Source organism: Schistocerca americana, chromosome 6 (genome assembly GCF_021461395.2).
Source record: "Schistocerca americana isolate TAMUIC-IGC-003095 chromosome 6, iqSchAmer2.1, whole genome shotgun sequence".
NCBI classification, from domain to species: Eukaryota; Metazoa; Arthropoda; class Insecta; order Orthoptera; family Acrididae; genus Schistocerca; species Schistocerca americana.
Genome location: NC_060124.1, coordinates 203,114,042 through 203,235,937, shown reverse-complemented (window position 1 = coordinate 203,235,937; position 121,896 = coordinate 203,114,042). Strand labels below are relative to the sequence as shown.

At 40.5% G+C, this 121,896-nt stretch overlaps 1 protein-coding gene across 1 annotated transcript; it reads left to right on the top strand.

Annotated features, from left to right (window-relative positions):
* The first annotated feature begins 12,550 nt into the window (after nucleotides 1–12,550).
* LOC124619580 (peptidyl-prolyl cis-trans isomerase Fkbp12) lies at nucleotides 12,551–51,360 on the top strand. Its single transcript, XM_047146075.1, has 5 exons — nucleotides 12,551–12,770; nucleotides 23,725–23,772; nucleotides 30,031–30,143; nucleotides 44,140–44,213; nucleotides 50,721–51,360. The coding sequence occupies exons 1-5, from the start codon at nucleotides 12,734–12,736 to the stop codon at nucleotides 50,776–50,778; spliced, it is 330 nt and encodes a 109-aa protein (XP_047002031.1). The 5' UTR covers nucleotides 12,551–12,733; the 3' UTR covers nucleotides 50,779–51,360.
* The last annotated feature ends 70,536 nt before the right edge of the window (nucleotides 51,361–121,896 follow it).

The window sequence follows — 121,896 nt, the reverse complement described above, 5'->3', positions numbered from 1 at the left end:
TTCACTACCGAGTACTTTAATCGGCCACGAAACCGACCACTCCTAAAGGAAAAGTTACAGATATGGCTGAGAACTGGGCTAACATACATAGAACAATACTTCAGTATTCTGCTAGATACCCCGTCATATCCATGAGAGTTCTTGGTCTTTAGTGATTTTATTATTAACTCAATCTCCCTCTTGTCAGTATCATGGAGGAGCATTTCAGGTAACAGTCTCGGAACACTTTTTTCTAAGAGCGCTATATGATTCCCTGTTGGGACTAGGTTTCTATTTAGTTCACCTGCTATATTCAGAAAGTGATTATTAAATACTGTACATATATGTGACTTATCAGCAACACGGATATTCCCACTACGCACTGATTCTATATCCTCGACCTGACTCTGCAGACCAGCAACTTCCTTTACGACTGACCATATGGTTTTAATTTTATCCTGAGACTTAGCTATTCTATCTACATACCACATACTTTTTGCCTTCCTAATAACACTTTTAAGCACCTTACAATACTGTTTGTAATGGGCTGCTGCATTTAGATTTTGACTGTTTCTAACGTTTTGATATAATTGCCACTTTGTTCTACAAGATATTCTTATCCCTCTAGTCAACCACCCAGGCTGCCTGCTTGTGCTAGTACCCTGTTTTAAACGTTCTAACGGAAAGCAACTTTCAAAGAGCATGAGAAAAGTCTTGAGAAAAGCATTATATTTATCGTCTACTGTATCAGCGTTATAAACATCTTGCCACTCTTGTTCCTTTATAAGGTTTACAAAGGTCTCTACAGCAACTGGATCAGCTTTCCTGAACAGCTGATGACTATATTTAACACGTGTTGCAGCACAATAATCTTTTAAAGTTAAAATTTGTGCATCATGATCTGAAAGGCCATTCACCTTTTTGCTAACAGAATGCCCTTCTAGTAATGAGGAATGAACAAAAATGTTGTCTATGGTTGTTCTACTGTTCCCTTGCACTCTCGTTGGAAAGAATACGGTTTGCATAAGATTATATGACTTAAAGAGGTCTAACAGCATCCTCTTCCTTGCACAATCACTTATACAATTAATATTGAAGTCACCACATATAACTAACTTTTTGTATTTCCTATAAAGTGAACCAAGAACCTCCTCTAGCTTTAGCAAAAATGTTGTGAAATCGGAGTCTGGGGATCTATAAATAACAACAGTTAGAAGTTTAGCTCCGTTAAATTTAACCACACCTGCACAACATTCCAGTGCAGTACTTTGAAACATCAATTGACTCAAATGGGATGCTGTTTTTCACATACATGGCTACTCCCCCACACCGCAAAGAGCTCCTCGAAAAGCTGCCAGCCAACCTGCATCCTGGTAAAGGAAGCCTCTGAATTATCTCCTTATTTAAGAAGTAATAATGTTATTACATGTCAGATATTCGCACAACTGGGAATTGATGATGGATTCCAAAACTTTAGATAAAATAGGTGTCAGGTGTTCGCTAAGGCCCTCCTGCAGCCACAGTTGATGTTCCGTGGACGTGCCTGCATTCCACATGGCAGAGTATTCCCCAGCAGCATATTCAGGCACTCTTTGATCCTATGCCTTTAAGTCTAGTGGCTCTGGCTGCAGCACATGGTGGCACTACTCTGTATTGATTTTCCGCAGTCGACAGTGTATGTACAGGTCTTTAAATCTAATCATTTGTGTAGTGTCATGTCCCTAATCAGTGGAACAAATTTCATAGTGATCACATCTCTCAGCCTTGTTGTTTCAGTTTCTCCAAACAGTACTGTTATGTACAACAAAATGGCCTCTTAACAATCACAATTTAAAAAAACTATTACATGAACAGAAATGACATAATGCTGGTGAAACCATTTTTAAAACAACTAACACTGCAGAATTATAAAATTCAAGAACAGAAATAAGAATAATCAGAACATACACAAGCAAAAATTACCAAGAAAATAGATGCTGGAGACTACTGAAAATAATACAGGGGGAACCATTGAAACATATAGTGGGAAAATAAACAAGTGACTGACACAGGAAACTTTTATTTGTACTTATCAACAGTCATAGCCCTCATAATCCCATCCTTCAGGCACGGAAAAGAGAGAGAGAGAGAGAGAGAGAGAGAGAGAGAGAGAGAGATAGAGAGAGAGAGAGAGAGAGTGAGAGAGAGATTACAGAACATCAGTAAACAAACCATGGGACTATGGCAAGGATAATTTCAGATGAAAGATATGGGGAAGTATTGGACAAACAAGAAACTGAAAAATATTTTGTGTAAAATTGAGTATAGTGGCCCAATAAAGGGCACAAAATGTATGTAAATAAATAATAAATGGATAGATAAAAGATCTACTCACCAAGTGGAGGCAAAACACATGCATAAAAGAAGGTTGTAATTAGGCAAGCTTTTGCAACTAGTGGCTCCTTCTTCAGGCAGAAGGGTTTGAAGTGAAAGGAAGAGGAGTGAAGCATAAGGACTGGAGAGGTCTAGAAAAAGGGGTAGATTTTGCGAAAGTCATTCACAACTGTGGGCCAGGGGAGACACCAGATTAGATTAGTTTTTCGTTCGGTAGATCCATGCTGAGGAAATCCTCATGGATGTGGAACATGTCAATTTTTTTTAAGCTGAAATAACAATACTTATAGTATGAGTATGTACAATACATCATTTTTTAAGCTGAAATAACAATACTAATAGTATGAGTATATACAATACATCATTTGTTTCTATTAAAGAATTTGTCAATGGAGTAGAAGGAGTTGGCCACTAGTAAGTCTTTCAGGCTCCTTTTAAACTGATTTTTATTTGTAACTAAATTTTTTATGTTTGCTGGCAAATTATTGAAGATGAGTGTTCCTGAGTAGTGGACCCCTTTTTGAACTAAACTAAGTGCTTTTAAGTCCTTGTGCAGATCATTTTTTTTTTTTTCCTGGTATTGTATGTATGAACTGAGCTGTCTGTTGGAAAAAGAGAAATATTATTTAGGACAAATTTCATTAAGGAGTAAATATACTGAGGGGCAGTAGTTAGTATACACAGTTCTTTGAAGAGGTTTCTACAGGATGTCCATGAATTTACTCCACAAATAATACGTATTACACCCTTTTGGACTCTGAAAACCTTTGTTTGACTTGAAGAGTTATCCCAAAACATTATACCATATGACATTATGGAAAGAAAGTACGCAAAGTATGCATGCTTTTTCATTTTTATGTTGTCTTTGTCTGCTAACACTCAAATTGCAAATACAGATTTGTTAAGGCGTTTCTGCAGTTCTGTGGTGTGCTCCTCCCAACTGAATTTATTATCAAGTTGTAATCCCAGGAATTTAAGACTGTCAACCTCTTCTGTCTGCTCTTCTTCATACTTTATGCATATGCTGGGTGGAAACCTCTTACAGGTTCTGAATTGCATATAGTGAGTCTTTTCGAAGTTTACTGTCAGTGAGTTGGCTTTAAATCATTTATTAATATCCATGAAAATATCATTAGCAGATCTTTCTAGAACTACACTCGACATACTATTTATTGCAATACTTATGTCATCTGCAAACAAAATGAACTCTGCTTCTGGCTGTGTAACTGATGAGGGATCATTAATGTACACAAGAAAAAGTAATGGCCCTAAGATGGATCCTTGTGGGACACCACATGTAATTTCTTCTCATTCTGATGATGACTGATGACTTAATTCACTAGTCCCTTGCACTGACACCCTTTGTTTCCTGTTAGTGAGGTATGACTTGAACCATTTTGCAGCACTGCCCGTGACACCATAGAATTCTAATTTATTTAAAAGGATGTTGTGGTTCACACATGAAATTCCTTTGACAAATCACAGAAAATAACTTCTGCTTGTAATTTGTTATTTAATGAATTAAGTACATTTTCACTGTAGGTGTAAATAGCCTTCTCGATATCAGAACCCTTCAGAAATCCAAACTGTGTTCTTGATCATATGTTATTTGTGGTCAGATGGTTGAGAAGCTGCCTGTACATTACTTTTTCGAAAATTTTTGAGAATGCTGGCAAAAGTGAAATCGGTCTGTAGTTTGATGGTATCTCTTTATCCCCTTTCTTGAATAGAGGCTTAACATCTGCATATTTTAGCCAGTCAGGAAATGTCCCAGTTATAATTGACTGGTTACACAAGTAACTTAGAATTGTACTAAACACACAAGAACATGACTTAATTAACTTTGTTGATATTTCATTGTAACCACTAGAATGCTTTGTTTTTAAAGATTTTATTATGGGAGTTATCTCTTTTGGTGAAGTGAGTGACATATTCATGTACCTGACTATTTGTAAAGGCTAGTTTCAGATACTCAAGGGCATTATTTACTGATCCTGACAATCCCATTCTATCAGTAATAGATATAAAGTACTTGTTAAATAGATTTGCCACACTATGCCCACCGGTTACTAATGTGTCGTCTACCGTTAATGCTATTTGCTCCTGTTCCTTTCTAGTTCTACCAGTCTCCTCTTTCACTATACCCCATATTGCTTTTATTTTGTTCCCTGACATTGCTATCTTCTTCTCGTAGTGCATTTGTTTAGATGTCTGAATTACTTTTTTTAATATTTTATAGTATTCCTTGTATTCAGCTGAATCATCAGCATTGGAGTTATTCTTGGTCGACAGATACATTTTCCTTTTTGTCTTACAGGAAATCTTTATTCCTTGTGTAATCCATGGTTTTATTATAGACTTCTGTTAAGGATGAAAAGAAAGATTGATTGTTGGGGACTGCATCGGACAAAATTTGAAAACTTGAGAGCTTAAAGGTGGAAGACAGGGTAAAATGCAAGACAGAGATTACTGCTTAAATATCGTGAATGAGTTAATATGAGTGAAAAACTAAGCGCATTGTACATAACAGAGGTGGGAGGGGACAGCGATTAAAAACAGAGAGGTAAGACAATGAAAGATGAAGAAAACTAAAATGGGGTGAAGAAAACAGTAGTTATTGTGAAGAAATGCTGAGATGAATGAAACTAATGAAAATTAAGGCCAGGTGGGTGGCAAGGACCAGGGACATGTTGTAGTACTATTTCCTACCTGCAGAGTTAAGAGAAACTGGTGCCTGGGGGAAGAATCCAAATGGTGCGTGTGGTGAAACAGAGACTTAGGTCATGATTGTCATGTTGTAGAGCATGTTCTACAATAGGATAGTGCGTGTTGCCAGTACACAACTCTGCCTATGGCCATTCATCCTAATTGATAATTTGGTGGTCGTCTTGCTGATGTAAAAGGTCGAACAGTGTTTACCTAACAGCTGGTATATGACATGTGTCATTTCACAGGCTTGGGGATGGTCGGAGGGGTAGGTGCCATAGGGTAGGGACATGGGTGCAGAAGGAGCTTAGAGTCTGACAAGGATATTGAGGAGATTGGGAGGTTGACAGGAAGCAATTCTAGGTGAGGTTGGCAAGATCTCAGACAGTATGGATCTCATTTTGGGGCATGATTTTAGGAAGTCTTGCCCTTGTCAAAGTAACTGATTAATACATTCCAAACCAGGATAATACAGTGTGACCAGTGATGTGCTCCAAGTTTGTTTTTTGGAGGGATCAGCATTACCAGGACTGGACATGATGGCCTGGAAAATCTGCTTTTGAACTAGACTGGTGGGGTAATTACATGCAGTGAAGACTGAAGTGAGAATCATGGTGTATTGCCGTAAAGAGTTTGAATCTGAACAAATACATTTGCCTCGAATGCAAAGGCTATATGGGAGGGAATGTTTGACAGGGAAAGGATGGTAACTGTCAAAATGTAAATACTGTTGTTTGCCAGTTGGTTTAATGTGGACAGAAGTGTCATCTAGATTCAGAGATATTCACCACACTACTTGCTCTCCTGTTTACATAGCCACAAGGTGCTGCAACTGACTAGAGGTCAAGAAATTATTCGCCTTTCTCAGTCAAACATTTATCATGTTTCATAGATCCTATGAAGGAGGAGAACCTATAAGGATATGGGACAAGTCATTTTTCTTGTCAGATAGCCATTTCATTGTAGTCCATCCTCTCTAATTTTCCCAACCTAGACACATGATGGAGCACTATATTTCATGTGCTGGATACGTGTTGCAAATTAGTTGTGAATTGGGAAATGTGCTGGAGTTACAACAGTGAAGACCTCCGTTTCTGGTGTCTGAATACTGAAGTGAATGGTGCATGATCTTTACAGACATAGGATATCTTACCTTCAAGTAGATATTTGCAATACTTTATTGTCAAATAAATATTGAGAAGTTCCCAGTCATAAGTTGCATAATTACTGTAGGAAGGGCGAAAAAAAGTCTCTGAAATGAAACCAATAGGTTTCAAAATTCCATCATGTTTCTGTTGTAGGGCTGCTCCTGTTGTAAAGTTTGATGCATCCATGAACAATACTTCACACCCACCCTTGGAAAAGTTATTAGTGCTGCTTGGGCTAGATTTTCCTTACAATTTTTAAAACTGTTCTGTTGTTTCTGGAATTTAGTCAATTTTACTTTTGCCATTCTTCTTTGTTTGCTACAGATATTCTTTTTGGAGAACATGGCCCTCTAAAGCAAGTTCTAAATGACTGCAATAGAAATTCGACATACTGAGAAATACTTGTCATTGTTGCATAGTTTCTGAATGAAGTGCATTACAGTGGCTGGACTGCTCTTAAAGTCTGGTTTGGCACCATCTAACACAATGAAGTATCTCAAAAAGTCTGTTTTCTGAAAGCCAAACACAGAATTTCTGGGATTAAATCTCAGACCATACTTACCAAGATGACTGGAAATCATCCGCCACACACTGTCAGGTGGCTTGCGGAGTATGGATGTAGATGTAGAGAGATTAGAGCCCACACAGAGGCAGACCGACAATCTTTCTTTCCACGAACAATACGAAACTGGAATAGAAGGGAGAACCAATAGAGGTACTCAAGGTACCCTCTGCCACACACCATTGGGTGGCTTGCAGAGTATGGATGTAGATGTAGAAAGAGTTCTTAGATGCTGCAGATGCAGCAAAAAAGTGCAAAGCAGGATGGACACTAATAAATAGTGTCGCCAAAGATAAAAGAAGTGACAAAATTAGTATCTCTCCCCAGGAATTTAATGATTTTTTTATTGAATCAGTTGAGGAAGTAGGAAGTGCTATAGTTAAACCTGAAATCAGCTCATCACAGTTACTGTCAAAAAATATTGCTAGGGGCATCAACAAACACAAGTACCTTCAATTTTTCTGAGGTCTCACCTGGTTTTGTGTTAAGAATAGTGAAGCAGTTAAAATCATCAGACAGTGTAGACATATATGACCTGTCTTGTAACATGCTGAAGAAAGTAATAGACTGTATAGTGTACCCCCTAACATATTGTATAAACAAGTGTGTACTGGAGAGTTTTTTCCCCGATGAGCTTAAACTGTCTAGGGTAGTTCCAGTACATAAAAAAGGAGATAAAAATTCTGTCTGAAGTTACAGGCCAATATGCATAATTTACCAACAATTATCTGTTTACTTTGGTAACATAGGATTTATAAGTGGATCACAGTATGGCTTTAGGAAAAACCTGTCAACCATTGATGCCATAGACAATGTTGTTAAATACATCCATCAAGTATTTGAAGATAAATGCTTTGATCAAGTGACTTTTTGTGACCTAAGCAAAGCCTTTGACTGTGTAGAACATACACTACTACTCGAAAAAATGGACTTTTATGGTGTTAAAGGTAACAGCCTTAAGCTATTAAGATCATATTTACAAAACCGTAAGCAAGCCGTCTGTGATGGGAAAGAAATGTCCAGTACAGAACAAGTTAAGGTAGGTGTTCCGCAGGGATCCGTGCTGGGCCCTTTCTTTTTCCTAATAATGATAAATGACCTGCCATCATTTATTAAATCCAGAACAGTAGTCTATGCTGATGATACAACGTTTCTGAACAGCAGTAATGATCTTAATAGCATTAAAACATGTGTTGCAGAGACAATTGAGCAAGCTTCACTCTGGTTTAAAGCAAATGAGTTCTTGCTTAATGAAAGCAAAACCCAGCAGATGGTATTTAGTTTCCATCAGATGATCCTAGTTGTGTTAAAATTTCGGGGGTATATTTGGATGATAAACTTTCTTGGAATCCACATATTAAGTATATTAGCAGGGTGTATACTGGACAAGGAAAAAAAATTTCCGGATTTCTCCTGGATATCCCGTTTAAAAAATATGCTTTTTACCGGGCGAAAATACACTTTTTCTGTGCTAAGTGACAGTAGGTTTTCCGTAGGTTTTCCCTTGGAACTGTAAAACTTATCAATCCTTTGAATGGTTAACGTTTTATACAATCGCGTAGAACTTCCCGTTAAAAAAAGAAAAGACGGGGCAGAGAAGTTTTGGAGAGACTTTTAATTTAAAAAAGGAGAGAAGTTTTGGAAAGACCTTTGATTTTCAGCAACATATACGCTGCATATTTTCGTATCACGAAAGTATAAATTCGAATTGCACCAAACACAGCGCGTTAGTTACCGGAGCGTTGAAACCGAGGTTGCGATGTCCTTTTGTAAGCGAGTCATATCTCAAACCACGAGATCTCGCCAGCCGATGACAGCAGCTATTCAGAGCATAGGACACCTGTTACAGTCAGACAATAGCAAGATCACTGGTTACATAGCGCGAACACGCAAAAGGGAAAGTTAACGGTTTACATTAATGTACACAGTACCGTATATCTACAAGAAAAGCTTCCACATATAATTTTGGTCTCTAAGATTAACATGCTACAAAAGAAGCTAAGCTTTCACATGTAATATTGATTTTTTTTTTTTTTTTTTTTTTTTTTTTGCACGTGTTATACTTTAAGATACATCACACAAATGTGCCAGTAAATTTAAAATTCTGACATAAATGTCTCGGCTCCAAATTCTTGTAAGTGGCTGGGCCTCAAACTGTTCAGTTTCGAACGCTCTGTGATTTAGATATCCATCCCACATTCTCACACGTAACATAATTCATGTTGCGTTAAAATAAATTTTCTTTGAAAGTAGCACTTTTCTAACCACCGTTCACAATGCTATCCGGAGACTGTTAGAAATTGGTTCGATTTACCAGTTGTCTGAGAGCGCCAGAAAACAGGCATTATTGTGCGTGTGCAACTGCAGTGGTGTAGGAAGCCCGCATGTTCGTGTGTACAAAGCACTAACAGAGCTTACATTACACCATAAAAGAAACAGGGCATCAGAGGATACTCCAAAGAGCATCGGAATTTCGTAAACCACACTAAAATGCATAATTCGGCTTGAAGTGCAAATTGGCTTTTTCCAGATTCACAATCAAGTAGGTCCCATCTGATATTAAGCTTTTCAGTGTGTTTTTTGGGATGTAAATTTTCTTGGAGTACCTGTACTCTAAGATCTTATTTTAGGTTCTTTATTATGGCATAATGCCATATATGGCAGAAGATGATAACGTGCACTTGAAATTCTGAGAACAGTTGGAACCAGGCAATACTGTAGAATGAAACACTTCGTTTCAAATAAAATGATTGCCTCAGCGGAAAGATTAATAAAGCCCAATTTCTTTAGCAAACTTGCAAAAATAACTTCACTGTTCTGCAAGGCGATTAATGCTTGACTGCTACTTAACTTGGAAATAAAATAAAATCAGAAAACAAATTAATAATATATTTTTGCCCTCCGTAATTATGTGAAGGTATTTTAATTCACTTGATGGTTCCCGGCCACAGAAATCCGTTTGTCTTCACTTGACGTGGGAGCTGTACACGAAGAGAAGCAGCGAAATCACTTAACGTAAACACGGGTCACGTGGAGGTTAACCCCCTCCCCACTACAACTCAGACAACTCTGTGCAAGCGTGAATCTGGCAGCTAGAGCGCGAGAGAAAAATTTTTCTCGTTTGCATCTGGCTGCTTACTGCTACTACCGATACAGCCAACAGCCAAACTTCAAGTAGCGGGAGAAGGTACTGCTTATACGCGAGTCAAATGCGCATGCGCAACAGACCGCTGGCAATTGGTCAAACGAACCTTAACGTGAACAATTGTGACGTCATGCTCATAGCAAGCAGTTTATTGTTACGAAGAATTACAGTCTGCGTCCTAAGGCCTTTGACATATTTTTGTTATTTGCAGACGCTTGTGCGTGCACGATGTTTTGCTGTTGTAAATTGCACATTTCCACTAAAGTTTTATTTTTTTCCCTCTCGTTTATATTTTATTGCTGCAGTATCATTCTCCAGTAGCAGGATACTGCTAGAGAATCAATTCTGCAGTCAAAATTGCAAAAATTTAACTAAAAGCTAAAACAATGAAAAATTCCCGGTTTTCTCCCGGATGAAAAAATTCCCGGGTTTTCCCCGGGTCGTATACACCGTGATTAGTGGTAAATTGTCTAGGGTAATCTATTTGTTAAGGCGATTAATGCACTGTGTACCTAAAAATTATGTTTGAGTATCTTACTATTCATTTTTCCAAAATATCCTATGGTATTATTTTATGGGGAAACTCCACTTGTGTGCAAGATATACTATTGCTGCAAAAGAAAGCTATTAGGATAATTACAGGCTCGCCATACAAGGCTCATTGTAAACCTTTGTTTACTCAACAAAAAATCATGACAGTAATAAACCTATATATTTATTATGTTTAAATCAACACAAAAAAGAACTTACCTAAAGTACAATGCAGGGCAAATATACATTGTTACAACACTAGGACAGACAGCTCTATCCATACGCCCTACCACAGACTGTCAAAATCAGGTAAGTTATGAACTTATGGGCCACAAATTATTTAACAAACTTCCACAAGCTATACAAAATTTACCAGAGCAACAATACAAACAAACACTTTATGAATGGTTAGTTGTAAACCCATTCTACAATATAAAGGATTTCATGACATGTAATATTAAACTGATTTGTATTATGTGTATGACTTTGTCTATTGCTGTATTGGCTTAAAGACAATAAAATTATTATTATTATTATTATGTATGCAAAACAGAATCCTAATCTTTTCAGTATTTCGTTAACACATGTTTGAAAAATGTCAGATTCATAATTTAACAGGCATGAATCCGGAGTATGGTTTGGGGGGGGGGGGGGGGATATCACAGCATCCTTCATCCCCCCACCCCCACCCCAAAAATGATTTGTTGTCATTGCCACTTTTAACATACCACAGTTGCCTAGGATTTAACAATAACACTTATAAATGTTTCAATATAATAATAGTACTTAGTACATTGCTTTAGCATTAATTACAAGACTAATAATTTACATGATATAAATCCAGGTGTTTACGCACCATTATCAGTATTTCACTTAGCACTATAACTTTCAACACAGGTCTGAGGACTAAGGCTATGGCATCATGTAATAAGAGGAACGCTCTTTCCTTCAGTTATTTCCGACTATGCTTGTGATTGCTAGTCTTTTTGTTATTTTTATTCCTAGCGGAAGGTCTTTCCCTTTCCGACTTGCGTTGCTAACCTCCTTTGGTTTGCCAGGTTTATGTGTGGAGTAGGGTTTGTTGCTTATACAGTAGTTTTGTCCAGGCCGTGAACGGGCACCTGTACCAGTCTGGAATACTCTCTGGCGTTGGTCAGCTCACCTGTGTGTTAGCTCTCAATTGGGCAACTGAAGTGGCCACCATTAAACATTATTTGTAATTTTCTAGAACTCCTTGTCATTTTTTGGCGGTTATCATGTTAACCTTTTCTTCGAAAATTATATAATGAAGATAAAAAAAATTATATGCGTAAAAATACAAACGTTTCATAAGTGTCGTTCATGAGCTGGGGGTGTCATGACCCCAATAACGCCTCCCTCCCTCTAGCGTCACGCCTGATGCTTAATTGAATTTACATAAAATTATATCCTTATAGGGCAAATGGAGTAGTAATAATTGCTTGTTCTTGTTCATCATATTCCACAGCTGAGATCTGGTGATAGGCTTTTAAGCATGGAGGTAAGAATAGCTTACCTCCATGCTTTTAAGAGGGCTGTCATAGATAATATTGTCTTTCGTAATGAGTATTCGTGGAACTGCAGAGCAGCCTGGGTGGGTGCAATAATTTAGACGCGATAATTAACACAAAGACATAAATGTTATGATCACTGCCTTGGCAACAGCCATATTTGGTAGTTAATAATGAATGAAAGAAATTAACTGCGATCGTGGTGACATCGGTTACACTTTAACCTTCCTTCGTTCGCTTGCTGTAGTGCAAATGATGGTACATTTATTGACGATGGTATTGGATGTTAACTTTGACTATAGTGAAGTAAGTCCAGACCGGATACCGTGAATAGAAGTCACAAAATTTAAATTTGAAACGCGCGGCTCTACAGTAACAGTTCTCAGCAAGTGAATCCCTGATAAACAGTACCTTTGCTACTAGTGAACTCAAGCTGCATAATAAATTAGAATTAATTTACGTTTGGCTGCAATATTAATTGATTATTATTCTTCACAAATTATTTTCATCTCTAAGTAAGTACATGAAAGCTTCGCTAACGACATCTTGTTAATAAAAATATCGTGACCCAAAATGTACCTTGAAAGCGCCATTTTCAGCGTATTGTCTAAAAGGCAAGAAGCACGAACAGTTAGTCGCTGCAGCTGCAGGTGTATTGAAGTGGTGGTGCTATAGCCTGCTTTGCACTCGGTACAGCATCCAGCTGTACTCTAGTCTACATTAATTGTAATAGTTGCGTACTGTGAGAGGCATTTCTAAAATGGGCGTGGAAGTAGAAGTAATTTCACCCGGCGATGGTAAGCAGAAAATGAAAATTTAGCTCTTAGGCTTTATACAATAGCCTACATTTCACTCGTTTTTCTGAATATAAGATTGTTTCTGTGCTGATCCAGAGGAAGACTCGCCTCGCCTCACGACCATACGATGATTATCAGTTATTCCAAGATTGTATGTTTCGTTCGCGTGTACTTCCCTGGATGAACGCAAAGTATTCTTAGAAGCTTTCAAAAAGTTAGTTCTTCAATGCATTTGATACAGTTAATAAATAGCAAAAGCTAATGGACCGTATTTGCTGTGACAAGAAGACAACTATATCTCCTTGTTATACTGAATGAAATTGGTTTCAGCAGTGGTGTTCACTATGGTAAATTGAGACATTTCGAGAACTACATTCGTTTGCTTTATCTCGCGGAATACAGCAGAGTGATCCTCGAACTGTCTACCGTACATACGTGTATCTACAGGCCCCTCATTTACCTTATTAATTTTCAACGATCACAATATTTCTCAATGTAGTCCTTCCACAGATGAATTTATTTTTCGTGTGTCTATGAATGGTTAACATGTTGCTCTCCATTAGCCTCGTAGTAATCTGTAGCTTTTGCTTTAGCTGTCCGTGCCAAACACCCGTCAGTCAAAACTGGCAAGACACCGATTGTAAACTTCTTCGCACATGAGCAGCTTGGTTTTGGAAAAGCCTGTATGAAGTTTACTAAAAGCATTCCAGGCTTATTTTTTTTAAAAAAGTATTCTGGTCTGTCTAGTTCTCTTCAACTGCACAATGTCTTCATTATACATTGTCCTAGTATAATCTTAATTCGTCAGCAGGTTTACTTTCTAACTAGTTAGCAACTTATTTTCATCAATTGTTCAAGTTTATCTGCACTGCAGACAAACAGTAGGGCCTGCAGTACCATCAGCAATACACGATTTAGGCATATTTCATTAACCAGTATCACTCTGTTACCAGTATAAAAATTTGAAAAATAATTGCCCTGATGAAACTCTATAAACTTGTAATGTTGAAATTTCAGTAAATCTGTGGCTAAAACGAGGTGACTCCTGCTCACTTATGAAAACACAACATAGGCCTACTTCTTGTAATAATGATACTCCAGGTTTTATAAGGTCCTGGAACAAAACTAAATTTTAATCAGTGTTGAATCAGGTGTTGGTGTATTCCAGGTGATGTAGCTTATGGCTGCTTCCTTGCTACAGTGCATATTAATTCATGAATGGTGCTTCAGACTAAATGTTTGTTCTTTTTGACTTGCAGATCCTTTTTGTGTGAATTAACAAATGCAGTTTCTAAATCTATTACATTTGAGAACAGGAGGGTAGTAAATAAGTGAAAAATTGAGAAATTTAGGAAATTGCTCAAAGACATGGACTGGATAGATGTTTACAATAGGCTGGACTCAAATGGAAGACAAAGCATTCTTTAATAAAGTTGCCTCCACTTTTGAAAATTGTTTTCCCTTAAAGGTAACTCAAATCATACGGAACTGTGGATTAGGCCTACACAAGGAATAAAGATATCATCATCATCATCATTTAAGACTGATTATGCCTTTCAGCGTTCAGTCTGGAGCATAGCCCCCCTTATAAAATTCCTCCATGACCCCCTATTCACTGCTAACATTGGTGCCTCTTCTGATGTTAAGCCTATTACTTCAAAATCATTCTTAGCCGAATCCAGGTACCTTCTCCTTGGTCTGCCCCGACTCCTCCTACCCTCTACTGCTGAAACCATGAGTCTCTTGGGTAACCTTGCTTCTCCCACGCGTGTAACATGACCCCACCATCTAAGCCTGTTCGCGCTGACTGCTACAGCTATAGAGTTCATTCCCAGTTTTTCTTTGATTTCCTCATTGTGGACACCCTCCTGCCATTGTTCCCATCTACTAGTACGTGGAATCATCCTAGCTACTTTCATATCCGTAACCTCAACCTTGTTGATAAGGTAACCTGAATCCACCCAGCTTTCGCTCCCATACAACAAAGTTGGTCGAAAGATTGAACGGTGCACAGATAACTTAGTCTTGGTACTGACTTCCTTCTTGCAGAAGAGAGTAGATCATAGCTGAGCGCTCACTGCATTAGCTTTGCTACACCTATCATATGGGGCAAAAAGGAGACAGTGTGCACTATCTAGGAACAGCTCTAACGTTAGAATTGTGATGTATTACAAAGTATACTGCATATTGAAGCAAGTAATCCATAAATCGAAGCAGTTTTATTATGAGAGAGACAATTGCATCAGGTAACAAAATAAAAACTGTATGGGATACTGTGAAGACAGACACAGCTGGAGGGGGGGGGGGGGATGAAAGAGAGACGAGGGACAGATAGCTCTAGAAATAAATGAGACTTCGTTAACAAGTACATGTAGTGCTGCAAACCTCTTAAATAAGTACTTCTTTTCTGTTACTGACAGCTTGGGTTTAGCAGGTTTGGTGAACAGTGCAATGGAGTATCTAAGACCAGTCTTTAAAAATAACTTCAGTAAAATGGAAATGACACTCCTGTCTCCCAAAGAAAGTAGAATCCATCATAAAATCCTTAAAATCTTAAGTATTCCAGTTGGTATGATAATATGTCAACTAAGTTAATCAAAGAGTGCTCATGGGAGTTGAGTTCTATCTTAAGTTATTTGTGTAATCAATCTCTTATCAGCAGAACATTTCCAGACTGGCTAAAATATGCTGAAGTTAAGCTGCTTTATAAGATGGGGGATACAGAGACACCATCAAACTATCAACCAATTTCACTTTTGCCAGCTTTCTCAAAAATATTTGCAAAGGTTGTGTTAAAGCATCTCCTTAAGCATCTAACTGCAAATAATATATTGTCCAAGTCACAGTTTGGATTTCTGAAGGGTTCTGATGTAGAGAAAACTATTTACATTTACAGTGAGAATGTACTTAATTCATTAGATAATAAATTAGAGGCTACTGGCATTTTCTGTGATGTCAAAAGCCTTAGACTGTGTGAACCACAGCATTCTCTTAAGTAAATTAGAATATTATGGTGTCACCGGCAGTGCTGCGAAATGGTTTGAGTCTTTCCTATCTAACAGGAAACAAAGGGTGTTGTTGCGAAATACCTGTGTAGTAAGCAGTCTGTCTTCATCTGACTGGTAATTAATTACATGTGGTTGTCCTCGAGGTTCCATCTTGGGTCCGTTGCTTTTTTTTTATGTGCATTAAAATTTCTCATCTGTTACATTTCCAGATGCTAAATTTGTTTTGTTTGTAGATGATATAAACATTGCAATAAGCAACAAGTCAAGTACATATTTATAAACAGCTGTTAATCAAATTTTCACTGACATTGATAAGTGGTTTAACACTAATTCACTGTCATTAAACTTTGAGAAAACCCACTATATGAAGTTCAGAACCTGTAAGAGGTTTCCTCCCAGCATGAGTATAACGTATGAAGACATGCAGATAGAAGAGCTTGGGAGTGTTAAATTTCTGGGATTACAACTCGATAAAAAATTCAGTTGGGAAGGCCATACCACGGAATTGCTTAAGCGCCTAAGCAAGTTTGTATTTGCCGTGAGGTTGATGTCAGATGTAAGAGATATAAATATAAAAAAAAAAACCTTGCATACTTTTCCTATTTTCATTCTATTATGTCGTATGGGATCATATTCTGGGGCAACTCATCAAACTGAGCAAAAGTTTTTATGGTGCAAAACCCTGTGATAAGAATCATTAGTGGTGTAAATTCAAGAATATCTCGTAGAAACCTGTTCAAGGAACTTCACGTTCTAACCACTGCTTCTCAGTGTGTTTATTCCTTAATGAAATATGTTGCAAATAATACATCTGTTTCCAACCAATAGCTCAATACATAGTATCAATACTAGGAATAAGAACAGTCTACATAAAGACGTAAAATCACATACCTTGGTCCCCCCCCCCCCCCCCCCAGGGGGCCACAGTACCTTTTGCGGGTACGTGTGTGGCGCGCATGGGGCCCTGAGTTATTGCAGTCTCATTCCTTTTTCCAGACTGCATTACCATCCCTGTTACTCACCTTCCCTGTCCTTGCTTCTTTCTCGCTGCCTTTCTCATGGTGGACTTCTTTATATCGGCCTGTCTACCCTCCTGGCTTTGTTTTGGTATGTGCTATTGTTTAGTTTGATGTTTCCATCCCCTTTTCGGCGTTTTTGGTTCCCTTGGGATTTCATGTCCATTTCCAATGTTTCCCTCCAGTGTGGGCCATTTGGGGATGAACTCCCAACCTAGTTTCCATGGTGCAGGCTCCTCTCCCCCTCCCCTCCCTTTTCCCCTTGCACCCTGGCCCCCTTCCTGCTAGGTCACCAACACTGTAGCCAGTCCGTGTGGTGGGGCTGTTAAGTACCCACTTGGCTGAGCCCCCTGATAACATAGGGATCACACTCCTACTACCTGAGCTGTTAAAGCCTCGTGTATGCTAAGGAGTTGATGCTGATCACTTTGGAGCATCAGAACTCCTGGTAATGGCCGCTGTGCCAGACTGCCCTTGTTGTGGCTGGGGGACGCCCATGCGTGAGGCCCTGGCTGGAGTGGGTGGTACTGGGGTAGCTGGAGTGGGTGGTACTGGGGTAGCTGGAGTGGGTGGTACTGGGGTAGCTGGAGTGGGTGGTACTGGGGTAGCTGGAGTGGGTGGTACTGGGGTAGCTGGAGTGGGTGGTACTGGGGTAGCTGGAGTGGGTGGTACTGGGGTAGCTGGAGTGGGTGGTACTGGGGTGGCTGGAGTGGGTGGTACTGGGGTGGCTGGAGTGGGTGGTACTGGGGTGGCTGGAGTGGGTGGTACTGGGGTGGCTGGAGTGGGTGGTACTGGGGTGGCTGGAGTGGGTGGTACTGGGGTGGCTGGAGTGGGTGGTACTGGGGTGGCTGGAGTGGGTGGTACTGGGGTGGCTGGAGTGGGTGGTACTGGGGTGGCTGGAGTGGGTGGTACTGGGGTGGCTGGAGTGGGTGGTACTGGGGTGGCTGGAGTGGGTGGTACTGGGGTGGCTGGAGTGGGTGGTACTGGGGTGGCTGGAGTGGGTGGTACTGGGGTGGCTGGAGTGGGTGGTACTAGGGTGGACGCCTTGCACATGAAGCGACAAAAGCTTCAACATCTGGGCCATTCTGTGGCCGTCTCTAAGAGTGATAGAAGACATGACACTCCTTCTTCTGATCCTTAAGCCTTCCCCTCCCTGGCCACCCCCTGGGAAGAGGTCAAGCTCGCTGGCTTGGGTTGAAACCTTTCACTCAGTATCTGGTTTGTACCAGGACAGATGGTGAAAATTTTGCCATGACCAAGCCTTTGTTTTTCGTGGAGACGATTGAAGACAATTACGGCGAAGTGGAATCCATGAGTAAAATGCGGTCCGGTTCTTTGCTCATAAAGAAATCTTCTGCTGCCCAATTTGAAGCCCTGTGTGCTTGTGACCATCTCGGTGACATCCCAGTCTCCGTCGCACCCCACCAATCTTTGAACTCGGTACAGGGCATCATTTTCCACTGGAATCTTCTCCTCCAAACTGACGAGCTCTGTGCATACCTTGAGAGGGGAGGAGTTTGATTTTTCCATCGTGTACAGCAAAGCCCTAAAAACAGTTGCACTGATACAGGCACCTTTATCCTGGCCTTCGAGGGGGATACCCTCCCAGAGCAGGTCAAGGTGATGGTGTATCGGTGTGATGTAAAACCTTATGTTCCACCACCAGTGAGATGCTTTAAATGCTTACAGTTTGGCCACATGTTTTCCTGCTGCACCAATGATCCCCTCTGTGGTGACTGTGGGAGCCCCCTCTCCATGAGGGAAGTGCCTGTGTTTCCCTGCCAGTGTGCGTAAATTGTAATCCGCAGAATCCTACATGCTCCCCAGCACGCCCGGTGTATGTGAAAGAATGATGGATTCAAGAGTAAGAGACCTTAGACTGATTTGCCTACACTGAGGCTTGTCGGAAGTATGACCGGCTCCATCCCATGCCTGTAACTTCTACTTTTGCTTCAGTTACATCCATTCCCCCTCCTACCCCCTCCTCTTCCCAGCTCCGCCCCATTTGCCCCACACATTCCACCTCACCGCCTCTCTCTCTCTCTCTCTCTCTCTCTCTCTCTCTCTCTCTCTCTCTCTCTCTCTCTCTCTCTCTCTCTCTCTCTCTCTTCCCCCCCCCTCCCTCTCCCCCACTCCCCCTCCCCATCAGTACCCATACCCACCCCTTCGGATGCTGCTCGCCCTCTCCCACCGGAAAAGCGCTCCCCTTCTTCGGCAGCCGCTGGTACTGGAGCTCCCTCCCGGGACTCCTCTTCCCGGCAACCCCCTGAAAGGTGATCTGCAGCTCCACATCGGCCGTGCGATCTGCAGCTGGTGGGCACCAAGATTGCCATGGGTAATTCTGTACCTGACCTCACTGCAGTCTGCCCTTCTCTTCCTTCACAAGAGAAGCAGCAGAAACACAAGAAAAAGGGCATGTCCCCTCTGGTACCCCTTCAGGTGCCGCCTTCCCCTCCTCCAGCCAATGAACCAACAGTCTGACCCATCCTATATGGACATTACCCCATCCTTATCGGTGACGGATGGTGACTCGGTGGCGTGACCAGCTCCAGTCTGTTCACTTCCCTGTGTTTGGAGATTCCTGACTCCCCTCCCTGGCCAAGATCCTCTTTTCTCACCCTTTTATCACATTTTAGATTTGGTTAGTCTCCTTTTACAATAAACACTTTCACATTCTAGCGGTTGAATGCTTTTGAATAGCAGGTGGTCTTGCCTGTACTGCATCAGAGGTGGGATATTTCCTGCCTCTACCATAGCCTTGGGGTTGCCCACTTGCTGTTTTCCCTCCTTTTGTTTTCACCATTGAAAACATGACTGCACTTTCTCTTTTTTTAGCCTTTTACCTTTTATTGTTATGACTCTTTTGAGATGTAAATCCGTCCGAATGGACCACGTTTGAAACAAGGGACTGAGGACCTTGCTGTTTGGTCCCTTCAACCCCAATCAACCAACCAACCATTCTCTTCCCATTTGGACACCAGCTTGAGAATACTCCAGTGGAATTGTAATGGATATTTGTGTAAACTCCTGGAGCTGCAGCTCTACTCTGCTGCTTTCATTGCTCTCCAGGAGACCCATTTTATCAGTTCTTATTCACCTGCCCTTCGTGGGTGCCACACTATCTGTCAGAACCGAATTGGCCCCTTGCGGGCTTGTGGTGGTTTTTGCACCTTGGTCCGCAAGGACATTGTTAGTCAATGGGTTCCCCACCATACCACTCTGGAAGCAATTGCTGTCAGGGTCCTTGTGGCCACTCCAATCGCGATCTGTAATCTCTACCTCCTGCCTGACAGGCTGCCCACATCCCTTGCCCTAACCACCCTTCTTCAAAAACTCCCTTCCTGCTTCTAGGGGACTTTAATGCCCACAACCCTCTTTGGTATAGTCACACCACTACTGTCCTTGGAAGGACAGTTGTTTTTCTGGCAGGGCTTGACCTCTGTCTACTGAACACTGGCGCTCCCGCACACTTTAGTGTGGCACACGGCACTTTCTCTGCCATTGACCTCTCCATCTGCAGTCCCGGCCTTCTTCCCTCCATTCATGGGGTGTCCACGATGACTTATGTGACAACGATCATTACCTGGTTGTTTTGACCTTCCTTCAGTGTGTCTCACTCCTTCACCATCCCGGGTCTACACGGACTTTGACTGCTGCCATTCTGCCCGCAGCTGTTTCAGCCATCCCTTCTTGATGGACTCTGGAAATTGCTGTGGCCATAAGACTGCCGCCGTGCTCTTAAAACACTTAAAGTGGCACCCTTCTACTACTAACCTTCTGGCCTTTAAACACTTCCGTGCCCGGACCCGTTACCTAATCACATTTCAGAAACGGATTTGCTGGGAATGATGTGTGGCTACCATAGGACCGCACACACCCTCTTCACAAGTCTGGGTAAAACTTGGGCGAATTTTTTGCCGTCGTCCTCCCACGGTGTTGCAGGAATTTCTGTGCATGGTGTTGTCCGTACCCATCTGGACTTTGTCACAGAGCATTTCGCTCAACACTTTGCCCAAGCCTCTGCATTGACTCAGTATGTGCCCACATTACTCCTCCTGAAACAGCACTTGGAACGACTGCCTTTGTCTTTAGTTTTTCGCTGCTTGGAGGCTTATAATGCCCCATTTAGCGAGTGGGAATTTGCCAGCGGCCTCGCCCTTTGTCCCAGCACTGCTCCTGGACCGGATCAGATACATAACCAAATGCTCAAACACTTTATCAGTGACTGGCCACCTTCATATACTGACCCTTTTCAATCGTCTGTGGAGTGGGGGTATTTCCTACCCAGTGGCAGGAAAGCATTGTTATTCTGGTGTTGAAGCCTGGGATGCCACCTTTTCAGTTAGATAGCTACCGTCCAATTAGCCTTACCAACACCCTCTGCAAGCTCCTCTAACGCCTGGTGAGTTGGCGACTGATTTGGATCCTTGAATGCCGTGACCTTTTGTCACCAACTGAAAATGGTGTTTGCTGTGGCCCCTCTACAGAGGATAACTTGGTCCACGTGGAGTCTGCCATCCCGTCAACTTCTGCCCATCGGCAACATCTCACTGCAGTCTTCTTTGACCTGCATAAAGCCTGAGACACCACCTGGTGCCACCACATCCTCACTACCCTTCACAAATGGGGGGGCCTTTGTGGTGCTCTGCCCATTTTTATCCGTAACTTTCTACCTTGTCGCTCTTTCTCGGTCCAAGTTGGTTCCTCCTACAGCTCCCACAGCTCTGTCTTGATCTCTCCATCAATTCAACGGATTATGTTTCTTGGACGCCCTTCACCACTAATTCTACTGTCTCCTCAGTTCAGTCCAGGGTTCAGAAGTGATTTATACTGATGGCTCCATGGTTGCTGGTCACACTGGTTATGCTTGCACCTATGCAAGACATACGGAACTTCGTTCCTTGCCAGATGGCTGTAGTGTTTTTACTGCACACTGGACCATGTCCGCTTCTGCTCAGGACTGTCCTTCACTATCTGTAGTGACTTCTTGAGCAGTTAGCTTCCCTCGCCACCTGTTGGGTCCTCCTCTCCTTGATCAATGTGGATGCTCAGTGGTTTTCATTTAGACTCCCCGCCATGATGGGATCCCTGGCAATGAACTTGCCAGTCGACTGGCTAAATTGGCTACTAACAGGCCATCTCTTGCTATTGGCATTCCGGAAATATACCTTCGCTTGGCATTACATTGTCAGGTTTTGAGACTTTGGAACACAAAGTGGCACGCTTTTTTCACCGAACAAGCTCAGAGCGATAAAGGATTCTACACCTATGTGGTGGTCCTCCTTACGGGCCTCTCGTAAGGCCTCTATCATCCTTTGCCAGCTCCGCATTGGCCATACTTGGCTGACTCAGTTATCTCCTCTGTCGTGAGGACCCCCCCCCCCCCCCCCCTCTCTGTCATTGTGTTGTGGATCCATGTTGACTGTGCTTCACCTCTTACCGGACGGTCTCCAACTTAGCTGCCCTGCGATGGACTTTTTAGCTTTCCTGACTCACTACCCCTGGCAGTAGCTGACAATGCCTCAGCGGCTGATCTAGTTTTAAGATTTCTTCGTGATGGGGTTTTTATCGCTTTATTTAAGGTAGGGACCTTCAACCTTATCCGTGGGTGGAGGGGATGGCAGGCCGTCTTGCTCTCCCCTTTGCCCCAATTGCACTGGCTTCGACTGGGCTTGGGGGTTAACCTCACCCTTTGCCTTCCCACTCCTTTCCTGATGGGATCTGTTTTGAGTGTCTATCTTGTCTACCTGTGCTTCTTCAGTCATGCCGCTGTCATTATTCACTTTCTTTCTTTCCTTCGTTTCTTCTTCTGCCCCCTCCCTTTATTCTTTGGCAATAGTTTGTAATTTTATTGCCATTGTAGTTCCCTCTTCTAGTGTGAGGTTTTATCAGTTTTAGTTATTCCAAGGTCAGAGGGACTGATGACTGTGTAGTTTGGTCCCTTTCTCCAATCCAACCAACTTACCTTGGTCCAATAAGGGTTCCAATATTCAGGACCACACAATTTTCAATAAATTGCCAGCAACCATTAGAGACTTGGTTTCAGATCAAACACAGTTTAAACAGACTTTGAAAGACTTTTCGAGATGCAACTCCTACTCCATAGATAAAGATCTTAACAGAGACTGTTAAGCCAGCTTAAGTAAAAATATCTGTTAGGTTTCAGTTTTGACAACACTTGGTCACAACAGTCAAGATTAGGTATTTTATGTATGAGAAATTTATTAATAGTGCATAACAGTGTTTCATTCTGACAGTGTGTTAATCCTGTGAATATTAGCTGTTCCAGTTTACTGCATTGTATTAACGTATTTCAACTATCTCCTGACAAATGATCAGGTTAGTAAGTATTATAATCAAATGTTTTATGTTTTTATGTTATACTTTGACATTTTCCACACCCACGAGAATCATCTTATTTTTTGGGTCTGTGGAATGAAAACTTAATCTAATCTAAACATTATTGGTCATTGAATGATATATTTCAAAGGCTGTGTGTTGACTTGATCTGCAGTTTTGAAAGATAAATAAACGGAGATCAGGGCTAAGTTGGATTCAGAAGTAACTGAGAGATGCCATTGGATGTTTGAGGATCATAAGATAAAGAGGGTTGTGAATTAACAGGGGTATGCCCAGCTGTTTTGTTGATTGGAGAAAGACATAGGGTGGAGGTTACTGGAGTATACTCCTGGAGATATTTAAAAATGGAAGATTTAAAGACAGGAGATAGATAAAGGATCTGTACACTAGAAAGTAATAGTAAGAAATGGTGTGGAGCCAGCAGTTAAAACTAGTATTGGATGAGGTGCTAGACAAGGGTGTTATTTGTCAATGCTTTTCAATATTTATGTTGAGATATTAACAAAGTAAGCATTAAGTGTGTTCATCATTAACATAATGGCAATTGACAAAAGAAACAAATTGTTGCAGGACAGACGTACCCCAAAACTGGCCAGACTGTGGTTGTTCACTACACAGGTATGTAAGGGTCTTTGTATACTTTCGTGTTATATGCTTTTTCTAGCTGCTGCAACTTGTGGCACTGCCTTAACACATGAGCAGTGTGTTTTGTTGCTTGGTCACCTGTAGCACTGCTCAACCACTCCAAATTTATGTTTACACTCCATAGGATTCCTGATTCCAAAACTAAAATACCGTATCTGGCATTTTTGTATTACAAATTGCATACTAAGGAAATGGCATGCTTAGATACACTGTTGCTTCAAAGAACTATTAAAAGGAGGTAATTTTTTGTGTAACTTCATGTAGTTGATATCAGATGTGATGCTTGTGTATAAACCTATTTTCTTCAGTCTCTCAGTTTGGTTTCAAATCGTACTAATTCTTTAATCTTGTACATCATGAATATTATGCTTTCTCTTACATAATGGTCATAAAATACCTCTAGAAAATGCTTAGTACAGTACTCTTGCTTGTGTTTTTGTGTTTGCAATTTTATATTGGAACTCCTTGCTGAAAAGTGCTGTTTTTATAAAGGTAGTGTTTGTGTTGTATGATTGTAATGCTTCATTTTATGTCTTGTACTTTGAGGCTAGGCATTTGTTTGCTTTTACTTCCAACAAACTTAAATGGTTTCAATATATAGACACTTAATGTGAAATGGATGAGCACTGGGAAAAGGTCTTCTGCAAGTATGTTGGCTTTGTGTGTGTGTGTGTGTGTGTGTGTGTGTGTGTGTGTGTGTGTTTGCTATCTCCTCCCAATCCCTGGATCACTTCCAACTGTATTTGGCACAGACAGCAGGCCTCAAAAGTATCAGTACTGTGGAGGTTTATAGCCTGCTAGCTCCTAATACAAGTGGGATCCGGGCAAAAACATCTTTTTTTTCAGCCCCTGGCATGAAGGCTGCTATGTATGACAGGCATATTGTAGGGGACCAGTATCGGCCTGTCAAATCCAATCTGCTGATCAGCCCACACATGTAGGGTAAATAAATGATTTTTCAAGGCCCTTACATGTAGGCAGCCCTACATGTCAAGTATGTTGTGGGAGTAACCTTGGTAAACTTTATAGAACTGTGTTGCAGGGGCTAGAGGTGCTGATGAACAAGAACAGAGACAAGTTGAGATGGATAATAGAGGGTATGGACAGAGTGAGGGAAGGAAGGGAAGGTGCATGGAACTGGTGGAAGTAGTAGAGGCATAATGAGAAGGTGGAAAAGGAACTGGGGAGACAGGAGGAAGACATGGTTAGAGGAAATGTGGAGGGACATAACGAGATTACTTGGAGCAATTGCCAGTATTGTGAGAAAACGAGCGTTGTTGTACATGCTCGTATAAGATGACGTAGGAAGTGCATGCTTGGTGTTTGCTCTGCTCATACACTTTTTGTCACATTTTCAGTGGAATTTAATGCATACTGGGGCATTATGTGACCATGTGCAGCACTGTTGCATGTTCCTCAGAGGGGACATGAGTTATTCTACTTAGTGCAGTTGTTTTATCATATTGTAGCCAGGTAAGGAATGCAAAATAAGGAATCAGTTCCTGGCATAATATTCATTTCAGAACTAGACTCTACAACTCAAAGTACCCTAATACTTTGCTTTATGGTGAGCTTAACATAATTTTTTTAATTCCTTATCTGCAATATTGTTATGTAGCATTCCCAATCAGGTTTACATGCACGCAGCACTGCAAAAAGAAAGTAAGAACAAATACTAATTTCTTGCAAAAATAAAAGGTGCTTGTGTACACAAAAACTAAGGATAATAAGTTATTTCATGATTATTTCCATATCTTTAAAAAATCAACAAGGTTATCTGTAAAGCCAAGAAACTCTTGACTGGCAGTTCATATTCTACTCTAGGAATAAATATAAATCCATGTGGGGAGTTACAATGATAAAACATTGTGGGCTCCCAGTCTATAATTTACCAAAAAATGGCATTCTGTGAATTATGATGTAAATTATAAAAAAATAATAGTGTTAAAACAAGTTGTGGTCGAACAGCATTATTTTTCACGGAAGGCTGATTTGTAAAATTCTGCTAAAGCATATTTGGGACAAAATATTTTATTAAATACTACTAACCAAATTTGCCTGCTTAGTCATCTTTAAGTGAATATTTATGTATGTTCATACATATACAGCGTTACGAGACCTTACATTTTCTTGTAAAAGAAACTGAATGTCAGAGAAGGTTCAAAGAGCATCAGAATAATCGTAAACCGTACCAAAAATGCATTATTCATCTTAAAGTGCACATTTGTATGTCCACATTCACATTGAAGTACTTCATATTAAGCTTTTCAGTCTCGTTTTTGGTATGCAACTGTTCTTGGAGTACCGCTATTGTAACATCTAATGTTTGATTCTTTATTATGGCATAATGTGATTCCTGCCAGAAAGTGAAAATGTGCACTTGAAATTGAGAGAACAATTGAAACTAGCCAATAATGTGGAATGAAACATAGTTTCAAATAAACTGAATACCTATACAGAAAAGATTAAAAACAGCAATTTTTTTTTAGCAAACATATGAAAATCACGTCATTGATCTGCAAGACAATGAATGCTTGACTGCTAATAACATGGAAATAAAATTAGAAACCTGAAACTAACAAATTTTAGTCTTTCAAGATTATTTGAATGTATTTTAATTCACTTGATAGCTTCCAGCCATAGAAATCCATTTTGTTTTCATTTGCAGTGAGAGCCGTAAACAAAGAGAAAGTATCAAAATCAAGTAACGTAAACACAGGTCACATGGAGACTATCCCTCACTATGTCTCGGAGTGCTCTGCACATGTAAGAATCGTGCAACTTTGGAGTGCTAGAAAACTTTCTTTGTGCAGGTTCTAGCTGCTTCTTGCTACTCATTGCATAAGCAACTGGCAGCCACACTGAGCAGCCAAAATAGGAGGCGGCTCTGCTTAAAAGCAGATTTCAGTTCTGTGCATGCATGTGCATCCACTGGCAGCTGCTTAAATGACCTATTTACTTGTTCCAAGAACAAGAAGGTACCTCATACTTAATCCTGAGATATGCTGATAGTGATTTGTTCAGTTGTGGTAAGAGCTACATAGTTCTGCCCCCCCCCCCCCCCTCCTTTCCATTTATAGTAAAAATGCTTAATGTGCAACAAAATACTCATAAGATATTTGTCTGTCTAATAAGTCTAATTTATGTTGTACCTTGTTTCTATAGTTGATGGTGCATTACATATGACACTCATTAATACACAGCTAGGCTACTGATCAATCTTTTAAAACCTTTCTCACATACACATTTGTTAGGTTCTCCAACTCCCAAAGAGGTTGTCACCTAACCTAGACCTCAGGCTGTTCTACAAATCAATTACCATGACCATGATTTTTATAAGGGGCTATTACAATATCTTAGCCCAATCCTGAAAAGGGCTCTTTATTTAAACTTGTGGAGACATTTCAGTCAAATGTGAACTAAGCAAATTATTAGTTATATTACGAAGTCTGGGGCATTAAACTACAGAAAATTGAAATGAGTGATTTTATGGTCTAAACATTCCATTTATTCATTCAGATAATTGAGAGATCCCAGGAGAATGCTCAGCAATATGGAGCATGTCAAAATAATGTTATCACAGAGATAAAGTTATGGTAGTTTGGCATTGTAAATTAAGAGCATTAAATGTTGTAAAATGAGATTAATTTACTAAATAATTCAGGTGCTGAATTGTTGAAAGGCATGTAAACAAGGGTGAGAACTTTGTTAGCTTTCGGACAAATCCTTGTACAGAGCTGTAACCTGTTCATCTGCCCGTTCCTCACTTCTGTTTTACGTATTTAGTAAATGTTTTCCTGTCGTGTGCCACCCAGTTTTACCTTCAGTATTCCTGTATAGTGTTTACTTATACTTACCACTCTGCAGTCATTTGCATTTCGCTTCCTCCCACTGCAGTAAAATCCCAACCCCAAAGGGACCTCTGTCCCATCTGTATTAGTCCCGAAAACTGCCACATACTGTTCCTTAAATGCTTTTTAGACCATTGAATTCTCCCAACAGCCTAACCATAAAAAAAATTTCCCTCTGTAGATGCCACCCCTCACAGCAACCCCCAAACTTTGATTCTGCCAATCTCTTAGCTCTCATTAAGTTGATACGTGGTGGTGGTGGTGGTGGTGGTGGTGGTGGTGGTCACTCAACAGCATGGTTACCAAGAGTCAGAATGTCTTTTGATACTAGAGAAACAAATCCTTGTGGCACATGAATCCCCGAACCACCCAGTTCCCTTGTGACCCATTAAGCAAAACTGTGCAGAACCAACTCCCTAAACACTGTTGGAAGAAAAAATGCCCACATGAGCTACACTGGTGGCAATTTATTTAGTTTGAGCAGTGTGGTATTAAACTGTATGATTTATACGTTTAATCAAAGTGAGGGAGCTATCTGAGAGCTGCATTTAAAGAGATCCAACTTGTGAGTGCCCAAACAGATCTGCGTTTCACATAAAATTGGTTGTACACTTTGTAATGTCATTTGTTACTGTGTAATGATGCAAATTAGCAATTTTGTAAAAGGTAGTGATGCCATGATATTACATGGAATGGAACTGACAAAATTGTTGTTTGGGTTAGGCAAGGAAGGAAAAAGATAGCTTCTGATAAGACCTATTAACCTGGTCTGTTAATGTGGCATCAATGGAAGACTTCGTTATGGATGTTACATATGGCATTGTCAAGGTTTTTTAGAAAGCCTTAGATTGAGCAATTTAAATAATACAGCAGTAAATGAGGATGATTAGAGAGCTGTGTTGGTGTCAGTGACGGTATTGGTGCTCTTAAAACAGTGAAGTAGTGACAGTTCTCTTTAAACTTTGAGACAGAAGTGTCAGCTTCCACAACCGTTATTTACCAGTCAGGTAGGATAGTGTTTTGAAGATTTTGGGCAGTCCATAGTACTCAGTTCTACCCACAAGGAGTTTTGTATTGTCTGGAATACCTGTCAGGTATACCTTCGCAAAGAACTATCCACTTACTTTTACTTGCAGGTATTCCGGGTTTTATTCAGCAAAAGATTGATGACTTTGGCAAAGTGCCAAACTTGCTGCAGCTGTTACTCACTTTTGCAGTCAGTTAAATTTTAAGTATTCAGGTGGATATCATAGCATATCAATGAAGTTAATCAAAGAGTGCTCATGTGAATTGAGTTCTATCTTAAGTTATTTGTGTAATCACTCTCTTATCAGCAGAACATTTCCAGACTGGCTAAAATATGCTGAAGTTAAGCCTCTTTATAAGAAAGGGGATAGACACACCATCAAACTATTGACCAATTTCACTTTTGCCGGCTTTCTCAAAAATGTTTGCAAGCATCTCCTTAAGCATCTGACTGCAAATAATATATTGTCCAAGTCACAGTTTGGATTTCTGAAGGGTTCTCATATAGAGAAATCTATTTACATTTACAGTGAGAATGTACTTAATTCATTAGATAATAAATTAGAGGCTACTGGCATTTTCTGTGACGTGTCAAAAGCCTTAGACTGTGTGAACCACAGCATTCTTTTAAAGAATATTATGGTGTCACTGGCAGTGCTGCGAAATGGTTTGAGTCTTATCTATCTAACAGGAAACAAAGGGTGTCGTTGCGAAATACCTGTGCAGTAAGCAGTCTGTACTCACCTGACTGGTAATTAATTACATGTGGTTGTCCTCGAGATTCCATCTCGGGACATTTGCCTTTTCTTGTGTACATTAAAACTTCTGATCTGTTACATTTCCAGATGCTAAATTTGTTTTGTTTGTAGATGATACAAACATTGCAATAAGTGGCAAGTCAAGTACAGATTTAGAAACAGCTGTTAATCAAATTTTCATTGATGTTAGGTGGTTTAATGCTAATACACTGTCCTTAAACTTTGAGAAGACCCACTATATGCAGTTCAGAACCTGTAAGAGATTTCCTTCCAGCATGAGTATAACATATGAAGACATGTAGATCAAAGAGCTTGACAGTGTTAAATTTTTAGGATTACAACGTTCTAATAAATTCGGTTGGGAAGGCCATACCACAGAACTGCTTAAGCATCTAAACAAGTCTGTATTTGCCGTGAGATTGCACACCACATCATTATTTTAGAGGACAAAGTTGTCATCCGGTGTTATTAGGTTCAGTTGATCCGTTTTGTCAGGCACATATGACAACACAATAAAGGAAGAATATAATGTTAGTCAGATTGACATTTTATTTTGATATCATATTAAGAAATGACATTAACTTCTTATGTTACAGGTACACTAGAAAATGGTGTTAAATTTGATTCTTCGAGAGACAGAGGTGTACCATTCAAATTTCGATTAGGTAAAGGTGAAGTCATTAAAGGTTGGGATCAAGGTGTAGCACAGGTAAGTTGTTTTGTGGTTACTTACTACATATTTTGTTTTTGTAACATGTATTTCTATTTGTTGCTTTCCTCTGCTGTTAATAACCTGGCAAAGTGAACTGGTTATCTGATGAGGGTGGCGGCACCGCTGTTTATGCCTGAGAAACAGGGAGAGGAGGTAGTTATAGCATACACTGCAGTGCTCTGTGAAGTGCCTATTTAGAATAAGAACAGTAATAGGATATACACTACATCTGGATTTTGATGATCAAGATGCTTCATAGGCAGTATCCATAAAACTACCCTTACTGTTTTCCTGTGTCACTATTTCCTCATCTGTGACTTGACTTGTTGCCTACTGTTTCTTGTGGATGGTAATGCTGACTCGTTGTTTGAATCTATGCCAACTGATTTTATTATAGTTTCAAATTCATTGTGTGCAGAGTGTGTCTCCTCCTTAAACCTCATACACTTTTTGGTAATTGGATAGGTAAAAAAATCTAGTTACCTAGTGCTGGCAGGATGACACACATAAAAAGGTTTTTATATATGCAACCCAGTGGCTCCTTCTGGCAGAAGGGTTGAAGGGAAATGTAGAGGGGTGAAGAAAAAGGACTAGAGAGGTTTAGGAAATGGGTTAGAGGGGGAAAGACTGGTAAGTCTCCCTTGATCCAGGGTTCTGAGTGACTTATCCAAACTCTATCCCATTTCCTTCATCATCATTCATCCCCATTACGGTCGGAGGAAGGCAATGGCAAACCACCTCCACTAGGACCTTGCCTAGTACGGCAGTGCGGGTCTCCCGCATCGTTCCTCTATGCTCAGTCACGGAGTATGGGACTTCATCATCATCCCATCTCCCAAACCTCTCCAATTCTTTCCCACCACTCCTCTTTCTACCTCTTCAGCTCTTCTGCCAGGAGGGGGAGCCACTGGCTCTGAAAGTTTATATACATACAACCTTTATTATTATTATTATTTTTATTATTCTGCCACTTGATGAGTAGGTTTATGTATCCAATCACATAATATTGTCAAAAATTATTTTCATTGTTACGCAACTTTTTTGGCTTGATACACAGCCTTTCTAGTCTTGTAATGCCACAACAGTAAAAACAGTCACAGGAGATAAGCAAACCAACTGCATGGTGGCAGGTAGCATTTTTGGTTAGTAATACCGAGCTCCCAGTAGCTAACACAAATCTTTGTGGTGGAAAGGTCTAGAAGGTCCACTCAGACTTGAGGTGAACTGAATGTAAAAGCAGTGAAGTCATTATGGAAATTCCTGGATTCAACGGTATGTAAAATGAGGTAAAGCCAATGACACACACACACACACACACACACACACACACACACACACACACACACACACACACACACACACACACCACAACATAGACACCCAAGTGTACAGATTGTGCACTTTTGGGTATGCAGCTGGATAATGTCATCTTCACACAATATTTCAACAGACCACCTGGCCACCATCTTCAGGTGAGGATGCTGATGCACAAGCTAACTGGAACGGAGTTTCCAGCAGAATCAGCAACTCCCTTATGCACCACAACCAGTCCACTGCAACAGCACTGCTGACCTCAAGGGAGAGTGAACTAGTGGTGCACCAGTGGAATAAATAAGCAAAATGATAAATCATTATTAGCTGAACCTTAATTAAAAGAATCTGCTGGTTGAAATGAAGACCACTTTTAATACCAGCTAAAATAGAATTCCAAATCTTAAAGGTAAATCCTTTACCCTTTTATTATATCAGATAGTACAATCTCAATAGATTCCCTTAGAACACATTCCTGGTAACAGGAAGCAGAGCAGTAAAATGCGTCTTGTTATAAATCATCTGATATCCCTCCTAGTGTTCCGCCACTGCAGATTTCTCTGGCTGGACCAAACTAGTGTGATGATAGTGTTCTACACATCTGTCTTGAATAGTATGGATAGTTTGGCCAATATGCCATCCCTCCTTAAATTCTTGAGGATACATTCCTCGCAAAAGGTAAAATAGCAGTATAGTTGCAAGTATCCTCGCTTTGAACAGTATTTTAGATCCTTTGTCTCCATCCTAGTATCAGATTTACAATGGAAGTTGAAAAGGATGACTCTTTTCTTGGTGTTTTGGTTTATCGGCATGACAATGAGATTACGGGGCATAGCAGAGTGTGTAAACCTATGCATACTGATCGTTATCTCCATCTGACCAGCTGTCATCCACTACACCAATGCATGGGGGTGTTGCGGACTCTGGAGAAGAGCCTATGCCATTTCCAATACAGAAAATTTGATACCAGAATTGGACCATCTTAAAATTGTTTTTAAGCAAAATAGTTATGCTGACCAGCAAATACCTATGCCATGCTCTTTCATTTAAACTGTCAGGGAAACTTGTAAATCTGTTGCTTTTCTATCTTTTGCGGGAAATATATACCTGAAAATTTCAAGAATTTTAAGATTGACATCAAAAGTGTGTTCATGCTTTGGCTAAGATTAGAGCCATTCTTGTCAGAAAAGGATGACTTGGGTCTGAGGAAAATCTGAGCATACAAAATTCCATATCATTGACGGGTGGCATATTGGCTAAACTATCCGTAATATTCAGCATCTGTGTGTAGACACCACCGTCAAACCATTTTGCTCCAGCCAGAGAAATTCAGTGGCAGAACACTATCTTAAGGAGTGACGTCAAGTGATGTCTAATGTCACACAAATGATTGCTCTACTTCCTGTTACTGGGAATGTGTTCTAAAGGAATCTATTGAGATTCAGTTATCTGGTAATATTAAAATTGGGATAAAGATTTCCCTTCAAGATGCAGAATCTGATTATAGCCGATACTAAACAGTGGCCTTCATTTCAACCAGCAGAGTCTTTTAATTGAGGTTCAGCTATAAATATATCATCTTGCCTATTTCTTCCACTGGTGCACAAGTAGTTCACTTCCACTTGAGGGCAGCAGTGCTGCTGCAGGGGGCTGGCAATGATGTACAAAGGAGCCTACAAGTCTCTTTGAAACTCAGTTCCAGTGCGTTTGTGCGTCAGCATCCTCACCTGAAGATGGTTTGGGTTTTTCTGTGGCTGTGGGTGTGAATGTGTGTACTTTTTCTAGAGAAACAGCAGGTGTTTGGAAGGTAGGGTGAACGATGTTTTCTGGTGTGTGTTTCTGTGCTCCACGTATTGATCTGCTGTAGATGAATGGTTGCCTTTATTTTATGTATTGCCCCAGCCAAGAATTTCCATTACTTCAGTAATGAAGTTGATGTAGTTTTACTTTAACATTTATACTGCAGTATTTATGTACATGTGCTGAAAATGTTGTCACCATCAAGATCCAGTGCTGTGTTAATACTAAAAATAGGTGCTGCGGAATCATTTTAAACATACTCAGTTTTTTGAATTCGTGCTTGGCGCCCACAGAGCCCGGAGCTATTGTGGCCCATTCTTACTTCTCAGGTTGCATTTCCTTCCATGTGCCTGTCCCTCCCCATGCTCACTTTTTCCCTACTGCCTCCTCCTTCCTGTCTTGTGTTCTGACTTATATCGACCTGGCTATCCACCTAGTTTTATTTTATTCCTTGCATTTTGTTCCCCTTGGCTTTTCTCTTTCATTCTTCCTCTTCAGCATTTTTGGTCTCCCTTTGTCGTTTGACCTTCACTTCTAAATTTTCTGTCTGTAGTGTGTGCCACTTCAGGAAGAATTTCCTTCCTACAGTCTACAGCATGGATTCTTCTTCCCTCTTACTTCCCCTGTAGCCCCCCTCCATTCCGCTAGGCAGTAGCCAGTCCATGTGGTGGGACTGTTATATACCTATGTGGCTGATCCTTCCGACAAAACAGGGATCACACTTCTGATACCTGAGCTGTTGACACCCCCCCCCCCCCCCCCCCCCCCCCCCATGCCTAGGAGTGGTTGCTTGTTGTCATTCCGGAGCATCACAACTCCCAGCTACGGTCGTTGTGCCAGATGCTCTTGCTATGGCTGGGTGATTCCCATGAGGAGGGGAAATGCATCAGGCTCCAAAAATCTGGCTGTTCTTCTACGGCTGTCTCTTAAAGTGGTAGCTAATCATTCAGTGCTGCTTTGTATGGCACTGCAGGCTTCCCTGCCCTGGGATGGTCGGGGACACATTCACTGCCATAAAGCAGTTGTTTTTTGTGGAATATGTCGAAGACAAGTTTGGCAGAGTGGAGCCTCTCAGTAAGGTATGGTTGGAGTCCCTGTTGATCATAACTTCTTCTGCCGCCCAGTCTGCAGCTTTTTGTGCTCAAGATCATCTTGATGTCCCATTGCCCATTACCTCACTTGTGTTTGAATATGGTCCAGGGAGTTATTTTTCATAGAGACCTCATCCTTCAAATGGATGAAGAACTCCGAGCCAGTTTGAAACAACACAGTGTTTGTTTTGTACAACGTGTGCAGAAAGGTCGTTAGAACAATTGCACAGGGACCGGCACCTTTATTCAGGCATTTGACAGAGATAGCCTCCCACCAGTGTGATGTGAAGCCTTATGTCCCGTTATTCATGAGGTGCCTTCAGTGCTTGCGTTTTGGGCATATGTCTTCCCAACGTACGGCGGACCCTCTGTGTGGTGACTGTGGACACCCACTCTGTGAGGGGTGCCCTTGTGTTCCGCCACTCGTGTACATTGTCACTCTCCATGCTCACCAGATTGCCTGGTTTATAAGAAAGAAAAGAAGATACAAGAGTGTAAGTCCCTGGATCGTTTATCTTACACTGACATTTGTCAGAAGTTTGGCCGACTTCATCCTGTGTCGTAGACTTCTACTTTTGCCTCTGTTATGTCCTTTCAACTCTTTCCTTCTCCTTACCCCAGTTGGGTCCCTTCGTCCTCTACCCTCCCTTGCAGTTCCCACGTCTTCCCTTCAAGGTGCCACTCCTACTCCCTGGTTGAAGAATTGTCCCTCCTTGTTTGGCACCTGCTGGTGATAGGACTTGTCGTCGTCGTCATCGTCCCCCTGCTCCCTTCTTTGTGTCTGAGGCGAGAGGCCTGCTGCCACATCTTGGCCATGGGACACACAATCTGTGCACACCAAGGTTGCCTGCTCTTTCGGTGCCAGATCTTGCAGAAGCCTACTCTTACTCTGTGCTGTACCCTCCTCACCCTCTGAAAGAGGAGGAGGAGGAGGAGGAGGAGGAGGAGGAGTAGAACAAGAAACCCCAGGACAAGACCACAGGCCACCCTTGTGTTGCTGTAGGTGCCATATATCCACCCCCACCCCCTCTCTCAACCTGAGCCTGACCTCTTATTTATGGATGTCACTTGGCAGTGTGATCGCCTACAGCATATTCACCTCCCATTTGGATACCCATTCTGTGCTTATTCAGTGGGACTCTAATGGATACTACAGTCACCTCCCAGAGTTGCAATCCCTTAGTGCCTTTCATTCAGCAACTTGTCATTCTCCGGGAACCTCATTTTACTGGTGCTCACTCACCAATCTGTCCTGGGTTCCGTGCTTTTTGTTGGAACCAGGTCAGCTCTTTGAGGGCTTCTGGTGGTGTCTGCAGGTTGGTCCTTATAGTTATTGTTAGTACCCTGTTGGAAGCAGATGCCGTCGTGGTCTGATTGGACTTGGCAGTCACAGTTTGCAATCTCTACCTCCCTCCTGACAGACTACCTACATCTGCTGTCCTAACTGCCCTCCATCAGCAACTCCCTTCCTCCTCCTTGGGTATTTAAATGCCTATCACCCTTCGTGGGGCAGTGCTTTTTCACCCAGCTGGGAGATCCTCAGTGACCAGTTTCTTGTGGACCACGAGCTATGCCTTCTTAATGATGGTTCCCGATACTCATTTTAGTGCTGCATATGGCACTTTCTCTGCCATTGATCTTACACTACCTTGCCCTCCCCTTCTTCCTTTGTTACATTGTCGCCACATGATGACCTCTGTGATAGTGACTGCTTGCCATTGATTCTCCTGTTCCCTTCCCTCTGATTAGGTTGCCCTGCTGGGCTTTCCATCATGCTGATTGATCTCTATGTACCTCTCAGGTCATGTTTCCACCTTCTTTGTCGGGTTGCATAGATGACGTCGTCTGTGATCGGTCCAATAAGATAATCCGTGCTGCTAGGATTGCTGTCCCCACTTGAAAGGCCCTGGCCTGTAGAGGAGTATGGCCATTTCCATCGCAATCTGTAATCATTGTTGCACCTTGAGACATCTTAAGTGGCACCTGTGCTCTGCTGGTCTTATTATCTTGCACCAAAGCCCGTTACTTAATCAAACAGAGCAAATGGATGTGTTGAACACTTTGTCTCCTTTCTAGATTCTTCTCTCTTCATCACAGGTGTGAGCTACACTCTGCACCCTCCAAGGCTCTGTGGCAGTCTTCCATTTCGGGCCCTGCCTTTCAGATAGCCTTTGTACAGACCCATCAGTTCTTGCGCAACACATGACCCAAGGCTTCGGTGTTGGCCTCCTAACCCGCCGTTGCCTTCCTCATCTGGAAACAGTGGGCTGACGTTTCCCGCTTACCTTTTACGCCTTGAATCCTGTAGTGAACCTTTACCTGAATTCCATCCATAACCAATTGCTTCAACACCTCAATCCTCCACAGTGACAATATCTCCTCCAGGTGTTTAATTGTATGTGGCTCCAAGGCATTTTCCCCTCTCACTGGAGAGACAGCATGTCCTTCAGCCTGGCAAGGATGCATCATTCCTTGTTTGTTACCAGCCAGTCAGCCTGATCATTGTCCCCTGGCTGGATGGTGGCTAGTCAGCTCAGTTGGGTCCTTGAACCCTGAGAACTTCTATCTCCTTTGAGTGTGGCTTTTGGGAGAGATGGTCTCCGGTTGATCATCTGTTTCGAATGGAAACCACAGTTCGGCAGGTTTTTCTTAACTCGGCTATCCTGTCGCAGTCTTCTTCAATCTCTGTGAGGCCAATGGCACAGCTTAGCACCATCACATCCTCCTTATGCTGCGTGAATGGGGTCGTTGGGGCCCCCACTCTTCATGTTATTCACAAGTTCCTATCCTATTGGTAATTCAGAATCTGGGTCGACACTGTTCTCAGCTCTTTGCGGACCCAGAAGAATTATGTTCCACAGGTTTCAGTATAAAATACCCGTCTTGTCATCACTATTAATGGACATGGGGCAGCTCCTGGGCCAATGGTCACCTTTGCTATGGATGTGAATGATTTCTGTATTTGGGCTGGCTCCCACTCGGTGGTCTCTGTGGAACGTCGACTCCAGGGTGCCATCCGGTGCGCTTCCATGTGAACAGCCTCGCACAATCTTAAATTCTCTGCCCTTATGTCTAGGGTGATACTTTTCTGTCATCGTACTACAGTTGATCCTGATCCTGCTCTGGAGCTGTATCTTAATGCTCAATGCCTGACCGTAGTCTCCCAGTTCTGTTTCTGGGGTCTTCTTCTTGACAACAAGCTTACTTGGTTGGCCCATAGCTGTCATCTGAAGATTGGCTGTTTTAGTAAACCCATTGTTCTTTGCTTCCTAGCCCACACTTCTTGTGCCACCAATCATTTTACACTTCTCCACCTATACTGGGAAATAATTCTCTCTCATCTGGACTATAGTTGACAAGTTTATAGATCAGCCGCCCCTTCCACGCTGCTCCTCTTGGACCTGGTTCACCTTTGTGTATCCGTGTAGCAGCTACAGCCTTTAGCACTAATGCTGTCGATAGTCTTCTGGTTGACATTGGGATCACTCACCTTTTGAATCGGTGGTCCCAGCTCCTGGTTTCCTATGCCATCACTGTTCACCCCTCCTACTCTATTCTTTTCGTGGCTTCTGGCTGTCGCCTGCCACTGCCTGCCCTCAGGTGGGTGTATTGGTTGGTCTTCACCTTGCGTCTCTCCGCTGTGACTTCAATCTCCCCTCCTTGTCCTTTCCCGACCCCCCCCCCCCCCACCTCCCCTTTCCCTCTTGCTTAGTTCCTCAGCCTGGATTCAGCTGGATCTCTTTCGGGGTCTGAAAGCATCCATTGCTCCACTGGAGTTGTGTTGTTTGTTCCAAATGCTGTTACAGGATTTTTTTTTTACAGCAATGGCTCTAAATGTGCCGATCATGTGGCATATGCGTTCATGTCTTCTGTTGGCATCGAACACCATCTCCCGATTGCTACAAGTAGAGTGTTTACTACAGAATTGATAACAATCTATCAGGTGCTCTGCATTAAACTGTCCTGACTCACCTGAGGTTTGTTATGTATGAACTCATTGAGTGACCTTAAGGGTATCACTCGTTGTTTTCCCTGTCACGCCTTGGCCTCTGCCATACATGCCCTCTTGCTGATCATGGTGATGCTGCTTGTTCAGTTGATTTCCTTTGGATTCCTGTCCACTTCGGTATTCCAGGTGGTGAGCTTGCTGCCATGTCCCCATTATCTGTGACCCCTCTGGGGACAGATTTGTGGCTTTACATCAAATCTCTTTTTTTCTCAGTCATGGGTCAACTCTTCAGAGGTTAACCCCCTATCTAATAAACTTTGTGCCATGGAGGAGACTCCCACCATGTGACATTCTTTGCTCTGCAACTCCCACTGGGAATCTACCATTATCTGCTGTATTTATATTGGTCATACTAGGTTGACCAATGGTCTTCTTCTCCGCAGTGTGACTGCCCACTTCGTAGTTGTTGGGCTTCCCTCATGGTGATCCATGTTTTGCTGGACTGCCCCTGCCTTTTGGCCCTTCACATTAAATATGCCTTCCCACCTTCATTGTCCAGGGTGAGGTAAAAGGCCTTGAATTTTACTCTAGAATTTGAGTCCCTCAATCAGTGTAGGCCTTGACTTTGCCTCCACACTGGCCAGTTTCTCTCTGCCTTGTCCCTGTATTTTGTCTGCTCTGCTGTACTGTTTTGTTTCCCCTTTTCTTTCTTCCCCTGGTGTTGTCCCAATTATATTGTGATGATGGTATGGTATGGCGCGAGTGTCTGGACGGGCCGGTTGTGCTGCTGGTGCATCATCACATATAGTTTTTCTGGGGCACACCTGCTCTCCCCGTTTCCGCACACTCCCTCCTGTCCTTTCCTGTCCTTTCCTGTCCTGTCCTGTCCTTTCCTGTCCTGTCCTTTCCTGTCCTTTCCTTTCCTTTCCTTTCCTTTTCCTGCTGCTGCGATGACCCTTCCCCCCCCCCCCCCCTTTATTTGGACGTTATTCCTTCCCCTTTATGGGACTGCGTTGTTTGTGTTGTTCCTCCTTTGATTTCTGCCATCGTAGATCATGCGCATGGGACCAATGAACATGGTTTTGCCTAAACCCCCCCCCCCCCCCCCCCCCCCACACACACACACGATGTGACTTACCATATGAAAGCACTGGCAGGTCGATAGAAACACAGACAGACACATACATACACACAAAATTCTAGCTTTCGCAACCAATGGTTGCTTCGTCAGGAAAGAGGGAAGGAGAGGGAGAGACGAAAGGATGTGGGTTTTAAGGGAGAGGGTAAGGAGTCATTCCAATCCCGGGAGCGGAAAGACTTACCTTATGGGGAAAAAAGGACGGGTTTACACTCGCTCGCGCGCGGGCGCGCACACACATCCATCCGCACATACAGACACAAGCAGACATTTGTAAAGGCAAATAGTTTGGGCAGAGATGTCAGTCGAGGCGGAAGTAAAGAGGCAAAGATGTTGTTGAAAGACAGGTGAGGTATGAGCGGCGGCAACTTGAAATTAGCGGAGGTTGAGGCCTGGCGGATAACGAGAAGAGAGGATATACTGAAGGGCAAGTTCCCATCTCCAGAGTTCTGACAGGTTGGTGTTAGTGGGAAGTATCCAGATAACCCGGACGGTGTAACACTGTGCCAAGATCTGCTGGCCGTACACCAAGGCATGTTTAGCCACAGGGTGATCCTCATTACCAACAAACACTGTCTGCCTGTGTCCATTCATGCGAATGGACAGTTTGTTGCTGGTCATTCCCACATAGAAAGCTTCACAGTGTAGGCAGGTCAGTTGGTAAATCACGTGGGTGCTTTCACACGTCGCCCTGCCTTTGATCGTGTACACCTTCCGGGTTACAGAACTGTAGTAGGTGGTGGTGGGAGGGTGCATTGGACAGGTTTTACACCGGGGGCGGTTACAAGGGTAGGAGCCAGAGGGTAAGGAAGGTGGTTTGGGGATTTCATAGGGATGAACTAAGAGGTTACGAAGGTTAGGTGGACGGCGGAAAGACACTCTTGGTGGAGTGGGGAGGATTTCATGAAGGATGGATCTCATTTCAGGGCAGGATTTGAGGAAGTCATATCCCTGCTGGAGAGCCACATTCAGAGTCTGGTCCAGTCCTGGAAAGTATCCTGTCACAAGTGGGGCACTTTTGTGGTGGTTCTGTGGGAGGTTCTGGGTTTGAGGGGATGAGGAAGTGGCTCTGGCTATTTGCTTCTGTACCAGGTCGGGAGGGTAGTTGCGGGATGTGAAAGCTGTTTTCAGCTTGTTGGTGTAATGGTTCAGGGATTCCGGACTGGAGCAGATTCGTTTGCCACGAAGACCTAGGCTGCAGGGGAGTGACCATTTGATGTGGAATGGGTGGCAGCTGTCATAATGTAGGTACTGTTGCTTGTTGGTGGGTTTGATGTGGACGGATGTATGAAGCTGGCCATTGGACAGATGGAGGTCAACGTCAAGGAAAGTGGCATGGGATTTGGAGTAGGACCAGGTGAATCTGATGGAACCAAAGGAGTTGAGGTTGGAGAGGAAATTCTGGAGTTCTTCTTCACTGAGAGTCCAGATCATGAAGATGTCATCAATAAATCTGTACCAAACTTTGGGTTGGCAGGCCTGGGTAACCAAGAAGGCTTCCTCTAAGCGACCCATGAATATGTTGGCGTACGAGGGGGCCATCCTGGTGCCCATGGCTGTTCCCTTTAATTGTTGGTATGTCTGGCCTTCGAAAGTGAAGAAGTTGTGGGTCAGGATGGCTAAGGTAATGAGGAAAGACATTTTTGGTAGGGTGGCAGGTGATCGGCGTGAAAGGAAGTGCTCCATCGCAGCGAGGCCCTGGTTGCGTATAAGGAAGTGGCATCAATGGTTACAAGCATGGTTTCCGGGGGTAACGGATTGGCTAAGGATTCCAGGCGTTCGAGAAAGTGGTTGGTGTCTTTGATGAAGGATGGGGGACTGCATGTAATGGGTTGAAGGTGTTGATCTACGTAGGCAGAGATACGTTCTGTGGGGGCTTGGTAACCAGCTACAATGGGGCGGCCGGGATGATTGGGTTTGTGAATTTTAGGAAGAAGGTTGAAGGTAGGGGTGTGGGGTGTCTGTGGGGACAGGAGGTTGATGGAGTCAGGGGAAAGGTTTTGTAGGGGGCCTAAGGTTCTGAGGATTCCTTGAAGCTCTGCCTGGACATCAGGAATGGGACTACCTTGGCAAACTTTGTATGTAGTGTGGTCTGAAAGCTGACGCAGTCCCTCAGCCACATACTCCCGACGATCAAGTACCACGGTCGTGGAACCCTTGTGCGCCGGAAGAATGACGATGGATCGGTCAGCCTTCAGATCACGGATAGCTTGGGCTTCAGCAGTGGTGATGTTGGGAGTAGGATTAAGGTTTTTTAAGAAGGATTGAGAGGCAAGGCTGGAAGTCGGAAATTCCTGGAAATTTTGGAGAGGGTGATTTTGAGGAAGAGGAGGTGGGTCCTGCTGTGACAGAGGACGGAACTGTTCCAGGCAGGGTTCAATTTGGATAGTGTCTGGGGGAGTTGGATCATTAGGTGTAGGATTAGGATCATTTTTCTTCGTGGCAAAGTGATATTTCCAGCAGAGAGTACGAGTGTAGGACAGTAAATCTTTGACAAGGGCTGTTTGGTTGAATCTGGGAGTGGGGCCGAAGGTGAGGCCTTTGGATAGGACAGAGGTTTCGGATTGGGAGAGAGGTTTGGAGGAAAGGTTAACTACTGAATTGGGGTGTTGTGGTTCCATATTGCATTGATTGGAATTTTGAGGTTTTGGAGGGAGTGGAGCTGGAAGTGGGAGATTGAGTAGATGGGAGAGACTGGGTTTGTGTGCAATGAGAGGAGGTTGAGGTTTGCTGGAAAGCTTGTGAAGGGTGAGTGAGTTGCCTTTCCGGAGGTGGGAAACCAGGAGATGGGATAATTTTTTGAGGTGGAGGGTGGCATGCTGTTCTAATTTGCGGTTGGCCTGTAGGAGGATGCTTTGAACAGCCGGCGTGGATGCGGGAGAGGAAAGATTGAGTCCTCTTCGTGGCAAACGAATCTGCTCCAGTTCGGAATCCCTGAACCATTACACCAACAAACTGAAAACGGCTTTCACATCCCGCAACTACCCTCCCGACCTGGTACAGAAGCAAATAACCAGAGCCACTTCCTCATCTCCTCAAACCCAGAACCTCCCACAGAAGAACCACAAAAGTGCCCCACTTGTGACAGGATACTTTGCGGGACTGGATCAGACTCTGAATGTGGCTCTCCAGCAGGGATACGACTTCCTCAAATCCTGCCCTGAAATGAGATCCATCCTTCATGAAATCCTCCCCACTCCACAAAGAGTGTCTTTCCGCCGTCCACCTAACCTTTGTAACCTCTTAGTTCATCCCTATGAAATCCCCAAACCACCTTCCTTACCCTCTGGCTCCTACCCTTGTAACCGCCCCCGGTGTAAAACCTGTCCCCTGCACCCTCCCACCACCACCTACTCCAGTCCTGTAACCCGGAAGGTGTACACGATCAAAGGCAGAGCCACGTGGGAAAGCACCCACGTGATTTACCAACTGACCTGCCTACACTGTGAAGCTTTCTATGTGGGAATGACCAGCAACAAACTATCCATTCGCATGAATGGACACAGGCAGACAGTGTTGGTTGGTAATGAGGATCACCCTGTGGCTAAAAATGCCTTGGTGCATGGCCAGCACATCTTGGCACAGTGTTACACCGTCCGGGTTATCTGGATACTTCCCACTAACACCAACCTGTCAGAACTCCGGAGATGGGAACTTGCCCTTCAGTATATCCTCTCTTCTCGTTATCCGCCAGGCCTCAACCTCCGCTAATTTCAACTTGCCGCCGCTCATACCTCACCTGTCTTTCAACATCTTTGCCTCTTTACTTCTGCCTCGACTGACATCTCTGCCCAAACTCTTTGCTTTTACAAAATCTTCTTGTCTGTGTATGTGCGGATGGATATATGTGTGCGCGTGCGTGTGCGCGTGCGTGTGCGTGTGTGCGTGCGTGTGTGCGTGCGTGTGCGCGTGCGCGAGTGTATACCTGTCCTTTTTTCCCCCTAAGGTAAGTCTTTCCGCTCCCGGGATTGGAATGACTCCTTACCCTCTCCCTTAAAACCCACATCCTTTCGTCTCTCCCTCTCCTTCCCTCTTTCCTGACGAAGCAACCATTGGTTGCGAAAGCTAGAATTTTGTGTGTATGTATGTGTCTGTCTGTGTTTCTATCGACCTGCCAGCGTTTTCGTGTTGTAAGTCACATCATCTTTGTTTTTAAATATATTTTTCCCGCGTGGAATGTTTCCCTATTATATATATACCAAATCAACCAAAATGGGTGTCCACCAATATTAAATTTATGTGAGTATTGCCCACTTCACATTTAAACGCAGTTTGGCAAAAACTTACTCTACCGTGCTGATACCAGATATAAGAAAGGTCTGGTTGAGTGCATTCATTATCCTTGAAGCTGTAAATATATGGGTAACAGAAAGGCTACTTAGTAATTACTAGAATTCTTGGTCTAATGCAGCATGCTGTTGTTAACTCACACACTCAAAGAACAGGAGGGCAGGGGGAAAATTGGTAGCTTCTTGCTCTGTACTAAATTTCTGTAGTTACTAAATGTGTGTGTCTGAAGGTGGACAGATGTAGATGTGTTCCTTAAACCTTCAGAGAAGCTTGCAGTTATTACCACTGTATGATTTTAACAACTTCCAATGCATTAAGAACAGATAATTAGTTTTCTTTCTAAGCTGGTGACAAATCTGTAAATGCCATATACTGTGAGATAATAATTGTATTAATAACTAAAATTATTTTCAGATGTGTGTTGGTCAACGAGCCCGCCTTACATGCTCTCCAGATTATGCGTACGGGTCACGTGGTCATCCTGGAATATATCCTTTGTCTGCTGTATTTAGTGAGGTTTGAAGTAAGATTTCAACTCTGAATAAACATAACATTACTCTCATAGTGAAATTCTGGGTTCTGAGAAGGCTAAAATGAAGGGTTTGCTGTAATCATTAAGATGGAGTGGTGGTGTTTCCTCGGTTGAAAGACTTTTGATGCAGCTCTCCATGCGTCTCTGTTCTGTGTAGCCTCATCATCTCTGAATCATTATCAGACCTGCCCAAAGCTCTAAAAGCAGCTGCCATTTTACCCCTAGAATATCTTGTCTAAGATGATGGACTCACCATTTAACAATATAGTAGAGCTGTGTGCCTTCGGAAAGAATGGCTACAGTTTCCTGTTGCATGTAAGCATAGCAAGATCATATTGTCTCATGTTAAAATGCCAGGTCAATCATCCAGAATTTTGCCCTTGCACCTACTGAAAAGGCTGCTGCCCTTTTTCAGGAATCACGTCATTACTCTTCAGATACCCCTCAGATTTGGTTGCACTTATGGTATGTCTTATACGTATTTTAGACCTCGGCAAGGTCAGGGTTCCTGAGGGGAGGCTTAATGTTGTTCAAAATGCTATTTTTTACTGTAACGGAAGTGAAAAGGCTGTTATGTGAAGGTCTTGCTACTTGAAACGCCACCTTTTGGAGGAAGAAAGTAAACCATGTTGGTAAGCTTAAGAGAGAACAATAGACCAGACAGTATCATAAATAATGAACAGTTAATGATTTATCTTGGTGGTGGTGGTGGAATTACGCCATTGACATAATGAATTGCTGAGTGCAAAAGTGTGCAGAATTAATTCTTTCACTCTAAGAGTATGCACTTGTTCCTTTTTTTTTTAGTAAGGTTGTTGATAGCGTGTTCTTTTGTTAGGCTTAGTTTTACATTATTATGACGTTTTATATGCAGTCATTATGGTAATGATTCAGAAAGACTTCAATAAAAAGCTTTGGATCAAGGCTGTCAGGCAGATGCAGTATTACTTGATTTCCGAAAAGCATTTGAGTCAGTATTACACCTACGCTTACTGTCAAAAGTACAGTCATATAGGGTATCAAGTAAATTTGTAACTGAATTGAAGACTCTGTGGTAGGGAAGACACACTGTGTTATTTTCGCGGGAGAATTATTGTCAGATGTAGAAGTAACCTCATGCGGGCCCCCAGGGAAGTATGGTGGGACTGTTGCTGTTCATGTTGTATATTAATGACCTTACAGACAATATAAATAGTAACATCAGACTTTTTGCAGATAACGCAGTTATCTATATGAAGTACTATCTGAAAGAAGCTGTGTAAATATTCATTCAGATCTTGATAAGGTTTCAAAGATTGGCAACTTGCTTTAACTGTTCAGAAACGTAAAATTGTGCACTTCACAAAATGAAGAAAACGTCGTATCCTATGACTGTAATATCAATGATTTATTGTTAGAATCGGCCATCGCAAACAATACCTGTGTGTAACACTTTGTAGGGGTATAAAACGTAATGATCGCATAGGTTCAGTCATGGTTAAAGCAGGTGGTAGACTTCGGTTTATTGGTGGAGTAGTGGGGAAGTGCAGTTAATCCGCAAAAAAGACTGCTTAACAAATCACTTGCATCAAGTTCTAGAAAATTGCTAAAGTGTGTGGAACCTGTACCAAATAGGACTAACAGGGGATATTGAACATATACAGAGGGAGCAGCACGAATGGTCACATGTTTGTTCGATCTTTGGGAGTGTCCCAGAGAAACTGGAGGAACTGAACTGGAAGACTCTTGAAAACAGATGTAAACTACTGTGAGAAAGTCTTTAACAAAGTTTCAAGAATTGGCTTTAAATGGTGATCCTGTGAATATACTACAATACTCTTTGTAAGAACCTTCAACTTCGCAGCACGTCAGCAATTGTTGGTTAATATATTAAAAAACTAAAAAACCGCCTCGATTGCGAGAAAAGCACCGAGCGTTAAGTGTTAAGCCAGGTTTCGGCATAGATAACTACACCTTCTTCAAAACAATAATAAAACCCACAAGTGCCTAAGAATCATTGACAAAGGTCTTCTTAGGCACTTGTGGGTTTTATTGTTGTTCTGAAGAAGGTGTAGTTATCTACGCTGAAACCTGGGTTAACACTTAACACTAGGTGCTTTTTTCGCAATCGAGACGGGTTCTTAGTTTTTTTAATGCTCTTTGTATTGCTCGTGTAGGTATTATGAGGATAAGATTAGAATAATTACTTGATGCACAGAGGCATTCGGTCAGTCATTCTTCCTGCACTCCAATTGTGAATGGAATGAGGAGAAACCCTAATAACTGATACAGTGGGATGTATCCTCTGCCATAGATCTCTAGGTAGTTTCAAGAGTATAGATATGTCTTGAAAGGAGGATATAAGAAGAAGATCAACAAAAGCGAAAAAAGGATAATGGAATGTAGTCGAATTAAGTTGGGTGATGCTGAGGGAATTAAATTAAGAAATGAGACACTTAAAGTAGTAAAGGAGTTTTGCTATTTGGAGAGCAAAATAAGTGATGATGGTCGAAGTAGAGATGATATAAAATGTAGACTGGCAATGGCAAGGAAAGAGTTTCTGAAGAAGAGGAATTTGTTAACATCGAATATAGATTTAAGTGTCAGGAAGTCGTTTCTGAAAGTATTTGTATGAAGTGTAGCCATGTATGGAAGTGAAACATGGACGATAAATAGTTTGGACAAGAAGAGAATAGAAGGTTTCGAAATGAGGTGCTGCAGAAGAATGCTGAAGATTAGATGGGTAGATCACATAACTAATGAGGAGGTTCTGAATAGGATTGGGGAGAAGAGGAGTTTGTGGCACAACTTGACTAGAAGAAGGGATCGGGTGGTAGGACATGTTCTGAGGCATCAAGGGATCACCAACTTAGTATTGGAGGGCAGCGTGGAGAGTAAAAATCGTAGAGGGAGACCAAAAGATGAATACACTAAACAGATTCAGAGGGATGTAGGCTGCAGTATGTACTGGGAGATGAAGCAGCTTGCACAGGATAGAGTAGCATGGAGAGCTGCATCAAACCAGTCTCAGGACTGAAGACCACACAACAGCAGATGTAGAATGAACACTGTAGTTTACTTTGGTCTTTGTTTATTTCATGTTTTCATACACTATCAAATGCTTTTTCTCCATAGCTTTTTTTCTCCATTGTCAGTAACATGTTCTATGTTATACTTACGTACACATTATTAAGTGACAGCTTATAGACACTATGGTTGTTACCTGCATTTACGAAACATACTTAGGAGCTATGACTTGTGGGCGTTTGATTGCTTGCAATCTCAGTATAGCCAACTACATGTGAGGTGTCAAGTGATGTTTCAGCAGCCAGTGTGTAGTGAGGCTTGCATATCGCTTGCTCTCCCTGCACACCTTGGTGAGATTCTAATCATCAAAAATATATCCTGGTCACTCTGCTTTGATAATTCTAGATACATGTCAGTGCCATATTGTGAATATTTCTTACTGCCCCAATTGTGAAACTAGTGCCATGCACCATTCCCTCCTATACTAAAGCAGCCAAAGTTGTGGCTTGGAGAGGTATTTCATTTTTTCCTTCACTTTTAACTGCCAGTGAAAAGCCTTTTTCTCAGTCCATGACTTATGTGCACGCACTAGCCACAGTATCATTACTGATATGGCTGTCCTCCAGTTAGCATCACAAGAAGCACTGACTACCAGACACATCATTGACTGTTTGAGGCTACACTATACTTCATCAGTGCTGGCACTGGCATGCATTTGCTAAATTGTTGCACCTAATCGGTCACTTACCTGTTTGCTTCGTGGACGTGTTTGTTTAGTGAGAGAGCTTTCATTTTTCATAATATATTTGTCTTTTCTTGTTTTGGAGTGAAGGTGACTCAGTTACAATACACACGAGGTCAAATTGAGTGTCACATAAGAGGTGTAAGAATTTCTTCATAACCTTAAATACAGTCTCAGAAAAGATAAAAGCTAAAAATTGCAGACAAACACTTCAAAGAAGTGTGGTGTTCTACATTGATCTGTGCAAGAATGGAAATCTGTAGTTATGTAACAGTTTCAGTGCGCAAGGAAATGCTTTTGAAAGAGCAACTCACTAAGTTGGACAGTTTCCAGGACATTTGTCACTCTATTGGAATTTTATGATAGTGTTTAGTTTCCCTTATGGCTAAAGACGGCAAGTGTGTTACATGACAGGATAGATTTAAAAAGGGATCACTATTTGATAGGCAGAATTGTAAAATATTTTGGGGTTCGGGAAATGGAACGATAGAATGTACTGATGTGGTAGCAGGTAGGGCAACATTCTCTAACAAAAATGTACGTCACCTAGAACATGATTGAGTTGTTGTTACCTATCTTGATGAGACTTGGCTCAATCAAAATTAAGCCAGGAAACATTATGCAGGATTTGAGGGGGACATGGCAGCTTGAAAGGGCTGACTGGATAGAAAAACAGACTTACTGTTATGGAGGTTAATCAGACTATAGCTTCATTGAAAGTTCAGTGTTAATGTTTGCATCTGGCAAATCTAGTGATCCTCATGAGATTTCAAACACTCCTGTTTAGATCTGTTAAGTGGTTTAGTGTGAGGTTGTCATTGTCATGGATAATGTCAATTCAAATCCAATGGAAGAAGAAACTGCACAGTTACCAGAAGAGAAAAATATTTAAATTTTGGGTTGATATTCAGGGTTGCCACAGGTTCTGCAAATGGGGAATTTCAAACATGTCGGGGAAATTCGGAAAAAAGAAAACACTGGAAAAACTTTGGTGTTTGTCTCAGTAGATGAAATGGTTTGTCTACTGTGGTGTCACGTACCGGCAGTGGCTGGGTGCAGTCAAGTACATGCACCTCTTCCCTACTCCCACATTACTACTGCTTCTCCCCTTCCTATCACCCCCATCAGCGTGCAGTCGGTGCTACCACACTTCTTGCCCCTAGGCTTGCAGCTGCCGACGAGTTAGGGAGGTGTGAGGAGTGGTTTGTTTGGATCTGATTTTCAGAGACTGCAGACGCAGTGGCCGGAGATGGTGCTCATGTGTGCACAAGTTGCGTCTGAGTGATTGTGTGTGTGTGTGTGTGTGTGTGTGTGTGTGTGTGTGTGTGTGTGTGTGCGTGCGTGTGTGCGCGCGCGCTCTCTCGTTTTCTGACAAAAGCTATGGCTGAAATTTTACTTGTGAAAGTGTGAGTGCCGTTATGGTGAGTTGCTACCTATCCTCATTATTATTGATTCCCAGAGTATTTGAACAAGTTATATGTTGCATGGATTGATCACTGTGGTCTCATTGCAAAAACATGCTGTCTGTGGCTTGTCTGGGCACACGAGTGGACTTCTGCGATGGGCCAAAACCACAGGCCATTTCTGCAGATATCTGAAATGGATCAGGTCTGCTGATCTGAAGCCTGTTGTTGATGTGCAGGCCGTGCCCGTCAGATCTAGTCTCACCGATTTGCCCACAGGCCAGGTCTGTCTGTGTGTGGCGTGTAATGCTTCAGATTTTCATAATTTATCCATGGACCCAGGACTGCGGTGCTCCTCAGCATGCCAGAGGCCACGAGTGACGGATTTCAAGAATTGTGACTGTCTCGCCACAAGTACATTTGTACAGTGTGGCGTTCTATAGACATTTTATTTTTTCTAGTGCATTTTGGCACTTAAAAGTAAAAATTAGTTTGTATGCTGGAAAGTATGGATGATAAGAAGGAAAACAGTCAGTCTGAGGTTATTTCAGGAATCAGTGAAGGTATTTTAAATCTGTCTTGTCACTACAAAGAAATGTTTCATTTTATTGAAGTAAAATATCATTGGTCTTAGTGAAACACATACACCATTCGACTTGTTTTCTCTATCTAAAAACAGTTCATTACAAAAGAGGTTGATGTTAGTACTTATGATTTTTGCTCACATCAGGAAATGCCATCGGCTTGCAAGTAATTTTTTAAAGATATATCCTCGTTTACACTGTTGTTCCTTGTACTGTAGCTGCAAACACGTATTGTCAACTTATGTCTTAACTTGCCCTTGAGATTTCAAAATTTGTCAGGGAAAAATGTTAAAACTTGTCTGGGCATCAGGGAATTTCACTTGGGGAATCTTGTGGCAACGCTTTATATGAAAATGGAGATGTTTAGGGTGTCGGGCTTCATTAGCATCTTTATGCCTGTGCATCAGATACGCTTGCTAAGTTTGTTTTTATCTTTTCTCCAGCTAATTTTTAGGCTCTCACTTTTAGCCCTTTCCTTGTCTCTGGAGTGTGTGTGTGTGTGTGTGTGTGTGTGTGTGTGTGTGTGTGTGTGTGTGTGTGTGTAAGCTAGTATTTATTATTCTTTTGTTTTTTTGATTGTGCTGTCAGTACTTCAACAGATTTGTTTCTATGTTTACTTTGACCAATATAATTTGTTATAGTGCTAAAACTTGTTTTGGGATTCATTATGTGTATTAGCTGTTTTTATGTAGACAAGTTGATTGTAGACTTTCCTTAATGAAAATTACTATTCCACCCAATGCAACACTGATATTCGATGTTGAGTTACTGAAGGTTGAACCTTGAATAACATCAAATAACCAGTGAATCAGCAAATCAACCAACAAACCAAACTGTCAGCCAACTGACAAACCAACCAAATTGTTATTTCTATGCTACAACAGTATCATTTCCAGTGTTAAAACTTTCTATTTTAGTGATACTGCATCTGTGTGGATGCGTGTGTGTAATGTGTAGAATCTACTTTAAAGATTTTTGGACTGTCATTTTAAACTAATGCAAGCTGTCTTACAAGAAAACTTATATTACTTATATACTGTTTATGTAGCAACTTAGTAGAATGAATCTTTGACTGTTCAGGTACTGATTGTGACTCATTTGTAAGTTTATTAATTTTCTCAGTGAGGAAGTTTAAAAATACTATCTTTTTAGTATTAGTGATTGAAATATCACTGTCTTCCAAAATACCTCAGCTATACTGTCAACCATTTCAAGATCTTTTTGCTAGTGCCATTATTATTTTGTAATATTTTCATAGTAACCAAAGTTGTGTCTGTTAAAAGGATTTTGATCATTATGTTGTTACCCCATATGAAAAAATGTGTAAACAAAATATTAATGAATAAATGTCGGTGGCATTTGTCTTAATTTGCACTTGTTATTTTTGTGAACCACAAGCTACAAACTTGGACCATTCTTACCAATATCTTTGACCTACAAAATCTCTCTGAAAATATTAACTAGAAGCCTAGTGTTGTATTAGACAAGACAGTGTTAAATGAAATGTTTATCATCACTTTAGAAGTGGATGATCCCATACAGACTGCATAGTTAGTGTGAAAAAAATTGAGAAACAAATTCAACAAACATTTTTTTCAAAATACAGTGAAGTACAGATAAAGGAGTAAAACAGCAAGCAAATATCTCTAATCCAAAATGCCAGACAAATGTAACATGTGTTGTCTGCGTCAGTTAACTTTTTGTATGGATGGCATTGCTCTGAAATATAATAGATAAGAGAGATGAACTTATTCTTTGCAGAGGATCAAATAATAACAATTCAAAAGTTATTCTACAGAGGATATGTGATATGTTACTGATAAGGAATGCTGCTGTATAGGGTGTGCTAGAGTGGTAATTTTCTCTTCATAATACTGTTTTGTCAGAATTCTGCTTCTGCCGTGATGATCTTTGGGGAACCTCCTTTAATAGAAAAGATACTTCTCAAACTTGTCTTGACAGTTACAAGAGAAAACAAAAACTGCCTTCATACATGGAGTTAATGAATTGACCATATGGGGTTGGTTAAGATACATGCCAATGTGTAGGAAGGGTGGTGTTAAAAATCCTGCCCAATTATACTGATTCAAATGTTAAGCATGCACTGGATTTGGAAAGCCATCGAAAATTCTTTGCATCACCCTTTCTCTCTACATAGCTGAGTTGGTATTTAAGTCTTTAATTACCTTCAGGTTTGAGAAACTGTTGACAGAGGACAATATTGAAGGTAATGGAGAAGAATGTACTACTGATGATTTATATTCTGTTCTATTGCTTTCAAATAAAAACTTGTATTATAGCCAGAACACCAGGAACTTCATTTACTGTTCATCTCAGTAATATTGTCAAGATAAAGAATGACAGTCAATTGATCAAATAACGATAGCTCAGAAATATTACATAAAATCAAAATTTTACTGTTGTACTGTGAATAAAGTGAATATTTACATTACTTCTAGAAAATTAATGCATCTTGAAAGTGCAAATAGAAGTAAATAAAATGATTAGATGTAGTGAATATCTTCATGATTAAAGCTTATGATGGAAACAGAAATTGGGCAATATGAAATTTAGTCTGGCACGTTGATATACCCAATAAGTGGAAGAAGAGCATTATAATTCTGTTTAAGAAAGGCAACTAGAAGCAGTGTGTGCTTGCAGATGTAGAACCAATGTCTTTTGGGCTATAAATATCAAATGCTTGTTTTAATGGACAGAGTTGTGCATTTGAAACAGCAGGAATGTGACCCAAGTATGACATGATCTGACAACTCTCCCGACTCTCTTACCCAGCTGCATAGCAACATGCTTCACCAACCCTGAGACTGAAGATGTGTACATGATTTGTTTGTATGTATGGCTGAACACTAACTTTGTAGAGAGAGAGAGAGAGAGAGAGAGAGAGAGAGAGAGAGAGAGAGAGAGAGAGATCACAATATGCTGTTCACTTTACTTTGCTGAAAACTATTAGATACATAGTGGTAGTGTTCTGTTCTCATTTGAATACACAAAGATATAATACAATACATAAGAACATAAAGATTACAGTGGTTGAACCAGAAACACTCAAAATGTTTTAGGTACAATCATAAATAATTATTCAAATAAAATGATTTTTTAATATGACTCATTTTAAATTGACTACAAAGTGTAAAATAATAAGTCGTAGCCTCATACAGATTCCAAACGTCATACAGATAATCCCGAAAATTTATGATTGTGAATTTTTGATAGCATGAAAATACTTAAGGTTTAAAATGAAAAGTTTGGGGCACATGCAACAGATAATAGTGAGGAGGGAATTGTTCATGTATCAATTTTGTATTGCGTGTGCTACATGTTTTTTGTCTTAATTTTTTTACAAGTATTTTCGCAGCTATTAAAGATTCATAATTATAAATTTACAGGATTAGCTGTATGGGATTCGGAATCTATATTGGGCTAGGAGAAATTAATTTATACCTGTTGAGTCTGATTTTAAAATGTGTGTTAAAATTTAATTTTTATTTGTTTATGTATTTATTTTTTGCTTTTGTCTTTGTGTGAAATTTTTCAATTGATTTCAAACATTTTTATGAGGTATAACAGAGAAGAGATGTAGCAAATTTCAGGTTTATTTCAGTTTTTCATCTGCCTCAGTTAATATATATTGCTTTCCCACATGTGTATCTTCTGAAAAGACTGAAGACAAAATTTAAAGATTTGAGCTCACACAGAGGGTTACCACCAATAATTCTTCACATGAACCAGTCACACCCAAAACAGGAGAAATGACAGTAGTACATAAAGTACCCTCTGCCACACACCAGGCAAGAAACTGAGTTAATATTGCATTGTCATCCAGTCCTGAGCTGTGTGTAGAATTTCAAGCCTGTGTTTAGATATAAAAAGTAAGAACCCCACTTCTGACACATGCATAAGTCCACACAAGACAATATAATGAAAGCTACGTCAAACTGCCCACATAATCACAATCTCCAAACACATGCAAGTTATAGTCTGGGAGACGAGTCTTTGGTATTGACAGCTCGGTAGCGTCTTTCCGTTGCCTAGCGACCGCAAGCAGGCAGCCAATGACGGCCTGACTTTGAGCGGGTAGCAAGGGCCACGTTGCCGCTCTGAAACCCGGTCGCGCGCGCTTATGAAACTTACCAGTGCCTTGCGTGCAGGCGGTGCGGTGGTTCGTCGTTTGTCTGAAGTTGAATTCGCAGTTTATTTCGTTTTTGTTGTTTTTAGTGTTTCTTTGTTTGTTTCGTTGTAAACAATGTCTAGTGTGGCGGGTAGTACCAGCCCAACACAAGACGTGAAACGGAGGAAGAAAAGTGTGCTACACCCCCAGGCCCGTGAATTTGTGTGCTCTGTGAGGGATTACTTTGAGAAAGAAAAGGACAAAGATGGGCCCTTAATTCCTGTTCTTCAGGTTGTGAAGAGAACTGCAGCAGCATTGAAAGTAAGTAAGAACACTGTTATAAAGATAGGGACTGACGATAGTGGCACAACAAAGCTGCACACACCAGGAAAGGAGCAACCGAGAAATAAGCAGGTGACAGCTTTGGACGATTTTCAGAAAGACTCTATTCGTCATCATATATACAGCTATTATAAGAGAAGGGAACATCCCACTCTATCTAAATTACAGGTGTCGCTTCAGAAAGACTATCTTTTTAAAGGGAGCAAATTTTCATTCCGTACAGTGTTGAAAGACATAGGCTTCAGCTATTCACTGTTTAACGGACGCAAAATATTGATGGAAAGGACAGATGTAGTTGCATGGCGGTGCAGATTTCTGCGCAGGATCATGGGTGTGGAATTCGAAAGTATAGTGTGGTTAGATGAAACTTGGGTCAATGCCAGCCATTCTTTACGTAGAGGCTGGAATGATGGAACGCCCGAGGGGACAATGGCAGTGCCTGTTGGCAAAGGAGGGCGTATTATTGTCTTACATGCAGGAACATCGAAAGGTTTTGTGCCAAACTGCTTGAAAATGTTTCGGTCAAAAAGGACGGGAGATTACCATGAAGAAATGAACATTGTAGTATTTCAAGAGTGGTTCGAGACATCGCTTATGACGAATCTGACAATTCCATCAGTGATTGTTATGGACAATGCGCCTTATCATTCCGTTGTTCACGATAAGGCACCAACCTTGCAACAAAAAAAGACGATATCATTCAGTGGTTGAAACGGCGAAAAGTAGATTTCAGAGAAGATTTAAGCAAGGCGGAACTGCTCGAAATTGTGGCACAAAAGAAACCCCAATTTCCAACATATGTAATTGACGAGATTGCTAAAAGGCACGGGCATGAAATCGTTTGGCTTCCTCCTTACCACTGTCACTTCAATGCAATTGAAGGAGTGTGGGCGCAGATAAAAAATTACATTGCTGCAAACAATAAAAAATTCACGATCTCTGAAGTGGAAACTCTCCTTCCAGCAGCTATCAATAAAGTGGCAAGTGAGATGTGGGCTAAAATTGTAAACAGCACTGCAAGTGCCATCAGAGAGGCGGCCAAAACCGAAGGGGTTGTGGAAGAATGCATCGAAAATTTAATTATTCATCTGGGAGAGAGCAGTGATAGTTCGAGTAGTGCTGAGGAAGACAATGTCAAATCAGATTCTGACAGTGATGTGAGTGGTGTTTTTCCATTACAGTAACTACAACGTATTCAGGAATGTAAGGAGGGAGTTTGCTATCGATCTACAACCAGATCATCATATTGTGAGTGCTTTCTTCAGATTATAACTCTTAATACACTGACCAATTATTCTGTAGCTTGTAGTAAACAAATTAATAATGCTAATACTTAACAATGGAAACCAAAACTGCTAATGTTCAACAACTTGCGAAAATAGTTTTCATTTCAGTTGTGAAGTTTAACAAATAACTTTATTATGTTTCAGCACCCTAGATACTTGTACTAAATAGCTCTTATCAGTTTTCGAGTTAATATATTTCAAGCATCAACTTTAAATAAATTCACGTGTACCAATACGACTTGTATTTTGTCTCGCTTTTATTTCTGCTGCTAGAGAATGCATGTAGCAGACAGGGCGCCGCGTGCTGTGAGCCACGTTCGGCAACAGCGCCGTCTGCCCGCCGGAACTGTCAGTACCAATCACTCGTATCACGGACTATAAACAGTCTCAGTAAAATACTCATAAACAACTACGCTTACTAACAGGAACTAGATGCTATATTAAAAAAAGAAATTTATTACACAACCCGTTTGTGACTGTACAATCACATCAGAACTGTAAATATGTTTAATTCCAGCCCAATGACAATGCTTTAATCCAATAAAACAAAATACTTATGGTGATATAAGTATGCATTTTTAGCAATTCCACAGATGAACCTAGAATGCCTTAAGTAATTATATGGTAAGTGGACATCATGATGAGACAAATGAAGAGTTTAAATTAGATTGTGTTTATTGCTGAGATATTGAGTTTCAATGAAGCCCAGTGAAGCCCTGCCTTTCACTTTTTATCAGTATGGAAGAAACTACAAATTTTATCTTCAGTTAACCTTTGCAGAATGCTTGCAGGTAAGTGTGTTAGGGCCAGTAATATGCCACTTACAACCAACTACAATGTCCAAGACAAAGGAAAATGAACATTACTGTTATGAAGGAGAGAAACTGACTTGAATGCATCTCTCAGTATATTTTTCCAATTGATAATCTGTGTAGAAAGTTCAATAGCAATTTCTGTGAGTACCCACTTCCTCCCCTACATGCAGTAAGTTGTGCGTGCCAAGTGTACCATACATTCAACAGTTAAGTTAGAAAGCACATGTATATCATTAGCCATTCATCATTCACTAGGGAATAAACACCCTCTAAATTTCTACATGGATTATAATCTTTAGCGATAACATTCATGTCCAAATGTTTTCTAATCTCATCCAACAAAGAACGTCCTTGCGCTTTGTAGCATTTGTTCACTTGACTAAAAAATCTGTCCCCTTGTATGTTCATTGAGCCGTGTTATTTTTTAAATAAAATGTTCTGTGTTGCATTCAATTTAGAATGCAGATACTCTGTTGTTGCAAATGCGCAAACATTTCTCTACAGGAGCAAATTGTTTTGTCTTGTGTCTGCTAAAGACAATCAAACTCAAGCTCACAATATAAAAAGAATTGTTCCACATCAGAATAAATTTATTGTACATGTCTAAAATTTTTAAAAGGCTCTACAAAGTGAGCTCTGAACAGAAGTAGTTAGCGCTGGGCTGGTGTGCAATTTCAAAGTCAACAAAGCATACTGGCAATTCAACAGATGTCAGGGTAGGAGGCAAGCATTTTCACATAACCTCAGAGTGAGGAAGGCAGAAATGCAAACATTGCTATGCTACATAACAAGGCACTGTTTGAACACTATCTACATCTACGTGGTTACTCTGCAATTCACACTTAAGTGCCTGGCAGAGGGTTCATTGAACCATTTTCGTATTGCTTCTCTACCATTCCAATCCTGAATGGTGTGTGGGGAAAAAGGAACACCTAAATCTTTCCACTTGAGCTCTGATTTCTCTTATTTCATTATGATGATCATTTCTCCCTACGTAGGTGGGTGCCAACAAAATATTTTTGCATTCGGAAGAGAAAGTTGGTGATTGAAATTTCATAAATAGATCTCACTGCAAAGAAAACTGCCTTTGTTTCAGTGACTGCCACCCCAACTTGCATATCATATCAGTGACACTCACCCCTATTGCGCGATAAAACGAAACGGGCTGCCCTTCTTTGCACTTTTTCGATGTCCTCCGTCAATCTTACCTGGAAGGATCCCACACCGCGCAACAATATTCCAGCAGAGGACGGACAAGTGTAATGTAGGCTGTCTCTTTAGTGGGTTTGTCGCATCTTTTAAGTGTTCTACCAACAAGGCACAGTCTTTGTTTCGCCTTCCCACAATATTATCTATGTGGTGTATCCAATTTAAGTTGCTTGTTATTGTAATTCCTAGGTATTTAGTTAAATTGACAGCCCTTAGATTTGTGCAATTTGTCATATACCCAAAGTTTATCGGATTTGTTTTAGTACCCATGTGGATGACCTCGCACTTTTCTTTGTTTAGTGCCAATTTCCACTTTTCGCACCATACAGAAATTCTCTCTAGATCATTTTGTAATTGGAATTGATCATCTGATGATTTTACTAGACTGTAAATTACAGCGTCATCTGCAAGCAATCTAAGGGGGCTGCTCAGATTATCACCTAGCCCTGTGACCACTCAATAATTGCACTGTTGGTGGCTGAGGTGGAAACTCCCCATGCAGTCCAGGGAGTATGTGCCTGTCATGGCTCAGGCACAGGGACTCAGGGCAATGGTTTACTGGGTGGGTAACCATTCCTGTGGCTGGGTAGGGCCAGTTGGGAGAGCGCCCATGTTTGGAGCGGGTGGCACCATTGCAGAAGATTCACTCATAAAGAAAATTAAGTTTTCTTTCACTGGTAGCTGCAGTGGCCCAGTAGTCTCTTCACTTGGGAAAGATGATGATGATGATGATGATAATGGAGAGAGCGATGACCCCGTAATGTTCCCTTCTCTGGCTATGACATGGAAAGAGGGACAAGCCAGTCAGCTGGAAGTGAACATTTCACCCAGTACATGGTCTACTCTGACTGATGGGGATACTGTTACTGCAATGAAACCATTAGTTTTTGTTGAAAACATTGAGGGCAAATTTGGGGCTGTTTAATCTCTGGAGAAAATATGAAATGGTTTGTTATTATTTAAAACTTTCTCTGCTATCCAATCTGTAGCTCTTCACGCGTGATCATCTGGGTAACATACCTGTGACCATTCCCCCTCAAAAAAATTGAACAGGGTCCAAGAATTATTTTCCACAGAGGTTGTAAGCTCCAAACAGATGAGGAACTCTGAAATAATCACCATAAGTGAGTAATACATTTTATCAGACATGTACAGAAAGGGCCCAAGGCTGCTGTGGGTCCCAGGGCTGGTTGCTCTTCATCTGTCCCTGCACTCAGTGCAGATGGCTCCTGGCAGTTATGAAGCAAAAGAAGAATTGGGACAAGGCTCTTCCAGTGCCCCCCACTCATGCAATCAGATTCTGAGCCGATGTGGTTCCATTTCCAGTGGTGACAGGTAGCAATCCTGAGGTGGTCCTGGCCCATTCATGTCTAACTTTGCCACTAGTTACATTATTATTCAGTGGAATTGTAGCATGTACTGCTGGAACAAAACCACCTTATTTCCTCCTCTTCTGCTGCTTGCAGTGCTCTTCAAGAAACGCACTTCACTGATGACCATTCTCCATTGCTCCGTGCGGTCATCATACGTTTTGTCTAAACCATGCTGATCTGTACTTTGGTTCATACGTTGGTGAATGTATTCTCATTTTTTCCTCATTAGAGGACAATGAAAGTCCAGGTGCAAATGACCTCATCAGTTACCATTTGCATCATTTACCTACCTCCAGCAGACCACTTACTTATACTGAATTGACCACATCAGTCCAACAACCCTCTCCCTCCCTTTTTCTCTCGATTGGAGACTTCAATACACACACCTGTGGTACGGGTGGTACAAGGCGTCCAAAACGTGCATCCACACCCTGAAACTTCTGCTGCCCTTTCTACAGATTGATTAACGAAGATATGCAAATATTTGAATACATTATTCTACAAGTAAAACTAAAGAAAAAAGTCATATAAACATAAGTCTGCAAATGTTTAGTTACGGAGTTATGGCTAATAAAAGATTTTGCCAGAAATTTAGCAACTTTGCTAATATGAAGCCATCACAAAGCTGTACGAGGTCAAAGTAAAGCATGATTTCTACATATTTTGCTGTTATCGATCTGGTGAATCTAATAAAATATATCCCAGATGTGTAGGTAGAGAACCTGTCTCCTGTAACACTCTAAATACTGCACTAATGGCTCGTGCATTCGGAATCCTCCAAGTTGGATAATGTAAGCGATATTCATTAACTTCAGCCGTAGCATTACCATCACATTTGTCATAAACAAACACCATATTGGCATATTCCTCTGTCGTAAATTTGAAAGGCTTCCCTATTTCATAAATAATATACAAACTACAATGGTTACTATGTGTTTTCACTTAAATACACTGTTGTTGTTAGGTTGGTTGGTTGTTTGGGGAAGGAGACCAGACAGCGTGGTCATCGGTCTCACCGGATTAGAGAAGGATGGGGAAGGAAGTCGGCTGTGCCCTTTCAGAGAAACCGACCCAGCATTTGCCTGGAGTGATTTAGGAAAATCACGGAAAACCTAAATCAGGATGGCCGGATGCGGGATTGAACCGTCGTCCTCCCGAATGCGATGTTGTTATTATGTTCTTTCATTGAATAATACAGAAATTTCACTTGTTTCAAGGTTAGGAAATGACTGAAACAACTCACTTATGATTGCCAACAACGACATAAACGTTTCTACATTCTTAATGGAAAGTAAACAAATTTACTTGTATAATAATCTTTGCTTCTCTGGATGTTCTGGAAAACTACTGCAGATACACGTCTGGGACATGTTTTATTAGATTCACCAGACCAATAACAACAAAATAAATGGAAATCGTGTTTTACTTATATTTGCATATCTTCGTGAATCATCCTGTATATGTCCCCTCCACTGCCAGACTAATCTTGTCAGCTTTAAGTTACTTAGTGCTATAGTTTGCTGTTTACTCTAACAAAGTAAGAAGGCATGGTGGGAGTATTATGTTTCCTCGATGGGGATGCATGCCTCTTCATCTCAGATGTGGGTCAGGCTCCATGATCTTATGGGCCGCCAACATTCAACAGCTGTTCCGGGTCTTGTCCTTCAGGGCTTGTCTTCGTACCGATTCAGTGGTTCTTGCAGAATATCTTGCAACCCACTGTGCGACAGCATCAATGTCCTTTTCCGTCTGGCTACCTTTCTACTGCAGAAGCGAAGTTGACATCTGTCATGTTTCACTCCCCATCAGGCTGAATCCTGTGATGAACCCTTCACTGACTGGAAACTACTTCAGGCTCTTGCCTTGGCCATGACATAGCCCCAAGCCCTGGTTTAATTAACAGTCAGATGATCCAACCCTAAATATTCTCCGAAGGCATCATCATCTCAGGGTCTTCATCTTCACCCGTTTTTTGCTCCAAGATGCCTTCCCCTCACAATGGCAAGACAGCGTAGTTATCCCGATCCTTAAGCCAGGCAAGAACCTAATGTCTCTTGATAGTTGCCAGCTGATTAGCTTGATCGATGTACTCAGTAAGGCGCATGAAACGATGGTTGGCTGCAGATTATGCTGGGTTCTAGACCCTTGGTGCCTCTTGTATCCTTATCAGTGTGGTTTGCAAAGGGATGATTTACAATCGACCATCTGCTTAGGTTGGAAATGGCAATCCAATAGGCTTCTTCTAAATACCAACACTTTGTCACAGTCTCTTTTATATTATTATTATTATTATATTATTACTACTTGCATAAGATGTATGACACTGCTTGGTGACATCACATTTTATTCAACCCTCATGGCTGGGGCTTCCGAAGACCACCTACCAATTTTTTATTCAGCAGTTTTTATCCCACCAGTTGTTCAGGGTTAGTCCAGAACTTCATGCAGCTCTGCACAGGTCCAAGAAAACGGTGTCACATGTGGTATTGTGTTGTGTGTCACATTTTTCATCAGCATTAATGAGGTGCTGACCTCTGCTGGGCCACTGGTCACCCGTGCATTGTATGTCAATGATTTTTGCGTTTGGTACAGCTACCAACTTGGTAGCCTCTGCTGAATGCCAGCTCCAAGGTGCCATCCACTCTGCAGGGGCTCTTTCCCACCGTTTCCAGTTCTCTCCTATAAAATGCAGATCATGCTTTTCTGCCATAACACTGTTGTCCATTCTGACCTGGATCTATACTTCGGTACCCGGCACCTAGACGTTGTAGCACAGTCTGATTTTATGGGCTTCCTTTTGATAAAAATCTGATCTTGCTGCCCCATATGCATCACCTGAAGACTAGCTACATGTGGAAGCTTAACGCTTTCTGCTTCCTTGCCCGCACATGTTGGTGTGCAGATGCTACTTTTACCTGTATATACCAGAACCTGGTTTCATCCTGACAGAACTGTGGTTGCCAGGTTTATGGATCAATGGCTCCTTCAGCTTTAAAACTGTTAGACTAAGTGCACCATCATAGTATGCGAATGGCTGCTAGTGCCTTTTGGACTAGTCCTGTAGACGGTCTTCTGCTGAAGCGGGGTTCTTCCCACTTCAGATTCGAAGGTACCAGCTCTTAAACTCCTCTACAATCGCCATTCGACTATTCTGTGATCGTCCCACATATCCCATTCTCTTCACACACGAGAGGGGTCATCATTCTGATACACGCCCTCAGGTAGGATTACCAACTGGAATGCGACTTACTTCCCTCTGCAAGGACTCCCTCTCTGCTTGATAGATTGTGCTCCCCCTCTTTCCTCGTGCACTCCCCCTCAGATGTTGCCCAGGTTATGGATTTGGATCAGACTCTTTCCTAAGTCCTAAAGGAGGCTCTGTCACCCTCATGATCTTTCAGCATCTGTTATGTCCAGTTCTTCAAGAGTTCCAGGGTGCTACCTTCTTTTACACTGACAGCTCTAAAACTGTGTATCAGGCAGGTTATACTTTTACACCTTCTGCCACTGTGGAATGCCATTCGGTGCCGAGAACGTGTAGTGTGTTTACAGCAGAGGTGATAGATGTTAGCCGAGCCCTCCATTAAACGGGCCTCCCTTGAGTGTGTTTTAATATGTACTGACTCTATGAGCAGTCTCCAGGCTACTGACCGATGCTATTCGTGCCACCCTTTGGTCTCTGCTGTTCGTGACCTTGCTAACCTTCATCGTGCTGCCTGCTCAGTGGTCTTTCTCTGGGTCCCAAGTCATCTGGGTTTCCCGGGGAATGAACTGAGCAACCATTTGCTAGAGGAGCCCTTACTCACTCTCTGTTCACTTTGCCGATCCCAGGTACAGATTTGCGGGTGCACACGAAAACTGTGTGTGCTCAAATGGTGCCTTTCCTTCTGCTTCTTCTGGAAGAAATCCACAGTCTTATGTCTCCTCTGCACCAGTCACACCAGATTACGGGGAGCCGGAACGATCCATCTCCTCCGTGTTAATTTTGGCAAATAGAAGGACCCGTTAAACATATTGCTCTGAAATTTGGACTACATGTTCAGTGAATACTTCTCTACAAAGTTATAATGCCATGTTAAGAAATATTTATTGGTTTTTGTATTACAACTTTTAAACAAATGCTTATTTTTTCCTCTTAAATTTTGCACTTTTTCTTCTATAACTCTTGAATTATACAATATTTTTTTACAATTTGTTATAAAAATGAAGGAAAAGAAGTAAACAATATTGTGTATAAATTTCATTGATATACTTTTAGCGAGAAAATGTTCCTCAAAGATGAAAATTTTAAAGTTACGGGAATGGCTTCCAAAGTTTTTTTAATACATTCTTGCCCCGTATGATGGATTATCAGCATCTTCTTCTTTTTCCAGTGTTAAATTTCCTTTTCACTGGTCTTTTCTTCCCTTTTATTGCATGTTGTAGGCTTTTGCCTTTTCTTCCTGCACCTCTTAGTCTTTCTTCATCAATTAGGTGCATTATGGAAATGATGTGTCCTGGTTGGAAACCCAAACATTTCAGCACATCACATTTGATAATGTTTCCTTCATTGTATGTTGCCACTGCATCATACACTCCAAAATGCAATGTTTGTATCTGTACAAACACTCTTTTGGGAATCCTAATCCAAATTAAATTATTTACACTTTCATTTGGATTTTGTGTTTTCCCATGTAAACACTTTTCCAATAAACTTGACTGTGATAAATCTCTGATATGGGCTTAATTACACCAATTACAGCATTTGGCAAACTGTTTTTATGGGTATACTCCTTTCCTGATTGGTACTTACACCATGAGTCATCACCTGTGGGGCACAGTGCATGTTGTGGGTGCCCATTTGTTGATGCAGTATGAAAAAATAATGCCCATACTGCTCTCCTCATGTGCTTATTGCTTCTTGTATTTTGCCTAATTGCACACCCATAATACCTCTGCAATCTATCAATTGCTTCATCTGTCAATCAGGGTCTCGCCATCACTAAGCTTCTGGGATCCTAATATCTGCTTTAGTTTGTGCAAGCGAGCCTCCATGCGCTTCTGCACATGTCCAATGCACTCCTGCTTTTTAATGTGAATTTCATTGCCATAAAGTTTGAGTTCCTCTACAGCTTTATATCCCTTAGAATCACCATCTCCTAGATGGTTAGTGTATTTACATTGTACCACTCCTGTGAATGGAAAAAATTGCTTTCACTCCCTCTACTTCCATCGCTCCACTTGTGCCATGAAAATTTGCTTCACAACTTTCACTATGTTCGTCCTTGGTATTGACCTTGCATCTAAAATGTTTTGAGAGAATAGCAACATCAATTACTTTGCAACTGTCTCCACTGGTAGCTGTCACAACTCCATTTAGAGATTTATGACTTCTACGTTGCCATGACCCATCTAAAGCAACAGTTAAATCTCTACAATTCCCATTATCTGTCACATCTCCTTCAACTGCGTTCTTCATTGTTGCTTGAGCAATATCTTCAGCAGGAGATCCCACCAATTCATTATAAAATGCAAACTTGGTTGGTGGTTTTGGCAAGTTCATAGCTCAACATAACATTGTCCCTTGCAGCACTTCCCTTGCCAGTGCAACGCAAGCTATACCCTAGCCTAACATTTATATCATCCACCTTCTTTCCACTATTACCACTACGAGGAATACTGTTAGAATTAGAAAATGAAACTTCTGCAGCACATTTGTTACACTTCAGTAACATTTTACATGCCAAACCAATGTGAAGTTATTTTCAATCCCAGTCCTCTTTCTTTGCAAACTTGGCATAATACGTTATGTTTCAAAATATTAGAGAGCAAGGAAATGTTAACTATTTCATTCACATCATTACTGTCACTTCCATAGTTTTCAAATTTTTCTTTGCTGTCACAAAGTTTCCTGCTGGAAGAAGTTCTATCACATTCATTTGGAGTAGTCGGTGTAGCAGTCTGAGCAACATCTCCCTTCGAAACAACAAAAGATTTCTTCTTCCACTCATTGTGCCTTTTCTTAAACACTCGGTTGCTGAAACGGGGCATATTGATATCTACAAACCAAATAAGTAAAACAGGTACGAGCAAAATTCGCCAAGTACACAAAATTGAACAGCTAAACAACACAAAGCAAACTCCACAAGTCAACACACACAGTATAGCGTTTATGTTTACCGATATGAACAGTCACTTGTCACAGAGATGAAGCCATACAACATTGGAAGAGAAAACACTGTCTAATTCCGCAGATGCCCTGCTTGCAGCCAGCGAGGGGCGCCGTCAGAGGTGACACACCAAGTCGCTACAACCATTTACGCAGCGAGTCAACTTTGCAGCGATAAAAAACACTCTTAGAATTCACTTAGAAGGGTGAAACTTGATTTGTTTTATTCAGAAAACTCCAAATAATTTTATAATGAAAAAAACAAAAAACGTTAATTTTGTCATTTTCATCGTTCTGGCTCCCCTTAACTATAGTTTTCTTTTGTGTAACGAGCCACCCCCACATTGTAGTTGTGGGGCCTTACAGACAGTAGGTCATATTTTGGTGGAATGCCCTGTCCTAAGTAAGGATTTCTGGAATCATTCCCTCTAATATTGGTGGACAATTTACAGATGGTTGAACAGCTTCTCAGTTTTCTCTGTGAAATAGGATTTTATCCTCAGTTGCAAGGTTTTCATCTACCTGTGGGAGTAGGCAAGGTCTCGGGGATCCCTGAACCTACTTCCTTGGCCAGGCTACTCTTTCATCCCTCTTTTACTCTGTTTTAGTTGCTTTTAGATTTGGTTTGCCTCCTTTCTGCAATGCCACAATTTTCTATTCTGGATGTTGCACTTTTTTCAATAGTGGACACTGTTGACTGTAAAGGAACAGGTGTGGGACAGCTGTGAGTGGGGAGTTTCCTGTTGCATGCAGATCCCTGTGAATACTCACCTGCTGACTTCCCTAACTTCTTCATCTTGCTGTTATTATTGACAGCACAAAAGATGTCCAAAGTCTTCTCGCTTTTAGTGTTATGAATGTCCCAACTAGATTAGAAAATGTTCTTAGTGACTGATACCTTGTTGTTTGGTCTTCCCCCCCCCCCCCCTTCTAGTAGCACATTGCGTATGCCAACTCCAACCAGGTGTAGCACAGTCGCACAGCCTCCTGGCCAGCTCATGAACATCTGCTGCAATCCTTTTACAAATCTGTAACATTAAACAGTAGGTAGCCCAAATGTCACATCACAGTACCGGATGACTGGGAAAGAACTCCCTAGTTTTAAGTATAAATTTGATGGGGACATTAATGAAAAATTACATCAATGAGTATATACCATGAAAGAGAATTCCTTCAAGTTTTGTTTAATGTTATTAGATGTCAACATGGGATCCATTTGTTGTCCTGGACATGTTGTGACGATATTCCACTTCAAACCACATATCCACCAACATTTCAGGTGTAACTGTCCCAACTGCCATGACGATTCTTTCCTGTAAATAATTGATGTTTCTGATCTTTTCACTGTACACAACATTTTTTATGTGGCCTCATAAGAAAAAGTCCAGTGGTGTTAAGTCTGGGCTTCGTGGTGGCCAAGTTATTGGGCCACCCGTACCTATCCACTGTCCTAGTAACCAAGTGTCAAGAGCCGCACGCATGTGGTTACTGTAATGAGGTGGGGCGCCATCTTGTTGGAAAAACACAAGCCCCTTTTCCGCCACAATATCGTCCATTTGGGGAAAGGCGTACTCTGTCAACATGCCACAGTGGACGTCCCCGTTTACTGCTTTTTCTACAAAAATGAAAAGACCAATCATACGATCTTCCATCATACTGCACCAGACATTAACTTTGGGAGAGTCACGTTGATGAATAACTTCATGTAGATGCTCTGTCCCCCCAAATTATGCAGTTATGATGATTAACTGTTCCACTGACATAAAATGTAGCCTCATCACAGAGAAGAGAATCTTTTTTAAAAAAAATGACATCATCATCAATTCTGTGTAGAAAGTCAACAGCAAACTCATACCTTTCGATTTTATCAGTAGGTTTTATTCCATGTAACAGTTATAATTTGTAGGTGTGCTTAAGTCTTTTACGCACAACATCATACACAGTAGCCTTAGGCACTCCTAATTGTAGACTATGTCTGGTCAATGACTTCTTTGGGCTCCAAACACATGAAACACGGATCTGTTCAACATCTTCAGAAGTTCTCTGTCTACCTAGTGATTTTGCTTTCAAAACACTATCAGTTTCCTTGAAAGACTTGTCAGTGGTGGGTAGTTTTTGCTGTAGGTGGTTCACCACCATACTGACATCTAAAATTATGTTGCACTGTTATAACTGACTCAGTTTTCACAAGCCAAATAACACACTGCACTTTCTGTTGTGGAGTACACATTGTTGCTGAGTTGCTCTGGACTGCACTGCATGCACGCCTGGACTGAACTGAGGGAACAGAGGAAGAAAACAGCACTAGTGCTGTCTCGAGGTCAAGCAGACCTGCCAACTGCAGGGGAGCCAAACTTGGAGAGTTGATGAATCAAACACCACAAACTAGAGTAGTGTATGTCACTTTGTACAGATTCTAGACCACATTCAAACTATGGAGTTCTTTTTCGAACACTGTATTTTGATTGTAACGTTAACCATAATGAATTGCTGCTCTGAGGCACTAACCAATAGCAAAGTGTGATGAGAAAAGAACTGTATTGCAGTTAGCAGCAAATTCCACCACAACGGCAATTCTGAGAACCACCACCCCTTCCCCTCACTCCCAATCACATGCTGAGTAATTGTTTCCTAACCTATCTTACACAGTATCTCTGGCCACCTCCGATTTCTTTCTGTTGGAAGATAGGCACTTCTATCTGATGATGAATAGTACACATGCACATTTAACAGTACAGAGAATTTTGTTAGTTTTTGGGCTACTACTACTTCCCTCACTCAGTCACAACAATATTCCAGCGTCGCGTAAATTCTGGAGAATGGCAGAAAGAGAGAGTACGTTGATGAGGAAGCTCTCACCTATTAATTATATGTTGGAGGAGTCAACTGGCCTGTGTCTTATAGTAGGCAATCAATCTTTTGAGTCATGCTGTAGAGTAACACTCAGTGACTGGATACTGAACATCTCAACATTTCTTCTGTGTGCATTCACACATTCAGTTAGCTGGGTAGTGACCGTGCTTGTACAGGCTGTCCAGGAAAGAATGGCCAGTATTCAGGGGTATGACAGGAACAATCATTCGAAGCAAAAAAGTTAAGTAACCCTAAGTTCTAAAACACATATCTAAAGAGCTGTGAGCACCTTTTTAGTAAGAGAGATATGTTTCACAGTAGTGAATATGAACAAGTACTCATAGCTCTAAAGGTATGCATTTTAGAGCCAGTGTTTAACAGACTTTTTTGCTTCGAATGATGGTTCCCTGTCATATGCATGAATACTGACCATTTCTCCTGGGGCATTTTGTATGTACAGCTCTGCAGTGAACAACTGAGAAGGTAAACAAGGAGAGTAATTTTGTATATTATTCTTTTTCAATGTTATGTGATTTGCCAGTGATGTGTCTGAAGTACGTGGTTGTGATGGGTACATGGGAGCAGACACAATTGTAGGAGTAGGAATTTTGATGCAGGAAATGCAGTTTCAGAATGTCACGCAGTTTGATAAGGATGCTGGCAATGTGATCGAATGTGACAGTATGAGGTATGGTGAGCATATCAAGAAGAGACCATCTCATTAGAGCCTGATCTGAGAAAGTCATTGGCCTGGCAGAGTTATCTATTGCACAATGTAAGATCTGCATGGCGAAAGCGTGCTTCCCATTCTTTTAGAAGTGGGAGCTGTGCTGTTGGAGGTACGGAGGAAATGACTGTACAGGAGATTTGTTTATGGTGCAATGTCAGTTGCCTGCTTGTGTGAGAGAGATCTGATGTAGGTATTGACCGAATTGGCATTAGACCATATGGGATTGTCACAGATACCTAGTTTGTAGGGAAGGAGTGTCTGACACAGAAGTGGTGATATTGATGATTGTGGATAAGAGCCTCGGTGAGGATAAGGTCAACAACTATGAAGGTGGCTCTGTATTTGGAGAAGGATCAAGCTACATCATGAAAAGGAGTTAAGCTGTTTAAGGCAGTGGAGTAGTTCTTGATCATGACTTCAGACCACAAAGACACAATTAAGGAATCTGTATCAGGTCAGGAGACACAGCTTCTGGAAGTTAAGAAATTCCTCTCCCATGTGACTGTAGACATACTGGTTCCCAGTGCTGTCCTGATTTTTTTGTTGGTCTGACTAATGAAGGTGAAGAATATTTGGGTAAGGATGAAACTGGCTAATGTGAGAATAAATGAGGTTTCTTGGAAATTTTCATGTAGGCATAATAAGGTATCTCAAACTGAATTACCTCCTCTATGTCAGTGAACATGGACTCCAAAAACACTGATCACCCAAAACACAACTCTTACTTTTCTCATGACATACTGAAAGCCTTGGATCGAGGCAGTCTGGTAGATGAAATAGATGCAGTATTTCTCAATTTCCAAAAACTATTTGACTCAAGACCACATCTACACCTATCGCCAAAAATAGAGCATATGGGGTATCAAGTGAAATTTGTGCTGGACTGAGGATTTTTTGGTAGGGAGGATGCAGTACGTTGTCCTGGATGGATAGTCATCGTCAGATGTACAAATAACTTCAGGTGTGCCCCAGGGAAGTAAGTTGGGACCATTGCTGTTCATGTCATATATTAATGAACTTGTGGATAATATTAATACTAACACAGACTTTCCACAGATGATGCAGAGATTTATAGTAAAGTACTGTCTGAAAGAAGCTGCAGAAATTTTCAGTCGGATCTTACAATATTTCAGAAAGCTGCAGAGATTGGCAACATGCTTTAAATGTTCAGAAATGTAAAATTGTGTGCTTCACAAAACGAAAAAACATAGTAACCTATGACTGTAATATCAATGAGTCACTGTTGGAATCGGCCATACAAATACCTGGATGTAACTCTTTGCAGGGATATGAAATGGAATGATCACATAGGCTCAGTTGTAGGTAAGGCATGTGGTAGATTTGGCTTATTGGTAGACTAGTGAGGAAATGAAATCATTCTCGGATGGAGATTGCTTACAAATACTTGTGTGAGCCATTCTAGAATACTACTCAAATTTGTGGGACCTGAACTAAATAGGATTAACATGGGATGGTGAACGTACGGTATATAGAGAAGGGCACCATGAATGGTCACAGGTTTGTTTGATTCATGGGAGGGTCACAGAGATGTTGAAGAAATTAAACTGTGGAAGTAGTATCTTGAAGATAGACATAAACTATCTCGGGAAAGCCTGCTAACAACTTTTCAAGAACTGGCATTAGATGGTGACTCTAGGAATTTACTACAATGCCCTATTTATCACTCAGATAGGAATCATGAGGACAACATTAGAATAATTACAGCACACACAGAGGTATTTAAGCAATCATTCTTCCTGTGCTCCTTACATGACTAGAATGAGAAGAAATCCTAATAACTACTACAATGGGATGCACACTCTGCCAGGCACTTCACAGTGATTTGCAGAGTATAGATGGACAGGATTATGAATAGCTTTGAGGTAATCTAGGAGGTTGTGAAGCAGCCATTGAAGTTGTAGAATCTTTGAACATACTGTATGGATTCTGAAAACATTGATCATGCAAAGCTCAACTCCCATTTTCCTAACATAACATCTTGAACACCATGAATCAAGGCAATTTGGTAAATGCAGTATTTCCTAACTTCCAAGAAGAATTTCATTTAGTACCATCCCAACTCTTGTGCCTGCATTGATAATGTCTTGGTAGGGAGAATGCAGCATGTGAGCTCAGGTGTGCCAGGGAAGTGTGTTGGGACCTGTGCTGCTAATGTGTATTAAGAACCAGAGACTTTTTGTGAATGCTGCAATATCTGTACTGAAGTAAAAGCTGAAAAAAAGTTGCACAAGAATTCAGTCAGATCTTGATAAGATTTAAAAGTGGTGCAAAGAAATGTTGAGAAATGTAAAATTATGTTCTTCTCAAAACAGAAAAAAATATTCTATGCCAGAGAGCCACAATTGGAATTGGTTAGTTCATACAAATATCTGGTTTAACAATATGTGAAATAAGAAATGGATTGATCACATATGCTCAGTAGTAGCGAAAGGAGGTGGTGGACTTCAGCCTTGGTAGGATACTGGGAAAATTCAGTGAGTCTAAAAAGGAAATTGCTTACAAAACACACACATAACCAATTCTAGAGTACTCCTCGTGTCTGTGTGTGTGTGTGTGGGGGGGGGGGGGGGGGGGAGACCCTTTCCAAATTGGACTAACAGGAGCTATTGCACAATAGTAATGGCAAATCCTGGATGGAACAATACGTACAAAAGGGAAAGGCAAACACTCACATATAGCAGACTGACGTGTGGATATTGTACACAGATGAAGGATGACATTAATGATCACAGGTTATTTGACCTATGAGAGAGTGTCACAGAGACGTTAAAAAACCTGGGTGTGCAGATGCTTGGAGATAAGACAACTATCCCACAAAGTCCTACTTACAAAGTTTCGAGACTCATTATTAATTGAGTAATCCAGCAATGTACTACAGCCTCCTAGGTGTGTACTACTTCTGTAAGGACCACAAAGACAAGATGAGATAGTTACAGCACACACATAGGCAATTAAGCAATCATTTAGGCAATTAAGCAATCATTCTTTCCACACTCTGTTTGCAAATGAAACAGAAAGAAACACTAATAAAGGTGTGTTTACACCTGTGCACCTTGTGTGCCTGTGTTTGCCTCACATGCAGGAAGAGGCGTGCCTCTTTCTCACCACTAGTGATCAAGATGTTATGTTATATCTTTGGATAAAACCACAAAGGTGAACTTCAGTGCCTGATTTAATAGTCCTTACAGGATATGATGATAATGTCAAGTGATATTCCTGCTTACAGACTGGTACACAATAATTCCTAATGTAATTTCAGTTAAACTGTTTGCAGAATTACCACACTGAGTGAACAGTAAAAAATATATTTCTTTTTGGTTGTACATACGAAAAGGGAAAGCCTGGCCTGCTGCTCCAAACTCTCCTTCACTTCTTCTCTGAAGTATGCTGCTAGGTACAGGAATTTCTTTTGCTTCAATTATTAATGTATTGTCAATTAAAATCACTGAACTTATTCATACAAAGCAAAAATAATCTGCATTTACAACAATTTCAATTGGAAATGAAAATAATTGAACTTCCCTTTGTTACTGCCTTTGAAGTGGATACTGTTTTGGGAAACATTCCACGTGGGAAAAATATATCTAAAATCGAAGATGATGAGACTTACCAAACAAAAGCGCTGACAGGTCGATAGACACACAAACAAACACAAACATACACACAAAATTCAAGCTTTCGCAACAAACGGTTGCTTCATAAGGAAAGAGGGAAGGAGAGGGAAAGACGAAAGGATGTGGGTTTTACGGGAGAGGGTAAGGAGTCATTCCAATCCCGGGAGCGGAAAGACTTACCTTAGGGGGAAAAAAGGACAGGTATACACTCGCACATACACACATATCCATCCGGACATACACAGACACAAGCAGACATTTGTAAAGGCAAAGAGTTTTGGCAGAAATGTCAGTCGAAGTGGAAGTAAAGAGGCAAAGATGTTGTTGAAAGACAGGCGAGGTATGAGTGGCAGCAACATGAAATTAGCGGAGGTTGAGGCCTGGCGGATAACGAGAAGAGAGGATATACTGAAGGGCACAAGCAGACATTTGTAAAGGCAAAGAGTTTGGGCAGTGATGTCAGTCGAGGCGGAAGTAAAGAGGCAAAGATGTTGTTGAAAGACAGGTGAGGTATGAGCGGCGGCAAATTGAAATTAGCGGAGATTGATGCCTGGCAGATAATGAGAAGAGAGGATATACTGAAGGGCAAGTTCCCATCTCCGGAGTTCTGACAGGTTGGTGTTAGTGCGAAGTATCCAGATAACCCGGACGATGTAACACTGTGCCAAGATCTGCTGGCCGTGCACCAAGGCATGTTTAGCCACAGGGTGATCCTCATTACCAACAAACACTGTCTGCCTGTGTCCATTCATGCGAATGGACAGTTTGTTGCTGGTCATTCCCACATAGAAAGCTTCACAGTGTAGGCAGGTCAGTTGGTAAATCACGTGGGTGCTTTCACACGTGGCTCTGCCTTTGATCGTGTACACCTTCCGGGATACAGGACTGGAGTAGGTGGTGGTGGGAGGGAGCATTGTACAGGCTTTACACCGGGGGTGGTTACAAGGGTAGGAGCCAGAGGGTAGGGAAGGTGGTTTGGGGATTTCATAGGGATGAACTAAGAGGTTACGAAGGTTAGGTGGACGGTGGAAAGACACTCTTGGTGGAGTGGGGAGGATTTCATGAAGGATGGATCTCATTTCAGGGCAGGATTTGAGGAAGTTGTATCCCTGCTGGAGAGCCACATTCAGAGTCTGATCCAGTCCCGCAAAGTATCCTGTCACAAGTGGGGCACTTTTGTGGTTCTTCTGTGGGAGGTTCTGGGTTTGAGGAGATGAGGAAGTGGCTCTGGTTATTTGCTTCTGTACCAGGTTGGGAGGGTAGTTGCAGGATGCGAAAGCTGTTTTCAGGTTGTTGGTGTCTTGGTTCAGGGATTCTGGACTGGAGCAGATTCGTTTGCCACGAAGACCTAGGCTGTAGGGAAGAGACCGTTTGATGTGGAATGGGTGGCAGCTGTCATAATGGAGGTACCTTTGCTTGTTGGTGGGTTTGATGTGGACGGACGTGTGAAGCTGCCCATTGGACAGGTGGAGGTCAACGTCAAGGAAAGTGGTATGGGATTTGGAGTAGGACCAGGTGAATCTGATGGAACCAAAGGAGTTGAGGTTGGAGAGGAAATTCTGGAGTTCTTCTTCACTGTGAGTCCAGATCATGAAGATGTCATCAATAAATCTGTACCAAACTTTGGGTTGGCAGGCCTGGGTAACCAAGAAGGCTTCCTCTAAGCGACCCATGAATAGGTTGGCATACGAGGGGCCCATCCTGGTGCCCATGGCTGTTCCCTTTAATTGTTGGTATGTCTGGCCTTCGAAAGTGAAGAAGTTGTGGGTCAGGATGGCTAAGGTAATGAGGAAAGACATTTTTGGTAGGGTGGCAGGTGATCGGCGTGAAAGGAAGTGCTCCATTGCAGCAAGGCCTTGGATGTGCGGAATATTTGCGTATAAGGAAGTGGCATCAATGGTTACAAGGATGGTTTCCGGGGGTAACAGATTGGGTAAGGATTCCAGACGTTCAAGGAAGTGGTTGGTGTCTTTGATGAAGGATGGGAGACTGCATGTAATGGGTTGAAGGTGTTAATCTACGTAGGCAGAGATACGTTCTGTGGGGGCTTGGTAGCCAGCTACAATGGGACGGCCGGGATGATTGGGTTTGTGAATTTTAGGAAGAAGGTAGAAGGTAGGGGTGTGAGGTGTCGGTGGGGTCAGAAGGTTGATGGAGTCAGGTGAAAGGTTTTGTAGGGGGCCTAAGGTTCTGAGGATTCCTTGAAGCTCCGCCTGGACATCAGGAATGGGATTACCTTGGCAAACTTTGCATGTAGTGTTGTCTGAAAGCTGACGCAGTCCCTCAGCCACATACTCCCGACGATCAAGTACCACGGTTGTGGAACCCTTGTCCACCGGAAGAATGACGATGGATCGGTCAGCCTTCAGATCATGGATAGCCTGGGCTTCAGCAGTGGTGATGTTGGGAGTAGCATTAAGGTTTTTTTAAGAAGGAGTGAGAGGCAAGGCTGGAAGTCAGAAACTCCTGGAAAGTTTTTAGAGGGTGATTTTGAGGAAGAGGAGGTGGGTCCCGCTGTGACAGAGGACGGAACTGTTCCAGGCAGGGTTCAATTTGGATAGTGTCTTGGGAAGTTGGACCATTAGGAGTAGGATTAGGGTCATTTTTCTTCGTGGCAAAGTGATATTTCCAGCAGAGAGTATGGGTGTAGTACAGTAAATCTTTGACAAGGGCTGTTTGGTTGAATCTGGGAGTGGGGCTGAAGGTGAGGCCTTTGGATAGGACAGAGGTTTTGGATTGGGAAAGAGGTTTGGAGGAAAGGTTAACTACTGAATTAGGGTGTTGTAGTTCCAGATTGTGTTGATTGGAATTTTGAGGTTTTGGGGGGAGTGGAGCTGGAAGTGGGAGATTGAGTAGATGGGAGAGACTCGGTCTGTGAGCAATGAGAGGAGGTTGAGGTTTGCTGGAAAGGCTGTGAAGGGTGAGTGAGTTGCCTTTCCGGAGGTGGGAAACCAGGAGATTGGATAGTTTTTTGAAGTGGAGGGTGGCATGCTGTTCTAATTTGCGATTGGCCGGTAGGAGGATGCTCTGAACAGCCGGTGTGGATGTGGGAGAGGAAAGATTGAGGACTTTTAATAAGGATAGGAGATGACGGGTGTGTTCATTGGCTGAGTTGATGTGTAGGCGAAGGATTAGGTGGGTGAAGGCAATGGATTGTTCAGTTTGGAACTGGTATAGGGACTGATGGAAAGAAGGATTACAGCCAGAGATGGGAACTTAAAGTGTGAGGCCTTTGGGGGTAATGCCAAATGTCAGACAAGCCTGAGAAAATAAAATATTGGAGTGTAATCTGGCTAGGGCGAAGGCATGTTTGCGGAGGGAATGTAAATAAAACTTAATGGGGTGGTTGTGGGGATGTTGTGAGGGTGACATGGTATTAGAAGGTGGCAAGTGTAACATGAGGCTGAAAGGAAAATGAAAATAAAAATATATGGCGAGAGATAAGGTGAACTAGAAAGCAACTGGAGATCTGGTGTGAAAAAAGGCGAAAAGGTGTTGGTTATAGCTGGGCTATGTGGATCCTGTGGTGAACTTGGGTTGGTAGACAACGATGTGCACAAAGGTTATGTGGTTGTGTTGCCGCCAAAACACGTTAAAGGGTGGAGCAATTCAGGAAAATTTCGGAAAAACTGCGTGTAAATGTCTGTTACCCCCAGAAACCATCCTTGTAACCATTGATGCTACTTCCTTGTACACAAATATTCCGCACGTCCAGGACCTCGCTGCGATGGAGCACTTCCTTTCACGCCGATCACCTGCCACCCTACCAAAAATGTCTTTGCTCATTACCTTAGCCATCCTGACCCACAACTTCTTCACTTTCGAAGGCCAGACATACCAACAATTAAAGGGAACAGCCATGGGCACCAGGATGGGCCCCTCGTATGCCAACCTATTCATGGGTCGCTTAGAGGAAGCCTTCTTGGTTACCCAGGCCTGCCAACCCAAAGTTTGGTACAGATTTATTGATGACATCTTCATGATCTGGACTCACAGTGAAGAAGAACTCCAGAATTTCCTCTCCAACCTCAACTCCTTTGGTTCCATCAGATTCACCTGGTCCTACTCCAAATCCCATGCCACTTTCCTTGACGTTGACCTCCACCTGTCCAATGGCCAGCTTCACACGTCCGTCCACATCAAACCCACCAACAAGCAACAGTACCTCCATTATGACAGCTGCCACCCATTCCACATCAAACGGTCTCTTCCCTACAGCCTAGGTCTTCGTGGCAAACGAATCTGCTCCAGTCCAGAATCCCTGAACCAAGACACCAACAACCTGAAAACAGCTTTCGCATCCTGCAACTACCCTCCCAACCTGGTACAGAAGCAAATAACCAGAGCCACTTCCTCATCTCCTCAAACCCAGAACCTCCCACAGAAGAACCCCAAAAGTGCCCCACTTGTGACAGGATACTTTGCGGGACTGGATCAGACTCTGAATGTGGCTCTCCAGCAGGGATACGACTTCCTCAAATCCTGCCCTGAAATGAGATCCATCCTTCATGAAATCCTCCCCACTCCACCAAGAGTGTCTTTCCGCCATCCACCTGACCTTCGTAACCTCTTAGGTCATCCCTATGAAATCCCCAAACCACCTTCCCTACCCTCTGGCTCCTACCCTTGTAACTGCCCCCGGTGTAAAACCTGTCCCATGCACCCTCCCACCACCACCTACTCCAGTCCTGTAACCCGGAAGGTGTACACAATTAAAGGCAGAGCCACGTGTGAAAGCACCCACGTGATTTACCAACTGACCTGCCTACACTGTGAAGCTTTCTATGTGGGAATGACCAGCAACAAACTGTCCATTCGCATGAATGGACACAGGCAGACAGTGTTTGTTGGTAATGAGGATCACCCTGTGGCTAAACATGCCTTGGTGCATGGCCGGCAGATCTTGGCACAGTGTTACACCATCCGGGTTATCTGGGTACTTCCCACTAACACCAACCTGTCAGAACTCCGGAGATGGGAACTTGCCCTTCAGTATATCCTCTCTTCTCGTTATCCGCCAGGCCTCAACCTCCGCTAATTTCATGTTGCTGCCACTCATACCTCACCTGTCTTTCAACAAGATCTTTGCCTCTTTACTTCTGCTTCGACTGACATCTCTACCCAAACTCTTTGCCTTTGCAAATGTCTGCTTGTGTCTGTGTATGTGCGGATGGATATGTGTGTGTGTGCGAGTGTATACCTGTCCTTTTTTCCCCCTAAGGTAAGTCTTTCCGCTCCCGGTATTGGAATGACTCCTTACCCTCTCCCTTAAAACCCACATCCTTTCGTCTTTCCCTCTCCTTCCCTCTTTCCTGACGAAGCAACCATTGGTTGCGAAAGCTAGAATTTTGTGTGTATGTATGTGTTTGTTTGTGTTTCTATCGACCTGCCAGCGCACAGTTTTATGTGAACAATCTGCCTAATATGCGCTGCAACTATGAAACAGCAACAAAAGAACCAAAAGGCGTTCGCAAACAAGCAGAAGAAAAGGATGGAAAATAAAAAGTGAGGTGAACAATTAACAACGTCCACGTTCAACAACAAAGTTAAGTACTGGAAATATTTTCTTTATGTTTTTCTTTTATTGTTGAAGTATTTCGTTGAATAATCATTAACAATGACAGTCATTGAACAAGAATCTGAAACAGTGGGGAGTAATACAGACATGGAAAACTTAAGTAATGTTGTGAAAGTAGAACCGAAAAAAGGCACCAATAAATCAAGGAAATTAGTAAATCAAGATGATAATAATGACATAAGTACCATGTTGGCATTTTTAATCAAAATGAGTAGCGATAATAAGGATCACTTAATAAAAATGAATAATGACCAGTTTGTAAAAGTTAATGGGCAACTTGAAAACCACAATGAAGAAAGTAAGAAACAGTTCACAGAATTCGCTCATTTCATAGGAGCATTATTTGATTTATACATAAAAGTACAGCTCAAATAAACAATTTCAATCAAAAAATTGATAGATTAGATGTTCAAGTAGAGTCTAGGTGCGTGAGGAAATAAGTACTGTTGACAAAAATATAAATATTGGAATTATGACTATGGAAACTAATGTTGATATGAAACTGGCACTTGCTGAAAGCAGTTTTGGTGAACAGGTGAAGACAGCAGGCAGCAAATTCACAGAAAATGTATTATTAAGTAACAACAAAACCAGCACCCTAGAAAGCAGTGTTTCTGTTCTGTGCAAAAAGATGGAAGAATTGTCCAATGATGTAGTTAATAGAAATCTTTTAACAATGTTGATACCGTGTTTTGCAACATTCCAGTAAAAAACTTCTCATGTGAAGGTACTTCACATCCTGTAGTCCTTCTGCAGCATTGCAGAGATAATTGTATGTCTAATATGAAGGTATTATGAAAATCAAGTTTGTTAAAAAGTTTCTAGAAGGTGAAGCATTAAGTTGGGATTATCAGTAGACTTATGACGATATAGCCTATGTACTTTTTGAGAAAGGGTTTTTAGATAGATTTTGGTCAGAGACTGAACAAGGTAGAATAAAAAGTGAATTTCTCAATGGACCAAATTACAGGGAAGGGCGTAGTAGCATGAAGCAGTTTTGCAAAAATCAACTTAAAAAATTAGCTCATTTGAGCAAAACTTTCGATGAACTCACTCAGATTGATGCTTTAAAAAGGAGGTTACCAACTGAGGTACAGTGGACCCTAGTCTATGGGGCAGATGACACAACAGACCATTTTTTTGAAATATGTAGATAAATTAGATAGAGTTTTGGAAAAAACTGGGAAAAACAACCACAATAGGCACACACATTTGAAAGAGGTAGTAATCAAAATTGGCACAGTAATAACCTTAACGGGAGGGAACATAGTAACCACAATGGTAACAATTATCATCAGAAAGGACATAGTTGGGTAAATGGTAACAGTTTTCATTCTGGAGAGCAATATGGCAATAGTTGGAGCAGAAACTGGAATAGAGATGATAATAGAAACTGGAGGAAATAGGATGGGATCTTAATTCAGGAAACAAAAAACTAGCTTGGTCACATTGTCGGTCCGGAACTTAGGGGCTCATGAAACAAATAACAAATGGATCAAACATTACACAAATGCTGACACAAAAGAAAAACACTCTAGTGAAATGATAAGGAGCTATCTTAAAGATGTGTACTATCCTTTTAATATTATATCTGTTGAGAAACAAGTATGTTCACCAGGTGTGGCAAAATATGCAAATAAGGTAACTGAGCACACAGGAATTGGAAAAGAGAATACAGAATAAATTGATTTATTAGAATTCTATAACTGGGTAGAGACTTGTCATTTGGGCATTACAGAAGTGTCCAATTCCACCCATCTGCTTTGACCCATGACATCATCAATATGGTGGAAATGGCTGTTTTAAGTGTCTCTAATATGGTGCCTATGACATCACTACATACTCATGGCAACAAACACAAAAATACATATAAATAAGAAAATAACATCTCCCTCCAGAAAATACAATCAAACTAACATGACAACAGTGGGGAGTTGGGGATTTTAGAGCAGGACAAGCTAAAAAATAAATAAATAAATTAACATGATCCCAAAATCCACAAAACCCGGAAAAAAAATTACAACATTCCGCTACACCAATAAAAATCTACAGGAATCGGACAGTTCTCATGACAGCTGACGATATCAAAACACCAACAACTACAGCTAAAACTATGAAAACTGGAATCAGACATTTCCCTTGACCATATAGGTCATCTATAGCTGATGATACCAAAACACCAATACCTACAACTAAAACTATGAAAATTGGAATTGGTCATTTCCCTTATGCCAAGCACAACTATTGATACCAAAAAACCAACACCTACAATCTCATGTTCTCACGACAAATACTACACTTCACAAGCTCACCAATCAGTCCAAATAACTGGAGGAATTTAATAAAGGACTACATGTCCTCCCTTATCTCTGACCACTACATAGCACTGTTATATTTCATCATCATGTCCATATCAAACAAGAAAACCCACACAAGAAATTACATGTCTTACCGCACCACAAACAGCAAACCAATAACACCTAACGAAAATGCCAAACACATAAACAACAAAATAAATTGATAACTCACTGAAAAATCTTCCAAACCTTCCGCCCCGAACAACAAACACTGTCAACAATTTCACACATCCAACACCAAGGCTCAAATGAACCCAGTACAACACATTACCGTCACCACATACACAGACACGCCATCAGAGGGCACCATCAAACACAAAAAGATGACATCTACAAATACAGCAAACTCGTAAACTCTGTACCATAGTGACATTACACACCGCAACACCCTTACATCACGAATCAAACCAGACATGTGGAATCAGACACTTCCACTGATCTGTCATTTGTTAAATGATCTTTGTGATGATTTTGGGATTCAAAAACTGATGGAAGAACCAAGTAAGGAAAAAAAGTGAATACTGTATTAATTAACAGCAACTTAAGTGAAATTGGGTATTTAAACAGTAATGGAGTAGGGAATTTAGATGTTGGTAATTTGTGTGGTGATATTGATGATGTTTATGGTATTATTGGATATAATAAATTGGAGGTAAGTGATTATGAATATAGGAATGAAGACGAAAAGTATTTTGTTTGTTTTAAAGAAGGTATCAGATATTAATAAGGAAATGTGTAGTAGTGCCTGTGACGCTGTAGAGGTACCCAAGGACACTGTTAAAGGATTAAGGGATGTTAATGACAGTATCACAGCAGTATGGGTGATCATACTAATTCAGTTACCAGTATTATCCTGTTACTTTGACAGTGCCATGACTTCTTAAAATCATGCCCTGAAATGAGATCCATTCTGTCCGAAATTTTTCCCACCACACCTAGAATAGTTTACTGTCACCCTCCCAATCTCCGCAATATTCTTGTCATACCCTATGCTCCTTCTGCACCCACCTCGCTACCCTCTGGCTCCTACATCTGTGACCATCCCCGGTGCAAGACTTGCCCTATGCACCCTCCTACCACCACGTATAATAGCCTTGCAACTGGCAAAACATATACTATCAAAGGGAGAGCCACTTGCAATGACACATGTCATATACTAGCTATTATGTAAACACTGTTCAGCCTTCTACATCAGCATGAGTACCATCAAATTATCAATTAGGGAGAATGGGCATAGGCATAGGGTATATACTGGCAACTCGCAAAATCCTGTTGCAGAGCATGTTCTAAAGCATGACATTCATGACCTCAGAGCCTGTTTCACCACACGCGCCATCAGGATTCTTCCCTCACACACCAGTTTCTCAGAATCCTTGTGGGAACTAGGATTACAACATGTCCTTGGTTCTTGCCACCCACCTGGCCTTAATTTATATTAATTTCTTCCATCTCAGCTTTTCTTCACTATAACTACTCTCTGCTTCACTCCGTTTTAGTTTTCTTCATCTTTCATTGTCTTTTCTGTCTATTTTCATGACCCCATTCCACCTCTGTTATTTACAATGCACATAGCTTTTCACTTTTATTAACTCATGCACAATGTTTTAGTCATAATATCTGTCTTGCATATTATCCTGTCTTCCACCTTTAAGCTCTCAGGTTTTCAAATCTCGCCTGATGCAGTCCCCAACAATCAGTCTTTCCTTCTCATCCCGTACAGTATGTCTCTTCTGACCCATGGTTTTGGGTGACTTTCCTGAAATCTACCCCTTTCCCTAGACCTCTTCAGTCCTTTTCCTTCACCCTTCTTCCTTCCCTTTCAGCCTTTCTGCCTGAAGAAGGAGCCACTGGCTCCAAAAGCTTGCCAATCACAACAGTCTTTTATGTCGGTGTTCTGCCGCCACTTGGTGAGTAGATTTTTTATGTATCCAATTAAATAATTCAGTTACCAGTTATGACAATGACAGTAAGATGCTTAATGTTATGAATGAGAATGAATCTTTTTTATATAACATGTGGTTAAATAATGATGCTATTGAGAAAGATGAAAGATTTAGAACCATGATTTTTAAAAAAATCTGTGTTTGACTTTATATCCAGACTGGTGGCATAAAATTAAATATGTTATTGTAAAACAACTTAAAGGTAAGTGTCATAGTGCTGATATACGTGAAACAAGTAAGTGTACAAGAACTGATGGAACTCTCAGTGACAGTGACAATGATGTCTGTGTTAATTTAATGAAAGTGTACCAAGCCAATGAAAATGGTAAGAAAAACAGCGATTTTGGAGGCTGCAGTTTTGAAGAGATAGAAGATGACCTGCCATTTGAGGATGTTAAGACTGATAAATGTACTGATGTCTGTTGTCTGTTCATTAAAGTCAGAGTAGGACCATGGGAAACCAGTCTTGTTGACTCAGGCACCCAAATTTAAGGAGTGTCTGAATCCTAAGTAAAAAGTTAAATCATAAGGAGGGCTATGTAAAATTGCCTGTAATTGGAGTATGGATTAACAGTGCAACTGGGAAACATAGTAAAGTGGTTAAAAGTCATGCTTTAATAAGTTTTACAACTGAGGCAGTAACTTTTACACATGGATGTTTAATAATTCAAGATCTCAGTGAGGATCTTATCCTTGGCATGGCATGGATAGTTAGTGTAAATTCAGGTTTTGATTGGGGAAAAAAGAAGTTGATTAGCAGTGCACCTGATGGCGAATGTATTTGTACTAATTTGATAAAGTTAGCTATATCTTACGAGGAGGAGAAAATAAATAGCATACAAGTTTTAATAGATAGTGGATTTGTAGTCAAAGATATTCCAGAATTAGATACAGATGATGCAGAATTTAAAGAACTTGTAGACACTAAGATTTCAGAAGGCAAAGGGTTAACTGACAATCAAAAACAGGCATTGGAATCTATGTTGTGGGAGTATAGTGATGTGTTTAGTAATATTCCAGGTAGAGTGAGAGAACATCAGTGTACTTTACAGTAAAACCATACCAACCATTGTTCACAAAACCATATTGTATACCTATAACTAAGAGAGCTGCATTTGAGAAAGAATTGCATGATGGAGATTGTATTTGTACTAAATGCATAAAATCAGCTAAATCTTCTGAGCAGGATAAAATAAATTGCATACAAGTTTTAAAAGGCAGTGGATTTGTAGTGTAAGATATGGCAGGATTAAATACAGATGAAGCAAAATTTAAAGAACTTGTAGACACTAAGGTTTCAGTAGCCAAAGAATTAACTGATGATCAGAAACAGGCATTGGAATGGAAGTGTGCTATGTCATTATAACAACCCATTAGTCACTGTTCCAAAAAGACACAGAGGAGTGAGATTGGTTCTGGATTCTAAGCATTTGCACAAGTATTTGAAGAGAGAAACAGATCACCCTGAAAACATTGATGAACTTATACACAAATTTAAAAAATATTCAGATTATGTTTAGTTTGGAATTGACTTCTAGATTTCATCAGGTATCTTTAGCTCCAGAATCATGTAAATATACTGCCTTTCTTTACAGTGGCAGATGTTACCAATACTGAGTAGTACCTTTTGGTTTGAACTCATCTGTAGCTGAATTTATAAGAGCATTAGATCATGAACTTGGCCAAGATTTGGTAGGAAAACTTACTGTTTATGTAGAAGACATTTTGGTAACTAGACAAAATTGGAAAGAGCATTTTGAATAGTTGAAGCAGGTATGCGAAAAATTTAGACTAGGAGGAATGACCCTGAAAGTCGAAAACTATAAATTTACTGTTCCTCAACTAAAATTCTTAGGTCATGTAATTACTAAGGAAGGAGTCTTGACAGATCCTGATAAAATTAAAGCAATTTAAGATTTTCCAGAACCATGTAGAAGAAAACAGTTGAAACCATTTTATGGTTTATGTGGATTTTATCAAAAATTTGTGAATGGAATGTATCCTATTTAAGCAATTTACTTAAAAAGAACACTAATTGGGTTTGGATCCAAGAATGTCAGGAAGCTTTTGAAAATATTAAGAAAGAATTGAGTAATCAAAATTTGTTATCTTGACCAATTTGTTTACACACAGATAGTAGTGATTAAGCAGAAGCAGAACTATTTCAGGAAAAATAAGTTAATGGCGAAATCATACATGATCAAAACCATGACAAATGTTACACAGTTACAGAAAAAGAATAATTAGCTGTTTATTGGGCATTTACTAAATTGAGAACCTATTTGTATTGTATTTTCGGACCACAAAGCATTAAGCTACCTACAGAAGTGTAGAATGTATCACAATAGACTGACCAGACGGGGAATTTACTTGCAACAATTTGATTATGGAATTAAATATATTACAGGTTCAGACAATGTTGTTGCAGATGCTTTGTCAAGGCTGCCATTGGGTGGAAGTAATGAAAATTTTTATCAAAATGAGAAAAAAAGAATTTAAAAACAGATATATAAGAGTATACATGATGAGAAAATTATTAGGGCAATGTGTAACAAAACTAGAAGAAACCAAAACCATGATTCAAACTGGAGGTCAGTAAAGAGTAGTTTAGGCAAAAGAGGTTATGAGAAATTGGACAGGTTTTATAAAGTATATAAAGAAACACTTTTCAGGAGAGCAGATGTGGATTCTGATGACTGGAAGTTATGTTGGCCAGAGGAAGAAGCTGGGAAGTTGATTAAGTTTATACATGAGAGTTATGGGCACTGTGGTATTCAAAAATGTATACAAAAGCTACAAGAAAATGTTTATTTGTATAATATGGCTAAAAGGGGTAGGAAAGAACTGTCTACTTGTGACAGGTGTCTGGGAGTCAGGGTAAGTAACAGAACTTGTCAAGGTCAGATGCAAAATATAACACCTGAGAAACCAATGGATTTAGTTGTTGTGGATTTTTATGGAAATTTACCATAAGGTAAAAATGTTTATTGTTAGTTTTTTGTCGTGATTGATGTTTTCTCCAAATATATAAAATTATATCGTGTCTGAAAAGCTACAAGTAAGGAGATTACTGCTAAAACTGGAAAAGATTACTTCAAAAATGAAGGAAAACCTAAAGTAATACTCTCAGACAATGGATCACAGTTTGTATTAAAGTGTTGGAAGTCATTAAGAGAAAAATCTGGTATCAGACACATTTTAACTTCAATTTATAATTCTTTATCAAATCAACAGAGACATACATGTGTGAAATTAATTGCCTATGTCACACATACTGTAGCCACAAACGTTTTACATGCTATGAATACATCACTGATTCCGTAGATGTAATGAATAGCTTGAAACACAGTTCCACAGGATTTTCACCTTTTTAATTTATGTTTCACAATAAACCAGCAAATGTAATCTCTGAATTAGCAGATTATCCACCATATATTGTCAAGCCCGCCCAAGAACATGAAGAAGTTGTGAGAGACATCATGAAAAAGCAGGGAGGGATACGAAAGAAAAGACACAAAAATAAGGTCAAAATAACTAAGATCAACATCAGAGACTATATTCTTGTTAAATCACATGAGAAATCTAAAATGATGACATCTGAGTTAAAGAAGGTTTTCAATATCTGTATTGGTCCATCTGAGGTCACTGAGTACCTACATCCCAATGCCCAGCGGTTCACTTACCATAAATCTGAAAAGCTTGTTGGACTAAGAAATGTTACTTCTTTGAAGCCATACAAACAAGAAAGTAAAAATAACTAATGAAAAGATTTTTTTACTGGAATGTTGTAGAAACAAGAAGTTTTCTACCATATGTAAAGAACTATGTGGTTACTGTTTTTCATAAAGTTCTGCCCAAAGAATTTCAAATCTGGTCAGTTTTAGTCATGATATTTGCATAAAAAGACTCTAGAATCAGAAAAATGACCATTACAGCATTTCTTTTTGCTGTCTAGAATTATTTATCACCCAATGAAACTTTGATATTTCTTGTGTACTAGTTTTGGGAAGGTGTGTGGAAGGCACCACACCAATCCTCGCAAAATAACTGCAATTTTTTGTGCTGTATATAATTTATTTGTGTTTACCACACTGAAGAGCCAAAGAAACTGATACACATGCCTAATATTGTGTAGGGCTTCCGTGAGCTTGCATAAGTGCTGCAGCACAACATGGTATGGACATGACTATTATCTGAAGTAGTGCTGGAGGGAGCTGACACTCGAATCCTGCAGGGCTGTCCATAAATCCATAAGAGTATGAGAGGGTGGAGATCTCTTCTGAACAGCATGTTGCAAGGCATCCCAGATATGTTCAATATGTTAATGTCTGGGGAGTTTGGTGGCCAGCGGACATGTTTAAACTCAGAAGAGTGTTCCTGGAGTCACTCTGTAGCAATTCTGGACTGTGTGGTGTCACATTGTCCTGCTGGAATTTCCCAAGTCTGTCGGAATGCACAATGGACTTGCATGGATGAAGGTGATCAGAGAGGATGCTTACATACGTGTCACCTGTCAGAGCCGTATCTAGACATATCAGGTGTCCCATATCATTCCAGCTCCACATGCCCCACACCGTTACCGAGCCTCCACCAGCTTTAACAGTCACCTGCTGACATGCAGGGTCCATGGATTTGTGAGGTTGACTCCATAACTGTACACATACATCTGCTCATCTGACAAGGGAACATGTTTCCAGTAATCAACAGTACAATGTTGGGTCCAGGCGAGGCGTAAAGCTTTGTCTCATGCAGCCATCAAGGGTACACAAGTGGGTCTCTGGCTTCGAAAGCCCACGTCGATGATGTTTTATTGAATGGTTTGCCTGCTGACACTTGTTGATGGCCCAGCATTCAAATCTGCAGCAATTTGCAGAAGGGTTGCACTTCTGTCATGTTGAATGATTCTCTTCAGTTGTTTGTGCAGTTGTCTAGTGCACAGTCCTAGCAACTCAATAGATGATTTTTTGGACTTTGTAGAAAAATTAGAACGGACGTTGAAATTTAAACTGCAAAGTAGGCAGACAAATAGTTTTCAGAGTGGAAATCATAACTACAGTTCAAGCGGTTACTATGAAAGAGATATGGGAAGTTATCAACAGAGTACAAACAGCAGTTTTGATAAGGGAAACAGTAACAGGAATATATCCAATGACAAATTTCAAAGGGGTAATAGGAATGGATACTTTCGTGACAGGAACCAACACCAAGAACATAGATTTGATGGGCCAGCACCTGGTGAACTGCATAATGGGAGATCGGGAAACTAAGTTTCGCTGCATCTCAGGTCTGGAGATGGCAAAATGAACTGCCGATGAATAGGATGCAAGTAAACGGAAACGTGATAGGTGTCAAGAAATTGGCAAAAAGGCATAAAAATATTAAAATGAAATTAGTAAGAGATGAGAATCAAACAGGTAAATTTTCAAATCAGATCATATGTAAAAGGTGGAATCCTAAGATATTGAAAGATAACGATAAAGGCGATGATGACAATTTAGGGCTAAAAGATTTGTTTTATGAATGTGAGACGAAAGAGTGTGTGAATATTAATACAATGAAAGATTCTATGTGCCAGAAGGAGGCTGCAGCGGAGCTGAATCTAGTGGAGTTAGATGGTATAGAAAATTCTAAAGAGGTACTAACCCGTGGTAATGATTATAGTGATGAAGGTGATGATGTTTCAGGTGATATTGTGATAGCAAAAGTTGTTAAGGAGGTTAATAAGGGCAGCATAACATTAGTCTTATTAGCTGTTGATGAATTTGTGTGTGTGTATTGGTGCATATTGGGGAATTATTTTTGAGGGAAAGTAGTAATGATGTTTTATGTGCTGAAGTTATGAAACCTGAAGCTGCTGGTATTGATACTTCAGAGGAAGAAATCATTGCATATCTTTCTACCAATGGAGATCAACCCAAAAGTCTGTATGGATCTGTAGATCTTGAATGTTTGTTTGAGAATGAATGTGAATCTGAATTTGATGTGCAATCTGAAATTAATGTGGTGCATGAGCATGTAGGAGAGGAAAGGTATTATGCTCACGTTTAAATCAAACTGCAGCAGAATTTACCAGTTCTGTTTATTCTGAAATTTCATGACACTGTAGCTACAATTTATGTGATGTAGCAAAATATGATGGTGTAACTATGAACGGTTCTTATATTGGTGATTTGTTGGTGGAGGTAAATGAGGTTTTATGTAGCAAGTTGTATGATGTATCAGTGGCTGCTGAAAGTACTGTTTGTGAAGGTGTTTGTTATGACATGGAAGTAAAAAGTAATGCTTTATTTCATGATAATGATGTTGTAGCTACTAATGTTGATAATTTTACGGGAGAATACAGTGAATTTGATTCTAACTTAGAAAGTGATATTTGGACAGAATGGTATCTTAAGGAGGTATGTGGTTTTACTGTAACTGATTGGCGATGGTATGGTAGAACATTACGATCATTATTGCCTCATTTGTGGACTCAAGAGAAGTTTAAGATAGCGAGAGGTCTAGAAGGGAGAAAAAATGAAATTGGGGTGAAAGGAGCATTTAATGAATTATTTTGGGAGGAATACGAAACTGAGGGGTAATTTAAAATGTTTTATTTCAGGATTTATTGTAGCTCATTTGTTGTTTTGTCGCATAAGGACTTTTTTGGCACAAGGTCTGTGCAATTATAAAGAGGTAGCTTAGACGCACATTTGGGTTCAAGGAGTTCGGAGAACTTGATTATTTGTTGAACAGTATCAAGTCAAAACTCAAAAAGTATCCACATAAAATAGGTTTTTGGGGGTATATGAGGGATTTAGTTATGTGTATGTATGTGTTAGGCTTAAGTTTTTTGATGGTTTTATGTTTGTTGTAATTTCCAAATTATAAGTTATGGTCACACCAATTTGGGTGCATGGTGGTCAGAGAAATTTGGAAAATGAAAATTAATAATGCTTACCTAGGAAGACAGATGTATGTTTATCCTCTTATCTGAGAATATTTTATTGTTGTATGGAGTATCGATTTGTGTATGCAGCTTCACTGCACGGAATTAAATGAGGGGTGAGATTTGTTCATATTTGTTGTTAGTTTTGGGTCTAAGTGAGTTATTTAATTTAAAAGAAAATATTAATTTGCCCACTGGGGGAAGTGTTCATTGCAGATCCTGGGTGGTTTCGGAAAGTGTTTGTTTTCTGGTATCTACACCCGATTCAAATTTCAACAGATTGTTCCTGCGAAACGATGGCGATGGAATGCAGAGCCATACAGAATTTCAGCAGGGTTCTCAGCTCCGAACTTGTGGAGCACTGCTGGAGCCTTCGTTGCGACAAAAAGGTTCCGTGAAAGTGAGCGCAGTGGTGCTGATATTTCTGCAGCATTTCAATAGACAGTCGATTTTGCTAAATGTATAGTTTGATTTGACATTTAATTCATATGCCACAATTCGTAATTTATGTTAGATATAAGTTTCTTTAAACTTAAAGCATGCTGCACCAACACCACTACAAATGATCTGGCAATTAGGATATTTATGTTATTACATTATGAATTTGTGTCTTGTAAATGTGGGTGCTACTTCATAACATATACGGCACGAACATGTTATGAAGTGGAGGTGTACGTGTTAATGAGCATTTTGCTCTCATTTAAGTATATCGCCAAAAGAGTCAGCCTACAGGAATTGTGAAATGAACCCTGTCGACCAGGACCGCGTGCCACAAAGGGCGCAGATTCACCATGAGATGGGGAAATTCACAGGGTCTGTCTGTCAATACCTAAGTGCTGTAGTGTGCGAGTGAGACAGATGAGAACCTACGTGATAGGGAAACCCAGTAGAACACCTTTATGGCCAAGGGTTAAATATGGCGGACCTAAGATCGGCCATAAAGGGAAACATTTATGGAAAATATTTAATTCTGTAGTAATTCAGGGAATCAAGCCACAGTAATTTTAATCTGCCATCCTTCATAAATTTTCATGGTGATCCCAATAAAACTTGAATACTGATCATATCTATAATAGTTTAGGATATACAGTTAAAGTGAAATTAACAAGTATTGTAACAAAGACCTGAATGCTAAAATCAGAACACTTTGGTCGATGTTAACGATTGACATTTCATATAGAAGCGCATCATTAAAATGACAAATGTTGTAAATATTAACTCTGTAACTTTACTTGTTTAAAAGATACAGTAAATTTAAATTATCAGTATTTACAGTTAAGCATCAGATCATCATTTCCTCCACACAAAACACATTGAACGATGACAGCATGACACCTTATTGAATCATATAAGTAATAGAATATTTGTTGTTAGTTTAGCGCATAATAGTTACTTTGTTCTTTATTTATTTACCAGAAAGCACAAATGTGCAAGGCTACTGGCCTTGGCATTCAAAGCTAAGAAGGAAATTGTCTAGGTTTTATGTAAAAGAATTCATGTAATGGATATTATTGTTGGATATTATTATTGATATGATTATGAATAGTATTGTCACTTTATTTAGAATGTGAAAGTGGTCAAGCTTTGATTATTTAAATATGTTAAGATATAAAATAATGCAGATTAAGCTGTAGCCAATCAGATGGACAGCTTCAGGAAAAGGAACTGCGCTAGTCAGTTGAGCGAAGATATTCGGCGCAGGAGAAACGCGGCTGGGGCAGACAGAGGACAGTGATGGTGAAGATGTGAAAGTGGACAGTCAGTCTTTAGGTAGCTAGGAAGTGAAACAACTTGGAAAATTTCGCGTTGTGTGATATCGCGGGACTTAGTCTCTGAGCGTTGAGCACCTGCACATCTGGTGTGAACTCTCACTTTTCATGTGGTTAACTAGATGGAGTATTGGACTTGTAATTCATGATGAGATTGTGAATGATCAAACTGTGTCAAATGGATATGCACTCGAGTGTAATAACAGTTCTAAATACGACCAATTTTGTTATAGTTTGCTTTCTGAATAAACATTACTCTAACCAAATCGCAACTGTGTAGCCTACATCATTTATGGGTCATTATGTTAGTTCCCGATATTATTATTACTGTTGTTATATGTTATATTAACTTTGTATTTTGCTAACTTGGCATCAGCCAGACAATTTAACCAAAGGGTCACAAGTGTCTAATTTAGGGTGTGTAATGCGATACGTACGGTTCAACCTCTAGATGTGTCTGAGCCTAGACTTTTCGATGAAGAAGAACCACACATGAGACTGAACGTCTTTGGGGTGTTAGCTCCCATCGTGCTGATGTTAAAGGCTGAACAGTGTTTACAAAACAGCTGGTACATGAGATGTGCTGTTTCATATGTGCCTCTCCCGTTGATAGTATACTGTATGCTTTGCTAGTTACAGGGCTGGTATAGGTGGTGGTAGGAGGGAGCACTGGGCAAGTCTTGCAGCAGGGACATTCACAGGGGTAGTAGCTATAGGTTAGGGAGATTCATGCCCAAGGATATTGCAGAGATTGGGAGGGTAATGAAAAGCTATTCCAGATATGATGGGAAAGAACCTCAGAGAGAATTGATCTCATTTCAGGGCGCACTTTTATGAACTCATAGCCTTGTCGAAGTAGCTGATTAATACATTCAAGACCAGGATAATACTGAGTGACAAGTGGTGTGCTCCAAATTTGTTTTTTGGAGTGATCATCAGTAACATGATTGGTTTTGATGGACCAGGATATCTGCTTTTGAACTAGGCTGATTGGGTAATTATGTCCAGTGAAGGCTGAAGTGGGAATGGTGGTGTATTGCTGTAAAGAGACTGCATCCAAACAAATACGTTTGCCTCAAATTTCGTGGCTGTATGGGAGGGAACATTTGATATGGAAAGGATGGAAATGGTCAAAATATTGTTGTTTGTTAGTAGGTTTTATGTGGACAGAAGTGTGTAGCTGGCCATCGGTGAGGACAAGATCAACATTAAGGAAAGTGGTATGGTATTTGGAATACAACCATGTGAAATTTAATTGGGAGAAGGTGTTACGGGATTACAGGAATTTTAACAGGTCAGCTTCACAATGAGTCCGTATGGTAAAGATGTCATCAATGTACCTAAACCAAACCAGGGGCTGAAGACTTATGGATCCCAGGAAAGCCCCCTCTGAGGGACCAATGAAAAGGCTGGCATAGGAAGGAGCTGTCCTGGTTCCCATGGGCATATCCATAATCTGTTTGTATGTCTACTCCTCAAAAGTGAAGTAATTGTTGACAAGTATAAAGTTCATTAAGGTCTATAGGAAGGATGTCATAGGTTTGGAATCAGGTGGGTGCTGACTGAGGAAATGTTTAGCAGCAGAGCAACCATGTACTTGGGGGATGTTGGTATAGGGGGAGGTGGTATCAATGGTGACAAGCAACGTGTGTGGCAGATATACGTTTGATGGGTGCTTTAAAGGCAGCAACTATAGTATGGCCAGAATGATAGGCTTTGTGGATGTTAGGAAGAAGGTAAAAGGTGGGGGTGCTTGGTTCTGTGTGGGATGAGAAGTTCAATGGATTGAGGAGTTTGTCCTTGTGAAGGGCCTGAGGTTTTAAGGAGGGACTGCAGGTCAGTTTGAAACACAGAGATGGGATCTTGCTGGCATGTGCTGTATGTAGAGGTGTCAGACAGCTGGCATACATCTTCACTAATATACTCCTTTCAGTCAAGTGCCACAGTGGTAGATCCTTCGTCTGCTGGGAAGATAACCATGGAGTCATCAGCTTTAATGGAATGGAGAGCCTGGAGTTCCGCAGAGGACAGGTTAGGGTCATGTTGTAGGGACCTGGGGAAGGGTTGTGAAGCAATGCTGGATGTAAGGAGAATGGAAGGCTTATAAGTGATGATTTTGAGGTAGGGGTGGTGTAGCAAGATGGGATCATGGTTGGAACTGTTCAAGACAGTGTTCAATGTCAGGTTTGCTGTTGGAAAGGTTTTGGGACTGGGTTGCAAACTGATATTTCCAGTTGACATTATGTGAGCAGGAAAATAGGTCCTTCACCAAAGAACCATAGTCAAATGCAGGTTTAGAGCTGAAAGTGAAACCCTTGGCTAATACAGATAATTCAGAACAGGAGAGTGCTTTAGATGAGAGGTTGAGTACACTGTACTGTTGTGACTGTTTCTTGTGATTATGATTGGCCTGGGAGGCAGTGGTGAAGGCTGCGGAGTGTTAAGGAGGTTGGTCAAGCTCAGTTTATAGGAGAGGAGTGGTAGTTGATCATGTGATTGTTTAGGGAGCTGCAGAGGGACAGGAAGGAAAACACCACTGTTCAGGTAGTTTAGGAGAAGGTGGGATGGATTTTTAAAGTGATATCTTGCATGTTGTTGCAGTTTGAAGTTGGCATGGTGGATGATACCATCCAAAGAAACATGAGGGGCAGATAACTGCAAGATTTTGTAAAAGAAGAGAAGTCTGGTGGAATGGAAATTGGCTGATGAGGCATATAGGTCACAGATTAGCCAGATAAGAACAAGAGGCTGCTTTATTTGAAACTGTAAAAGAGCCTGGTGTAGAGTAGGATTACAACCAGAAACAGGGACTTTCAATGGTAGGCCTTTTGGAGTAACTACAAAGGACAAGCAGGTTTCAAGAAACCTTAGTTTTGATAATGCAAAAGCATGCTTTCAAAGAGAACAGATGTAATATGTAATGGGATTCATTATGGGAAGAGATGGCAGTTTGTAGTGTTAGAAATTTTGGGAGCGGCAAAAAAGATAAGCAGCAGGTGGATAAAAGATAGAAAAAGGGAAAAAAGCAAGGAAAATTTCAGGAAAAATCAGAGAAATTTATATGAAAATCATGAGAACAAAAAATGTTTAACAGGAGGTAATGAGTGGGCAAGAACTCCTCACCAGAAAGTGGTGAATATGATACAGAGGAAAAAAGTAATTGCTTGGGATAGTCATTAAAAGAGACAAAATTTTGAAATCTGGGTACACCAAAACAGAAAGTCATAGGAGAAAATGTAAAATACTTAGCTTGGCAATTAAAGTAATGTAGGAGGTGGCAGTAAAAGTCATTCAGAGTGGTTTGGCATAAAACAAACACACAAAAACGTGAAAGTATTATGTATAAACAAGTTAAGTGGAGTGTGGGAAAAAACTAGCTGTCGCATTTGCAAATTAATTGGCAAAAGAAGATCAGGAGAAGGCCCTGCAGTGAAGTGAACTGTAAATTGTTACATGCAAATCCATAAATAAGAATGGTACTGTTATGGGCGATTAAAAATGTACACTATTCTGTCTTGCATATAGGCCTGTCTTCCACCTTTAAGCTCTCATGTCTTCAAATCACATCCGATGCAGTCCCCAACAATCAGTCTCTAGTTTTTATCCTGTCTGGTAAGTCTCCCCTGACTCACAGTTCTGGGTGACTTTCTGGAAATCTACCTCTTTTCTTAGACGTCTCTGGTCCTTTTCCTTCACCCCTCTTCCTTCCTCTTCAGTCTTTCTGCCTGAAGAAGGAGCCACTGGCTCTGAAAAGCTTGACTAGTTATAATCTTTTATGCGTGTGTTCTGCCACTGCTTGGTGAGTAGATTTTCTTTTTTTTATCTATTGAGGAGGGAGAGGGAGAGGGAAGGTGGTAGAGGAAGGGGGAGAGAGGGAGAGGGTTAAAGCTGTTCTCAATTCAAAGGTTGTTTTGAATGTTGGATTACTTTACTAGGTTTGATCCTTTTGGTGATGGTATCTCTTTGTCTCTCTCCAACCTTTGAACTGACTCACCTGTTGTAGGGGGACTTACAGTTTGATGTGGATTCTGAACCATGGTGCAACTTGACATTTTTCACATTAACAAATTATTGCCAGAGATGAAAAAGTGCTAAGTGACAGAAATAAACTTAAGCCTAATTGGAGATTGAATCTCAGCTCATTGGAATTGTAGTCTGGCAGCTACCCAATCAGCAACAGTGATATTTGTATCTTATCAGATGCTAAAGGTGGAGAAATTTTGCAGTCTCTCTTTGAAAGGGGACTATGGCACAAACCTCACCTCTCTTTCTTAAGTAAGAGTTGGTTAGCTAGGATATATAACTGTCTACAGTGCTCATCCAGCACTTGAGTAGTTGCCTTTGAAAGTACTCCAGGTTTCAGAAGCCAAAGTTTTCCAAACAGTTAATCCTTTCACTGTGGTCTTAAATGACCACAAGAATAAACAATTCTCCCTCTTTACACATGTGCATTACCAACTGTGGTATGGAAAAAAAATTCTCATACAGAGATGTGTTTCTTATACTCATGCGAATCCTGTCCATACAGCAGAATTACTGAAATTTATAATGATCACATACTGCTGCTATATTGTCCTTATTCTGCTTCCCCTGAAATTACATACTTTATTTCTCTACTGTCACCTGCTATTAAACATGAAAAATGTTTTGAAAATGTCTGCAAAGAGTTTAAAATGAAGTTATTTTGTGAGGTCAGGGGTGCTTTTAGACTGTAGAAAACAGCATAAACGTTTTTCTTGCTGTTTTAAGATTTGATCATCTAGGAGTCTCTGACATTGCAGAAGTAACCTCAGGCATTACTGTTTCTAGTTTTACTCTGTTGCCAACTTACATAACTGCCACTCTATTACGTATGATGTGAGCTGACAAAAAGTACATGACAAAAATGGCTCACCTCCATTAAAATTACATTGCAAATTCAACTGTTAATTCTTCACCAAAAGCTTTGGCAATATGTTAAGCTGAACTAATTATTCTCTCTGGACATGCCAACTCCAGACATTTACATTGTTCACTCCTTGCACCAGTCACTGTAAACAAAAGTAAGTTAAAACAGTTTATTATTGGTATACTTTGTTCTGAGCTTCAGTGTTTTAGGTAACACTGATACTCATAGAACAATTTACTCACTTTTCATTTGAATTCTCTTCACTTTCCAACTGAGTCTCAGAACTCTGGGCCTATATGGAAACTGCTGTTGAAAAACAACTCAGGAGTAAATTGCTTAAGAAATAATATTATGAATTAAACTAAAACCTCTGGACAACTATGACTCATGATTCACTAGTATTTGAAACCAGTTATTGATTTGTCTTTTAATTTAACAGTGAGTCTAAACACAAACAAAATAAAAGCAAATTACAGCAGCAACTCTCTTCAGTAGGAATTATCCTCCAGAGTGATACTGACTTCATTGAATGTACTATTAAGTTCTATACTTTCCCTATGTCCATTAAAATTCAGTTAATGACTCTGCTGGCACAAAGCTAAAAAAACAGGGTTAGTCAATACATTAGATAATGTGAAACCTACATTCAAAAAATAAAACAGTACAAGGTACAAGACAGTTGATAATTGTCCCTTTATTCTCCCCTACCACCCAGTGTGTACGTGCGGGGTGAGGGGGAGGGGGTGGATGGTCGGGGTGTTTTCTTTTGCGAGGCAGACACCTGATTCTCTACAATTTGTCATACACATGAGTGTAAGTGACTTCTTTGTGAAAAGGCTCCATGTTTTCAGATAAGCCTTTTCTACTTCAAAATTCAACCTCTGCATATTACCTCAGGAGGAAACTCTTGAATATCTGATCCATACGAATGACTGTTGCTGTTATCCTAAATATTTTTTATTTTTATTTATTTATTTATTTATTTATTGTTCTGTGGGACCAAATTAAGAAGTCTCCATGGTCATGAAACGAGTCAGTACATGAAATTATAACACAATAGTAGAAACAGATAAAATGAAATACAAGAAATGTATTCAGGCGACAATTCATAAGTTTAAATAAAGAAAATCAACAATGTAACACTGGTATTTGCTTAATTTTTCAGCTCTTCCAGGAGCTCCTCGACAGAATAGAAGGAGTGAGCCATGTGAAAACTCTTCAGTTTAGACTTAAAAGTGTTTGGGCTACTGCTAAGATTTTTGAGTTCTTGTGTTAGCTTATTGAAAATGGATGCAGCAGAATACTGCACTCCTTTCTGCACAAGAGTCAAGGAAGTGCGTTCCACATGCAGATTTGATTTCTGCCTAGTATTAACTGAGTGAAAGCTGCTAACTCTTGGGAATAAGCTAATATTGCTAACAACAAATGACATTAAAGAAAATATATACAACGAAGGCAATGTCAGATTTCCCAGACTATTGAATAGGGGTCGACAAGAGATTCTTGAACTTACACCACATATAGCTCGAACAGCCCGTTTTTGAGCCAAAAATACCCTTTTTGAATCAGAAGAATTACCCCAAAAAATAATACCACATGACATAAGCATATGAAAATATGTGAAGTAGACTACTTTTCGTGTTGAACTGTCACTTATTTCAGATACTGTTCTAATGGTAAATAAAGCAGCATTTAGTTTCTGAACAAGATCCTGAACATGGGCTTTCCACAACAGCTTACTATCTATCCAAACGCCTAGGAACTTGAACTGTTCTGTCTCGCTTATAATATGCCCATTCTGTCTGATCAAAATATCAGTTCTTGTTGAATTGTGAGTTAGAAGCTGTAAAAATTGAGTCTTACTGTGATTTAGCATCAAATTATTTTCCACAAGCCACGAACTTATTTCATGAACTACATTATTTGATAATGTCTCAATATTACACACAAGATCCTTCACTACCAAGCTGGTGTCATCAGCAAACAGAAATATTTTTGAATCACCTGTAATACTAGAAGGCATATCATTTATATAAATAAGAAACAGCAGCGGCCCCAGCACCGACCCTTGGGGAATGCCCCACTTAACAGTGCCCCATTGGGACTGAACATCACTACCACTCTCAATATCGCAGAGAATTACCTTCTGCTTTCTGTTCTTAAAGTAAGAGGCGAACCAATTGTAAGCTACTCCCCTTACTCCATAATGGTCCAACTTCTGCAGTAATATTTTGTGGTCAACACAGTCAAAAGCCTTCGTTAAATCAAAGAAAACACCTACGTTCGCAACCTTTTATTTAACCCGTCCAAAACCTCACAGAGAAAAGAGAATACAGCATTTTCAGTTGTTAAACCATTTCTAAAACCAAACTGTACATTTGACAGCAAATTCTGTGAATTTAAATGCTCCAGTAACCTTGTATATACAACCTTCTCGATAACTTTAGCAAACACCTATGGCATAGAAATAGGTCTATAATTGTCAACATTATCCCTGTCTCCCTTTTTATAAAGTGGCTTCACTACTGAGTACTTTAATCGGTCAGGAAACCGACCACTCCTAAGGGAAAAGTTACAGATATGGCTAAGTACTGGGCTAACATACACAGAACAATACTTCAGTATTCTGCTAGATACCCAGTCATATCCATGAGAGTTCTTGGTCTTTAGTGATTTAATTATGAATTCAATCTCCCTTTTGTCAGTATCATGGAGTAGCATTTCAGATAACAGTCTTGGAATACTTTTTTCTACGAGCGCTATATGATGCCCTGTTGGGACTAGGTTTCTATTTAGTTCACCAGCTATATTAAGAAAGTGATTATTAAATACTGTACATATATGCGACTTATCAGTAACCTGGACATTCCCACTACGCACTGATTCTATATCCTCGACCTGTCTCTGCAGACCAGCCACTTCTTTTACGACTGACCATATGGTTTTAATTTTATCCTGAGATTTAGCTATTCTATCTGCATACCACATACTTTTTGCCTTCCTAATAACTTTTTTAAGCACCTTACAATACTGTTTGTAATTGGCTACTGCATTTAGATTTTGACTGTTTATAACCTTTTGATACAATTGCCACTTTGTTCTACAGGATATTCTTATCCCTCTAGTCAGCCACCCAGGCTGCCTGTTTATGCTAGTACCCTGTTTTGAACGTTCTAACGGAACGCAACTTTCAAAGAGCATGAGAAAAGTCTTGAGGAAAACATTATATTTATTGTCTACTGTATCAGCACTATAAACATCTTGCCACTCTTGTGCCTTGATAAGGTTTACAAAGGTCTCTACAGCAACTGGATCAGCTTTCCTAAAAAGTTGATAACTATATTTAACATGTGTTGCAGCACAAAAATCTTTTAGAGTTAAAACTTGTGCATCATGATCTGAAAGGCCATTCACTTTTTTGCTAACAGAATGCCCTTCTAGTAATGAGGAATGAACAAAAATGTTGTCTATGGTTGTTCTAATGTTCCCTTGCACTCTCTTTGGAAAGAATATGGTTTGCATAAGATTATACGAATTAAGGAGGTCTACCAGCATCCTTTTCCTTGCACAATCACTTACACAATTAATATTGAAGTCACCACATATAACTAACTTTTTGTATTTCCTATAAAGTGAACCAAGAACCTCCTCTAGCTTTAGCAAAAATGTTGTGAAATCAGAGTCTGGGGGTCTATAAATAACAACAGTTAGAAGTTTAGCTCCACTAATATATTGGATGTCTCTCCTAAGTGTCATCAGCTGCATGTTCTCTGGTTTTTCAGTATTTTGCAATTTATTTTCTCCATTGTATAAGTAGAGTGACAGACGGGCAAAATACCCTCAGACTTCAAGAAGACAAATAATCCCAAACAAGCAAGTGCCAAGAGGTGTGAATATTACCAAAGCATCAGTTTAGTGACTCATGGTTGCAAAATATTGATGTGTATTGCTAACAGAAGAAAGGAAAAACTGGTAGTATGTTCTTCAGGGATGATAAGATTGTGTTCTAGAGAAATATCTGAAAATGCAAGGCAATGCTGACTCTGCTACTGTTACAAGACATACCAAAGAAGGGCAAACCTATGTTTATACCATTTGTATATTTAGAGGAAGCTTTTGGCGATGTTTACTGGGGTATACTCTTTGAAATTCTGAAGGTATCATGGATAAAACACAGGGAGTGGAAGGTCATCCACAACTTACACAGAAATCATACTGCTGTTGTCAGAATCAAGGGACATAAAAGGAAAGCAGTAGTTGAGAAGATAGTGAGGCTGTAGACCATACTGGAGGTTATTCATTCAATATACTGAGCAATCTGTGTAGGAAACAAAAGACAAATTTGGAAGTGGATTAAAAGCTCACAGAGAAGACACAAAAACTTTGAAGTTTGCTGATGACATCGCTGTTCTGTCAGAGACAGGACTTGGAAGAGCAGTTCGAACAGAATGGATAGAGCCTTTAAATGATGGATAGAGCCTTTAAATGATTTTGTAAGATGAACACATGTCATTGCTGAGTGACTGTAGGATGATACAAGATGACTTACATAAAATTTCTAGTTGGTGTGACGAGTGGCAGCTAGCTCTAAATGTAGAAACATGTAAGTTAATGCACGTGAGTAGAAGAAACAATACCAGAATGTTTGAGAACAGAATTAGTAGTTGCTGCTTGACCCAATTTTGTACACAGCGAAAACAAAACTGCAATGAATGATACCAATAGTGTTCCAGAAGATAAAGCACCTGAACATATGAAACAAAGTTACAAGTTAAGGAATGCAATATGGAATCCAAAAGTTTTAATAGTGAGTGACAACCAAGGCAGGTACTGCAGAAACATTCTGGAGACAAAACTAGACACAAAATATGACATTCAAAGTTTTATTAAACCAAATGCTCCTCTCCATGAAGTTTTTAATCAAATTGACAAATTAGCAGAAGATTTGAATGTGAATGATACTCTTATATTAATGGCTGGGTCAAACGATACTGAAGACTCCTACAACAACATTGTGGAAAGCATTGATAACATCTTACCAAGTGTTCTCCAACACAGTAACATGACAAATATCATTTTGCATCCAATTCCTGAAAGATTCGACAAAGAATATATAAACAAAAAAATCGACATGGTTAATCAACATTTAGTGCAAACAGTGAACTGTTCAAAATCTTGCAACAAAAGTAGAATATCCATAAACTTTGAAATGGAAAGACTCCCTCATGATAAATTCACATGACATGGATTCCACTTGAACAGACAGGAGAAGGAGCAAGTATGCAATAGACTGTCTTCATTAATTAAAATTAACAATTGTACAAACCAGATGCATTTATCTCTGAATCAACCAGTCTACCTGAAGACATCAGTGTTTCACCAAAATAAATACAATGTGAAAACCAGTGCAATCCAAGTGTCTAAAATGAAACAAATGCTACTTGACAAGTGGATTACCATTAGAAGAACCACAGCACACAAAAGGCAGGGCCCAGAACCCAGGGAACCAGCTAGCACGAAGACAGCACCCACACCTCAAAAGGAGGAGGATTTTTTTACAGCTAACAATACTAGAGGCAAGAAAGAGGTAAGTGGTCCAGCAAGACACAATATAGTCCCTGCTTCATACTTTAAATTGTTCCATTGGATTGCTCAGTCTCTTTCCAATAAGCTGAATGAAATACAAATCTTGTTAAATGATATGAGTGATATTTCTGTTTTATGCTTTACTGAGCACTGGCTAAATAAAGACATGATAGAACTAGCACACCTACCTCAGTTTAAATTAGCTGGCACATTTTGTAGAGAAGTACAGGGTGTTTCAAAATTGACCGGTATATTTGAAACGGCAATAAAAACTAAACGAGCAGCGATAGAAATACACCGTTTGTTGCAATATGCTTGAGACAACAGTACATTTTCAGGCGGACAAACTTTCGAAATTACAGTAGTTACAATTTTCAACAACAGATGGCGCTGCAAGTGTAGTGAAAGATATAGAAGACAACGCAGTCTGTGGGTGCGCCATTCTGTACGTCGTCTTTCTGCTGTAAGCGTGTGCTGTTCACAACATGGAAGTGTGCTGTAGACAACGTGGTTTATTCCTTAGAACAGAGGATTTTTCTGGTGTTGGAATTCCACCGCCTAGAACACAGTGTTGTTGCAACAAGACGAAGTTTTCAACGGAGGTTTAATGTAACCAAAGGACCGAAAAGCGATACAATAAAGGATCTGTTTGAAAAATTTCAACGGACTGGGAACGTGACGGATGAACGTGCTGGAAAGGTAGGGCGACCGTGTACAGCAACCACAGAGGGCAACGTGCAGCTAGTGCAGCAGGTGATCCAACAGCGGCTTCGGGTTTCCGTTCGCCATGTTGCAGCTGCGGTCCAAATGACGCCAACGTCCACGTATCGTCTCATGTGCCAGAGTTTACACCTCTATCCATACAAAATTCAAACGCGGCAACCCCTCAGCGCCGCTACCATTGCTGCACGAGAGACATTCGCTAACGATATAGTGCACAGGATTGATGACGGCGATATGCATGTGGGCAGCATTTGGTTTACTGACGAAGCTTATTTTTACCTGGACGGCTTCGTCAATAAACAGAACTGGCGCATATGGGGAACCGAAAAGCCCCATGTTGCAGTCCCATCGTCCCTGCATCCTCAAAAAGTACTGGTCTGGGCCGCCATTTCTTCCAAAGGAATCATTGGCCCATTTTTCAGATCCGAAACGATTACTGCATCACGCTATCTGGACATTCTTCATGAATTTGTGGCGGTACAAACTGCCTTAGACGACACTGCGAACACCTCGTGGTTTATGCAAGATGGTGCCCAGGCACATCGCACGGCCGACGTCTTTAATTTCCTGAATGAATATTTCGATGATCGTGTGATTGCTTTGGGCTATCCGAAACATACAGGAGGCGGCGTGGATTGGCCTCCCTATTCGCCAGACATGAACCCCTGTGACTTCTTTCTGTGGGGACACTTGAAAGACCAGGTGTACCGCCAGAATCAGAGAAACAATTGAACAGCTGAAGCAGTACATCTCATCTGCATGTGAAGCCATTTCGCCAGACACATTGTCAAAGGTTTCGGGTAATTTCATTCAGAGACTACCCCATATTATTGCTACGCATGGTGGATATGTAGAAAATATCGTACTATAGAGTTTCCCAGACCGCAGCGCCATCTGTTGTTGAAAATTGTAACTACTGTAATTTCGGAAGTTTGTCTGCCTGAAAATGTACTGTTGTCCTAAGCATCTTGCAACAAACGGTGTATTTCTATCGCTGCTCGTTTAGTTTTTATTGCCGTTTCAAATATACCGGTCATTTTTGAAACACCCTGTACTTGGGCATGGTGGTAGATGCATATATGTTCGAGAAGATATAGACTTCACTAACATAACCAAATTTGACAGCTTATCTAAAGAAAGAGACATAGAACTCTCAATAGTAGAACTGCCAACTACAAATTCTGTAATCATCTGTGTATATGGTTCACCAGATGGTGATAAATAAGTTTTTTTATAATCATATGGAACATCTGTTAGAGGATTTCAACACCCTTAAAAAAGAAAAAAACACTGGTTTTAGAGATCAAAATGCCCAAATACTAACAATCACTATTCCAGGAAACACAGAAGCCCAGAAAACTAGAGCTATTGTCAGGAAGTTTAATAATGAAAACGTAGATTACTTTTGTTCTCTCTTGAGAAGAGAAATCTGGACTGATGTTTACAGTTCAAACAACACAGATGACAAGTCTGATAAATTTATGGCCACATATAATAATTTTTTTTTTAAATAGCCTTTCCTAAACAAATGTCACTTATAAATTCTGTACACAAACCAAATAAATGGATCACTACAGGAATAAAAATATCAAATCAGAATAAAAGGAACTTATACAAATACTCAAAGCAAACCTCAAATCCTGTATTTATCAATTACTTTAAGCAATATAAACAAATATATTTAAATACAAAGGTGATGTAACTTACCAAACGAAAGCGCTGGCATGTTGATAGACACACAAACAAACACAAACATATACACAAAATTCAAGCATTTGCAACCAACGGTTGCTTCATCAGGAAAGAGGGAAGGAGAGAGAAAGACGAAAGGATGTGGGTTTTAAGGGAGAGGGTAAGGAGTCATTCCAATCCCGGGAGCGGAAAGACTTACCTTAGGGGGAAAAAAGGACAGGTATACACTCACTCACACACACATATCCATCCGCACATACACAGACGCAAGCAGACATTGGTAAAGGCAAGGAGTTTGGGCCTCTGCACCAACCTGTCAGAACTCCGGAGATGGGAACTTGCCCTTCAGTATATCCTCTCTTCTCGTTATCCGCCAGGCCTCAATCTCTGCTAATTTCAATTTGCCGCCCCTCATACCTCACCTGTCTTTCAACAACATCTTTGCCTCTGTACTTCCGCCTCGACTGACATCTCTGCCCAAACTCTTTGCCTTTACCAATGTCTGCTTGCATCTGTGTATGTGCAGATGGATATGTGTGTGTGAGCGAGTGTATACCTGTCCTTTTTCCCCCCTAAGGTAAGTCTTTCCGCTCCCGGGATTGGAATGAATCCTTACCCTCTCCCTTAAAACCCACATCCTTTCGTCTTTCTCTCTCCTTCCCTCTTTCCTGATGAAGCAACCATTGGTTGTGAAAGCTTGAATTTTGTGTGTATGTTTGTGTTTGTTTGTGTGTCTATCAACATGCCAGCACTTTCGTTTGGTAAGTTATATCATCTTTGTTTTTAAATATATTTTTCCCACGTGGGATGTTTCCCTCTATTACATTAATATAAACAAATACTTAGACAAGTTACAACAAAAGCAAAGAAAATGGGAAATGAGAAACAAATAAAAAATTCCAGGAATAAGACTAAAGCAACTTGGAGTATCACATAAAGAGAAACAGATACTACATCTATTAGCCCACAAAAATATAGAACTCCATGAAAACAACAATAAAATAATCAACCCCACAGTAGTGGCTAATAAATTTAACAAATACTTTTCTAATGTAGCACACCACCTGATTACCAAACATTACAACTCACCGCCAGACAGCAATACATCCCAGTCAGATACAAAAGTTGTTACAAAAACCCTATTTATGTCTACTACAACACCTGAGGAATTGTTGTTGTTGTTGTTGTTGTGGTCTTCAGTCCTGAGACTGGTTTGATGCAGCTCTCCATGCTACTCTATCCTGTGCAAGCTTTTTCATCTCCCAGTACCTACTGCAACCTACATCCTTCTGAATCTGCTTAGTGTATTCATCTCTTGGTCTCCCTCTACGATTTTTACCCTCCACGCTGCCCTCCAATACTAAATTGGTGATCCCTTGATGCCTCAGAACATGTCCTACCAACCGATCCCTTCTTCTGATCAAGTTGTGCCACAAACATCTCTTCTCCCCAATCCTATTCAATACTTCCTCATTAGTTATGTGATCTACCCATCTAATCTTCAGCATTCTTCTGTAGCACCACATTTCGAAAGCTTCTATTCTCTTCTTGTCCAAACTATTTATCGTCCATGTTTCACTTCCATACATGGCTACACTCCATACGAATACTTTCAGAAATGACTTCCTGACACTTAAATCTATACTGGATGTTAACAAATTTCTCTTCTTCAGAAACGCTTTCCTTGCCATTGCCAGCCTACATTTTATATCCTCTCTACTTCGACCATCATCAGTTATTTTGCTCCCCAAATAGCAAAACTCCTTTACTACTTTAAGTGCCTCATTTCCTAATCTAATTCCCTCAGCATCACCCGACTTAATTAGACTACATTCCATTATCCTTGTTTTGCTTTTGTTGATGTTCATCTTATATCCTCCTTTCAAGACACTGTCCATTCCATTCAACTGCTCTTCCAAGTCCTTTGCTCTCTCTGACAGAATTACAATGTCATCGGCGAACCTCAAAGTTTTTATTTCTTCTCCATGAATTTTAATACCTACTCCGAATTTTTCTTTTGTTTCCTTTACTGCTTGCTCAATATACAGATTGAACAACATCGGGGAGAGACTACAACCCTGTCTTACTCCCTTCCCAACCACTGCTTCCCTTTCATGTCCCTCGACTCTTATAACTGCCATCTGGTTTCTGTACAAATTGTAAATAGCCTTTCGCTCCCTGTATTTTACCCCTGCCACCTTTAGAATTTGAAAGAGAGTATTCCAGTCAACATTGTCAAAAGCTTTCTCCAAGTCTACAAATGCTAGAAACGTAGGTTTGCCTTTCCTTAATCTTTCTTCTAAGATAAGTCGTAAGGTCAGTATTGCCTCACGTGTTCCAGTGTTTCTACGGAATCCAAACTGATCTTCCCCAAGGTTGGCTTCTACTAGTTTTTCCATTCGTCTGTAAAGAATTCGTGTTAGTATTTTGCAGCTGTGACTTATTAAGCTGATAGTTCGGTAATTTTCACATCTGTCAACACCTGCTTTCTTTGGGATTGGAATTATTATATTCTTCTTGAAGTCTGAGGGTATTTCGCCTGTTTCATACATCTTGCTCACCAGATGGTAGAGTTTTGTCAGGACTGGCTCTCCCACGGCCGTCAGTAGTTCCAATGGAATATTGTCTACTCCGGGGGCCTTGCTTCGACTCAGGTCTTTCAGTGCTCTGTCAAACTCTTCACGCAGTATCATATCTCCCATTTCATCTTCATCTACATCCTCTTCCATTTCCATAATATTGTCCTCAAGTACATCGCCCTTGTATAGACCCTCTATATACTCCTTCCACCTTTCTGCTTTCCCTTTTTTGCTTAGAACTGGGTTTCCATCTGAGCTCTTGATATTCATACAAGTCGTTCTCTTATCTCCAAGGGTCTCTTTAATTTTCCTGTAGGCGGTATCTATCTTACCCCTAGTGAGATAGGCCTCTACATCCTTACATTTGTCCTCTAGCCATCCCTGCTTAGCCATTTTGCGCTTCCTGTCGATCTCATTTTTGAGACGTTTGTATTCCTTTTTGCCTGTTTCACTTACTGCATTTTTATATTTTCTCCTTTCATCAATTAAATTCAATATTTCTTCTGTTACCCAAGGATTTCTACTAGCCCTCGTCTTTTTACCTACTTGATCCTCTGCTGCCTTCACTACTTCATCCCTCAAAGCTACCCATTCTTCTTCTACTGTATTTATTTCCCCCATTCCTGTCAATTGCTCCCTTATGCTCTCCCTGAATCTCTGTACAACCTCTGGTTCTTTTAGTTTATCCAGGTCCCATCTCCTTAAATTCCCACCTTTTTGCAGTTTCTTCAGTTTTAATCTACAGGTCATAACCAATAGATTGTGGTCAGAGTCCACATCTGCCCCTGGAAATGTCTTACAATTTAAAACCTGGTTCCTAAATCTCTGTCTTACCATTATATAATCTATCTGATACCTTTTAGTATCGCCAGGGTTCTTCCATGTATACAACCTTCTTTCATGATTCTTAAACCAAGTGTTAGTTATGATTATGTTGTGCTCTGTGCAAAATTCGACCAGGCGGCTTCCTCTTTCATTTCTGTCCCCCAATCCATATTCACCTACTATGTTTCCTTCTCTCCCTTTTCCTACACTCGAATTCCAGTCCCCCATGACTATTAAATTTTCGTCTCCCTTCACAATCTGAATAATTTCTTTTATTTCATCATACATTTCTTCAATTTCTTCGTCATCTGCAGAGCTAGTTGGCATATAAACTTGTACTACTGTAGTAGGCGTGGGCTTCGTATCTATCTTGGCCACAATAATGCGTTCACTATGCTGTTTGTAGTAGCTTACCCGCATTCCTATTTTCCTATTCATTATTAAACCTACTCCTGCATTACCCCTATTTGATTTTGTGTTTATAACCCTGTAGTCACCTGACCAGAAGTCTTGTTCCTCCTGCCACCGAACTTCACTAATTCCCACTATATCTAACTTCAACCTATCCATTTCCCTTTTTAAATTTTCTAACCTACCTGCCCGATTAAGGGATCTGACATTCCACGCTCCGATCCGTAGAACGCCAGTTTTCTTTCTCCTGATAACGACATCCTCTTGAGTAGTCCCCGCCCGGAGATCCGAATGGGGGACTATTTTACCTCCGGAATATTTTACCCAAGAGGACGCCATCATCATGTAATCATGCAGTAAAGCTGCATGCCCTCGGGAAAAATTACGGCTGTAGTTTCCCCTTGCTTTCAGCCGTTCGCAGTACCAGCACAGCAAGGCCGTTTTGGTTATTGTTACAAGGCCAGATCAGTCAATCATCCAGACTGTTGCCCTTGCAACTACTGAAAAGGCTGCTGCCCCTCTTCAGGAACCACACGTTTGTCTGGCCTCTCAACAGATACCCCTCCATTGTGGTTGCACCTACGGTACGGCTATCTGTATCGCTGAGGCACGCAAGCCTCCCCACCAACGGCAAGGTCCATGGTTCATGGGGGGGGGGACCTGAGGAATTATCTGTCATTATAAAAAGGTTACCCAATATGTATTCAGCAGGTAATGATGAAATACCACATATTATCATCAAAGCAAGTCTAACATCTATCGTAGAACCATTAACGGATATTAAAAAAGAAAAAAAAAGATAAAAAAAAGAAAAGAAAAAAATTCAATTCAACATACATGAGTGGCATATTCCCAAAAAAATCTGAAAATGGCAAAAGTGACGCCACTGTAAAAGAAAGGGGACAAACACGAAACTGCAAACTATAGACCTGTAACAGTATTGTCAGGGCAAAATTCTTGAAAAAACTATTTCTTAGAAGGCTGACAGCCTTTCTAAATAAAGAAAACATAATAAGTCATGTGCAACACAGATTCAGAACTGGCAGATCAACACAGTCAGCTATCTATACCTTCTTAAATGAAATTCTAACTGCAGTAGATAATAAGCAACAAGTGTCTGGCATATTTCTTGACCATAGTAAAGCCTTCGATGTAATTGATTGTAATACTCTGTTGCAGAAGCTAGATAATTATGGAATACGAGGCGTGACAAACAAGTGGATACATTCCTACCTTCATGACCGTCAACAGATCACTCAAATAAAATACAAAGACATAAAAACACAAAAAAATTGTTATTTTTACAGTAATGCACGAAACATTACATATGGAGTTCCTCAAGGGTCAGTCCTTGGGCCAATTCTTTTCATTCTTTATGTTAATGATTCGTCAGAAAAAATAACTAAAAGGATAACAATACTTTATGCAGATAACACAAATATCCTGATCAAATCATGTGATGAGGAAAGACTACAAAAACACCTACAAGTATAATACAAAATTTAACACAATGGTTTGGAACAAACAAGCTAATAATAAATAATGAAAAAACAGTGACAGTCAATTTACACAATTCACAGAAACTACATCGTGAAGACTGATTTTTAAAGTTGATCTAAAAACTGTCTCATCTGTGAGTGACACAAAATTTTTTGGTGTACATATTTAGCAAAACCTAAAATGGGGGACACGTCTTAATCATGTAAATAAAAAGTTATACACACTTACGTATGCAGTAAGAATCCTCTCACAAAATACAAGCCGTGCATCAGTGATCATAATGTACCATGGCACTATTCAGTCACTGCTGATGTATGGCATTATTTTTTGGAGCAACTTCGTATATACAAACAAAACATTTAAGCTACAGAAAAAGACTGTTAGAATAATAAACCATGCTGAGAACACAGACTCCTGCAGACCAATATTTAAAAATCTCAATATACTGCCTCTTCCTTACTTATATATGCATGAAATACTAAATTTCTCAAAAGGAAGTATTTTAAAAATGGCAATATCTTCAAGTACAGCTGTGACTTCCACCCCCATGATACTTGGTAGAAGTATTATTTGCATGTCAATACAGTAAGTACAAACATTTGTAAGAGAGGAGTGTATCATACTGGCATAATGCTGTACAATCACATGCCATCCTATTTGAAACAGAAGCAAAATTTACAAAAGTTTAAAGTTAAACTGAAAGAGCACTTGCTTAACCACAGCTTCTATTCTGTTTCTGAGTTTTTAGAGTACCAAAAAAGTGTAGAGTAACTGCTCAAATATTCTTAACAAATCTATCATTTTATTTCATTATATTAATTTTGTCATCAATATTCAACATGTATTCAATAATTTTTAATTATTTATCTTTTAAAATAACAATGTGTATGATGTTGTATATACTATACCAACCTGACTTGTCCTACATCGTTTGTGCAAAATATGTACCTAAACACGATTTACAGGAACAATAAAGAAATACAAACACAAATATCTAGGCATAATGTTGCAAAGCAATATGAAACAGAATGAGCATGTAAGGATTGTAGTAGGGAAGATGAATGATCAGCTTCAGTTTAGTGGAAGAATTTTAGGGAAGTGTGGTTTTTGCAGATCAGCTTCTGACTGTAGGTTGTAAATAGCATTTCAGTTGCAACACCTTAATTTAACAAATTATCTGTTATTCAAATGGATACACTGCTTTTTGGACAGAAACCAGCTGAAATCAGATGTTACTGAAGTTCAATGAAATGCTGCATTCTGACTGAAACTGAATTCTGATGGTGGAGGTGTATCTATAACCATAAAAATATGGTAATATCTAGTGAGGTTAGAACAGATTCTGAATGCAAAATAATTTGGGTGAAGATAAATGTTGAAAGTAACTGAATGTTCTTGTAGACGCCCAACCTCAGGAGCAGCAATGATGGAACATTTAAGGGGAAACTTTGAGAAGATTTGTGTAAATTTCCTGATCATATTGTAGAATTAGGTGGACATTTCAACCTACCACCTGTAGACTGGAAGACTCAAGTGACTGAGGTGGGTAGTAGGGCAAGGGAATCATCTGAAATTGTTCTAAATGCTTTATCCAAAAATTACCTTGACCAGCTAATCAGAGAACTACCTAGTGAAGATATCAAGTTAAATCTTCTGCTCACCAAAAGGCACAAACTTTTCGACTCAGTTGGTGTAGAATAGGGAATCAGTAACCATAAGGCTGTTACATCATCACTGAATATTCCTGTAAACAGGAATGTGAAGAAAAGTATTTCTGTTTAGCAGGAGTGACAAAGAACACAGTTCAGATTACCTAAGCTGGGAAACATAACAGATCAAAATGAGCTAAGTAAAGCATGTCATACACACATTTAGTTTACTACCTGATCCAGATGTTACTAGGTTAAAAAGTAAGTAATATTACAGCTTTTATTTGTCACTGACATTAATTCCTGTTCATTACATTCTTTGCAATCATATGCGATATCACTATTACTGAAAGATTTGTTTGTTTGGTACACAAACAATGTCATATTGATGGTAAAACTCATAATTACAAATAGAAGCTAGAACACTGCGTGAATTTATACACTGTGAAGTTTAGATACTAATTATAGTAAGAGAATTGGAAAAGTAATTATATGTCTAATTAACACTTTATAATTCCTAACTTTTAAAAAGGACACATGTAACAAAACTGAAACTAAAATGACATATATTTCTTAATTCTTAGTAGAAAACATGTGTTTACCTTTATTTAAGTACAGCATGGTGTGTTCCAATAACTTTGTAATTATTTTCCATAACTATAATTTAGTTAAAATTCTGTTGTCAACAATACATGATCTGGTTCTGATTGTTAAAAGTTTATTTATACATAGGTCACTGCATCTTCCAATTCAGTCACCAGTCACCAAGTTCACATTAGGAGCAATAAAGTTATATAAGATTATGTTTGTATGCATGCGTAAAACACGGTCGTGATTTTTTGAGAAGTTTGTGAAGAAACACTACAGATTATTTCATGGAACATTTAATCATATTATTTGCATATGTGTTGTTATTTTGGAGGACCAAAAAAGGCCCAACTCAATACCCAAGGGCTTGGGTTACGCAGAAAGCAGATACAGTTAATTATTGTCATAAACAACTGGACACCCCAGAGAAGTAATTTACAAAATAATGTTTCATTCTTCTGCCACAATATATGCAATTTGTGGCATGTGTTAGAGAAAAAACCAATGTAGATGAATGCTTTTCTTTGAATTACTGGCAGGGGAGAATTACAATGGCCAAAATGAGAAATTTATATTCAGTATAAAAAATGTTGAGCATCAATGGGCACAGTTCAGGAGTATTATATTATACACCTTAGACAGGTACATGCCAAGCAAAGCTGTGAAGGACAGGAAAGGCCTGCTGTGGTTTGACACACACTTTGGAGAGCTCCTACAAAAGTAAAGAGAGCCTCACTGCAAATTTAAACATAGCCAAAGCCTCACAAATAAAAATAACTGAACTAAGCCCAAATTAGCATTAGGAGACCCATGCATGAAGCGATCAAAAAATTTGAAAACAAAATTCTATATATCATCCTGACAGAAAATCTTAACAAGTTTTGGTCTTATGCTCAATAAGTTAACAGAACAAAGCCATCTGTCCAGGCACTCTGTGACTACAATTTCATCGAAACAGGATGACATACAGATGAATGAAATACTAAACACCTCCTTCTAAATCTGTTTCACTGAGGAAGAGTGCACTGCAGTTCTGCCTTTAATGTCAAGATGATACATAACAAAATTAGTGACCAAGAAGTAGAAAAGCAACAGAAAACACTCGAGGAAAGCCCAATGGATATGATGGGATACCAATATGATTCTACATAGAGTATGTGAAAGAACTTGCTTCTCTTGTATGAGCAATGCACTGTAGGTTGCCATAGGAGCAAAATGTTCCTAGTGATTGGAAAAAAGAGCAGGTTATCCCTGTCTTCAAGAAGGGCTCTCCAACAGAAGCCAAAAAACATAGGCTTCTATCATCGTTGTCAGTCTGTTTTAGAATTCTGGAACATGTTTTATGCTCACATATTATATTTCTGGAGCAAAGATCTCTTTAGGAATCATCATGGGTTCAGAGAACAATGACTGTATGAAACAGATTCTCTGTTCATTCACATGCCCAGAAAGCAGTCGATACCAGCGCATAGGTTGATGCTGAGTACATTGATTTTGGATAGACATTCACATTTATCACAAATATTTTATGTAATGTAAAGTTCAAAGTGAACGGAGAATAGCACATGTGACTTCTGTCTATAACAAGGGTAAAGGATTGGACCCACAAAATTACAGACCAATATCTTTACCATTGGTTTGCTGCAGAATCCTTAAATGTATTCTCTATTTGAATATAATAAATTCCCTTCAGAGGGTAAAACATCTGTCCACAAATCAGCACAGTTTTAAAAAGCATAGCTTGAGCAAAACTCAGCTTGCCCTTTTCTCACGAGATCCTGTGAACCATGATGAAGGGCAAGAGGTGGATTCCATATTCCCAGATTTCCATAAGGTTTTTGATAGTGTCACACTGCTGACTGTTAAAACCAGTACAAGCATATGGAATAGGTTCTCAGATACGCGAGTGGCTCAAAGACTTCTTAAGTAACAGAACCCAGTACATTGCCCTCAATGGTTGAGTATTCATCAGAGACAAAAGTATCGTCAGGAGTGTCCCAGGGCAGTGTGACATGACCGCTGTTTTTCTACATATATAAATGATCTGGTGGACAGGTCATGCAGCAATCTGTGGCTGTTTGCTGATGATACTGTTGTGTATGGAAATATGTCATCGCTGAGTGATTGCAGGATGATACAAGATGACTTACACTAAATTCTAGTTGGTGTGATGAGTGGCAGCTCGCTCTAAATGTAGAAACATGTAAGTTAATGCAGGTGTGTAGAAGAAACAATACCAGAATGTTTGAGAACAGAATTAGTAGTAGCTGCTTGACACTGTTTTGTAGATTAAATATCTAGGTGTGATGTTGCAAAGCAATATGAAACAAAATGAGCATGTAAGGATTGTAGCAGAGAAGGTGAATAATCGGCTTGAGTTCAGTGGAAGAATTTTAGGAAAGTGTGGTTCATTTGTACAGGAGACCACATATAGGAAACCAGTGTGATCTGTTGTTGTGTACTGTTAGAGTGTTTGGGATCCGCAGGAGTTTGGATTGAAGAAAAACATTGACGCAATTCACGGGTGGGCTGCTAGATTTGTTACTGGTAGGTTTCAACAACATACAAGTATTACAGAGATGCTTTGGGAACTCAAATGGAATTACTGGAGGGAAGGTGATGTTCTTTTCGAGTAGCACTGTTGAGAAAATTTAGAGAACTGCCATTTGAGGCTGACTGCAGAACAATTCTACTGCTGCTACTGTAAATTTTGTGTAAGGACCATGAAGATAAGGTTAGAAAGATTAGGTATCATAAGGAGGCATACAGACAGTTGTTATTCCTTCGCTCTATTTGTGAGTGGAAAATTAATAGAAAAGACTAGTAGTGGTACAGGTTACCTCTGCAGTGCACCATACAGCGGCTTACAGAGTATATATGTGGATGTAGCTACAGTTTTAAAAAACAAAATACAAGCATAAGGAATGTCAGATCAGCTGTGTTGATGAATTGAAGAGCTTCTAGAAAATAGAACATAGTACATCATTTTTAACAGAGAGGAATCTTCAGAGTTACAAGTAACTTCGAGCTTACATCAAGGGAGTGTTACCGAACCATTAATATTCACAATATTTGTAAATGACCTACTGGATAACATCAAAAGTTCCACATTGTTCTTCGCAGATGATGCCATTGTATACAGAGAACTGGCAATGTTAGATATTGGTAGCAAAATGCAAGAAGACCTCCTTGGTGCAAGGATTGGCAGTTCACCATCAACATAAAGAAATTTGAAACATTTCAAATAGATAAGCAGAAAGATCTATTATTGTATGATTACAGAACAATTGCTGGAAGCAGTCACGTCCATAAAATATTTACGAATATTTGTATGGTGTAGTTTAAAGTGGAATGACCACACAGAACTAATTGCAGGTAAAGCAGATGCCGGGATGAGATTACCTGCAAGTATCCTCAGGAAGTTGGCCCACATACAAAAGAGGTAACTTAAAAAACCCTCACTCCATAAATACTGGGATCTGTATGACATAAAGGAAATAGGGGAAGAACCAAAGAAGAGGTGTGTTTTATTGTTAAAATTTCAAGAGTATACTTTCCTAGAAGAATCAACCAATATATTGCTTCCTCCTACATATATCTTGACAAAAGACAATAAAGGTAAAATTAGAGCTCACAAAGAAGCTTACCAATAATTATTCTTTGTGCTGATCATTCACAGCCAGAACAGGAAAGAGAGGAAATGACAGCGGTAAACAAAGTACCCTCTGCCACACACACTATCAGCTGACATGCATAACGGAGCAAGGTGGTGCAGAGGTTAGTACACTGGACTCACATTCGGGAGAATGATGGTTCAAACCTGCGTCCAGCCATCCTGATTTGGGTTTTCTGTGGTTTCTCTAAATCGCTTCAGCTAAATGCCGAAATTGTTCATTTGGAAGGGCACGGCCAACTTCTTTCCCATCCTTCCCCAATCCAATGGGACCAATCCTGATTTGCATAATGCAGATGTAGAACGTGATCATGGAGGCCAGTAGTCTGAAGCTGCTTTATTAGGAAATCTTCCTGTTAGAATAACGCTTAAGCAAAAAAATCTGTGTACTTTCCTGTGTTGTTGCACAACTCTTAACTTTTGTAATCTGTTACTTGCTGGCTGTGGGGGCGGGATTTACTAGAAGGTTGATTGTAAATACTGTTTTCTGGCAGCCAATGTGATTTTCATCTCTGACAGTGCTTTGCGTTTATGCAAAAGCCACATATTGCATCAGTTCAGGCATCATGTTAAACTGAAAGTTCTATTGAGGTCTTAACTCGATAAATTGTTGTGGAACGATGAATAGATATCAAGATGTTTGATACGTGGTATACAATAAGGGAACACAGAAACTTTTGACTACAACCTGGACCAGATCAAAATGGATGACAACTTGTTGGAAGATATGGCTGATAACTTTGTTCACTCTTACATCTGCATGTGTGCTGTTACACCAACAGACATATCATCCTGCCATTTCCTATGCTCATCATTTCATTTCATTGAGTTGAAGTAAGTGCTGAAGTCCTTGATGGAGGCAGAGTTCATCAAGGACTTCAGCACTCTGCCTCCGGAACAGATTTTGTTCACAATCCTATGATCTCTAATCTGCCACATTACACATTGACGACACTTCCACATACATTTAACAACATCTGGATGAAAATGACTCTTGTTCCTAACTGAGAAATGCAAATAACTGTTCCAGTTCCCAAATCTAAAGCAACGCCTGGAAGTCCAAAGTCATACTGGGCCATCACGCTATCCTCATGTTTCAGAAAAATGCATAAAAGGCTTATTATGGCCAATTTAAAGAGGTTGCTGGAATCCCAAGATTTCACTTTCAGACAACTAGTTTGGATTTCGAAAGGGTAAAGGAACCCTAGACCATTTTTCTATTCTGACTCTGAAATTCTTTGGGGATTCAACAACAGGCAACATCTTACAGTAGCAATTATTGACATTAAGAGTGCTTATGACAATTTTCAAATTCCAATTCTACTCCAAAGTTAAGCAATATGGGTTCTAAAAGGTTTTATGCTTGGGATTCAAACCTTTCTAGAGCACAGATCTACACTGCTCTGTAAAAATTAAGAATGAGACAGATAAAATAACATAATGTATTAACAACTCTGGAAATGAATGAAAGCGTGGGAGCATGCAGCCAGAGGTCTCCCAGTTGAGCTCAGAAAGGTGGATGTTGCATGGCATGATGTCAGCATGACTACAGTGCCAAAGGGGGCTGGCCCCACAACACGAGGGAACTGAAGCAACAGGAAAAGTGTGTGTGTCAATCAAAGAGTGATTACAATGCATTACGGTGGTGTCCTTCATTATAACATGCCTCGCAGACAACATCTAGATGACTTCACACTGGAAAGAATCATTTGGTAACTGCGAGAAGGGCAAAGTTTGATGAGTGTAGCTCAGGAGTTTGGTATTGATCACAAGACCGTTGCACATGCATGCAGAGAGTCCCGAACCTCAGGTACCGCTGCCTGAAGCAGAGAAGATGGTCGACCTCGGTCAAGTAGAGTAGAAGATAACTGCTACATTGTATAATATGCAAGATGTGACCCATGTAAAACAGCAGATGCAGTTCCAAACACATTTACCGGGATTGCAAGGCACAAAATCTTGTGCTCCTCAGTGGCATGGTGACTGCATGGGAGTGGTCTCTTTGCCCACCAATCAGTCTGTTGTGCTCCAATTATACTCACACATTGGTAGCACTGTTCACATTGGCACCAAAAGCATAGGGGCTGGACCAATGATGAGGCTGAGTGCTCTTCTCGGATGTGAGCAGATTCAATTTGAGTTGTGATTCCACTTGTATCCTTGTATGGTGAGAGGCAGGAACATGTAAAGTGCCCAGGAACATTGCCGAACATGATTATTTTGGTGGGCCAGGATGTGTGGTATGCACTGGGGAAACATACTGCATCTGTCCATAGCACCAACAACCATTCAGCAGCTGTCAAGTGCTATGGGAGAGGAATGGAATGCCTTGCCGCAAGAGTTCCTTAGAAACCTTGTGGTCAGCATGGGAACATGGTGCAGACCATGCATTACCATCTGTGGTGATCACACACCTTGCTAAGAACCTGTCAGTCATCTGTTTTGTAATGTTAAGAACCATGTCTCACCTTTTATAATGTCCAGGTTACCCTCGTGAATTGTCACAACTTCAGTGGAATTATTGTCTTTGAATGGAAGTGTCATTTCGGTTTTTCTCACCGGGTATTTCTTACAGTTCCTTTCTGTATATGGTCTTTCTATATATGGTCAAAGCTTCACTGATCTATGTCACTTGATGGTGAAATGTCATGCAAAAGTTTCTTTCGCCCTGAGTTTTGCACACTGGTGTATATATATGATTTTGTAAAATATCAAAGACTCAATTCGCAGTGCTCTTCTGTTTTCAATATACACACAAGATATGGGCAACATCGTTGCAACACACTTTAATACTATCCAGTATGCAGATGGTTTATACCTTTTTTTCTAAACATCAAAATCTTGACTCTCTTTGCCTAACTTTAGACAGGGTCAGTTACACATTAACCCACTGGTTAGATAACAGCCTAACAGTTTCAGCTTTGAAATCTTCTGTAGTTCACTTCAGCCACAGAAGGACACAGCAACCAGCTCAGGCATTGTATTAGAAGTTAGTCTTCTTCTCACTGGTCACTAAAGCAAAATTTTTGGTATAGTGTTTGACATGTGACTAGCAAGGACTCATAACATATGCCATGTACCAAGAAAACAGAACACAGCATTAGTGCAATGAGATTTGTATCTAGAACTTCGCGTGGTTCAGACCCTAACATTCTCTTGATCACATACAGGACTTTGTCTGCTTAGTCACCAGTTGTAGATGTTGTTTATATCACAATGCCACTAAATGTGCACTTCATAAACTTGAGATGATACAATTCCAATGTCTGAGGATATGTCTAGGTGCAATGAGTCAAATCTGACAAATGCTTTGCTAGTAGAGTCTGAATCTCCACTGTATGTTTGATGTCAGTATTTGGCAAGGAAATTTATTTGCAAAAAGAGTTAGCAGCCCAACACCAGATTAATCATCCTCCTACAAAATGTGAGTGAAAAGCTCCTGCACCATTGTGCATGCAGAAGATTGTCCTAAACTAATACCAGCATTAGCTTCAGTGAACATCACTGACCACTGTATTTAAACAGATAGCCAAATAGACCCACTTGGAATTCCACTGTGGTATCAGTTGGAAAATTGTGATATTCACTATTACAGTTTTATGAAAAATTGCTTTGGAGTCGTTAGATCAGTATGAAAAATTACTTAGGCACAATCAATTCAAGTATCAGTGCTTACATTAATCTGTATTTGCCACTTTTTATTGATGTGCAGGTAGATGACTCTCAATATCAAGAGGCTTTAGTAGTGGAATGTGCACTTCTTGTCCACAAGCAGGAATATTTCAAGCAGTTTTGCCTGCCTCCATATTGTTCAATTTTTGCTGTGGAAGTGATAGTGCAGGCTCTCAGTTTTGCTCATTATGTGGGACTCCAGAACCTGCTGATAGTGTCAGAGTCAAAAAGCATTTTTCATCTGCTAAAAACCCAAAATGGAACAGTCAAATATTTGTAATTATGTGAGGATCATTATTAAATAAATAAATGAGTAAGAGAGTCTCCTTTCCATGGGCCCTAGCTCATGTAGGACTGGTTTACAATAACAAGATCAACCAGTTGGCGAAGGAGACCATTATTTCTGGCCCTGGAATAAACATTGGGAAGAATGGGCAGAGGATTGGCGCCTTTCAATCTACCATAACTGTCAATACTATGTTGCAATCCGATCAGTAGTTATGTAGAAGATTCTCCAGGTTACAAAAATTTCAGGTGAACTGGAAGCTGATAGCTACCTAGGGAAGAATGTGAATGGATCATATTTATAGGCATCAAGTATAACCCTTTCTGTGACTGTTAGAAGAAAGAAAAAGGAGATGTAAAACATTTGCTGTTTTCCTGCACTTTCTTCAAAGCAAAGCTAAACTTTTTACTGCAAGCCCTTGAGAAACTGAAGGTGCCCTTTCCAACAAATGGTTGTGTTTTATTGTATCATGAAGATCTTCAACTATAAGCCTTTTTTGTTTTTTATGAGATAGTAAAATGTTTATGTGGAATTTGGTGTTTTATCTGTGGTTGCATAACCACTCTAATTTCTAGGTGAATGCTTCCCAGTTGCTATTTCAGGTAAGGTTGACATATCAACATTCCTTAGCCAGGGGCGGATACATATGAGGGGTGCGCGGGCTGCACGGCCCCCCTTGCCACCTGCATCGCCCCTGCCAGTCAGCCTGCAAGCTATTTGTTGGTTTCTTTTGTCAGTCGATTCAACTGAATCAAGTTATCAAGTAGTTGTACTTTCCTATGTGGCATGCGCATCCATGTCATCGTATTTTATACATTTCTGTCTGTCACGTAGATAGCCAACACATAACTACGACAATCTAGTGATCTCAATACTTTATTCTGTCTGGCATTTGTTTGAGAAAAGATGCAAATTGTTGTGACAGTGCCATGACATTTAACAGTGCCGCCATGACAGTACGCGCAAACGGCGATAGAGGCGCTTCGCAACTCGGCTGAGCGCGGGAGCGCCACCTAGCTACGAATGATGCTGGCCGCATGTCACGGCACGGCAGTCGAGTAAGAGATACTGAGTTGTTATCATGTAACCAGCTATTGTTTCTAAGTGAGTGTGTTTGAATATCCACGCAATTATTGGTGATTAAAGGTTATAACACAAATATTCTACTGTTTTCTTGTACAGAGAACCTTCAATACATAGTGTTATAAATACGGAATATTCGCCAAATGGGAAACTAGTTTACATTCAGAAGCAGAAAAATTAAGACTGAAGAATGAATATCTTTTGTGCCCCTCCTTGAGGTTCTTCTGAATCCACCACTGTCCTTAGCTATAAGTATTGGACCTAAGTGGAAATTGTGGAAAAAATTAAAGTCATTGTTCAAACTAATTATATTGTGCTTTCTCTGTATATATGGTTTTATATTTGTACCTAGATGTTGGCAGTTTGGTTCAGCAAATTCAATAAATCTGTTATTGTTGTGGTCTTCAATCCTGAGACTGGTTTGATGCGGCTCTCCATGCTACTCTATCCTGTGCAAGCTTCTTCATCTCCCAGTACCTACTGCAACCTACATCCTTCTGAATCTGCTTAGTGTATTCATCTCTTGGTCTCCCTCTACGATTTTTACCCTCCACGCTGCCCTCCAATACTAAATTGGTGATCCCTTGATGCCTCAGAACATGTCCTACCAACCGATCCCTTCTCCTAGTCAAGTTGCCACAAACTCCTCTTCTCCCCAATTCTATTCAATACCTCCTCATTAGTTATGTGATCTACCCATCTAATCTTCAGCATTCTTCTGTAGCACCTCATTTCAAAAGCTTCTATTCTCTTCTTGTCCAAACTATTTATTGTCCACGTTTCACTTCCATACATGGCTACACTCCATACAAATACTTTCAGAAATGACTTCCTGACACTTAAATCTATACTCGATGTTAACAAATTTCTCTTCTTCAGAAATGCTTTCCTTGCCATTGCCAGTCTACATTTTATATCTTCTCTACCTCGACCATCATCAGTTATTTTGCTCCCCAAATAGCAAAACTCCTTTACTACTTTAAGTGTCTCATTTCCTAAACTAATTCCCTCAGCATCACCCGACTTATATCGACTACATTCCATTATCCTCATTTTGCTTTTGTTGATGTTCATCTTATATCCTCCTTTCAAGACACTGTCCATTCCGTTCAACTGTTCTTCCAAGTCCTTTGCTGTCTCTCATAGAATTACAATGTCATCGGCGAACCTCAAAGTTTTTATTTCTTCTCCATGGATTTTAATACCTACTCCAAATTTTTCTTTTGTTTCCTTTACTGCTTGCTCAATATACAGATTGAATAACATCGGAGAGAGGCTACAACCCTGTCTCACTCCCTTCCTGACCACTGCTTCCCTTTCATGCCCCTCGACTTGTATAACTGCCATCTGGTTTCTGTACAAATTGTAAATAGCTTTCGCTCCCTGCCACCTCTAGAATTTGAAAGAGAGTATTCCAGTCAACATAGTCAAAAGCTTTCTATAAGTCTACAAATGCTAGAAATGTAGGTTTGCCTTTCCTTAATCTTTCTTCTAAGATAAGTCGTAAGGTCAGTATTGCCTCCCGCGTTCCATTATTTCTACGGAATCCAAACTGATTTTCCCCAATGTCGGCTTCTACCAGTTTTTTTCCGTCTGTAAAGAATTTGTGTTAGTATTTTGCAGCTGTGACTTATTAAACTGATAGTTCAGTAAT

Coding starts and splice junctions, on each gene's coding strand:
- LOC124619580 (XM_047146075.1), top strand. CDS start 12,734: ATGGGCGTGGAAGTAGAAGTAATTTCACCCGGCGATG. Junction 23,773..30,030: donor TGTGGTTGTTCACTACACAG/GTATGTAAGGGT, acceptor CTTATGTTACAG/GTACACTAGAAAATGGTGTT. Junction 30,144..44,139: donor GGGATCAAGGTGTAGCACAG/GTAAGTTGTTTT, acceptor AATTATTTTCAG/ATGTGTGTTGGTCAACGAGC.